This window comes from Tauraco erythrolophus, chromosome Z, assembly GCF_009769465.1.
Source record: "Tauraco erythrolophus isolate bTauEry1 chromosome Z, bTauEry1.pri, whole genome shotgun sequence".
Lineage (NCBI taxonomy): Eukaryota > Metazoa > Chordata > Aves > Musophagiformes > Musophagidae > Tauraco > Tauraco erythrolophus.
Window position 1 is genome coordinate 28108055 of NC_141496.1, and position 108624 is coordinate 28216678.

At 38.7% G+C, this 108624-nt stretch overlaps 1 protein-coding gene across 1 annotated transcript; it reads right to left on the minus strand.

Annotated features, from left to right (window-relative positions):
- Positions 1-13029: 13029 nt before the first annotated feature.
- Positions 13030-78038, minus strand: JMY (junction mediating and regulatory protein, p53 cofactor). The gene is made up of 11 exons (XM_009982061.2): positions 77112-78038; positions 59252-59425; positions 48846-48996; positions 46342-46511; positions 37302-37467; positions 32864-33051; positions 25290-25376; positions 22065-22160; positions 20233-20785; positions 17529-17839; positions 13030-15931 (listed from the first exon to the last, which is right to left on the minus strand). The coding sequence occupies exons 1-10, from the start codon at positions 78015-78017 to the stop codon at positions 17532-17534; spliced, it is 2799 nt and encodes a 932-aa protein (XP_009980363.2). The 5' UTR covers positions 78018-78038; the 3' UTR covers positions 13030-15931; positions 17529-17531.
- Between the last annotated feature and the right edge of the window lie 30586 nt (positions 78039-108624).

Consider the following 108624-nt stretch of genomic DNA (forward strand, 5'->3'; position numbering starts at 1 on the left):
GGGCTTTTTTAAAATGTATGAATGAGTGTCAGACTTCAGAGTGGAAAGATGCACGGACTTTTGTTTGCTCCCCAAATTAATTTGAATGTTAAACATGAAATCTAGCTGCTTATTAAATTTGTATAACACAATTTTCTCCACTTAGAGACTGCTATTCAAAACTAGAAAAGATAAGTTCGTTTTCATGTGTGTACTGTGTGTATATACCATATAATACACACAGGTTCTCATTTATATTAGAAATACATGCTTTATTTCTAAAATACCGTTTTTTTCCTTTACCACTGGTTTATCAGGTCTCCCCTGACTAGTCAGGAAAACGGTTTAGGTCAAATGCTAATCTGTCATGTATTATATGGTATGTAATGTACACAATGTTTAAGTTTTCTCCACATTTTTAGAGTATTTTCTCACTTATTTTATTTATTAAAGGGGTGGGGGGAGCTTCATTCAGCGTGCTACTGGTTGAAAACTTTGTGGTGAGCTATATGTTTTTCATTCAGTGGATTTTAGACAGTGTTGTGTATATCTTCATCGCGTCCAGATGAGCAAATACGATCAGTTTTTAATTTACTTGGGGATGTTTGGGCCTGATTCTCCTGTCACTTGAGCTGCTGTAAACCAGATGTGTCCTTGATGTGATGTCAGCAACATTCAGTTGGCGTAGCATCTGTGGACATGCAAGGAGAATCTGGCCCGTTTAATGCTCAGTGGACATAATAAAGATGAAGAAAGAATAAAACACATAAAGTTGATGATGGAATAAATGTAATATTATTTTTAATGATACTATTATTGACATTTTTAAAGATATGATGTCATTTACATGTGGGAAAATAATGGACAGAAATATTTCCACTTAAATTTTGTGAATATGTGTGGTACATGAGTATTTCTATGTATACGTACACACACATATGTAAATACAGAACATGGAAAAATTTAGATGTGCACATTTTTAATATTTTCCTATTGAAATTAAATTTAAAATTGGAAATTGATACTTGAGAATTTCTTTTCTCATAGAGTAGATACACTTCATTTCTTTTTTTTTAAATAATACGATTACTGAGGGCTGCACCTTTGAATTCCCAAAGAGTTGCCAAACATAAATATGGGATAAGGTGGACATACGTGCACATATAAATAAAATCCTGTTGCTAAGACCATTTTTAATGTTTATGTACAGTAGGTGAGTGTTTAGAAATTGTGAGCTAAAGTTCATACTTACGCGGCTATACCTACTGTAGCCTCTCCACTTCTGTTTTAAGATAAAAGTCTGCCTGTTTGGAACATTACTTTCCCAGAGAAAGGTATTATGGGTTATATCTATCTTTGATGAAACTGTGGGAATGCGTACACAAGAAAACATTGTTGAGTACTATAGCCTGAAAACATGACCATGAACTTGCACTGGAGGGGAGAGCAGCCACATCGCGTATAACTTGGTGTATGGCAACTACAGTCTTGTAAAAAAAGAGAGGCGAAAAGAATTACCAAAAAACCAAACAGAAATACCCAACAAAACCAAAACAAAAATAATAAAAAATACCGGTTTTTATTTTGAAATACACTTGCTGTTCTCTGGAGAATGTACTTCTACTCTTTTTTTATTTTTTTCCTTAAATCTTTTTCAAGTATGTGCAAGTGATAGCAGCAGCTACCTTAATCTTTCAGGTGCTACTGGATTTTCCATTAGCGTGTTATGTTGTGAAGTCCTGACTTTGACATAAAACATTTTTGTAAGTATATCCCCGTCTGGATAGTTAGTTTTTGGAGTGTCTTGTTCATAATCCATATGCCTCAATGATCCAGAAATTGCATTTTTCTATGTGGACAAAGTAAAATGTGTGAATTAATCTGTCTGTTACAGACTGGGAATTCCTTTTCCTGGCTAATATATCCAGGAAAGAGGAGAACAAAATGAACTGATAATGCAGAAATACTGTTATAAGGTCTCTAAGAAAATACATTTTCAGGTAAAATATAAATAAATAAAGGGCTAAACCAGATGTAACACAAATAAGTATTGTTTAATGCTATCGGTGGCATTCCCAGGATAATTCCTTTAAAGAAAACTCTACAAGAATGAACAGTGCATCAATTAAAGGTGAATATTCTGGGATATGTTTTTTCACTTGTCAGTTGTGAAAGGTTTCTGACTTCTGCTCATTTTTCTACCAGTTGGGGATTAACTTCAGGTTTACCTTCAATAGGAAGCTAAACCTCAATTCATTCTATCATCTTTTATAATCTGTACTAAAGTGGCTACTGAGCAGCGCTCTGTGAACACCACATTCAAAAGTTAAAATCGAAACCTTTTTCAGAAATACCACATGGAGAAAGGAGGGCAAAACTGTTGCAGACCTTAATTCTCTGCAGAACTGGGGATCTCAGTAAAAGCACTTAATTTGGTTGATTGCAGAAATCTTGGATCTTGAGGCCAAAGATAAATCTGATTAGAGATTAGGTCTGGATGTCAAAAGACAATTAAAAAAAGGAACATCAAGAAACTGTGTCCAAATGCGTCTAGTTCAGTCTCAGTAACTGGACTTGCCGGCTAAGGGCACAGCTGTACACTGATTTTTTTCAGGAAAAGGACCGGACTCTGCAAAGCAATGTTCAAGTTGTCTTGTTTACATTTTCTTAGTAATGCTGCATATGTGCACTACCTCTGAATGGTGCTAAGCAGAGAACATATCACGGAATAACAGATATTTTTTTAAATCTCTATTTTTGCTTAGTAGCATTAGTTCCTTGTTTTACTCCACTCACTTCAGACAAATAGGATTAATTTTCCCCATTATGTTAAATGTTTGGGAACAACGAACAGAGTTTTGTGTTAGATCCTGGAGTCAGTTCAGCTCACGTCCACTGTTCTGGCCATGCAACCTAGCCGGAAAGCAGGTGCAACTGTTTATATCACAATACCTGCAATACCTCTAGATACTATAGATAGAAGTGGGTTTTCACGCCATATGGGGTCTCATAGCTTGCCCACCACAACCTCTCAGGGACCTGCAGCTGCCAGTGCTGCCGCTGCACTGCTGGCAGCTCATCCTAGGACCAAAGAAACACGAGCGTAATTTATGCCCACTCTCTCCCTCCTTGCCGGGTCTTGCGCAAGAAAAGCTCAGCTGCGACATCTGGCAGTTTGTGTCGTTTGCAGATGCAGGCGTGGGAAGGAGGAGTAACCATCAAAGATGCTTTAGATTTTGGGGTGGGGTGGGGTGGATGCAGAGTTGTCAGAAAGATTCCCTTACATGGAACTGTAAAATAGGTGAGAATGGTTTGCATAGCAAAGGGCAGACTACCTGAACTGTGCAGCCCCGACAAAAAGTTCCTTAAGTATTCACATCATGCTAATATTGAGCACACCTGGCTTGCCCCAAAACTCTGCTCTGATTGCTATAGGCTTCTCAAGGTCAGCATTAGGTTTCATGAACACAGCCGAAGCCCTGGCAATCTGCAAACCCCATGTCCTCTCAGTCTTTTATCTTCATGGCTCTAGAGGTTTGGTGTCGGTATTAGCCGTCAGTAGTGGTTGACGAAACACCCTGTTTTTTCCTGCCATCAGTTTTTGTCACCTGCAGTGTTTGTCTAACAAAATTCTGAGCTGGGTTTTGGAGTTTTTCTGTCTTGTCTTTTAACTTCGAAGTAGTTTCAGACCTTGTCCATCCTTGCTCTGGGGATTCTCATCTGCTCTCATCCGAGTCTTGTCTCACTGCATGGATCCAGCAGTGTGTCAGCTGCTTTTGCTTCCACTGGATTGAGAATAGCAACCTAGAAGTTTTCTTGGAAGAGAACTTGCATTTCTGTGACTGTGGTAGTTCTCGAAGAATTTTTTTCCCAGTAGATCAAGAAGGAGGCAGAGCTCAGGACCTTCACAAAAAAATACGTGCATCCAGGTGCTAAGGGGAGAGGAAGAGCTACGCTGACAAGGTACGTTGAAGTACAGTCTGCGTATATGGATTTTGCTCTTTTGAGTTAAAGACAGTCATGCTGATACTTGCAAGCTTAAGATATTCAGAGAGGGAACAAGACCTTTGAAATTCTTGTGAGTCTGGATTGTATTTTGTTAAACGATGATGGGAATTTTCTCTAAACAAAGCAAAGGGGAAATAAAATCATCTTGTACTTCCCTGCAAGAAGGACATCACGGCCCTTACCTGTGGATGGAAATGTAAAAATTAAATCTACTTCTGCACGTCTGAATGTACTGTTATTTTTATAATTCCAGCAGTGGTGTTTCTCAGGAATCTGCAGCAATGGGAACCAGAATTCTGTCAGTGAAAGGCACAGCTCTCTCTTTGACTTTCACTCAGTGAGAAGAGCCAGGATAGTAATGTGTAGTTGAGCAGCTCAAGTAATATCTAGCCTGAGCATCCTGCACCAGTTCCCTGCTGCTCCACTTCGCAGCTGCACCCTGCCAGCTGCGTGGAAAGTAGCTCAAATGTGGCTGCGCTCGCTCGCTGTCCCAGAAGCAACCCCAGAGGGTTTGTTGTCCTGTATTGAGAAGCTGCTGTTTCGAACTGCAGCCCCTTCATTACCAGTCAAGCCCTTTTGCTCCGGAGCATCCTGCACATTGAGAGATTTGCTTGCAGGTGGAGAGAACAGAGGGGAAATTTCATTCTGCGGATTTGAAAGAAGCAGAGTAATGTGCTGGTTTGATATAAGCACCTTTTCCCGGCCTCTCTGAAAGAAAAAGAAATTATGAAATCCTTATTTGGTGTGGCTATTGTTGTCATTTGAACCTACAAGTAGAAACTTTCTTATCCTGTATTTCTTGTATTTTTCAATTTTTCTGTCTATGTTCTTTTCTGCTGCGTAAGGTGGAACAGCCAAGCACATGTTTACAATAAACACACAAAAGTCCTAAACTGCTTATGGAATGAGATACATAACCATCCAGTGTCCTGCTCACCAGGCAGGCACATCAGCAAGCCAAACAGCAACAACAACAAAAAACTACATAAAAGAAATTTGAAGGCATGGGGTGCTATCTGATGTGCCCGGACATCTCTTAGCCTCAGCGAAGGGGTCATTCAGCCAAAGAAGCCAAGAGAAGAGGCTGTGAAGTAAAATCAGGGCTGTTCTAAACAAGCATTACTGAAGCATGCCACGAGGAAGTATTTTGAATCAAAGCTGGCTAAAACTGAGCGATGCAAGTATTTTCAGAAGGCAAGAGTTTGTGTGCTCTTTATTGATGATGACTGCATTGCAGAACTAGAAAATTCCTGTAAGGCGTGTTTCACTCCTCAAGTCAAAATACAGTAATGTGTCAGGATTGGCAGCCTATTTGCAGAAGGAACTAAGCTGATTTTCCTGCTAAAACAAAGGGATCGTACACCAGGGAGCAAAAATTCCCATCAAGCCAGAGGATTTCTGTCATCAGCTAGGATAGGAGACCAATCTTTTGCAAAGGAATGAAAGCAACATTTGGAAACTTCATGGCGTGAACTGGTACAAAGATGAGAGAAGGTCTCTGTGCAGCAGCTGCAGTTGCCCAAGTCAGAGTGGGACGACTCAACAGTCTGGATTGGCAGGACGGGCAGGTTGTAAACTGTGCTGTAGATTCAAAGGTTTTGAACACAGTTGTGACACTTTGGCCAAATTGCAGTAAAGGAGCTTCAACAAGGACATAGTATCAGAAAATAAAATGCAGAAGGAATTAAGGACTCACAGAATGCAGCGGACATCAGCCCTATGGCTGAGCCAGCAACTACGCCAGGAGCTCTCGGAGCATCCGAAGGTGCAGTCACTGCTAACCCTGGCAGAGAAGACGGTTTACTCACAGGATAAAAGCAAATGGACTAAGCAGACATTGAGGCTGGTTTTACAGCTTGGGGATTAGCTACTAGGCAGCTGTGGAATTCACCGAGGTGTTTTCAAGCCTCTCTTTCGATGTGCTACACTAGAAGAGGGAGCGGCTGCTCGAGGAAGCTGTAAGCCGACCTCCATGACCCCCATAAGCACAGCTCTGTGTCTTAACGTTGGATAAAAGCTGGAGTGTAGCTACTTGGAAAATAGTTAACTGGTGACAGTGGTGAGTCAAGGGCTCAGGTCTTTGTCGGCTGGAAGGTCTTGCAGATACAAGTGAAGAAATTCTAATTTACAGCATTTCCATATATTAGAATGTTTTTTAAGGAAACCCCGTGACTTGTATTGCAGTGACATGTTGATGGGCTCATGGAAAACATCGTGGTTCCCTCTTGGGAAAAACAGCTAGGCTTCTTCCACTGGGTGAGCTCCAAAGGGAGCAGGAGCTAAATTTTGCATTCAGTCACTTAACCAAGGTGGTGCTGACAGTACCGAAAGCTTTCTTGTACAGAAGTGTCCCTGAAACCCTGAGTAGCCACTACGAACTTCAGCAAATTCATGTATCTGGACCTTGAAAGGTGAGAAGACTTCAGATCTGTTGAGCAGCTAATTGCTGGGAGCAGACCCTAGGTTTATCCCAGGTGGCTGACAGTGTAGCCTTGACAAGTGCTGGTTGGGACACAGAGTTTCTGTTTAAAGTTTCTTATTGCAAATTGAGATTAAAAGCTTGAAGGGGCTTTTTTCTGTGAAATGGGACATACCACTGGCTTGGAACTAACTGCTTTTGAGTATTTAAATGGTTTTAGATGTATTATATGTTAGTTTGTGTACAAATCTAAGCATGTTCTGGTAGGCAACCTGTGGCTCATGTTCTCCCTGAAAACATAGCCTGAGTTAGATACCTCCTTTTTTTTTTTTTTTTTTTTTTTTTTAAGGAAAGTGACAAACTTCATCTTCTGAACAGGGTTTTGCTGTATCAGTCAAGCATGGGTAACTACTGCTACCTTTGACTGAGGATGAGTCCTGCACTCCCCCCATCTTGTCCCAGAACAGATCGAATGAGAGTAGGCATGCTCCGAGTGTCACTCACTAGCATCCAGCTTTTTGTGATCCCGTCTGCTGGCCACGTGCACCGGAGAAATGGTAATGGCCAGACCCTGCAAAAGCCACTCCAGTAGCACGGCCCAGCACAGCCCAGCGTGGCCTGGGTCAGGCTGACCCACGGAGTGCAGTTTAATTTAAAGCTGAGTGACAGAGGAATGTGGGGTGGGGTGTGGTGGGAGGTAATAGGACACATAAAATGCTGTTGCAGAGCAGGTGGAAATAATTTGTTCATGCAATGGTAGTAAGCAGAAGAAGCAGCAATGACCTTATGTTTCAGCTGAGTTTGATTCTAAGAGGAGCCTTCAGCCAGTAGGCACTGAAGTGGATCACGTGGGGAGGCTGTGCGCTACCATCAGTAGAAACGTTCCGGAAACTATTACGGGAATGACACAGGTATATGTGCTCCAGCAACAGAGGACTAGGATGTGTGATTTTTTTTTTTTTTTTTAACACATCATTAGAAACCAAGAGCAGTGTGCAGTGGCTTCTTGGTCATACCGTTTTTGCAGGACTCCATCCACTCCAACAGTTATTTTACTCCAGCAAGTGACGGGGAAAACAAGGCCACCACATTATGATGCTTCATATGAAGTTGATTCATAAAACATCTGTTGTGTTGTTTAAATTGTGCAGTTAACGTGCATGGCAGTTTGAGCATGCATTGATGATTTTTGTATGCTAAGAGCTCAGTTACATTCCTGCTGAAATTTAATGGGATTCAAATAAAGCACTGAGGAAGAAAAAGTATAGTTAATATAAATGCTTTGTATGAATTGCATGATTCGTCAATTTTTCTTATTCCTGTGACTTTTAAACAATAATATACAGAGGGAGTGGGATGCAAATTAGATAAGTTGTTTAAGATACAAGAATGAAGTAAACAGTGAATTTTGTTTGAAAGACCATGAATGTGCTTGGCCTTATATAAGCAACATGGGGCATGGTGAGATGTGTCAGAGAAGTCGAGTGTACGGGCTTCCATGGTGAGGAGAAAGAGTGGAAACAAAGTAATACAGGTGATTTGTCTGTGGCACAAGCGTCTCTGACGAACATCCCACAGACAGCACACAAATACAGTAGGAACAAAGGGAGAAGGCAGCAGACGCAGGGCGTGATCTTGAATGTAATTGTTGGTTTGGTTTGGTTTTTTTCCCAGAGTTCTGGTGATTAATGAGGAGTGAGTGAAGCCCAGCACCAACCTGGGAAGGCAGCAGCTCTAACAGCACTGATAAGAATCTCTGCCTATTTTTATCCACCAGCTCTTCCTGTTGAGGCAGGGTTTCAAAGGAGATGTGCTATCTTTGAGCTCATGACAGCCTGGACAGTCAGCGTTAACAGTGGTGAAGATTTGCGTGAAGTTTAGAGAAAGGAAGAGAGAGTCTCAGTGCAAAGGGGGAGAGGGCAGGAAGGCCCACCTGTGGGAACAAGTCAGATCTGCAGGGTGGAGAGCTGGACAGAAACTTGCAGCACTTCATCAGCAGGGCAGGGTATGTGGCGATGCCACTACGGGCTCCTGGAAAACCTCTGGAATCATTTTCTGGTGTAGCACAGTTTGTGTCAGCAAAGTGATGCTTCCAGCAGTTAAATGGCTGACATGGTACAGTTAAAGTTTACAGGGGCTACTTTTTATCATTTGGTTAATTACATGCCTCCCTCCCTAAAAGGTAAAAACACTGGCAAAACTCTATAGCACTAGACCTAGATAAATGATCTGTGATGTCAGCGTAAAGCTCAGGTTCTGCTGGTGGTGGTGACATGCTGGTGGTTTGGTGAAGCAGAAGTCCAGGTTTCATGTAAGCTCCCTCCTACAGCACAAAGAATAAAGCCTGTAAAGTGGGCTTCTCCCTATGATGGGAAGCAGCACTAAGAACTGCTGAGAAAAGGAACAGTTCATAGGTTTTGGAAAAAGAGATCCGACAAACTCACTTTCCATTTTTACTCCTCTCCCTTCTCCCATCCCCTCTGCTGATTATTAAGTGGTCTAACAGAAACAAACCCTACGTATCCTGATGGTTTCTGTGAGAAAGAGGTGGTGTTGTGTTTCTACAAGTTTGAGGACTGTGGCCCAGTGAATATTTATTTATTATGTACCTTTCCTTTACATCTGACATGTAACGAACATGAAAAAAAATAAATGATGGCTCTACCCATCTCCTATCTTCTATGTGTTGTACAAACATTTAGGCCTTATGCTAAGCAGCATACCACTGCCTTCTAAGTGTGCCTACGGATATATTCCTTAATTCACAGTTCTGATCCATCCAACCTGTAGCAGTACCCATAAAAGAGTCAGAAACCAGCAGCTACTTATCTTCTGAAGCCAATGCCAAAACAGATATCAGTTGCTGGTAGCAAATACTCTTAAACAGAAGATCGTCCTGCGGAGCCCAATGGGTGAAGAAAGCACCAACGCCCAAGTCTCACACACTGTGGAGGGCACAGTGAGAGCATTAGGAACAGACCTAAGCCACAAATACAACCCCCTTATTTTGTAAGAGAAGTCAGTGCTGATCAAAGAACTTGCTTATTTCAAAACACATTTCCTACTTGTTCTACATGTTCCACCATGACCCAAAATCGATAGCATATGCCACTATCACCAGACGTGAAAGACACCAGAAAACCTGAGCCAGACAGTTCTCAGAATCAGGTGAAGACACTTCGCAGCGTAGATTCGTACTGCAAATGCAACCTTTGTTTCTCTCTGTTAGTAGAAGTGTTGCATTTTTTTCTTTTTTTTTTTCCCCAGGATTGTAATTGCTAAAAAGTTCCTATTCCATAAATACACCAATTATATTTTTTTCTCATGTTAAGGGACCAGCTGGGCACAAAACTTGTCTACATGGACTCACCTGCACTGTAGTTCTTGTACCCAAAACACAGGGGTGAAAAGACACACGATACAAACATACTCTGCACACCATGGATATTTCTGTAAGATTTGTGTAGGTAAATAACACCAAATGGCTATAGGAAAAAAAAAAAACCCACAACCAAACAGCTGGCAACTGTGACATGATTGGTTGTCTGTTTTGGGATATCTCCCCTCCCCTGGAAAAAAAAGGTTAAACTCTTCAAAACACTCATAAAGTATGTGAGTTCTTTATATACAATCTTAATTTGCTTTTGAAGTATTATATTGTACATATACCAAAAAAAAGCAAATACTGGAGAATTCGCAGGTGTTTGATTTGAGCTTTTCCATTATTATTGTCTTTTTAAGTGACTGCAGGTGGATGCTTGCTCTCTCCATGTAATGGCATTGCCACGAGCTCGCTCTAAAAGGGCAGGAGATAAGGGAGCTAAGCTATCAATATTTCTGGTTTTAAAGCACTACTTTTTTTAATAGAGTGTTTTTGTCTCTTGATTAAGAGATGGAAAGTGTGTGTGATTTGTATTTAAGCACAACCATGCTGCATTGTTTAACAGCAAGCTTATTCTACAATTCCTAAATTGTTTGTGTGACTTGGTTTACAAAGATGTTACCCTAAATATAATTATTCCCTGCTGCAACACAGCTCAGGCACAACCATCTGCCATTAAGCAATGACAGAACAGCTTGAGGAGTTAAAATAACAAGAATGGAAACCTAAATGAACTAGATATGGATTTTTTTTCTAGGAACCAAACTGCACTAATTTTTTTTTTTTGATGTTGGTACATATTCAAAGTTAAAACGAGACAGTGGTCAAATAAATATCCTTTAATAAAGAAAAAAAGGAATATTTTAAAGCACCAAAACTGTGAGTATGACATTACATTGCTTGTACAAGAAGGTGAGTGCAGTACTTTGTGTACAGGTTTAAATTTCTGAGTCATGAAAATAAAAAACATGAAATATACAGCAATAAACTTGCATTGCAGAAAAGATGCACTGAAGAAAAAAGAGAAGGCAGACATTTAGAACTTTTTTTTAGTTTTTAGGTATTGCTAGGAATGTTTGCTTAGTTTTTACCTTTTTTTTTTAAACATACTTGTTGCTTAATACTTTATAACATTGAGCATTTTTAGGCATAGTAAATTTGCAGAGTCAACAATAAAATATGCATTTAATATGTCCTTTTGAATATAATGAAGTTAAAGAACTTTCTTTAAGCCAAGCACAATGTCCTATTAGTGTTTGAGTCTACCAATAATATTGCACAAAGCTAGTGAATGGCAAATCGGTCTTCTTTTGATTATTTATTTATTCAACAGGCTTAACAAAGAATTTTGTTTCATTAAGCTTCACTGATGCACGACAACCTGCAGCCATCTGTATTTCTAAAGCTTTCATCTTATGATGATGCATTTGTATATATTTAAGATGATATTCAAATAGCAACCACACTAACACACTGAGAGGTGTTAAGTGAGTATGCCTAATCCCCAATGCCTATTTTGCAATTCAGAAATCAAAAATACGTTTCTAAATCTGAAAACCAAGCCAGTCTGTGGCAGACTAGTTACTGAACAGGTGAGAGTCTCTGGAATAAATTCTCTGCAGAGTCTGGACTATACTCACCAAAAGGGCCATCATCCTTTTTACTTGTTCCAAATGGACACACTACTAGTTAATAGCCTCAGATATCAGCTTTAAATAACACTCTAAATTAGTATTAGAAACTCAGCAGAGTAAAACTCATTGGTTGGTCGTTTTCCATATTGGAGGTACCTCGGAGCATTCACATTTGAGAATGGAAAGACGACCTTTTCTGTCAAATTCTGAAGCTCTGGGCCACAGAATGTAGAAGACCTGCATCACGGTAAGAATACATAAATGCCAGGTTGCAGATTCACCACAGCCAGAGCTGGGAGTTTTGGATTAACAGTCAAACTGAATGGGAAGTACAAAGAACCGTATATACAACAGCCCCTCCCAAAAATATACTGACATGCCCACCCACCCTTGACCATCCTAAAAATTCTAAGTATTTATGTATTAGGCAGCAATTAAATATAAATTTATTTCGTAGGAAAAATTTAAATTACAGTATATTTATAGGTTAAAAACAGCCATTGCTGTACTTTTGACAGCATCAATAGCAGTATGTCTATGTGCTTATTACACCAAAGAGCAATTTGCAGTCAAGTTTAGCATGATCTATTGTCTGTCAGCTCCAGTAGCACTGAAATCATGCAACGCGCTTTCCCAGTAAGGTGCTTCTGTTTACCTCTTTTCTTTGCAAGAAGCTTAGCTTGTTCTTAACATTAATTCCGTAGTGCTAAACTTAATAACATACTGTCCATGCTCATGGAATCATTACCAGAAATATATCCAGGTAATTTAATTACATAAGCATTACAATGAAAATAAAATTTGATTACACACGTGAGCAAACTTGATTTACAAATTACACTCTTGAAATTCAGTGCAACAAACAGAATAAGGGTAACATTAACCAATAGAAGTTTCTGCCTCCTCAGTAAGTTGCATCTTCAATAATGCACCTGTCAGTACTTTAATATTAAACATTACAGAATATAGTGCTTATACTTAAAAAGATTCTTTACAAATAATGTAGTTAAGTACGTTGAATTCTATCCCCAATGCAGTCACAAAAGAACACAATATATAATCATATTAACTTATTTACAGGTGTCTGGCATAGGATGCAGACTGACTTTTTTTTTTTAAAGAAAAATCTTTGAACTGATGTTTAAGAAAAACAAAAAAAAGCCTTCATCTACCCTAGACAGGTAACTTAACTAACATCTGAAAACACAGCAAAGTAAGACAGTTCATCATTCGTAAAGGATGCAGAACATCTGTGAATGACAGCAGGAAATACACGTTGATGAAAATTCCATTTCTGATCAAAAGACTACTGCTGTGTACCTTACATTTTGTTATTTCAGTAGAAACTATTTGTTCCCACTCATAAAAGAGTTTTTTATCCCCATATAAGCATTTGTGCAATAAACATTATGCATTTCAACTCTACCTTAGTGGATCAGTTACGCAACACTAGAACAGTTTTAATTTGAACAAAGATGTTTCTAAAGATGAAAAAAGCATGAAAGCTGACAAACCACTTAAGATAAATGACTAGCAATAGAACAAGGCAGCCACAACAATGAAGTCCAGCCACAAATGAAAAACACCAATAATAGGTAGAAAGGTCTTTTTATGGAGGCTCTCTTTCCTTCCATGTGTTTATGTGTTTTTTCTGTAGTGATGCTTGCTAAGATTTCTCAAGGACCAATACAATTATTACAGCTTTTCTCAGCTGTGGAGGAACTGATCTCAATGCAGGACTGTCATAATTTCCCTAAGATTCTTGTGAATACATTTAAGCTTTCCCCATTTGCTGCTCCAGCCATCCTAATGCAAAGTTTCACATTATAGAGGATGGGAAGTTTTATGCATTAGCCTGGACACTATGCATGCACAATTTTTATACCGAAGTGGAGAATTATGTGAAATTGTGACATCTAGTGACTCACAGAGAATCAAAATAATATTTTTTTTTCAGTATGTGGAAAAAAACCCCAGCATTTACTTTCCACATTGAGGATTACAGTTCTGAACAGATACAAGCTGCTATGCTCTGCACAACAGCTACTTTTTGTGTGCGCATGAAATACATGTTTGTATGAGAACTCCATTTCTATAAATGAAGCTATGACAGGAATCCAAGATTTCAGCTAAATATAAAAGATATTAAGGACAATAATTTTTCTCAATCATGCACACATTTTTCAAGGCAAAGATGATAGATCACATGGCAACTAATCTGAAAACTGTAGCACAGTACAGCGTGGAGCTATTTAGATAAATCACAACACAGTGGTAAACTGCAGACACAAATGTTGTGCAAGGGCACCACTGCACCTATGCTTTAAAATAACAGTATTTTTCCTCAGCTTGGAATTCTGCTAGTGTTCCATATGCATACTCTAAAGAATAAAACTGCAGGCTGGAAAATAGGAAAAAATGGACATGAAAGTTGCTCAATGTGAATCACCATTCTACATCATAGTTCTGCTTTGTGCTACAGCCAAAAATTCATTTTATTACCTTGGTTTTAACCTGTGGTGTGACTGGAAGTACAGACAAATGTACAGCAAAAATACACCACAGCTTATGGTATTGGCAATGTCAAATGATTATAAAGAACTTTGACATTGCTGTTACTGCTGTGTGAACACAGTAGGAGACAGCTTACAACCACACCATGTAACTAGAGGTTCAGAGAAGCGGTTTAAGAAAAAAGCGTGGTGTGGTTGAGGTCCTTGGAAAGCCAGTGTCAAGTGTTTCGTAAAGCTGATCTCAGGACAGAAGAATACAGACACGATGACTAATACAGCAAAATCGATACAACTCTACAGTAACGCTGCCCACAGGCGCTTTGAAAATGAACGTTCACTAACTTTATAAATAAGGCAACAAGGTTAAGAAAATGCCTGTCGATAGCAAGGGTAAAGTGACATCCTTTCGAGATGTTTGACAGAGCTTTAATTTCAGGACAGCCACAGCAAAACAACTGAAGGGTCCAACAGCTGAGGTTACTTTAGGTTACAAAGCCTATTACTAGTAAGTTCTCCTGCTCCTCTGTATCAAGTAATGGCAAGACGTGAAATCTCCTGTTACAAACGCTGACACAGTGTGCGTTCCAGTACACGACAGCAGCAATGCCTAAATCCACTTAAAAAACCACAACAGATCCACAGAGCGGTTTTTCTGTCATGACAGGAACAGTGAATGGAACACACTACACAAAGGACAGAGACTGTGTATTTCTCAAATACAGTGTATGTCATGCTAGTAAAAATAAAATGCTAGTGAAAGTTTTGTTTTCTTAGCATTTGAACGGGCTGACTTCAGTATCACATGGAGTTTCTAGATAGCACAAGGCTACTTGTATCGCTGTACTGGGACATCGTAAGAGTAGGTACCTGGACCCATTAGTCATGAAGCTTATGATTACTTCTAAGGATTCACCACAGAGGAAGTTGTAACTCTCCTTTAAAAGAAAGTGTCATGATCTAAAGGGAGCTTTTTTTCAGCCAGTAGGTTTCTGAGTATGAAATGCTAACATTTTTGCAGCCACTAAAGAGAGTAATAAACACCAGCAAGAGAAGCATGATTTTCACAACTGAATTATCAGTATAAGTGCTTTGATCTTTTTTAAAGAAGGCTGCTTAGAGTAATCAAAAGCCATTTTAAACCAAAAGAGAAAAATAATTTTAAGTATGAAATTACAAAATATTGCTTCTTATAACAAATGATAAAAGTATAACTAACTAGGTTCAGCATAGCTAAATATTATTTTTAAAAAGCATGAAAATGTCTACTTGAAAAAGGTGTAAGACTACAAAATTACCTTCTAAAAGGTGCTGCAGTATGTCTTGCTAAATGTACCATGTTAGAAAAAAACACATTATTGAGTATGTACTGAATTCAATTGTTGTTTCTCATTGTGCTGTGGTCACTAGTTACTTTTCATACTGACATACATTTCTTGGAACTAAGAAGAAAAAAAGTCTTAGTTGCATGTTACTGAATTTCAGCTACTGTAGTGCAACTAGGAATTCTGCTCTTTCTGGAATATCACGCTGCTACATAGCAAACTTCTCTGCAAGGAGCTATTTAATTGAATTTTCAAGCTGACGATATATTCAGTGCAGTGAAGGGGAGGTTTTGTAGCTGGTTTGATGTCTCAGCCAAATCCCAAAGTTATTCTAAAAGCAAGTATTCTCCCAACTCAGAATGGCCTCCTCACTTAACTGGCCACACATTACTAATGCAAATACAAAAAGTGCTTAAGAACTCGGCTTTCTTGATTATATAAAATGCATATCTAAACAACAAAGCTTTCTGCCTAAACCAGAACTTTTGTAACAAAATAAGGAAAAAAGTGACCCAAAAATTAACGTTTCAGGCCATTTTTTCCGTATACTGAGTCATTTGCCAAAGAAAGCCTCCTGTGGAATTGATAGTCGTAACTGCTGGCTCTGAATTTTCAGAAATGAAAAGTAATCTTCAACTGGAGTTTCTTTTCTCACGGCAGTGGCTGTGAATTACCTGTTTGGGGGACAAAAAAAAAAGGAACATCTGAAAAGCTAAACTGCTGTAGAAATTACTTTCTAGTCAACATATTCAGCAATTCCAACATGCAATACTGAGTAGTGTCTTCAAAAGCCTCGATTCTCTTAGCTCCCAGGGTAATGACACACTAACTCTGAAGCCAGCACACAAAAAATATGACCAGGTCTTTTTTTGCCTTCTGGTATTACTGGCAGTGAACACAGATTACAGTTTGAAGAGGCCCAAAATACTGAATTAGAAGATGGAGACATTGTCCATCACTTCCAGGAACTTTCAGCAAGAGTTAAGTACAGCTCCACTCCTGGATTTTCAACTCCAGAACTAGCAGTATATATATGGAGAAATAAGGCAATATTTATTTTCATTTTTAAAATTTTTTAACATTATTTGAAAACAGCATACCTATGAAACAGTTTGAGACACAGTATTTCATAATCACAACAACATTCAGCAGATGTTGCTAAGTCACTATCACTTTTTAAACCGCAGTAGCACTTCACCAATAGTCACCCTGCAGCTCTGGCAATAACTAACCAGGGTAGAAATGCGTGACTGTAAACATCCAAAAAGGTATTTTTTTTCCTACTGCTAGCTGTGTTACAATGATTATAAGTGTTTATCTTCTATACTCTCAAAATAGCCTTTGATTTCTAAACAAATTTTTAAATTATTTACAGATAGTCATACCTATCTTTTCTCCAAATTTTAAGTTTAGTGGGAGCTTTCATTGAGACTTAAGTTCATCTACATGCCAGTAGCAGAACAGAACTACCACAGAAAAATAGAGCTGTATACTGTTGTTGTAATAAAGAACCTCTTTGTGCCTCTGATGCAGCCATAATTTTGAAAACTAATCTCTTGGCAAGTTCTGATTTATTCTGAAATCATTAACTTCATCTGCTGAAGTCAGTATCTGTACTTTCAAGGCACTGTAGCTTAGTATAATGCAAGTTCATGGGATTCATGTAAATAGCAGAAGTATAAATTGTATTTGTGTATTTACTGTTTATAGTCTGGAAATTCACTTAAGTCAAAGAGTTTACAGACTGAAACCAAAAGTCAGTCACACAGGGTAACCAATGAGATTTCAATGTGTTCAGCAGTCAAATCTAACCATCCTTCACTTGGAACTATTCAGTCTGAAGTGATAAACATGCCAAATTTTTACAAGGCCAGAAGGAATTAGAAAATAAGTACAAGGTGTGTCCAAGAGTGACTGTGCTGCTTTGTTACTTAAAAGCTTTTTAAAGCTTTTCAGTAAGCTGCAAACAGACCCTTCAAATTTACTAAATAAAACAGAACTTTTTATAGGAGCAGTCCTGTCAATATTCAGCAAAAGTATTCAAACAATAAAAGGCTAAGATGCAGCCTAAAAAAAGTTTTCCTTACTATAACCCTTAAATTCTTTGAAAAGTCAGTGATAATAAATTCCTGTGTGCATGTTTTACCATGTTGGGCGTCAGACACTTCAGTCACATTCGTATTAAGTCTCCTAGAATGTACAACCTGAGGCTTAGCCACTATTGTTATATAAGTGTTGAAGAATATTTTTTAAAAAATGTAGATTAATTACAGGTTAATTTTCCCAGTCTGTGCAAGGCAAACTCTCCTCCTCGTCCTCTGATTCAGGTGATGCTTCCTTAATTCGTCGCAATGCTTCATGGATGCTCCTTGTCAAAGGGTCAGTATCAGGCAGAATTGTGAAAGATTCTCTCAAAACATCTTTCTGAACTTTCTTCAGTTTCACCCCTTTCCTGATCTGTGCCAAGATGTTATTGCTATCATCTTCATCAGGAAAAGGAGGGAGACTTCTCTGCTCAACTTTTCTTAAATGAAAGCTGCCGCGTTTCAAGGAAGCCAGCACTTCATCCATCGGAGAACTCACTGCAGTAAATCAAAATACCTTCAGTATTATTTTTACTAAGTTTTATCAGTCTTAATTTCAATTTTCTACAGACCAAAAAGTAGCCACATACTGTTAATGTAATAGTCCCACACCATAAGTGTTAATGGTAGCTCCACTATTGTTTTAGCCTCCAAATTTATCTTCCCTATTACCAGGTCAAAACTGGTTTATATAGACAATTATCATTTCTGAAGCCACTTAATCTCCTGTCAGGCAGGCAGTAAAACTTTTTGAACAAGATGGCTTTCCTGTTTGCCGTCAGGAAAATCAAAATAGCTGCAATGAATTCAACACAATGAAAGTCTTTATAACATTATCCTTCTTGACTTTGAAGCTCAGGTACTGAGTATGTTTCTCAAGTATTGGACTGTGCAGTCCATTCTCAGCCCTTGTATTTTGTGGCTAATTTTACTTACTGTATGACTATTATTACATGCCAGTGAGGGAAGCAGCAGTACAGACAACTGCAACAGCATGCATTTTCCTGCTTCTCTGGATTCATGTATTACACTTAGTCACAGCATACCTATAAAAATTCCCTTCTTTTATAATTAATGAAAACAGAGAAGTAAAAGTTAATACTTTATGACAAATCCTTCATCACCAATTTGAAACCAGTTCTCTGCAAAAATAAAAATCAGGCTTTGGCTCTTTAAAGAGCTACAAGCAGGTAAGATCTCTATCCCAGAGAGCGCAGTATAATGAAGTACAACAGTGTGAAATAGCTTGCATACCATAGCTCATACAACGTGCAGCAAATATCAATCGATAGATGAATATTCCTCTCTGGTTCTGTTCTGTATATTGCAGAACACATTTTTAAAACCTGTTTTGCATTTATCAGTGGGCTATGTCCATCAGACTCATGCCCCAGACAGCTGGAATAGGTACGAGGAAAAGAGAAATAAAAGAAGAATACAGGACTGCACATCTGAAGGAGGAAGGGAGGATTGTAAAATACTCGTCTGTCATAGAGAGACAAATTTGTGAAGCCACTTAGAGTCTGGGACCATTTCAGGGAATACAGAGCAGCAGGTAGAGTGCTGCTGCAGACATTAACAATACTCTTAAGAGAGGATATAATTTGATTTTATATTTTTCATTTTATGATTTATATCAAATCACACAATACATGCTTTATATAAAACTGCAAGATGAAATGAGTATCAGAAAAATAAACAATAGGACCACAGAAAATAAATATGGAGCACAGCAGCATGGAAGTTGATAATGAACTTAAGACACTGTACATGTGACCTGGCAAGACTCAAAAGAACTTGAAGCAACTGCATAGTTGCAGAATTCTTAAGGGTTTTCAGTCACTTGAGGAAAATTCTAGAGGAAACACTTTTCTTTCTGTCTGACTGATGAAAACAGTTCTAATTTTTATTTTCTCTGAATGAGGGAAAATGCCAATGGAAAGTTTTTCTGTAGTTGTAATTTTCTATAGCTGTAATTGACAGAGCCAGATAGAATTTTTAATAAAATGTTATTACAGCCATATTATGGCAGTGTGAATCGGGGAGCCACTCAAGGTAGTTTTTCTCAGTGACTTCCAGTAAAATAGTTCAGTTGACCGCTTTTGAAAATCCCACCTCTGATTTTCAAATAAAAACTTAGTTCCAACACAGCATGTTTCACCCAAACACCAGGATTATTTTGTTCAAATATGGCTGCCATCCTCCTCATTTTATATATGGGATAAAGGATAAACAGTTAAAAACAAGTAGTAGAGAATCAACAAGTTGTAATAGATCTCCCAGCTCAGCCCTGTGATCTATTAATTCTCATTAGTTTCCGATCTTTTAACTATTCATTAACATGCTTTGCTGAATGATTACAGATTTAATATCCAATTGTAGTCAAACATACTCCTACTCAGCTCTCAAGGGTACTTGAGAGTTTTTGGACTTTTGTATGAAAATTTGAAGAAACCTTGAAGATAGCATTCTCCAGGTTTCCTATGTCCCAAGAGAAGTATTCATTTTACTAGGTCACAAGTTATGTAAAATTCTGTTGTTAAAAAAACACTGCACCCTCAGGTGAAGGATATAATATTGCAGTGCTGGCTGTAAACTAGACAGGAAAAGATTCTTTTAGGCAACGTTTAGCTCCATTTTCTAGCTAGTCTAGCACAGTATGCCATGCAATCAGTTTCACAAGTGTCTTTTGTCTAACTGAAGAACTATACCGCACACTGTTGTAAAGGTCCTAACATTTGTTTGAGTCACAGACATTTGTCAACTGAAAACGATTTAACAAATTTCCCATTAATAATTATAATCAAATCACAGCATACACTTTTCTATAGAGCAATTCAAAAGAGGAACTGAATGCATTGCAATTAAATACACAGAAATGAAAACATTACCTCTTCTCCTCTGTAAACCCTCTAGATCACCGGTCTTTTTAAGCTTTTTCTTGGCACTGACTAGCTGACTGCTGTCAAACAGATGTGCCGGTGGGATTCCAGAAGAGTGCTGGACTCCCTTCTCCTCACTCTGACGTTTAACAAAGCCATCGCTTTTCTCTAAGGATTTGGTGGCATCTTCCTTGGAGGGCAAAGGTGGAGGCGGAGGTGGAGGTGGTGGAGGCAAAGGAGGTGGAAGCGGTACTACAGTAACAGTCTCTGGTTGAAGCTCATTACTGGTAAGTGGAGAAGTACTAACATGAGGCAGTTCAGAGGTAACACCATTGGGAGGTAAAACGATATCCTGAAGTTGTTCTAAGCTTGTGGATTCCTGCACTTGCAAAGGCTGAACTGCATTTTCCAATTCCACCTCTTCACTTTTCTCTTGGATTTGTATGGTTGCTGGCAAAGATTGAGGCTGATCGACACAGGATACTGAGCTGGCTGCACATTTTCTTCTTGCATGAGCCAGCCGTAGTCTGGTTGATTTAAGTATTACTTGCCCAGGATAGCGCTAAAGTGAATAAGTTATTGACAATTAAGGTAAGTACATGCAAAGCACTACTCTAGATACTAAGTACCTGTCATTAGGGTTTGCCCTTCTGACAAATAGAATCCATCTCCTACTTTCATGCATTTTGCTCTGGATGTAGAAACAAAGCAAATATATCCTCACTTCTATGCAAAAATGATCCCGTTTCTTAATTTTTGTTCTTGGTTAAGCCACAATTTACACGTGATTGGTTTAGTCAAGGATATACATGGGTTAAAACTAGGATTTCACGAAGAACCAGACTGTACACAACCAAACTGTTTTTTCTGAAAACTAGAATTCAAAATTCCCTCTTGCTTTCCTTTTCTAAAACCAGCCAATGGCTCCCCCTGCAACAAAGTCCTCTCTGACCTAATACACTGGCTTTAGATGTGACTCATATAGCTTAAAAAGGTAAACATTTTGAGACTTCAGAAAGTATTTTTGATTTAGTTCTTACATTTTCTGCCTCAATATCTGTGTTTTCATATTAGTTGTATTCATAGCCATTTTTATGCAAAAATTTAAATTGCTTCTCAAAGACAGGTCTAATACATCTTACACAACTGTGGTAGGCCTAAAGCAATAAAGATCCCAACAATATAAACACACTCATATATAAAGTCAGTTCACTAATGTTTCTGGTTAAAATAAGTAAATTTGCTCTAATTTACAGAAGCTATGCAGTTCAAAAGCCTTGCAAACAATAAGGATATGAAAAGTGTACTGCTGAGCAGAACAGCTTTCCAGTAAAGTAACTTCTCATATCTTTTTTTAATGTATTCACCAAAACCAGAAATTTCTTCACCAATTAATACAGTCTCTGTTTTCTTGCACCTTCACCCCTTTCCTTAATTCTCCTCCCTTCATTCCATCCTCTATCTACTTTCTGACACTTACATTGTATTAGGAAGGAACAGGTATTGGCACGTGTTCTAGCAATCAGTGGGAGTGGGGGTATGTCAGATGGCAGTGCTCTTTGTGGGAAATACCATTCAGATTATACTTCTTTTAGGAACGTCTGCTAAGTACCTTGTCACAAGGTGTAGATGTAAGAGTGAACAGAAGCTTATCACGGCACTGGAAACGTAACGGCCAGAGGAATATATTACCACCAATGCCATATTTTGCTATAAATTTTCCAAAGAACAGTTAACCACAAAATGAAAGAGAATCGCTGATAGCATAGTATAGTCCCGGAAAGAGTGAAAAGTACTTTCATAAAAGAAACTGGTGGAAAAAGAACAACTCTTCTTGTTACCTGTTTAAATGTCCGAAGTCTGTCCAGTGTTTTCTGTCGTTCCTGACTAACCCAGGAGCTCTTTCTTTCCTCTTCCTCTTGTAATTGATCTCGCTTCTGAGAAAATATATTAAAAACATGTAAATATTACATCCAATGCTATTCAGCACCATTCAGAGAATCATAGAATGGTTTGGGTTGGAAGGGATCTCAAAAATCATCTAGTTCCAACCACCCTGCCATGGGCAGGGACACCTTCCACTAGATCAGGGTTTACCCTGATCCAGCTTGGCCTTGAACACTTCCAGGGATGGGGCATCCACAGCTCCTCTGGGCAACCTGTTCCAGTGTTTCACCACCCTCATTGTAAAAAATATCTTCCTTCTATTTAATCCAAGTCTCCCCGCTTTCAGTTTAAATCCATTGCCCCTCGTCCTATCACTACACGCCCTTGTAAAAAGTCCCTCTCCAGCTTTCCTGTAGGCCCTCTTTCAGGTACTGAAAGGCTGCAATAAGATCACCCCAGATCAGCCACGTCTCATACAGGCTGAACAACCACAACTCTCTCAGACTGTAGGAGACGTGCTCCAGCCCTCAGATCATTTTTGCAGCCCTCCTCTGGACCCACTCCAACAGTTCCATGTCCTTCTTATATTGGGGGCCTCAAAGCTGAATGCAGTTCAGCTGCATTCAGAGAGCAGAATAGAGGGGTCGAATCACAAAAAAAAAAAAAGGAATTAAAATAACTCTTCTACTAATTGTTAGGAATTACCTAACAATCTACTTCTCAAATACACATATTTCTGAACTTCAAAACTTGGTCTTTGTCTTTCCCTTAAAAATATTATGCATTTCATGCTTTATACTCTCGAAGAAATGCAAAGCTCAGTAAAGAAAGATTTCAATTTGGAATTGGAACACTTGAAGACTTATTACCTTGAAAGATGAGAAATAACTAGAAACGTGACAGAATATGATACTGAAACAAGCCTCCTTAAATTAAAATGATAGGAATGAGCCAGACAGCAAACCTCTATCCATTTTCTCTCATTCCAAGAGCAAAATGACAGTCCAAATTGCAAGGTTGCTCATTTAAAACAAGTCATATTGGTATTTTCACAGAGCAAAAGATCACAGAACTCAGTGCCACAAAGTTTTGAATTCAATACTGAGCTGATTAAGTACATATTTTTGTTACAATTTACAACAGTAAATGAAAGTTTTGTATTTAATTAAGATGCCATTATTTAATCCAGCTTGGTTTTCTGTAATCTTATTTCAATAGAGGTTTGAAGCTCTTCCTTGCAGCTAAGACAAGTTGATTTTTTTCTTGTTTGCGGATATTACCTCAGTGAAAAGACACATTTGGATCCACCTCCTTTAAGTGGTCAATCATTTTCACAAAACTTCAGCAAAGTTACTACATCTTTGAAACAAAACACTTCAGTCAAATTTGCTGAGAGTGGATGCTAGTTATCAGATGGCAAAAGTCATTGCATGCACGTTCTGAAGTTATCAAGAAAAGTGACAGAACTGAACAGAACAGGTGACTATAAAGAAAAAACTGAGCAGAAACAGCAGCTTTAATTCTTAAAAGATTCACAGTATTAAGTATTACTTTTAAAAGCCCATCTTCATCATAATAATTAAAAGTTCTGAACACTTTCGTGAACTTTTATTATCATTCAGTCAACACAAAAGCAGTGTCTGCCTGCCATTTTCGGAAGTTAGCTAGTGGCCCGGTGTCCTTCCTGAAGAGTGAAAGTCTGATTTGGAAGGAGGTAAGTATAGATGCATTAGGGAGAGGAAGAAGAGAATATGTCTGAAAAATAGTAAGGACAGAAAATAGGAAAAGGTGAAGAGGAATACAAGCACGTGATGAAAATAACAGAGTAATGGGGCAAAGAAATTAAAACAGAAGCACAAAGAAATATTATAGCAAGAAGAAAGAATTGTTCTATCACTACACCTGCATATTACATATGTAATCAGGTCAAACTTTTCCTGAAGCAGTCTCAAACTCCAGAGGGTTTTTTTTGTTTGTTTTGGTTTGGGGTTGGTTTTGGGTTTTTTTTTTGTTTGGTTGGTTTGGTTTTTAAATAAGAATAGTGAAATTGCAATTCTTATTTGGTTTCAGGTTTGGATACCCTTGAGGTTATCTTTCCAAAAAACCAGTGGCCGAAAAGCTATTTTAGGTAGTAGCAGAAATTTTCAGTCACATTACTAACAGAAAAAAGATTCAAAAAATTACCATAAGGTTCTTCATATCACGCAAGTGGGCAACTCCATGAAATAAATAACAAAAAAGCCCTGTAGCGTATGAGAGACAAAAAAAGTCCTTCAGCTTTGTCAAGTCTTATTTTAAGAGTGATAAACGGACTATAATCCACACAGCAAATTCCTTTGCAATATTTATTGTAAGAACTGACTAAGTTGCTGAAAGAGTATGCCAATACATACTGTCTTTCACAAGCAGCCTTTTCATAAAATAAATTATGCAGCTAACTTCTGGACAAATGTATCAATGTTAAAAATGTATAAGGATGAAACAGAATCACTTTCACTAATCTAATTGAAGCCTCAATTAAAGAGACTTGGATTTCAATGCATCTTTGTCGGTGATCTTTGTTAAATATTGATACTATAACAGCTCCCAAAACCTAGCCCTGAATTTGAATATTCTTTAACATAAAGTCTACTACCTTCAGCACAAAAGTTGGACTAGCTAGCCTATTCTCTGCGATGAGACTGCGCAGAGAATCGTGGAACATCCAGATGGAACTACATCTTACACAACACAATTCAAGTGATTTCTTTTGTAGAAAGAAAAAATAATCAATAAGCTTACTAAGATTCAAGAATAAATGTGTATTATCTCCTTACTCATTTCAGCATACCTGACACTGTACTCAAGAGATGTCTAGCACTGCCTACATGCACGCAATAACAAACTGCATGCAGCCTAACTCTAGCAGTAATCCCTCAGACTGTGAACCTAGTGTTAAAGAACTGTTTTATTTGCTTGGGTTCAATGTCACCCTAACACAGCTATACACTCCTCCTTACCAGCATAATATGACACAGAAATCCGTGGTGCAAAGGTCAGGGATATATACCATCTTTTTAAAACAGCTACCACTCTGAATACTCTCCTAATTAATGTATAATGAGAAATGCAAGCTATTTAATGAGAAATGCAAGCTATTAACTAAAGGCTAAACTCAACAGCAGAAAACTAAAACTTACTAGCTGAACGGTATGGTGCATTTTGTATTCCTCCTCACTCTGGTGACGCTGCTGGATCTTTTCATTATGCTTTGCGATACAGATCTCCTGTAGAGACATAAAACGTTACCTATAAAATACAAATTTCAAGTATGGATTTACAGGGTATAATGTCACATTTAGCAAATACCACTTAGAATAAGAAAAATTACAAAGCCTATCTCAGACAAACTAATTTAACCAAGCTAATTTAATTTACAATGCAACTATAAAATGGAAACAAAACCAAGACAGACAATCCCAAACGTACTACTTTTAACCATCAAAAGAATACACACAAGCACCAGCTACCTCCAAGGTCTGTTCTACAATACCAGTACAAAAGTGGCAACGAACACTCATTTGTCAAATACTTCACAAAACCCTTGTGTAACTCCATGTATTTGTATATATGGATAATAACTAACTCTCACATATATTAAATATTACTGTTTATGCAAGTATGCAGCTTCCCATTTACAAGTGTTAGTTCATCTTTTGCATGTACGATCTGCAAGCACTAACATTAATAAAGTTGTTGTAATTTTATGCATGCACAAGCATGTTCACTTATTAGACCAAGGTCACGTCTGTAACATCTGGTTTAAAAATGAGCATTTCTTATTTGCAGGTGATGTAATAATAGGTTAAAAAAAAAATCAACAGGCCATGTTACAATAGATGACAAGAAACAGGATGATACTCAAACTTCAGGTAGGTAATATAAAAAGAACTGAATTAAGTATCAGTCACAAAAAAAAAGCATGTGCAGGGATTTAGAGTAGTGACAAGACAGAGAAGTTCGTAGGACAATACTGAGCGCCAGGAAATCAGACAGTATGGGCAATGAAATTAGGCCTGGTACAAGCACCACACAGACCTAGAACAAAGTCAGACGTGTAGTTAGAAACAGATCTCATGGGGCAGTGTTAGGAAGGAGTTTGGAGTGTGACTGCAGCTAGAAGCAGTCCAAAGCAATGGGCTTCCCAAGCATCAGTCACCTTGACTTACCAGGTGGAGCCAGACAGGAGCTTTGCCATTTAAAGCAATGCTTGGGGCAGCTGATGGAGTTATCAGCCATCAAGCAAGATACTACAGTAGAGGTAGAAAGACACAAAAACAAGGAGGGGAGGGATAAAAAAGCCCACAATTTTAGACACTTGGAAATGCAGAAAAGCTACGTTCTCCAACAAGCTGACTATGGACATGCTGTGATCACATAAAAAGGTAGACAGTGTTCCTGTACGGGACAGAAATACCACACTGTCGTGAATGTTTCTAAACAGTAAGACCATTAATGTTGCTAACGTATACAGGCAACACTCCAACAAGCGCTTAAGTTTCTGTGGAAATATTGTCCCAGCTTCATCAGAGGTGTATCTATAGCTAAACACTGCTGGGTTTTATGTTTGCTTGTTTATGGAGTTTTTTCCCCCTGATCAAAAGAGCTTAATTAATACAGCTGGAAAAGTTAATCCATTTAATTTGGAACTGCAAAAGTAGAAACTACCTCATTTCTGTATTTCAAAGACACAGCAACAGCTTTGGAATATTATTAGAGAATCTGAAAGACTTTTTCTAATACTACTACTACTGATACTATTTACTGTAGTAAAGAATAAACTTTTATTCCCCATTTATGTGTTAAATTCAGTTAGAAGTCTTCTAAAGTAACAAGGAATGTACGTTACAAAAAATAAAGTATTATACAATCTAGTTAGGTTTGGGTTTTTTGACATGTCTCAAATATTTGGGGAGCACACTTTTAGAAAATATTTTTCTCTTTAGCATCAGTATTTTAAATCTTTCTGATTAAGAACAATAATGAAAGATATTTTAAGCATGTAAAGAGGATCAATGTCCTGGTTTTGACTGGAATAGAGTTAGATTTTCTTTTTATCTGCTAGAAGAGTTCCGTGTTTTAGTCTGAGACTTGTTATGAGAAGAGTGTTGATAGCGCACTGATGTTTACAGTTGGTAGTGAAAAATCAAAGACTTTTCAGCTTCCATGTTTTTGCCAGTGTGTAGGAGCACAACAGGCTAGCGGGGAGCATAACCGGGACAAAGAGTCCACAGCACCCCTGTGATTGGAACTTACACTCAGGATTGAGGGCCAAACGGGCCAAGGAAGTGTTCCATATCATGTGACATCACACCCAGTATACAGATAAGAGTCGATCGGGAAGGAGTGCTTTGGCTCTTCCAGAAATTGTATTCCGAGGGCGTTCTCAAACTCTTGGAGTGCTCTCTCATTTCTCTTTTTGGGCCTCTCGCTCATCTCAGATTGCGGTGTCAAGACTTACCTGTTTTGGAATCATTTGCCAGGACAGGACAGGTGTTGGTCACCAGACAGTGAGCAACTACACTGGGCATCACTTTTTCCTATATATATTATTAGCATTTTACATATATATGTATGAAAATATATTGCTATCATTATTACTTTTAATTTTATCTTACTATTATTATTAAATTGTTCTTATCTCAACCCACAGATCTCCCTTCTTTTCCCCTTTAATTCTCTTCCCCATTCCCCAGGGATAAGGGAGGGTGAGCAAGTGGCTGTGTAGAATTTAGGTGCCAGCTGGGCTAAACCAGGACAATAAACCAGACCAAAACATATTTGGTGCTGTCTTTGTACTAATAAGCAACCTACTTTAATGTAATTAAATCTCTATGACTTGAAATAATAAAAAAGACTAGGAGGGGCTGAAAACACATTGCAGCACAGGATTAGAAATCTGAATCATCTTAACTAATGACAGAAATGGTCTAAAAAAAGGTGCAATTTCACAGGGACAAATGCACGGCTCTACTTGTAGACAAGATTAAGTGACTGCAAAGGATGAAATGAAAAACCAGCCAGGTGGCATTAAAGAAAGTGATCTGGATGATTATGGCAGATGACAAGTCAAACATAAACCAACAAACTCTGGCAAAAAAAGAGAACATAATTGGGTGTATGAGCAGGAATATAGCCTGCTGCACATACGAAGTAGTCCTTCCTTCTGAGCACTTGGAAAGCAGCATTACATCCAGTGAGAGCCACACTTCAGGAAAGATGTTGAACAACTGTATGGAACAGAGAGCATCAAGTAGTAATGTTCATTTCTCTTTTAATCACCTGACTGATTTCACAGTATCAAATTGTACTTCTATTAGAAAGTCAAAAAGGTAGAGCTGAGGAACGATCTCAATCCTCGTCACTGGATAAGCTACATGTTTAAGACTAGTAACAAGTAATATAAGGAAGAGATTTGCATTAGTATTATATGTAACTAGTTCGAGTGCCTTGCTTTCAGATTGAAAAACATCCCAATTAAACGGTTAGCTCCTAATTTAGAAATGTCAGTATTTGCAGAAACCATTTTGTACTATAAGCATTCTGTGTAGTTATGACCTTATATCGTAACGAGAATGATAATAATGATAATAATAGTAATAATGCACACCAAATAACCCTATGCCGGCTGTCACTGCATCTACGTAACACCTGTTTCGGCATGGCCTATGCTTTAAACTGTGGGCTTGCAAAGTAGTAGAAGTGTCCTGTTAAATGGAGACAACAGCTTCTGAGGTCAAAGCACACATTATGAACATAACCCAAACAGATTCATAGAATCACTGAATGGTTTGGGTTGGAAGTGACCTTAAAGCTCATCTAGTTCCAACCCTCCTGCCATGGGCAGGGAAACCCTCCACTACACCAGGTTGCCCAAAGCCTCATCCAACCTGGCCTTCAACACTTTCAGGGATAGGGCATCCACAACTTCTCTGGGCAACCTGTTCCAATGCCTCAACACCCTCAATGTAAAAAATTTCTTCCTTACATCTTCTCGAAATCTATCTTCTTTCAGTTTAAAGCCATTGCCCCTTGTCCTATCACCACATGCCCTTGTAAAAAGTCCCTCTCCAGCTTTCCTGTAGGCCCCCTTTAAGTACTGGAAGGCTGCTATAAGATCACCCCCAAGCCTTCTCCTCTCCAGGCTGAACAACCCCGACTCTCTCAGCCTTCACGAACCAGTTGCTTCTCTTTTCTGCTCATGAAGAATGCTCTTCCTGGATGTAAAATAATTCTATTTCTTCACAACTCTATTTTTCAAAAGATATTTTTCTAGACACTTTCTACACCATTTTTTTTTACCTTGACTATTTGCTATAAATCTATCTTCCTAATAAAACAGCTGCTTGTTCCATAGAATAACCTAATTAATACTACTGTGCAGCCAGCAGGGGGTAGACTGGGATAACAATAGCAATATCCTGCATGAAAAATCCATAACTAGTTTTCAAGAAATAAGAAAAATAACAAAACCGCTATTAAATCTTATTTTTGAATAACTAATTCACTGTCATCAATACAAACAAACATCAAGAAATGAGTGCTTAACAAACACAAATAGGTTTGTATAAAAAGAACATCAACCTCTATAAAACCATAAATCTAAAAATGCTGGCTCAGTTATTCAGAATCACAACTGAATGAGGTTTCTAACAAACCTTTAGCAAAAGTTTCAAAATAAAGGTTTGGTACAAACCTTTTGTTTGGTACAAACCTTTTGATGTTGTTATTTAACAACATCATTAAAAAATAAAATCATCAACTTCAAAAAACAAAGAAGGAATTCCTGAAAACCAAAATTAAGAGACCATAGTCACAGAAGTTTACGTTTATATCTTGTACAGTCTTATTCTACACAGAGTAATTGATTCCCTTTCACTGCGTTATCTTCTTAACAGAAAAAATTTTTAAATACCCAGATGATGAAATGACCTCCTCTGAAAAATAAAAACTGATTAGGTAAAGAATCATTTCCTATTGTTTTCTTTATCATGATATCTGCTCCTACAAAGAAGGCATTCTAAGGGAATCTTCAGTTGCCAAAAACCTCATAATGAGCAAGAACTGCTCCACTACACCACTTACTGCCCAGCTTGCTTTTTGTTTTTGACTCCAGAACTGACAAGGTGAAAAAATAAAGAACAAAACACCAAAACCTCACCAACCCAATCCCAAACAGAACACTTGTTTACAATTCTGTTTTAAGATACTTTGCTGAAACTAGTATGGTCAGGAACACAATCTGAAAAGCATTAGTATTCCGTCATCTCAGTTCAACAATAAATGTTTCTTAATTGAGAAAGACAGACAGACTTTGAGAAAGATTCACCACATAGTACATACTTTCCAAATGCACCCTCAAAAACTCATTCTTTTCTCCACTTAGCATTCAGTCATCACTGCACTCATTTTGACCATCTGGAGTCTGCTTTTGCATCCCATCTGCATCTTTGTTCTGCACTCTTAACTTAAACTGCAAGCTTTTCAGAAGAAGAATCTTTTTTTCCTCGCAGTTTTGTAAAGTAGGACTACCCACATCGAGCACTATAAATAGTGTTCATTAACAATGTTTTGCAATCACTAGAAGGGTCATTCAAGATACAAAGCTTGTTTATGTTTGAATCAAAGCCACAAGAGTTTTGATTTTCAGGTAGTTACCACTCAACTTAGAAGGGCTCAGTGTTATTCAGCAGTAATAAGAGCAGCTACAGTAAATACCTCTAACATAAATATCCATCAAAACAGCCATGTTCTTTTTTGTCCAACGAGTGCCACAAAATGGCACACAACAACTGATTCTGCCTATTCTTTTTGCGCGAATAAAAATCTTTTATCTTTTCCTGCAAGTTTAAATACATGTTATTCTAATCTGTGATTTCTTTAGAAGCTGAAAGAAAAGCACCTCACTGCAGCACTCAGCTGCAGATAACGCTACACTGGGCAGTGAAGTCAGTAGAGAGCTGGATCTAGTTCTGGAGAGCACTGTGACGTCCGTGCTGTGATGTCCAGCAGTGAAGTTCCACATGGAGACATTATCTCAAGTCTTGAAAGTAGTACAGCCACCTTCGTCCAGCACAATGTTGAGCAGACATGACTATATTACTCCTGCACGCAGACCCAGGTGAGCAATACTACCATATACAACTCTGCATCACGTCCCAGTTCACAAGTAGGCATGCTCCAACTACTGTTACAGCCTATAACTAATTCCTTCAGCTTAAGCAAGGTATTTCATAATAGTATAAACTAAAAACAAATGAGACAATTGAAGGTGACTATTTCATTATGCAGGTAAGAAGGCAAACTAAGAAAATCTCTACTCTGCTGCAGGGTTGCTTCTCAACTTGTTAATTCCCATAAGTAAAGTAAGGAACAACAAGAGGGCTATGGCTTTTGAACAGGTTTGTGTACTCTGTAAGATGCCAGAAGTGTCTTTTCACATTCAGGAGAAAATAGCACAACTATTATTATGTAGCTTATATTAATTAGCATAACATGACAGATAGGATCTACTCCTCAATGTCCTAAAATGCTCAGCTTCTCACTACTTTTTCTGTTTACAAACTCACATAAAACAAACCCAATGTCACTAAGCAAACTACTTCCCATAACTGGCTAACAAGAGACATTTCTTTTATAATAATTTATTTGCAGTCTTCTCCACACTGTGTTAATCAGAGACAGGACACTGACTGAAGAAACAGAAAAAATCCAGTATAAAACACATCAGCTACTGTTTTGTTTGCTCTGTTATGCTTCAGATTCAGATACAGAAATACATATATTAGTTATGAAGGGGAAGCAAGACCTGAAGGCTTTACCCTCAATCTACTAGAACTGTTAATATAAAAGGACCATCTCCCACATCAAGGGACATGACTAGGAACATACAACCCAGCAAACTCTGATTCCAACCTAGAATGAGGTCTGAACGGAGACTTCTGCATAGCTGTATAGTATATAGTATGGAGTGGAAACCTGTTTTATAATAAGTATTACAATGCTCTCTCAGAACTTTGATCTATTCTACTCATTAAGCTATCTTGTTCATTAATAATGCATATTCATGTAACCGCAAACTGCTAGGGAACAATAAACAAGTCATTCTGGAAAAAGGAATGAATATATTTACATGCACTTGATACACAATTTCAAAACACATTAATACAGCTTTCTGCACAACATCCCAGTCATGTAACACATGGAAAAGGGAAAGTGGTGCTAAATAGCACACCTAGTCTTATATATTAAGAATATATACTGGATTTCATATATACCTGCTGAATACAGAGTATCAATGACACACAAGAAAAGTTCAAAAGGATGAGGTAAGAGAATGAAAATAGAACTTATTAGTGAGAAAACACCCTTGAAAATTCTCTTCTGCAAACACATATAACACTACTCTGTAAAAACATGCATTCTAGCATGTATTTCCACATGAAAGTATTCTGATTAGTTAATAGAAACAAGTTTATTTGTTGACTTCAAAGTGATTAAAGGTTCCTTTAAAGCTAAAACGTAAACTGAATCTTAAATATATCAATTTAATAATACATGCTATTGTATTTGGTACACTGTAAACCAACTTCTAGTAAGTAGTAAACATAATCCACGAAAATTCTAGGAGACTCGGAAGTTGTATCTGAAATGAAACCTTTTGAAGTTTTATTAAATTTGCTAATTAGGCTAGAAATTTGCAATTTAATAATACCTTCTTATTTCTAAGGTAGGCTTTCTTGGCTGAAATGCGTCCACGCCTTGCTTCCAGCTGGCGAACTTTTTGTTGTAACTTTTGCAGCTCCTCTTTTTGCAAGTATATAGATGTTGCCATATCGTCTTTTTCAAGCATAGCTTCCATACTTTCGTAAGTGTCATAATATACCACTTCGTCTCTCTTCTCTGTTTTAAAAATGTCAGCAATGAAAAAGTCAAATCAATATTTTGTATTTAATTAACATTTCGTTTTTTTCAACAACAACCCCCCTCTGAGTTGTACGATTTAATGTAGAAGAATGCTATAGTCCTTTCAGAGGACTATCAAAACCCAAAAGGTCAGAGGAAAAGCACTAGACACCAAAGCACTGTAGGGCTTTACAGGAAGAACAGGAATCAATACCAATGAAGCACAGCCTGGTATTCAGGTAAGTTCAGGGCGTTAGAAAACAAATGCAACTGTGAACGTACACTTGTGTCTGTAGCCCAACTTGGTCACAATGTCCACGCACGGCTTTGGGTCTCTCGACTAACACAAGGGACCCACAATGTACTGTAATATCCTCTGATCTTCACTACCAAGTTCAGGATATACATGCTCTTTCTGAAGATCCTCTTAGGAGGTTTTTGACCTCCCAGTCACTGCTGCTGCTCAGAGGCAGCAGAGGGAGGGTAACTTCAAGGCAATTCTTCAAAGCATTACAGGCCTGAAAAGGAGGTCATTACTAATAGTTTTATCAACACTCATGATTTTTAGTCTCCTGAGTGAAGTATTCAGTATAACATTGAGCTCATCTCTGAATGCTGCCTTCTCATCTCTTGCCAAGAAGGAAAGCATGATAATTATAAATCCTTGCAGAATGCTGGGATGAAAAAGCGGCAAAGGCCTCTTGTTCCTTATTTCACTGGCATACCAAGTAGGATACTTTTATAATACACCAAGAGGGATACGCATTACTGCTGGCTGAAACAGGCAGATACAGCCAGCATGACTACCAAGTGTCTACTCTGCAGCACCACCAAACCTTCTCATTTCAACTTCATCAACTACTTTCAGCAAGACCATAACTTCCTCCTACTTCTGCTACTAGATTATTTGGTAAGAGGGGCAGGGTTTTCATCACTACATTTTCCATTTTAAAAGCTGCTGTCACTTCATGTTATTTGTGTGTACAGTCTCTGTTGCAACCAAAATTCTGACTGTCATACTAATTTCAGCTCAGCAGAAGACATGGCAGTACCAGAAAAGAAAGCACAGCACTACCTTAACCTTAAAATAAAAACAAATAAAACCAGACCTACTAGACTCTCTACTTTAGTGTCCAGTTAAAAAAAACAACAAATATACAAAGTTTCATCCACATGTAAAACTGCCAAGTCACTAGAACCCACTTTGAGACATCAGTGAGTAAAAATAAGGCGCATGGCTACCAACAATTAGATTTTGCTATGCACTTATAAAATAGGAGAATTTACAGGCAAATTTTGTTATAGAACACTTTCATGCAGAGTTAAAGACAGGAATTTACAAGTGAAACTCCAACAGCTGCAACCAGTCAAATGTACCACTTTTAAAACATAATTTAACATTATGTTTTACTGTTCGGAAAAAAAAAAACACAGGGGCAACTCTATTGCAACTTCCATCAAACATTCCAAGAGTTTTCCACAATCAGCTTTTGAGCATTTGAAATGTCTATAAATTTGGTTGAGTGCTTAAGCTTCTAACGACTCAACCACGTAAAATAAAACAATCAGAATTATTCCTTTTTAGATACTAACCACACCTTTCACACTTGTTCAACCCACTCTCCAACCAAAGCAGGACCCTACCTATAATACTAGGTTCAGCTCTGGAGTCCCCAACATAAGAAGGACATGGAGCTACTGGAGCGAGTCCAGAGGAGGGCCACGAAGATGATCCAAGGACTGGAGCATCTCTGCTATGAAGACAGGGTGAGAGAGTTGGGGCTGTTCAGCCTGGAGAAGAGAAGGCTCCGGGGTGATCTTATAGCAGCTTTCCAGTACTTAAAGGGGGCCTACAGGAAAGCTGGAGAGGGACTTTTTCCAAGGGCGTGTAGTGATAGGACAAGGGGCAATGGATTTAAACTGAAAGAGGGCAGATTTCGATTAGATATAAGGACGAAATTTTTTACATTGAGGGTGGTGAGGCACTGGAACAGGTTGCCCAGAGAAGTTGTGGATGCCCTATCCCTGGAAGTGTTGAAGGCCAGGTTAGATGAGGCTTTTGGCAAGCTGGTGTAGCGGAGGATTTCTGTGCCCATGGCAGGGGGGTTGGAACTAGATGATATTTAAGGTCCCTTCTAACCCTAACCATTCTATGATTCTATGATTCTATGAATCACGTTTTCTGTTGACAGCAACGTGTCCACCACAAAACCATCTTACAAGGATGTACAAATATGTTGTATGGATAGGATAAGACCCTTTAAAATTCTAACATAAAAAATTCACATTTTGTGAATTTCCATGCAGGTATTTGGTTAATGACAGTAAAAAAAAAATACTACTGTTTATAATATGACAATCTCTTATAATTTTATACTTTTCAGATCCAATGTGCTGAATTTGCAAAAAAAAAAAATTTTTTTTCTTCTAGCTTTCAACCAACCAGCAGTCAAATCAAATCAAGCTCTCAAAAAATTCTGTTAGGACTTCATTAGCAGTACTGCTGATGTCCCTCAAATCAAAATATAGTCCCAAATTCTCTGAAATATCTCTGCAGAGCCAATACAGTCAAAGAGTAAAGAATAGCAACAGCCTCTACAAATCACTAAGACAAATGTATTTCAAATCATACAGATCTGCATAATTAAAAGGCTATTACTCTACTGACTATAAGTACACCTTAAATAAGAAGGTTAACAGAAGATGCAGCAGACCATTCATTTCTCTTTGACTGCACAGGAAACAACATATTAGAACACCACTATATGTTTTAGACGCTTTCATTCAGATTAGGTGCTGAACAGTCTTGAAGAGTGTGGCCACTTCAGTGTCATGTTCTTCACATTAATTGTTCTATGCCCTCCACCTAAGTCAAGTCCAAAGAGGTAAATTCATCCTTCTCGCAAAGTTTCCACATACTTAAGAATGGTATCTTATTCTGTCCTATGGGATATTAACTGAAAGTTGTTAAAAAACAGTAATTTGTGTCTAACAGAAAAAAAACACAACACTTTTTTGATTTTGTATGAAAGAATAATTTACAAATTTAAAACAGCAAAGGAAGCCAGAACAGTGAACTATTTTGTTGCCCTGGGGGAAGGATTGGTTGGTTGCTTAGCTGACTGAGGGTTTTGTTTTCTTTCGGGTCAGTTTGCGGGTTTGGTGGGTTTTGGGGTTTTTTTTGAGATTTCTGGAGAAAACATTAGTAACAAGTCATAATGACCTATGATGTTTTTAAAGCAGGCTTAATCTGAGGGCCCTTAGCTGTTACTACCACTACATGAAAGAGAAAGGCTTTTGATACACATTCCTTATCAGCCTCCTGTTCAAGGCATTTCCTTTGGTCCGCAGGTAAGCAAAATGTACCATGTGTTCAGCACCAAAATTAAATTATTTCCCACGTACAACAACTATCTATCTCTAAAGCACTAACGAGCTCTCCACAGAGGCACCTAGTCAAAGCTGCCATATTTCTTTAAGTCATTTACAGAGTTTTCCATCCTCATCTTCCATACATGCAGTTGCAGTTGTTGCCATCACAAGCCTAAAAGGAGGAGATTCACATAACAGGAGAAGAATTCGTTATACCTATGTTTTCTCTTTTTTTCAGAGGCAACTCACAATACAATCCGGCTTCAAATCTCTAAAGTAATTTTATATCCATAACAAAATTTGCTATGCAAGCCCTATGCACTAAACAATAAAACAGAGTTTGTGTGAATAAAAACATTAACTATAGAAAGGTCCAAAGGACAGAACTGGATTAAAGACACCGTATGATTTACCTGTATCATTTCCATAGTTTCTAAGTACACAAAAGTGCTCCAGATTAGTGAGATGGCAATACAACAAGCTTCAAAGATTAGCTGAAGGATTCTTGGTTTGCAGAAATATCTTTTGAAAACCAATCACTTCAAAGATGAATAATACCAATGCAAATATTTAGTGAGACAAATCCTGTAATTATAACATTTCCTCCTCCCTGAAGAATTTAGTTTTCCAAAACTTACATAGTATCTCATATGCTATTGCCAAACACAGGCAATGAGAACCAGACAAAAACTTCTGTGTGTATGTATATGACTTATGAACAGGTGTAAATTTTAATTTAACAGTACTTATGTCAGAAGATCCAGCTCTTTACACAGTAAAGAATCTGTTCTCATTTCATTCTCACAAGCTTTACCACACTCATAGAAGAGAATTATCTTTTACAGATGACATCTTAATCAAAATGCATAAAGCACCTGACATGAGTCTTCTGATGCTTTCAAGTTGTGCTGTCAGAAGTAGTTCTTCACATTTCAAGATCTCAAACTGCACTTCATATAATTGAAGCTGTAGATCATAATAATCAGCTTCTAATTTGTCCAAATGGGCTATGGCTTCTGTACCACCTTTCAGGCTCTGCATCTAAATGGAAAGAGAAAAAAAAAACATAACCACATGACTCCAGGATAACGAGGAGACCAAAACCACAAGCTTTACAAATATGGCTAGATACAGTCTGGTATACTGAACATAACATGTTAAAATTGAACACATAAAGATGAGAAGATATATTTTGATCAGCCACACACTTTCAGACATCATTAATATCTGATATTTTCTCTATATGGCAATGAAAAACAAAATCTATGGCTTTGGATTACTCTTTGTGACTAAGCGACAAGTCACAGACTGCACAGTGTGAAACATCCCAACCACTTTTTTACTCTACTACTTGATTCTCTGAAGATACATAATGAAATTATTATTTTCTTAGTCCAAAAAGTCTAGAAGTTGTTTGGCTAATGACATCTAGAAATCTATAGTTAAAACTGTCATTAAAGCTGAACTGAGGAAAAAAGTGAACCGGGATAAGTACATGGACTGATCCTCTTGTAATGATAACTCAATTGAGGAGTTTCATTGGTTCGGGAGTCCTTCACAGGAGAAAAAGAGATCTAGATTAAAATATTTAAATGTATGGTAGCGCTTTTTTGTGCCATATGTTTGACACAGAAAAGTAACACAAGACACAACCAAAGTGGACTCAAATCATCCTTTCATTCAGCCAAACAAGATTTAACTCCTCAATACAGTTAGCCATTCAGACCATATTTAAAAGATACTGACATGCAAGGGAATCTTATGAGCTGCCTCATTTTGGAGGGAATTCAAAGCCATGCAGCTCTAAAACTGCATGCAGAAGAGTTAGGGCCACATCCAAGATCTCTACTCAGATCTCTGAGTATCAGAAATACTCAAAAAAGTTTATCTCTCATGGTTGAAAGTAATTCTAAATTTTACTGAAGATTTGTGATTTATCTACCTTACCACTCTGATGAAACTTGGTCCAGTTTCTGTATTACAGGTATTCCATTATTAAAAAGGGATGTCTACCAAGCTAAAATACAGGACTTAGCAAACTATACATTTTTTTAAATATCTGCTAGTATGTTTTACATTATAGTAATTTCCTCAAGGTTAAACTGTTTCTGTAATTAATAAGCAGAAATGGGTTTTCTCGGGTTTATTTATCACACATTTAAATAAATCAGACAGATATCTGTACTAAATTAAACTAAATATCCACCTTACTCAATACCCTGTTTTGGACAAGGGTTAACCGCAAATATTCAGGAAGATAAAACATAGTAGGCAGTGCAGTGATAACTCCCTAAAATGTTTCACCAACCTCTGACACAGCTTGCAGCACAGCTTAAGAAACAGTACTGCCTTTTATAAAAAACAGACCTACTGGATTGTTACTTCGTAAGTTTGTCCTATTCCTTTTTTAATAGCATGCATGCTTTTAGCACCTGCATCATTATCCATTGACAGGTATTTCACAGCTCAATTAAACACTAAGAAAACAGTTCTGTATATTACATTTCTGTCAGTCTTATATGGAAAGAAGACTTGTGAATCAATACTTGTAACATCTATTTTAAAAATTTCTTCTAATAATGTGTAATTTATGTTTCAGTCCAGTATGACACCAAAATGTCTTGTTACACCATTCTATTGCTCTCCTTCCATATTTAGTTACTAATTGTGACCAGACCAGTAAATGACGTAATGATGGCATATTTGCAGAGATTAAGAGGCTAGTTTTCACAACAAAAGGACTGATTCTCTTGAACCTTCCAGTTTTTCCACATAAGAGGGATGATGTTCATTAGTCAGCCAAAGTATCCTGGGTTTTGGCATTTTCAAAGGATTTTCTTATCGTAAAAGAATACACCATAGCAACAAAATATGGTGGTGTTTTCTGGTTTCTTTTTTGGCAGCAGTTTGTTCGGGGTTTTTTGACAAATTAAGGCAGTGTCATTCAAACTTCTACCACAACTAAGAACTTTTGCTTTGTCAGTGAACTGTGAAATTCACTCAAACTTACACATTGTTTTTTCTTTAAAAAAAGATATTCCCAAATTTAAGTCTACAGACTTTGTATAGAGACTGCATAGAGGTATAAATGGGCCATTTTCAAAAGCATCAGCTAATGAAACTATAGCAGCTCAGTATGTCATTCAGTTGCAGTGGTATATGCCTGGTAGAGGACCTGTCTGACAACTAAATCTTAGCCCTATAAGCATACTCTACAGATGCTGCCAGCTACCTAGTCTGTTTTAGGGGTACACTACCACTATATTCAGTTTTTAGGTGCCACAGCAATGGGAAATTAATAGTTGTACGGTTCTCAGGCAGATATCGCAGCTACGTAATAGGCCCTCATGAAAGAGGGGCTAAGGAGACTTTTGATTTCAACCATTTATGTTAAAACTTTATGTGAGATACTATGTATGTGTGATAACTCAAAACCGTATCATCACTCTTGGGAAAATTTCAGCATTTGCTGTTAAAAATTTAAAAGTGGTTCAATTCTTAATGTTACAAGTTGTTATCTAATCTGTACTAGTAATTTGCTGCATCCTTGGTAGGTCTCAGGCTGATCAACACAATGAAAGAAACATGAAGACCTTTTATGTAAGAATGTTAGAGGAAATAAACGTTTTGTAGTTGGGCACAGACCTAGACCTGAGGAGATCTGAGGTCAATTTCCTGCTATGCCACAACTTCCTGCATTAACTCAAGGAAATAATTTAATCCCTCTGGCCCTAATTCAAGTAACAGTGTTTACGATTTTTGTTGTCTTATTCATACTAACTGAAGAGCTTTAGCAGGAACTTAGGAGTCTCAACAGAAAGGTAGTATCTGTAAACTCACACATTGGTAATAGAGATACAACAGGTTAAAACAGAAACCCTCTGACAAGAACTATGAACACACATACTAAATGGACAGATGACAAAATTAATAGAAAAATAGCCAAACATGGAATATAGACGTGAGGGCCATCAAATCTGGCTTTCCACCAGCATGGAATGCATTCAGACAAATCTAAAATTAATTGCTTTCATAAACTGAGTTCTTAAAATAATTTCCGTATTGTTATTGTTGTTCTTATTCTGCTTTTGTAAAAACAAAAACAAAACAAGCTTCCACAAAACTCTGTGTGTGTTGCTTTCATTGGAATTCTGTTCCAGCTAATCCCTAACTGCCACAAAACTTCTACCATATTTCCAATGTATTCACCAATAGATTATACCATTTGTTCTTTTGCCAGTACTGAACAGCAACACACATGGCACTTGACTAGTATTTACTCCCATTAGTCTTTTTCATAGAATTATAGAACAGTTTGGGTTGGAGGACACCTTTAAAGGTCATCCAGTCCAATCCCTTACAATGAGCACGGACCTAAATCAACTAGATCAGGTTGCTCAGAGCCCCATCCAACCTGACCTTGAACATTTCCAGAGATGAGGCATCTACCACCTCTCTGGGCAACCTGTTCCAGTGTTTCACCACCCTCATTGTAAAAAAACTCCTTCCTTTATCTAGTCTGAATCTACCTTCTTTTAGTTTAAATCATTACTCCTATGTCCTATCACAACAGGCCCTACAGGCCCCAACTCTCCTATTTTTGTGGAGAGCAATTTTGTATCATCTCAGCCTTCATTTTATTTGTCAAAACAACTTCAACTCCTCTTGTAAAATAGACTCATCATTCCTGGCATCATTGTGTGTCCCAGTTTTAGCTGGGACAGTTAGCTCTTCTTTTTAACAGCTGGAAGAGCTCCGTGTTTTGGTTTTACTCAGAGGCTCGCTCTGAGAAGAATGTTGATAGCAAGTTGATGTTTGTGGTTGGACGTGAGACTTCAAGGACTTTTCAGTGTGCCGTGTTCTGGCCGGAGTGCAGAAGCACGGTGGGATAAGGGGGGAGCATAGTTGGGACAAGGGGGACACGATTCCCCTTGTGATTTGTGGTGGAACTTAAGATTGAGGGCCACACTGGCCAATTAGTATTCCATATCATGCAGCGTCATGCCCAGTATAAAAGTGAGGGTCAGCCGGACAGAAGGGCTTTTGCGCTTTGGCTCTTTCGCCGCTTTTGCTCTTTTGCGCTTGCTGTGCTTTTGCTCTATTGTTTTTCTTTCTTTTTCTCTCTCTCCCAGTACTCCCACTCTCGGAGTACTATCTCTCTCTCTCTGCCCCTCTCTATTTCGGGGCCTCGCATTCGTCCAGGATTGCAGCTTTGGGACGAGACGGGCTTCACATACGAGGGGGTGGTGAGCACCTACACTGTATTAAATCATCCTTATCTCAACCCATGGGTTTCCCGTTTCTCCTTTAACTCTCTCCCTCATTCCTGGGGGTGGGGGAGGGGGAGTGACCAGCTGTGTGGGAGGGTCAGCCTAACCCACGACATTGTGGTAGCCCTCTCTGCAACTGGTCCAGTTAGAACTCATCTTTCTTGGCTGATCAGAAACGTGTGGAAGAAAGTACAGAAGAAGCCCCATGAGTCCTTGTACAGTGACACTATTTCCCTTTGCTGGAAATACCTGATTTGACGGACTGGAGAGCATTTGCTGCTCTGCCACCATGTTGCATTGGTGGCTCAAGCGTGCTGCTACCAGGTTGTAAGATAATGGTCACTCTCATCTGCTGTCATTTAACAAGTAAGTAACCTGCAGTTCACAGTAAAAATTTGTATTACTTTTCCCTAGCAATACATATCAGTAGCTATTATTAAATTTTGCATTATCCAGCCTTTTAAGTAATCTGTTACTGTTCAACTAGAATACAAAGTCATGTGTCAATCCACCCCATGTGAATCCTGACTGTTCTCTAGCTCAGGTATTCATTTTATTTCACCACTGTTGCTGTCTGAGAAGTCTCAAAAGGGAGTAAAATTCAGGAAAAAAAAAAAATCAGGTCTTTAAGTGTGAATATGAAAGCTCATCCTCAAAACCAACAGAAAATAATTTTAAGGAGTTTCTAAATTATTTTAAAGGAAACACCGAGCCTTCTGACCACTGACAAAAGGCAGCCTCTCAGTTATACCTAGCATCTTGTGGACCAGAAGTATTCCTCCAACTAATTAAGTATCAGGAGTCAACTATAGTCAGCCCATGATACTACAGGATACAATATTATAAAAAAAATAAGGTTAAGGTGATCACCCACAATTAGCATCCTGGGCAATCAGAAAAATTTTATAGACACTAAAAGAAACATCTCCCCATGAAAAGGGTGTACTAATGTTTTACAAATGTTTCAAATCCACAACCTGCTGAACACCAACAGTGTCTTCATAAACAGCCAGATCTGGTCTTTGCTCTGAATTTTCATTCTTTCTGTCTTAATCTTCAACTCAAACCCTGCTAAATTAGTTTCTCAAGCATTTTAATCTTTCTAAAAGAATATTCTGTTTCTATCTTCTATGCTTAGAAAACAGTAGCTAAATAGTTTGCCAGAGAAGGTATTCCCGTTCTGATTTTCTAACACTGCAGTGAGTCCATTTTAAATGACCATAAATACCTGATCTTTTTCTTTCTGACCATAAATAATACCTGATCTTTTTCTTTCTCTCAGCAAATGGAAACTAGATGTCAGTGACGCACAAAATCCTTAAAACAAAAAAAAAAAAGCCTCTTCAAATGCTGGGGTTTTCCCTCCTTAAATACTCTTTAAAATAGATTACCCAGTCATTCTCTGGGAAAAAAAAAGTACAAAAATAAATTATGTTCTAATAATGTTATTGAAAAAGAACTTTTGTGGGTTTTGATAACTATTAAGTCCAAAGTAGGTTATCATTGTTAATGAGTAATTTTCTAATAATATCTCACTGCATTATTAAAACCTTAACTATGACTCCAAATTTTGTCTATAGAATATACTCCATTACATCACCTGGGGTGCTTAAAGCTTTCTGCTTTCTATTTTCTTTAAACACAATGACCACTTAAAATAGTTTTTATTTCTAAAGTCCTTTTAAACTTTTGATTGAACTGGAGAATATTACATAAATATTTAGTGTAAGATTAAAGAATTTTAGTTTGCCAGTTTGAACACTGAAAGTGCAGCAAGCATTCCTAATCTGTTATTAAAAATAATAATTCAAGTATGTTTAAATAAATCTTCAAGGATTTCCCAATTTTAGTTTCTAACTTAGCCTTTCCAAAAAGCTGTCACAGAAAGGAAAAGTTTTGAAAAGACACAGTGAAAGCTACCAAGGTAAAACACTTTTCAGAAAAATATTATGTTGCATCTCTACCAAACTCACTGTCCATTTCTTCAAGAAAGAAGATTAATTTTCCAGAAATAGCTATTCATGCCTTCTTGAGTGGAATCCTTAATAAAATTATTATTGCTGATGCATCCAACTCAGGCAAAAGTCACAGTCATGAAATGCAAGATATGCTGAAAAAAATCAAAGTCGTTGGAAGCAAATATATATTTGATTCTGGCTCAATGTACAGAAAGGAAGTACTCTTCAAGTTATGAAACTACTAAAAACATTCTTAAAAAACTCAAGTGGTACTTTGTTGGAATATAATTTTGGTTTTGAAAATATCACAGAACATTTATCATGTAAATTAAAAATTAGTTTTGAACTGTATTTAGACTTGTCTTTAGAAGTGAACTGTATGCTTCTAAAAGAAAAAAAGAGAAGACTAGTTACTGAATCCTATATATTGTTGGAATTTAAGTCTCCAGTCACTCACTTCCATTTGTCTGAACTATTTTACATACTTAGAGAATTACAAAGGGTTCTGACTCTGATTTAATGTTTCTGCTTACTGTCATGAGGACAAGACTTGGCAACTAGTCTACAAAAGCAGACTCTGGTCTACCTCAGAAGGAAAGTTTTCATCATTTCCTTCAAACAAAATTCAGAACAACAGATAGAACATAAGGGGTACAATTCAGGAAAATAAAAAAGCATAACATGCAATTTGTTTAGAGTTATTCTTTCAATTTTTGATTTAAACACAGGTAATCATAGGGCTAACATTTTCAGCTGTCAATTAAAAAAAAATAATTGTAACTAACCTAATCATCTAACCAAGTGATCTTCATATCTTGCTAACTGGGAAAATGTGGTAGGTTTCTAGATATTGACAGTGTCAACATATTTTAGGAAACAAAAAAGTGCTGGATTAATACTACATGAAAACTACAGAAACAAGGACATTTTTACTGTCCCTGTCAATAAATAAATCAGTCAGCAGGGTCAGTTTAGATTTGAAGAAAAGGGAATTAAGTGCAAGAGAAACAAGTATGTTATTTCCCATGTGTCTCCTTCTCAGTGAGAGCAAATTTATCTAAGCACAGCAGGAAGGTCTTAACTTCTTAAGCTTAGAGGAGAAAATGTGTTACATTTTTTGTTATTTTTTTTTAATTTTCATCTCTTCAAAATACACCAGCTAATGTAATCACCAGATAATTTCGCTTATTGGTCAAATCCAACATTGCATACTTAGAGCTATTACATTCTCAAAGCACAAAAAACACATTTCAGAACAGAACCTTGTCCTCATATCTCCCCATCACCATGTTTTGATCCAGTGCTCTCTATACCTTCTAATACATCATCCCAAAGCACCATGTCCATGCACGTCCATCAGATGTTCCTCCTTTCTCTGTCCCCGAAAGCTCCAACCTCTCAATTCAGAGCCCTTCACCTCCCAGTATACTGCCATGAACCTCTCCTTTTCCTGTGCAGCCCCTAATGCTTTGGCACATCAAAACAATCAGTCGCTCATTCACCAGACTGAGATCTCATTCAACAAAAATTCATGGAAAGTCTCCACTGGGAGAAAAAAAAAAAGATGAGCTACAGAAAAGACAATGCATGGCTATCCTAAACATGTGAACGTATTAAATATAATATTTCCAATCAGTACTACTGGCTTCTGTCATCAACTCTTAGCTCATGATGGCAGCAGCCTGATAAACTCAGGTTTCCAGACAACTCTTGGCTTTCTATATACCAAGAGGGTTGAAACAGAGCGAGCTTTTTATTTTTGTGCTCTAGGTCTTGCAGGTCCTCTCTCTCTCCCTGCAGATCAAGCTTCTTGTCTGTCTTCTACAGAAGCTCCTAAAATAAGCACATAGTCTTTGAGGCTTAAAAACATCAATCTATACAGTGCTAAAGTCGTAAGTTGTCTTGATAACCTTTTCGTAACAGAGCCACCAGTTTAGACAAAGTTTGCTGAAATATTTGAAAAGCACTCTAAAAACAAGCAACTGATGGATAGAATGCAAATTAACATTAGTACAACAAAGTTCTTAGCACGAAATATCCACATAATATTAAATTATAAAAGCAGATGTGTAGCATTTTAGCTTTTGAGGAAAAAAACAATAAACATGCATTTTTCTCTGCTAAGACATTTAAACACAGTTTCCCCAGGAAAGCTGTAGTTAGCACAAACTCCTCTGGAAGACTATCTTAATTATTAGGGTAAGCAGAGACAAAAAGAGTGCAGTACAAGAGGCTAGTCATCTGTATATTTACAGATGTATATTACTTGAACATTTATTTGACACCTGCCACCTGGAAGGTCAGAACTATTCCAAAAAGGTGGTCATGTCTCAGAGCTGAAGTGTGGAGATTATATAGCAGCAGATTCCGGTCCTATCCCTTCTCTTCATTTTATTCACCTCAGTGGAAAGCTGTAAACATCATCAGGAAAAACTGTCTTCCTGGTTGACTAACCAGGAAAAGGTGAACAGAAAGCATAAAATAAGTGGCAGAAAACCCACCACACCTATGTTGCAACTCTGTTTATCTAACATGGTAGAGTGTAGTAAAAGCTTAAATACAAACTTCTACTATTAAAAATGAAAAAATAAAGTCTGGGTTGTTTTTTGTTTTAGGTACATCAACACTCTACGGTTTGGGGTTCTTCTGCATGTTTTATTTTTCCATTTATTGGCATGAAAAATTACCTCCTCTTTCAATGCATGCTTCTTCTGCTCCAAACAGATTTCTTTAGCACGCATCAACTGCAGTGTCTCCTTAGAAACTGCATACTGAAGCTTCTCCATACGTTCCACTGCTGCTGCCCATGCTGCCTTACCAAATTTTTTCTGGTCTGCTCGCATTCGGTCATACACAGCTACAGAAGGGAAGAAAGGCAGACAGCTTACCAGTCAACTCTTCAGATCACTTGTGATTCTACTGCAGAGACAATGCACACATTTGTATCCAAAAGCATACAAAGTTCTCTTAGCAGGGAGTAGTCAATTCTATGTAGTACTAACCATCAAAACCAAAATGTAAGTACTTTTGGGATTCATGTAAATATGCAATTAGCATGTTGTTGATTAATTCTAATTTTTGTTACCCTCAGATAACATTCTGAATACACAGTACCTGAACACCTGAACCCTGGTTCAGAATTCTTAACTTAATAAAAATATCTCATTAAAGCTACCATGTGGTCTTAAACTGCATCCCAAATTTTCACTGCTTCTGAAAGCCCCAATGATCAGCTACTAAAGTCTCCAGTTTCCTTTGATAACTTCTATAGTGCAGTCATAAGTTAAAACAAAACTGCAGAATGAAAAAAATTACAATTCAAAACAAAAAATTCAGCTTGACCTCAAGTGCAATTCTGTAAGAATATTGAATTAAATTTAAATAACATCTATCTTTTAACTCAAAATGCAAGTTGCTTCGTAAAATTAATTCAAATTAACTAAACAAATTCTAATCTGATCTTAATATGCAGGGATGAATAAGAATCTTTTCAGGAAGACTTCAAGGTAGCTGGAGTCCCTTGCCTGATTCAGATTTTCTATTCCTGAGCCCCAGAAAACATCTAGGCTCAAACACATGAGTTTTTCACCAGCTTTTATATTTTATATATAGAATAATCACATAGAATCACAGAATGGCTTGGGTTGGAAAGGACCTTAAAGATCATCTAGTTCCAACCCCCTGCCACAGGCAGGGACACCTTCCACTAGACCAGGTTGCTCAAAGCCTCATCCAACCTGGCATCACACGATACCGTACATTTAGCTTTGCAAAGCAAAAGCCACCAATGTTACACAATCAAAGGAACGGCATTCAGTCCTCAGATGCTAGAAGATATTACATGCTCTTGTTAGGTAATAAAAAATAACTTTATTTTCTCATGCGTTTTTCCTCTGCCATCAGTCAGTATTTTGGTATGTTAAGACCACCCTATGATCAGCAGGAGGCCAAAAACCCCAAAACATAACAAAACAGGCAAGGAACCTGTACACCAAAGGTCTCTGGCTATAAATGATCTCCAGGCATTTGATCTCCTAGTGTTTTTCCCCAAAATCCTGACTCCTGTACATAAAAAAAGCATGTGAACAAAACAAAAAGTAAGTGTAAATATATGTTCTTTATCAACTAATGAGTTGTTTTATTTGCTATCTTTGTCATATTAGAAAAGGAACCAAATTGCTTAAATACATTTAGAACTTGCTCTAATTAAATTCATTTCAACGTTCTTGAACTGGTTTAGCCAACTTTTCAAAATAAGGTGGAGTTTCATGTTATACTTAACTTAGGTTGTCACTGAAAGGAATCATTTCGCAGTGACTGCTTCTCTTGAATTAGATCTAGCAGTCATGCAGGGAGATGACAGGAAACCTACCAATCAAATAATATTTTCTCCCAGAGGTACAGTTCATTTATCTAGCTGCGCAGTCACTATCATCAAGGCAAAGAAAGAAATAGGAACCCACAGTCAGGGAAGACAGTGGGACACACCGTCAGCAGTAGCCCACAGTCAAATTAAAAGGTGACATGAAACCACATCTTCAGGTGTGTTTGGCCTAATAAACTGATTATTTAAGTTTAAATCATACAAGGATGAGAGTACAGCTGTACATGGCAAGTCACATGACCCAGTTTTACTGCACCAACTCTTCAGTAAAACTGCCACATCCTTCAAGCATAGAAATGCCAAGGTTATATCCTCAAAGATTTCTGAACAACAGAGCAGCTTCCATCAAGCAGTTCTGAGCAACTGAGCCGTTGCTTAATATTTAGAGCTATGAAAAAAATTACTGAATGGCAGGGGAGACAGGAAAAGGAAATTAACTGAAAGGTAATAAACACTTACTATGATGGTCTGCCAATATCCAGTACAGAAGACAGAATCCAGACACTCTATGTTCCCTAAATCCTTTGCAAATGTACACTACAGCTAATACAATCACATTGAGAAAGTCGTTATGAAACTTTTATCTAAAATTTCTATTCTGCTCACTTCTGATAACATTCTGAAAAGGTTTATAGGTGAAAGATTCAAAGAGACACAGAAGAAAAAAAAACAAATAGGAATGACAACTGCATTCTCCTCGTGGAGGACTGATGAAAAAAACAAATCACAATACAATACAGAACATGGTAAACAAAATAAATTTTTAAGATCTTTTATTTGATGGATAGGATAATAGAAAATAACTACCTTTCTGTGTTTTAGCTGTTATTTCGAAGTATTTAACTGTGAGATCTTGAATAGAGAGCACAGCCATGTGGGCTTTTCTCTGCCAATCGGCATCTTCTTTTTGCAGACTCTCAATTCTTCTGGGGCCTAGGTAGTCATTCTCTATTGAGATCTGAAAATAGATCAGTCCATAATTAACAACACAATTAATTATTGCTATTGTGCCAACAGCAACGAGTTACAGGGCAGCTAAGAAAGAAAGAAAAACAAAAAGGAGAGAAAACTACCAGAAAAAAAACATGGCTTCTATTCTAACATTTTCTTAAATTCATTTTTTGGTCTGGAAGTTCCTCATTTGAACTCAAAGTTCTAGAGTAAGTGTGGTCTAACAGAAAGACTTCTCATCTTACAACTAGATCACATAGCCTAATCTACAGTTTCATTCCTAGTAATCACTTTCTCAAAAAAACACATTTCAACTATTCTTCCTAAAACCCCTATATTCTCTTTGAGATGAATCCAATTCTTATGGTAAAATTGGCCAAGATGATTTTTTTTCCCCCTCTGACAATGAAACTCTCTTTTGAAGACTTTCATGTTTTGCAAGCTTTCCTTTAGATAATGCTTTCAATCTACGAAAGTTACGACAGCTTTCACAAAAGTGGTTGTCAGAAAGCACACAAGAAGAGGTAGAAACAGCAGAAGTCATTAACTTCAACACATCATGGTAAACATCTACTTCCATCAGCTCTTGCTTCAGAGTAAGACAACATAAAAGAACATATTTCTACACTGTATGGATATGTTTCTGAAGAAAAACAATTAGTTCTTCAGAGGAAGCAAACCGAAAGGAGGTCCCTAATGTACCTGTGAGCAAGTGAGAATGAATCACAGGCAAGATTATTCTACTGGAAACATTCTTCTCTGGAAAAGTTCACAGATTGTTGTTGAGTTTTGAAGAGATTAAATTAAGTTTATTGTGAGAATATACAAGAAACAGGTCTGTAACTATAGGATTTTGTTAAGTTTTATACAGCACACGTCTCCTAAACAAAGAAATAGTCCTCCACTATCTTTAGTACTTTCTAGGTTCTTTCTGAAGACAGCTGGGACGAGAATGGACAAGACTGGCAGAAATACACTTGGGCCATGTCACATTATAGCTTACAGCGGAATCTGTCATGTCTCTCCAGCTCCCCTCATTATCCTTCTCCTAGATTGACTTGTAACAGGCAGAAAAGGAAAAAAACACGAGATGTAACAACAGCAGGCTGACTAATCGTAAAAACGAAAAGAATTAATTTGGGCGAGCACTACATAAGGCAGAAGTAATATACAAAAATGAAACAGTTTCACACATAAAGAGTATTTCAGCTCAAACACTCAGCTACCTTCCTTCGACCCATTCCAGGAGGCCAAACAACCAATTGCATGACAGCCTGCTGGATATACTAGCAACGATGCATGCATTTCAGCATCATCATTGTCCTGGTTTTGGCTGGGACAGAGTTAAGTTTTTCTTTTTAGTAGTTAGAATAGCTCTGAGTTTTGGATTTAGGATGAGATTTCTTATGAGAAGAATATTGACAGTGCACTGATGTCCATAGTTGGTGCTGAGACATCAAGGACCTTACAGCTTCCCATCTTTTGCCAGTGCACAGACACACAGTAAGCTGCCGGGTGCAACGCTTGGACAAAGGGCTCACAACCCCCTTATGATTTGAACTTGGAGATAGGATTGAGAGCCAAATTGGCCAATGGAGTACTCCATATCATGAAATATCATGCCCAGTATATAGATGAGGGCTGACTAGGAAGTTGGAATCTTTATCTCTTCGGGGGGCACTCTCAGTCTCTTGTCAGACTCTCCCTCTCTTTTCAGGCCCCTCAATCTTCTGGGATCACAGTGTCAGGATTTATCTGTTTCGGGACCACTTGCCAGGCCGGGATGGGCATTTATCACCGGGTGGTGAGCAATTACACTGTGCATCACTTGTTTGTATATATTAGTGTGTGTGTGTGTATACATATATGTATAAAATATAGAGAGATATATATCAATACATAAAATTATTTTTTTAAATTATTTTTTATTCTTATTACTTTTAATTTCATATTGTTATTATTATTAAATTGTTCCTATCTCAACCCACAAGTCTCCTTCCCTTTTTAATTCTCTTCCCCATGTCCCACGGGCAGACAAGGGTGAGTGAGCAGCTGCATGGTGTTTAGTTGCCGGCCAGGTTAAACCACAACAAACCTCCATTCAGGGACTTCTCAGTTAGTCTTACAGGTTTTAATTCAACTATGCTCCCAGCTGGTAACACAAATCTAGCGCTATTTCCCAAAACACATTACAATTCCTACATACAGTCCCAAATAATCAGTGAAAACACTCAGTTGTAAAAAGGGCTTTACAGTTTTACTGGTTGTATCCTAACCAATCTTGACATGGACTTTAATGTTAACACATACAAACTAACTTAGATTGGATGGTCTAGATTCCTTAAAATATGTGAAGCCTGGGACTAGCAATACAAACTGCAGGGTTTTGATTATCTTAATCAAGACACAGGAGAACAACATACACACTTTATAAAGACTGCAAAGGAAGCAACTACAAAGAAAACAAGATGTTAGACATACAGAAAGAGGACTAAACAATAATGTCATTGTACTGCAAAGTGCAATGGTGAATGTTTTTCCAGAACTATGGAGAATGCTGAAAAATTAAGTATGCAGAAGAGAAAAATCATAGAAGATTAAGGTTACAGCAAGAGCAAAAGGAATGACTGAGATCGTTCAACTGTTTTGTTTTCCCCCAGATACATAACAGTGTATGCAAAGGAGCATTAAAACCACTAAGTTAAAGTATTTTGTACTATCAATTGAAAGAACTAAGGCTAAATTATGCATCCTGAGTTATGCCTGCCTTATTTATCCACATATATATCATAAAACTTTTATTTACATTTCAGCTTCATTGATGGAGCTCCAGGCTACGAAAAAGTTCACCTTCAAAAAGAAAGCTTTATTAAAAAAAGGATTTTTTTTTTTTTAATAAGACATATTCTACTAGTTATTTGAAAACTTTCTTTAAGAAAGTGAGCTCGAGTGTTAAAGCAAGTGGGCTTGAGTGTTTCTGGATGTTCCAGATTCTGTTTGTGGATGAAAAGGATTGGACGGATTTGTTAATCTTCAGTTAAAAAAAGCTTAATATATACAATAGACAATGCTAAGCAAGTCCATCAAGAATTCATCAAAATATGACTATTTTTACATATAGATATACTGAAAAAGGGAAAATAGTAAGAAATAATTCAATATTTTCTTCCCCTTATCATTGATGATTTATAGATCTCTTTCTTATCTTATGTGAATCACGTGCTTTCCAAACTAAGGCAATCTGATTCATTGACACTCCTTACATTGAGGCTGTTGCAGGGAAATATCCTTACTGTCTTCACAGCCATCCTGTAACTATTCTGATCCTAAAGTATGTTTTTGAGAGAGAGAAACTAAAACTGCAGCATTCAAGATGCACATATACCATGGATACATACAAAGGTGTGGTGTTTCCTATTTCGCTTTGTTTTTTTCCCCCAAACAGTTAAAAACCTTTCTTTCCTCTTTCAAAATGCTGAATGGCAAGCTATTTTCAGAGAACTCAAGATAATTCTCATACCTCTTTCCTCAGGAGTAACAATTAATTAAGTGCACACAAATGTGCATGTATACTTTTAGAGGCTGTCATCACCATTCTGCACATGCATCACTTTTAATTTATTGACAATTTCACCTACCTTTTTATTACCCATCCCAGCCTTTTGTAAGGGAACATTTGGAAAAAAAAAACACAAAAAAAGGAAACCAAACAAACCTTCTGCCATTCAAACATAATCTGATTTTTCTGCAATTCTTATTAAGCAGTTTTAGATTTGAACATCCAGAGCTGTTTTGTACTCTACTCTCCTTGCACACAGCCAGATTGAAGTGACCAGATACACACCACAGTTTTGTGGTCAACGATCTCATTCCGAGAGTTCCGTTTCCTCACTGATTCAGACTACCAGCCTGCCTTCCATTAGACCACCTGTTTAGAGCATTATTTTTTCAGAAAGCACGTAAACCCATGACTTTAAGTTGGCAAAATGTTTTACCATTAGTTCATGTAATAAATCTGAAGGATTTACAGTTCAGAATGTGAACAGAGACTGGCATATAACTCTTCTGAAATAGACTTTGAGATATAAATACTATCACAGTGTAATTCAGCATATTATATCAGTTTCTCAAACAAGAAAGCAATCTTTTCAACAAAGTTTATGACTTTCATTTGCAAATCCAGCCATTTCTTTCCTACTCTACAGGTTTTTCAAAAGCCAAATTTATTTAACTATTATTTCTAATGATGTGAGGACACATCTTCAACTACTGATACACTAGAAGAGATTTAAGAATTCCTTGAAGTGTTTCACTCTCTCCACTGAGTACTACTTTAGGGTTTTTTTACCAGGTGTTTTTCATTAACTTCTTGTCAGCAAGTCACTAGTCTGTCACTGCTGGAGGGTGTGGTTCACAAACTGAGAGGAATGAAATTGATCTGACTGCCATGCAAGTAATTGTACATTTTAATCAGTTCTGCTTTAGTGTTCCCCAACATGCCTTGTTTTACGCATGTTTTTCACCGCAAGACCACCATGCACTCCAAAATATTATGAGACTTAAAAAAAAAAATAAAAATACGCAATTCGAAAACTATCTAAGACATCAGTTATTCAAGAGTCAATGACAAAAACATGGATTTAGTAATACAGAACCCATCCATTTGATGTATGGGAGCAACACTACAAATTAGGAGTGTTTCCTTCCACAAAACATCTTCAGTTGACTGTGAGAGTTTTTTTAAAAGTATTCTCTCTAAAGTTTTCTTTTTAAGTAATTCTATTTTGCTAGCTATCCTCATCATTAAAACTTATCTTCTGCTTTGAACTTGTTTCATACTTTGTAAAAATATTTTAACCAAAAGTTAAAACGCTCAATGCAACATAATTTATTTCTAAGTATTCCATTTTACACAAATCAAAGTCAAATTAGTTATAAGGTTCACTACTGCAATTCACCATCAAGTATTAAACCAACAAATAAATCCGCACACAGTTGAGCCAGAATTATATTTTCAACTATAGAGCAGTTATCTATTTAAAGGAGCTTGAAAGGGAGACACACAGACTAATAAAGCATTCTACAATTTAAAACACCCTGAATTTAATGAATTATCAAGCTATATGCTGCTCTAATCTCTTACTTCCAATGCTAGACCTCAACATTAGTGTATGCCCTTAAAAACCCCTCACATTCAAATGAATTAACATCTCGGTGAAAATAATGAATATGTATGCAATGAAACTAAAAGTACTTTTAAATATATTTAATGCATAATTACATATTAATCTTCTCACTTCCTGGAGATGAATTGAGAGGTAATGATGACTCTAGGCTCTCACCTCTATCAAGATATTAATAATTTCTCAGTTAAGCAAACCTAGTCTAATCCAGACCTTTGAGAATGCCTATGTCAAAGTTTTGTTAGCATCTCCATGTAGGTTATGAAACAATTTATCTTACATTTCATCTTTAGTCTAATATGAAGCACATTAAAAAAAAAGAAAAAAGCATGAAAAAAGAAAGCCTCCCACTGATTTCCCCTGAGGTTTGATCAAACACAGTGCCTATTCAACATGACTGAAGTACTTTCCACATTGGTAAGACTATAAAAATTCAAAGTAGTAAGGTAGTTTCTTTCTATGAAGGCCAGTGAACAGAACTATACATACATAAAAGGCTTCGTGTTTTTGCCCATGAAGTTATTACTTTGAAATTTTATTTTTTTTAAATAAATAACCAGATTTGGTGTCCTGTATCAGAGCGCACTTTATGTCTTAGTATTAAAGGGCTTAAAGGGGCTTGATCATATTAACCTGTCAGTAAGTTCTACACTTCAACATCAACCACTAACTGGTCCCTCCCCTCCACTTTTTCAGAAGAATGCACTACATATATGGAGGTTCTGACAACATTAAAATTTAACTTCTGAAATCAAAGGCACCAGAGCAGAGTTATCTAGTCTGCCTCTTTCAAATTTTGGAAGAAGTATTCCACCTTCCGTTTTCTTACTACTGATGCCTACTACTTCCCACTTTTCTGCTATGGAAATGTGTACTTTTAATGTATAAAAAATTTGCTATATTGTCACAGGGAAATGATCCATTTCAACAAATGAAAAATTTGTGGGTATAAATATGAAACATTTTTGGGATCTGAAATATCACAGCTTTTTTTAGTTCACTGGAAGTCTGATTTCTGGCAAAAAGAGCCTCTTAAAATCCATTTAGGATTCTAAATTAATGCTAGACAAAATAATCTATAAATATTGTTTGCCCTGTGTTTTTAAGCTCATACTTATCTTCCAGATCTTTGGAATACAGAGAACCCAAAACACAGAATATAGCATTTGAATATCAAGCTCTACTTGCCTGATGTCTGTGTTACATTTGACAGTCTGAAATCAGAAGAAATGGCCAGTAACCCAAACAGTGAAATTAACATTAACTTACAGTTTGAGTATCTTTACATATTATCACATCTAAACCAGCAACAGTCCAGAAACAATGAAATCTAAAAATGCCTATACTAATTCAGTACAGCTTTTATGTGTATATAAATTATAATACTATCTTCAATTCCTCTATTATACCTTCTCCAGCATTCAGTTAACGTAATTTTAGTTCTCACTATTTGGCTGGCTTATCAATACAACTTTTCACACTTAACTTACAAAATATGGTCGTACTAGACATGTAAAATACGTCTAGTAAGTATATCTTATGTTTTAATTTTGAAATTAGTACAGACTTGCTTCTTTGATGAGCATTTCTCATTTTGATAATACCATTCATTACAAATTGGCTTTCATTTGTGTGTCCCCCATCAAGGCCTTGGGGCAAGCAGGATTATTCCCATAATATATATAAATAAAAAACGTAAGTCCCAAACATTGCTGTGCATGCAGGGTCCAATTTTTTCAAGACTATACGGTATCTGGTAAGCATTTAGCCATGCTTAGAGGCAGGTGCCAAGGGATTTGAGTGGCACTTACAAACACGAAACATTTCTATGTACAAAACTAGGTTCCTGAAGCTGGGAGCCCCAAAAATGAGAAACATACCAGTACTGAACGCATTGGTTTATGGTCAGACGACTAGTCCATAATTCAACAGAAATTTTGGCAGAAGTCAGTCTTCCAGAGTGACATTTAATTTGACATTAAGCCATCCTTTTCTCCTTCCGTAATCTTCTATCTTTTTCATTATGTTTTCCAAATTTAGCAGTATTTAAGTGCTTCACACTACAGCTTTGAATCCTCACTCATAGCAAATGATCAATCTTTCACACTAAATGAGGCAAAATACATCTGAAAAAACTAGCATACAATCAAGATAAAACATAAAACCAACAACAACAAGACTTAACGTCTACCATGGACAACACTAATCTGCATTTTCAAGCTTCTAAATATTTTAACTTTGTTATGAACTTTCATTCTGGGTTGTTTTGGTTGGTTGGTTTTTCGTCCAAAAAAGGAATCTGCAGAGGATACAGCAGTCCTACTCCAATAAGACCATGCTGAGCAGAGGGTATTTTGTATTTGTTTCTCCATTCCCTCCCAAAAGCCAAGACACTAAACACTCTTCTCAAAGACTACAGGCAAAGCAATTAATTTCCTCCTAAACTCGTTTTGAAAACTGACAAAATTAAACTGATTAAAATACTTATTAAAATCCCCAAATTCTTAAAAAACAAACTAAAATAATTTCCTCACAAATCAAAATCAGATATCTCAGAGAAAAGGTCTAAAAACGTTAAATGAAGTAATTGCAGAAGGCATACGCAATCTTGACTAAATACTGATATTTGTATTCAGGCTTAATTAAAGATGTAATTTATTTTTTTCATTTTGGAAACATATTCTGCAGGTTCCTCCCTCCTTATCCTGTCCTACATCCAAACTTTATCCTTCTCCTTGTCACTTTTTAAACATAAACAGTATTACATGTCCACAGCTCCCATTTCACCGGGGTAGTAAGCATCTGAAATAATCATGATATGCATGAAAATGGAGCTAACCACACCTCAAATACTGTGTTCAGTTTTGGGCCCCTCATTAAAAGAAAGACATTGAGGAGCTGGAGCGTGTCCAAAGGAAGGCAATGAAGCTGGTGAAGGGTCTAGAGCACAAGTCCTAGGAGGAGCAGCTAAGGTAACTGGGTTGTTTAGCCTGGAGAAAAGGAGGCTGAGGGGAGACCTTCTCGCTTTCTACAACTACCTGAAAGGTGGTTATAGTGAGGTGGGTTTCAGTCTCTTCTCCCAAATAAGATGCGACAAGAGAAAACAGCCTCAAGTTGTGCCAGGGGAGGTTTAGGTTCAATATTAGGAAAAATTTCTTCACCAAAAGGGTTGTCAAACATTGGAACAGGCTGCTCAGAGAAGTGGTTGAGTCACCATCCCTGGGGGTATTTAAAAGATATGTAGACAGGGTGCTTAGGGACATGGTTTAGTGGTGGACTTGGCAGTGCTAGGAAAATGGTTCGACTTCCTGATTTTACAAGTCTTTTGCAACCTAAAAAATTCTATGATTCTATAACGGTTTACAGAAACCTAAGGATCTTTGTTCCATTATTAAGCCTGCCAGAAAAACATACGCAGTGAGTTAACACAAACCATTTCATGCACAAGTTCTATTTATAAAGCAATTCTTCTACCCTAGCTACCCAGCATAACATATATTTTGTCATCATAGATACAAGTACTGCTTTCTCTCAAACAATGAAATGAAAAACAAGAGATGGCATCCTTCTCTACCACATAATACAGATCACCAGATTTTTATAACTGAAAAATTGCCAAGTTCGGAAGAGAACTTAATGTACATTAGATGCGACTATGTATGACTAAAATAATCAACCACAAAACACGTCTCTGAAGTTTACCAAGGTTATTCTTCCAGGAAAAACAGAAAATGAGGTATTTTAACACTAGAATTCAAGAGATCGTTGAGGTTAAAAAAAACACAACCCCTCCCCCCCCAAAAAAAAAACCAAACCAAAACAAAATCCAACTCTTAATTCACATTTCCTACTCAAGATATTTGTCTTTTGTTGTTTGAAAAAAAGAACCAAAAAAAAAATATTCATATTTTCCTCTGCTATAAATTCAAATAAAATAGTATGGGAACTATTTCACCATGCTTTGAAGGTGGCTTTTTATTAAATGTAGTGTTCATAATCTTCAACCATGTAATACATCTGAAAAAAACATTCATCCCAATTCTCTATGCAGCAACATTCACCATTCAGAGGGAAAAAAAAGCACTTTTAGTTCAAATTTCATCATGTTATCTCACTGAGATAGTTTCAGATTGCTGAACTTTCTGCAAAATTACTTTATTGACACAGCAATGACTCAAAATAAAACTAGAAGTTATAGAATCGTAAATCCTCTTGCCTGCTTCCCTTATTCTACACTCAAAACCAGAGAAAAACACTGTGTTTTTAAATTGAAACCAGTAAAAACAATGTCGGCTAATTGAACAAGGTGACAAGCTGAGATAAATTGACATTTGCAATGCAGATTAAATGAAACAAACTCATTTTAGCTTCTATGTTACAACACATATATTAGAAAAATCAGAAGGCTATAGTCTTAATAATCTGCATAGGAATTAATTACTTTATCAAAAGTATTGCTGAGATGCAATAAAGATGACATTTGTTATTTTTGGTTAAGTATTTAAAATTAGAATTATTTTTAAATAAAACAAATATATGCATTCTAAAACATTTTTATCAAAATGTGATATTCTTCAGTTGGCTATACTTTTTTAGCTCTTAGGAAAATATACTGTTAAAGTGTTACAACAAATTGTATACTTCTAATATGCTTCTATGTTTAATTGCTTTGCAACATTAGATAAGAAGCTACTGACTTCTCATGGTTTATCGGATTATCTTAGAAAACTAAAATGAAAACTAACTTCCTGTATAGCATACATACTGTATGCATGTCTCTGTATTTTATATATTAGTCAGTATTCCCAGTAATCACAAAACGGTAAGTTTCACCTAATAAATTCTGCAACGATTTGAACGAACACCATACATTAAACAGCTGACGGTTAGTGACATATGCCTGAGATGTTCTCACTCTTCAAAAGCACTCCTCTGAGTGGAGGAACCAGAAAAATAGGGTCAATCTCTAATGCAGAAACTATCACTGCATATACTACACAATAAGAGTAATAACCAGTAAATAGTAACAAAAAAGCCTAATTTCGCCATTATTAAGAAGTCCAGTTATGTTTACTATACCTTTATCTGCTGTCTTCTAAGCATCGCAAGTTCCCTCATATCTCGGAACGGCTGTAGTAAGTACTGGTAGAGCTCCGTGGTAGCTTCTGCAAGACTACTGTAGGCTTCATCTTCCATTTGATACAGTTCAAGCAGCTCTACCATGCTTTCTGTTTTCTTATGTTTTTCCAGAAGCTGTAGAAGAAGTGCCAATTTTAGTGAATGTGTCCAAACATTCTTAATAAAACTGAGTCATTGAAAAAACATTTTTTAAACCAATCCCCTTGTATTATCTTCCCTCTCACATAAAATCATCACTCAGAAAAACAAACAAAACATCTTAATCCCCACCCACATCCTGAATTTAGCCAGTAACATACAAGCACTCTCTAATAATCTTAACTCAAAATGTGCAGCACTTTTATTGATGTTTTTCTTTCCAAAAATCTCTGGGAGGTAATGAATATGAGCACAAAAAGCATTTTAGCACAAGAATCTGTAACACAGTAATCAGATATGCTGCTTCACACATTTGCAGGGGTGGGGTGGTGGGAAGGAGTGACAGGAAAGGAGGCAAAAGAAGAGAAGTCACATTTTGATCTTTCTAGGTCTTTTGGTTTGGGTTTGGGGTTTTTTTTGCCTGTCTGTACATTGGACCCACACAGCCCCATTATATCAGTGCAGCTCCAGACACAGACAAGAATCTATATGAAACAATCAGTGATCTGCATTTTTGGTAATTTTGCCGTCTGGTTTATGATTTTAGCCTAGACAGTTTAGGCGTGAAATTTCAAATGCATGAAGCTTCCATCAGATTTTTTTTTCTTTTAAAAAGGATATTATCAAAGTATTATGTTTTTAAGAAATACTTAAAATAAAATAAATCCTGTTTTAATGCATATAAGAAAACACAACCACCAAAGTCTGTCCATTCCTTCCTTTAACTCTTATGAAGCCGAAAATGCATCTGTTTGTACAAACTTACTTCAACGTAAATTTTTAATTTATATGCTTGGTTTGCATCTATTTGGGGCATTTTCCTGGACAGATCTCACATGCTGCTGGAAATCTTTTATCTTTTCTAAAAAAATATTCAACTGTTTAACAAAAACTAATCTCATACAGACATGTCAAGTACTTGATGTGTTACAAAGACAAGATTATCTGAAATTAATTCCCCTCTTATGTAATTTTCAAAGTCAAAGTCTCTTGGCCTTTATATTATTATCTCAAAAGCATAGGCTAGAAACACTACGGAATAAGTACATCATATATCTTCTATTTGTTCATTCAAGCTGGATTCCAAGCCTGCATGAAATATTCTCAATATTTCAACTCAATTGCATCAAGTATTATAACTGGAATACAAAACAGAAGTAACTGCAGACTAGAAATTGAAGCTTTGGTCAACAGTCCTGTGGTATCTGGTTCATTTATACCCCAGGACCCAAGTTATACCCAAGTCAAGAGAAGACTTGATCACCACCCTGTCTACTCAGTTTGCTCCATTACATTTGTATTACTATCATATGTTTCAGTTACCCGATCGGATAAGAAAAATTTCCTCTTTCTTCATAATGTAAAGTTTGCTTCTGAAGAACCCCCTAACCCCACCTGGGCCTCCTTTGAAGCACTAAAGATCAGCCAAGATAAGAGAGAGGATGCAGGGTAGAATGCCGAGTCTCATAGTAGCTTCATTTACATGTTCAGCATTAAAATGATGGTCAGATGACATGCCAGAAGAGCTTTCACTCAGCAAGGCTCAGCAGAGATGAAAGGTCTGGGAGAGATGGTGTAGAACAGGTATGACACTCCTCACCAGCACAACACAATTTGTTTTATTACCTAAACAATTTCACCTAGGGAATTGTTCCTATTGCAAGGTCACTTGCTGTGACCTCTGCTCTCTTCCAGCAGCACGTAGTATTTTGTGGCATTTGAGTTCTCACTGAGAGTACTAGGCAGTGGTTTGTCTTTTCCAACCTAAATGATTCCATGATTCTCTACACACAGTTTAAAGGAACACAGAAAGGTCAGACTATTGTCTCTCAGTTTTCAGAACTGATGTGATTACCAAACACCAAGCCTTCACCAGTACAGTGTGGCATTGAAGACTGAGAGCTCTGATTCCAAGCCTGATGAAGAGTCCAGGCTGCTTTATGGCCACTAGTCCTAAAGGGGCACTGACATAGGAGACAGACGGCGCTAAGCTGGCTGCGTGGAGGATCTTTCTCACTTCACTCTATAAAGCAGTCCAATGGAAGCTCTCCTGTTCTCAATCAAAGTCAGCTGGAGCATTTTTTCAGCTGGCTGCCATCCAGACGGTATTCAGACTATCGGATAACAATAACGCTGGGTCTAGCACGGAACCACTGAACTAATAATGTCATAAGCACAGACTCGCAGGTAGTTTAACTGTGTGTGTTCCAGTTTTCACACAGGCAGTACTTAAGACGACACGCTACATTAGAAACATGAAAACTCAGCTAGTACGTTTTGTTCAGATGGAGACACCAGTGAAGCTGGCTGAATGCCTAAACCAACATGGTACCTTAAAACCATGAAGTTCTCAAGATGTTAGCATAAAATACATGAGCAATTTTTGTGACATGTTTTATGCCTCTCTCAAGATTAATTCTCAGCACAGACACTCAGTGTTACTGTTCGTTTACTTCAACAGTCTCGGTATGAATTTTTGACTTTCACAATTTTTTAATTACATTCTTTAAAGAAGTGGGTGGAGGAGGGTAGAGTAATATCCTGTATAGGCCTGACTAGCGCTATACCCATTGAATATTCAATTTATTTTAAGAATCATGTTTCACAGATGTTACATTGTTCACAACTAAATGAATCCATATATTTTAGGCAACTATTATGCTGAAAGACTCTAACCAGCAGGAAGCACATTTTTTTCAATTCAGCGGCACATATATTTGAACTACATAAAAAAGATTATTTCTGTCTTCAGTATTTTTAAAAAAATAATTTTGTCCATAAAGCTTTAAAAGCATTACTGCACACAGCGCAATTATGTGCGGGTTGACCTCAGTTGGGAGCATAATCCAAAGCTTGCTTTAATCAGTGAAAAGCCAAGTCTTACACTTCCTTTGCTATTATTCCCAAAACTTTCCCAGTTATTCCTGTCTTATTTTGCGTATTTTATAAAAACATTGCAATATGACACACATCCACTTTTAGCTAAAACAGGTTGCAAATATATTTTTCAGTCTCTTCCTAAGCTTCATCATACTTTTGGAATGGTAATTACAGAATACCCTATTTTTCTATGAATTTAGATTCTCAGAAGCCTGATAGTATTACTTGTCATTTCCAGGACGAACTCTAAAGATTTTTAATTGAAGCAGCATATTTAAGACCACAGGTACAACTAAGAACAGTTGTTTTCAGAGAGAAGTACAGTAAGACAGATAAAGAAGTTTTTAGATACTCCATTCTTTCCACTGAAAAGGAGTCCAAAGAGTAACACGACAAATCTTCCCGCTTACCCACTTGTAATAGTCTGCAATGAGCTCCAGACAGTGAGCTCTTTAGAAGTAAAACTCCACAGTACATAAAATTCGCATGCAAAAATTTAGCAACTGAACTTAAGACTGCAATTTCTTATATCAGAACATGCTTAAAATTGTTTCTATTCTCTCTTCTTTTAAGCTATCTTTAAATAAAACACACAAAAAAAAAAATCATCTTGTTAAAAGCAAACACACTCCCCCATGTCCTAGTAAGGAGCAGGAGTCTCAACTACATGAAATCTGTACTGTAGGCGAACTGCTTTTCTCTCTATTACACACATGGTCCTGTATTTGCATGTTACCTGTTGTGTTTAAAAGCTCAAGCCTTGCCAGGACATTTAGCTTCTGTTTGCATGATTGCACTGCCATCAACAATCCTTACCCTTGTACTATAAAAAGACTATTTGCACTATTGTAGCAGGTGAATGGCCCAGTAACAGACCAAAACCTGACTCTCCAACACAGATCCAAAATATATTTTGCTGTTAGAGCAGAAATCATGTAAGAGAATACAAAAGACGGATACAGAGTTGGAATAGCACAAGTAAGGTAATAATGCCCAGCATGAGAAATACTGGAACTAGCACTACAGTATCTGTCTAATCTCTTAAGATTAGAAGATACAAACAAGCGAGTTCCATATTAAACATGTTTGGAAACCACACAGTTTGTAATCAGTACATAAAGCAATCATCCACCTATTGAGTGGACAAAAAAGTCCAATTTTTTCAACTAGGCTCTGAATATAGGGAATCAGAATGAATAGCAACAGTTATTGTCTGGATTCTGGGGTGAATTTCCGAAGGACTGTTTACAGAAAATTAAATTAATTACAGATCAGTTAAAATAATCAAATTAAAGGCACACATAAAACAAACAAGTTCAAAGTCCACAGTTATTCTAAGAAACAAGCAGCAGACACACATACACACAAAACAAATCCTAAAAAAATATTGGGAAGTAAACCAGTTTTTAAAATACAAGAAAAAAAAAAGAACATTTCCATAAGATTGTCTTCTATGCATCTGAAGAGCTGCTCATATCAAGCAAGCCACATTATTCCTCTTTAAACCCTGTTCAAAATAGTCTTATAACTGCGTGCAGAGACCTTGTGTACCTCAGTACATATGTGCAGAGATGTACTGGGTGTAGGTGGCAAGGTTTCTGTAGCAGGGGTGGCTTCTGCAAGAAGACGCCAGAAGCTTGTCCCATGTCTGACAGAGCCAAAGCCAGCCAGCTCCAAGACAGATCCACTGCCAGCCAAGGCTGAGCTAACCAGGAACAGTGGTAGTGCCTCTGTGACAACATATTTAAGAAGGGGAAAAAAACTGCTGCACAACAGCAGCTGGGAAAAAGGTGTGAGAGCATGCAAGAGAAAACTTTGCAGACACTGAGATCTGTGAAGAAGGAGAGGGAGGAGGTGCTCCAGGCACCGGAGAAGAGATTCCCCTGCAGCCCGTGCTGAAGACCATGGTGACACAGGTTCTCCTCCTGCAGCTCATGGAGGTCCACGGTGGAGCAGATATCCATCTGCCGCCCATAAAAGAACAAACGCCAGAGAAGCTGGATGTGCCCTGCAGGAAGCTGCGAACCCGTGGAGAGCCTGCACTGGAGCAGGCTCCTGACAGTACCTGCCAACCCTATGAGAGCAGCCTATGCTGAAGTAGGTTTGCTGGCAGGACCAATGACCCTGCAGTGGACCCACACTGGAGTGATTTGTTTCTGAAAGACTGCACCCCATTGAAAGGATTCGTGCTGGAGCAGTCTGTTCCCACATCCAGTGGAAAGGATCCACACTGAAGGAGTTTGTGGTGATCCGTCTTCTGTGGGTGAGACCTGATGCTGAAGCAGGGGCACAGCATGACAAGGAAGGAGTGGCACAGATGATGTGTTACAGACTGACCACAAGCCCCATTCCCCGTCTCCCTGCACCACTCAGGGGGAGGAGGTAGAGAAACCAAGAGTGAAGTTGAGCCTGGGAAGAAGGAAGGGGTAAGGGGAATGTGCCACTAGATGTGTTTTTATTTCTCATTATCCTACTTTGATTTAATTGTCAATAAATTAAATTAGTTTCCCCAAGTTGAGTCTGTTTTGCCTGTGAAGGTAACTGCTGAGTGATCCCTCTCTGTCCTTATTTTGACCTACGAGCCTTTTGTCACTTTCTCTCTCCAGACAGCTGAAGAGGGGGTGTGATGGAGTAGCTTTGGTGGGCACGTGGTGGCCAAGCTTAACCCACTACAAGAGAGCACAACAGAAGGCTAAGACCAGGATACTGCAGATTGCCTGGCCTCTTTTCACTTGTATCAATGATTTTTGTTTATACTTAGGTTAACAGCTCCTAGGAGCTCCTAGGACAGTAACAACTACTTTTGTTAAGTTCACTTACACTGTTTATCAAAGTGCACCTCATTTCAATATACTACCTGTAACACAAGTCCATAGAAACGGACAAGAACTGAAAAGGGTATGAAAAATTGAAGTAGTATTTTAACATAGACAAGGGAGCCAAAACATTATTTCCATGTGTGCATCATTACTGAACAATGCAACTTCTCTCCTCCCACCCGAAATTCTAAATTGAAACCTCAGCAGAACTGTATGTATATATATAACTTGCTGGAGAATCACAAAGCACAGGCTTAAAGCTGCCAACTCTGACAACAATATATGGCACACTAGATCTCTTCTGAAAGCTCAGGAGGCAGATGTCTAAAAACTATCTCTTTTTCTGTAAAGAAGACAAACGTGTAACACATTGTAAAGTTGCTTTTACTTTAAAATGCTACTTGTCTTATCACCTTACCCAACTGTGTGATGTGGCTGTGCCACTCCTGAGTTATACTATCACGCTAAATGAGCCTAAAAAAAAAAAAGAGGCATTTGTATGAATTTAGTATACTACTTAGAATAGCACAATCACAAATAAGCTACAGAAATCATAGCAAACAAGGGCTAATTGCGTAGGAGTAGTGCTCATTGTACACAAGTGCTAGGCTTTTTTCTGCTGTTAGTAACACAGAAATAAGTATTTACATTGTAATGTGATTTGATGAATAAAATAGATCTGTTTACTGTATTTCAAAGTTATTATGGCACTCTGGGACCCCATCCCTGTGGAAAGGGATAAAATAACTAAAACATAAAGTCACTAATGAATCACTGATCAATTGGAACACGGCAACTCTGAACAAAAAGAGTTCTAGGCAACACCTCCCCCTGAAGGCTTGGCAAAGAGCTTATTTTACATATCCTGATGAGTCCTAAGTAATTTTTTTCTGCAGAGTTCAATCAAAAAAAAAAACCAAAGCCAGAACACTGGGAACATACATCACATAAGTGCTCATGCTGCACCATAAAACACATTAACTTTTGGTCCACAGACCACCTTCTTCTGTGCTTCTGAACTACGCCATTAGTCAAGAAAACATATTCAAGAGCCTCAAAACTGACAACTGTCTAAATAAAACTAATATTTGCATGAAATGAATACATTTACTTAGCAGGTACTACAATGCTCTTAAAACCCTTTTTTGTGTAAGGTTTGCATGTCAGGACACAGGCCTAGCCAAATACTCACTCTGCTAAAGAGTATATGTTCTTTTATGAAAACATAAGTGAAAATTTGATGGGAAGAAAAAAAATGTAAGAGGTATAATTGATTTCACTCTGAAGTCAGATAATGGGAATCGTATCAGCAGCACTGAATTAGCATTGTAGAACTCGTAAGAGTACATTTGGCATGATAGCAGATATACTCAAACATCTGATAAATCTAGTCTTACACTTTTAAAAATCTAATTCAAATTGGGTAAAGTATTGTTTAAAACCTAATTCAAAGCACTGTGGGTGAATTCACTTTTTGAAGTTGAGCTAATGGCTTGCTCCTATCAAAAGGAGATCCCACTTCCCATCCGCTCTTCTGTCTCTTCTTCCAATTCCACCCCAGTTCCTTGTTCCTTCTGCTCTCAAGACTCCCCCTTCCTCCACTGCACTGGCTTCAGTATTTCTCAGACCCTTCAACAAACTAGCCAAGTGTCTGTCAGAAAGCTATTTCTGTAGTTTCTCTTGAATTAATTTACTGAGTTGAATCAGCACACCACAAGGACAGAGAAGCACAATAGGAAGGAACACAAAGCTGAAAGGGGGACAGAAAATTATAGGATCCTCTCCCTTCAGCACTAGTAAGCTGATGATCCAGTTCTTCAGCTCCGTCCAACAACATGGCTGATGAACCATCTTCAAACCCTGTACGACAGCTGACAGTTAACTAAAATGGTCCTCTGATTTCTCAAAGCTAGTACAGTTCGACACTGTTTCAACCTTTACAGCATCTTATATAACAGTGAAATCATGGAAAGGCAGGTCTAAGAAGGAAACAGCATTACACATGACTAAGTGCAATTTTTAAAGTTTCTAAGCTAACAGAGATTTTTTTATTTAAAAGTTCAATACAACAGCCAAAAAGGCTTCATAGGAACAACACATTCACAGCCCACTAATACTAATAAAAGGCTAAATAAGATACCAAGAAACTCCTGAAATAGCGTATCATGCACACTATTTTTCCTCTCACTTTAACAGCAAACATCATGTAAATAACGTATTAAATCACTTTTGTAACAACACAAAATTTCCAACAAAGGCAATTTATATTAGTATCAGGCAAACATAGACTTGTATTCTGCAGCGTTACCCATTTGGGTTGGGTTTGTTCCTGTTTTCATGAAGAAACGAACAAGAAAGGATATACAGTTCAAATGTTATGGAGAAATAAAATCCATGCGTGATAAAGCAGCATGATAAAATGCAGTTGAAATAATACATATCATTTACCTATTAATTCAGTTCTTCCAGAACAGCTCCAATTCTGCAAATAGTCTGGAATTTTCTAAACTCCTCCCACACATGGATTTTTTGCTGAATTATACTACTCTAAAGTGACAAAATCGTACAATTTTAAATTCTGACATCTGATGATTATAAACAAATATCACATTACTGAAGGCTGAAGAATTTGGGCTCTGAAGCCACAGTGCTGCTTGTAGAAAAACTATAAATTTCCAGGAACTTAAAACTGATCTACAGATTTTCTCACTCTGAAGTTTCACAACTGAATTAATACATTTTGCTCCTCTTTCTTTAAAAAAAAAGAAAAATCCTTAAAACAGATATAAAGCACAATGTTATTAAAAGTTTAGGGTGTTGGTTTTGGTTGTTTTTTTTTGTTAAAAGCCTTAATTGAAATTAGTTCTGTTTTACGCATAGGGTTGAACTAGAAAACCCAAAGACGTTCCTTCTAGCATAATAATTGACGATTCTAAGTTATTGAAAAATCTTTTACAATACCCTCTCCCTAAAGTAGCTCAAAACAAGTAATGATGCAATGCTGTTACGTGAAAAATTGTGCTACTACTAATTTTAGATCACACACAAATTGTCTGCAAGTCACCACAAACAAATGTTAATTGATGATTTAAACATTTTTCATATAAAAAAAGCCATCCAGTTCCTTCACACCAACATCATAGCATTTTTTTCCAAAAGGTCATAGAAAACATTTGTCTACAAATGCATTTTGGAAAGTACTGTAATAGCAGCATAAAACAAACAAAAATTTTTCATTAACATTTAAGAAAGCAGAGGTACTCAATTTACTTTCAAATAAAAAAGGTTGCTGAATGATTGGAATTATTACATAACACCTTTCCAAGAGCAACTTGTTGACAAAGAAAGTTTACCAGGCATTCGAATTGTTCTGAACTGGTAGTGTTTGTCTGCCCCGTATGTAACAAAAAAAAAAAAAAAAAATCCATACATTTGATAAGTTTTAATCTATAAAGATCACAAACAGAAAAGAATAGACAGATCAGAAACCCAGAGACAGGGTCTTAACAGTAAAAGCTTTTTAACTGAAAACAATCTCTGCCAACATGTTTGCAACTGGTGAGTGGAGTCACAGACAGATAAACCACTAGCGTTCTACTCACATCTATTCTGAACAGCTCCAGATGACGATTTTCAAAATCTAGCTTACCAGGGAAACTCACTGCACATTGAAACACCTTTCTGCTTATGCGCAGAAGAGTTAATCCAAAAGTAAAATCCAAACTGCACAAATGAGCCTCTATTAAGGTTACTGATAGTAACGGACACAGTCCACAAGCAAGGAGACATCTATAGAGACATTTCAAGTTAACATCTACCACTGTGCGTTGAAATTCTTCCTGAAGTTTTCAGACAAACTAATAATGGTTTGGTTTATATTTCAAGCCCAAATTCTTCAGAAAATAGAAACTGGGCAAGTTTCAACAACAAGCTAATTAAAATAAAACCACATTTCCCTTAATTCATACAGTTTATGACTGGAAGATACTATGAGATCATCTAATCTCCTACCCAACAAATTCAAACTATTTTCTTTGATTTTATAATCCTGTTTCAAGTTATGCAAGAGCCTCAACAATTATTCTTAAAGATTAACCTCTGCTCTAGCAAATAGCACCACCAGATTTCTGATGCGACCATGTTATCACTTCCTTTAAGGGCACAACAATTCTTCTTTCAACATTCTTATAACATTCTTGCATGTTTGCTATTAAACAGCACTACACTTAAGGCAGGGATTTTCAGTGAATTATCCAAGATCTTTGTTCTGAATGGTGACAGTGATGTTAGTACTATGCAAGACGTATGAGTAATTCAAATAAATTGTTCCAATGTACAGAAACCTTGTCTCTCTTCCTCAAAAACTCTCAATCTTCTAATCTAGATCAGTATACACTACGTGGTTAAACCTACAGTTGCTGTTAGCCTCACAGGTTCCTTCCCCATAGAGTTGCCCTTCCCCTTCCTCTATAGAGTTCAATTCATGTTTATTTGCTTCTCTTGCTTTTTATGGTACTAAAAATATGCATTATAGCAGTATAGACTCACCCACAGTAGAATTATATTATCAAAGGTTAATAGTTGATTTCCTCTCTGGAGAAAATAAAGGAGGAAGAGGATTGAGCCTATTTAGAAGGTACTCACAACTGCTAAAGCAACACAATCAACAACCCACAATCTCACCTTATTCCACTGCCAATCCCTATTTAGCAGACAACAGCTCAGCTATAGATACATAATATCACTGAGTTAGTCAATATGTATCTTAACAGTATCATCATTTTCCTTCCCTCTCCTCCAATCTTCCTTCTTTCCTCACGGTATTCCTTACAGCTGTTTTCATCTCTTGAAAACATAAAAAAGTTTTGCAGATATATCTTTAGTTGGACTGAGTCCCCACATGGACTGAAGTTCCTTTCAATAACAGCAATTTCCTGGTGGACTGCAATGGTACATTTCTACTAATATTAAAAAAAGAATCCTTAAAAGCACCTTCCCAAAGAGGAAAAACAGTATGTACAGCTATTTCTGAAAAACTCAGCTTTTCAGTGCCTTCTTCAGCTCTGTAGTAGCAACACTGACATACATCAAGAGCAACATAAACCTCACTAATCATGTGTAAGAGGTGTCTTGTCAAGAAATGTGAAAGATGAAATGATTAGAAAGAATTTGCTTCCAAATTCTAAACATGCCTGTGTAAATACTACCTCAGCCAGAAACAGAGAGGGGAAAGAAAAGTTACTGGATTAAGAAAGCGGTTTTAAAAGGCATCGACTTGACGACAGGACTGGAGAGAAAGAAAATAATGCTGGAAAAATTGAGAAAAAATATGCAAGAAAACAAAGGTAAACACAAAGAAAAGACAACCCAACACCACCTCTAAGAGCTGTGAATCCCAAAAAGTACAATGAATTACAAAGTACTTATTATATAAGTGGTACATACCTCTTCAAAATATTTTGGCATATGAAAATCCTGCAGTTACATGTTGACTAGAACAACTTCAAACAAAAACATAAGGGAAAGTCTACCTCTACATCTAGGTAAACAGAATAATTCAAATTTTGAAGGAGAATAACAAATAAAATAATCTTATCAGCAGAATACTCCCCCAAATACAAGACACTAATAGTTCCCTAATCCCAGTTCAGACAGTTGAACAGAGGATGTATCGCATTTTATTTCCTCTTCTTTCCCTCCCAGCTACTTGGATAAGGAAATGATCTATGAGACTGGCAAGCTGCTGTCTTCAGTTTCTAAAAATTAAGTATACGCTTACTGACTAGGGGTCATACTGAACAATATTGCTATATTCTTACCTAAGCTCTGGCAAGGAAGATCTAGCTCTTCAAGCAGATGTTCTTTTCTTTGTGTATGTATCATTTCTACACGTTTTGAAGAAATCTACATTATTTTAAGCATTTTGCTGGCTTCAGATACACCAGTAGTATTTATCGTCTTCAGCTAGCTCTTGTCAAACTTAACAAGGCACTAGTAAAATAATGCATGAAATCTATCTGCATATATATGCTGTGAAGTGCACTGTAGAAAGGGAAAATAAAACAGAGCAAAAAAAAAGAAACTCACTTCGAATCCAAAACAAGTATCCTACTGGGACTGGAAAAGAGACAACACACAGACTGACAAAAATGGGAAAAAAAAAAAATCTAATTAAACTATGATCACAAGAATATAAATCTCTGAAATAATTTGCTGCTACCTATAAAACAGAAGTAAAAGGCAAAGGTAGTAGGAAAAAAAAAAATCATTTAATCAAGAAGACATCAAATGGAAGAAGGATAAAATATAAGATTTTTCAATTAAAAGGTAAATTGTTATTTTGCTTAGGATTTAGAAAGTTTTAATACAGACTAAGGAGAGAAGCGAATACTATGGTAATATGGTCTATTGTCCTTTAAATACGGGATTCCTAGAAGCCATTTTAAAGCACGTATTTTAAAATGGTATGTAATCATATCTTAGGCTTTTAGCAACTGTGAGTCCACCACATGATTAAGCTATTTCCAATCTAATTATCCTTGCTAATACAAGGGTCCAAGAATCTCAAGTGATATAGCTCTCTCTACCTTACTTCCATATCTTTCAGTAGTATCAGAAGTCATCGTCATCATTGTAACATGGATTTACGTATACAGAACACATTTAGAAAAATCACAGAAACACTGAAAAGAAAATACCTGTGTGACTTAGATTTTTATTATTTGCAGAAAGGGGGAAGGGGAGAACACATTTAATTCTGCTTGTTTCAAAATGTATTGGAGTATCCTTGCTATTGGGTTTGACACTTGCAGAATGAGTCAGGTGTGAACTTCCAACATCGAAAATGTTGAGTCTTTAAAATATTAACTTAGGACTAATTTGTAACCACCAGAAATAACTGCTAATGACTCCAGTTGCAAACTAGATAAATAAAGAGATGATGCCGGACAAGGCAGAAAATATCTTTGGTTGGACAGTAACACAAGTACCAGCCTGAGTACTATTATCATGCATCTTCTAAGAACTTGGAGACTTGTTCTACAGAGCATGCCCTATAGCTGCTGACATACATATTTTGATTATTACTAGCTTATAGTACTGGTACAGCACTTAAATACCCTATTTATTGGAAAAAAGTGTTAACACTACAAATAATGAGTACATAAAAAGAAGCTTTCAAATAAAAATAGGTTGGATTTCCAGAAAGCTCAGTATTAGTCTCAATTCTGCTCTATTCATGTCAATAGGAAATAAAAAAAATCTACAGTGTATCTTATTTTAATCCTATCTGCTCCCAAAGTTAAATATGAGCCAGTGTTCTCTCCCGAGACACTTGATATATTTTCTAAATCTAGCTATTGCAGCTAGTATACAAGATCCAGTTTTCTTTGTTCCTTGCACAGAAAGATATTACATTGGTTTTGATGGAAACACTACTGCTAGTATTTATTTTTTGCATTACTGAAACATTGAATACTTTTTCGTAGTGTTTAATATTATTCCCTTTTGCATTGGTTACGAGTTTGACTTGAAATCTCTCTTTAAATGACACAGTAGATCACTGATTAGAAACAAGTCACCTTACCTCTGGAAAACTTGCATTTTTGGTACAGTGTCCCACTACCTACCATATTCATATTTACTTCAGAACTGAACATACATAGTCAAAAGCAAGGAAACAAAATCCTCCTAGTTACTGAGACAATCCTGAAAATGTATTTTCTCTAAAATATTAGAACAGGTTCAACAAAAGAATAATCTATAGCTATTATTTAGCTTTTTTGATGTGAACAGAAATATGTGACAGCACCCTTGGAAAGCAACAAACATGAAATTCCGTTATTTATAACCAAATCCGTTAGTTACCAATGTGTGTGATTTGAAAATCGTATTTCATTCATTGAAAACAAAAAATAGTTTCCTACTGAAGCTGTGCAAGTCATTTTAAGATGTAAGAAAAAAAAAATGACAGTACAGATTTCTGTCAAAAAGCCGACACTTTCTTCTCATACAACTTGTTACTGTAACAAGAGATAAAAGATTTTTATGCTAATTTTTCTTAGCTTTTGAATCAAAGGAAAATTAAGCCAACTAACATAAGATAAAAGTTTCCAGGGTTATTCTGGTGCTTAGTAAAGTATTCCCCCGTATAGGGGAAGGAAATTAAAAATATCAGTAGATTCTCACTCCCAAGGCAGCCCTAGGTTAGTCACAGAAAATAAGATGCTCTCTGAATTTCTTTAGAATTTAATCATCACTGCAAAGCATTTCTGAACTTTTCTATAGAAGCAATTAAAAAGAACACACACAGCAGACAGGCACAAAATGGTCTTTAACAGTCCACCTGCAGATACTAGGATTCACAGACTCTGGAGAGCAACAAGTTGTACAACTGGCATTCAAGATCCTATAGGCCATCATCTGCCAAATTTTAGACTGCCATGGCAATTAGAAGCTATAAGAACAGAGAGATTCACAGGTAACATCGAGTCAAAGATGCTGACGTAGGCATGTAATGTAAAGACAGGCATCCCAAACTCACAACTTGCTATGAAAGAGCAAGTAAAAGGATAAGCACACAATGGAACATGTTTGTTGGTGTGACTAAGTCACCAAACCCTTTTAATCACAGTTTATACCAACACCACTTTTTATTCAGCAAAACTGTGACCACATTAAACCTTTTGCCAACACAGCATTGACAAAGAGGTATGACACCATCTTTGATATTACTATACTCATAAAAATTTACAAGCATGTACACTTAGCCTAGAAAAACTCCTCCCATATTACAGAAGGAGGAGCACAGACAGGAAACTGGCAGGAACAAGCATACAGAGGAGAACTTTTTCTGCCTTCTAGATGCAAAGTTTAATACTTCGGAAATACTGACAAAGAAGCTGGAACCCCAAACAAGGATTCAGTGTCATCCTCTCTTTTGAAACAATAACACCTTTTATCTGGTCAATAACTGACTCTGTATCACGTGTCTATTTGGGAGCTCAAACCTCTAGCTGAGCACCTGAGGAATGTTTTCAACAGGCATAAACTTAATGAACAAGAGCTCTAAACAAGTGCTTATTCATTTTCAAAATTAGGTAGAGCAATACTTACTCCCTTACACACAAGTTTTTACTTTAACATAAATTAACATGAACTAAATTCCTAAGCTATTCCAGAATTAATAGTTATTATCTGAAAAAAAAAAAATGCTATTTCAAAACTGCAAATTATGCACGAGAAATTAATTCTAGGTCATATAGTTCCTCTACAACTTTTTTCTTCCTCATCTTGGATCTGTTTCTGCTTGCAACATTCTTCTGGCTTATTAGACGTTTATAATTGAGGCAGAGATAAAAATGCTTATTACGAAGAGCAACAATTATTAACTGCTGTGAAAATAAACTGGCTTGTGTGTAACTTATAGAAAGCAACAGATGGCCAAGTAGGGGATGCTAAAACAACAAACACGAGAGATTTTGTTGCTCACTTTGCTTCTCCACCCCAAAGAATACAATCAACAGAAACTGCAAGCATTTCTCAAGTAATATCTAACTGCGCAGAGGAATTCGTCCTGGAAAAAAAAAGATACACGAAATAATTATAAACTGCAGAGGTATACTCTAAAATTTAACACCGATGTCTTGGGCTTCTACACTTGTTTTCGCACAGTTTTACATTACTGAAGATCCTCCACATTCACTATGCTCCTTGATACCCTTTTGGTTGCCAATGCTGCTCAATTCCTTCTCCTTTTTCCAATCCAATATTCCTGCAATCAGCTAACAGGTAGAATGGACTTCAAGCACAGACGGAAAAGTAAATTAAAGTGAGAGATGAAACATTGATTCGGTAGGTCTCTCTGAAAGTATGAAAAAGCTTTACTTCAGAAATACCAAGCAGTACCCATCACCCATTGCTTCATTTGCTTAGAATTGCAATGACACACAATACCAGTATTTGCTTAAAAGAAAGACATTTCCTGTGGACCAAGCAAACTACAAACAGGTAAGGGAAAGAGAAACATGAGAGCCAAGAGGGAAAGAGCAGGTCACTCTATTGGTTTCTTTTCTTAAAGATGAACTACCTTTAATTAAAGAAGGCTCAATTTACACAACTGACAGTGACAGAAGCACAGCTGTACTGACTTCAGGTACACTACTGGATTGGTTATCATGGGAAACGAAGGTTGTATTGTAGTCAAACACAGAAATAGGCTCTGCCATTTTGTTTGCACCAAGTTCTGAACATTAACAGTGAATAAGATGTCATAGTTCAGAGACCTTGATGGATAAAGCTTGCATTGCCTATTGATAACCCATTCATTTTTTGCTGACAGGACTAGTGCTAATAGAAGTTGAGATTTTCCAAGAAACAAATCGTTCTTGCACAGTAATTCTGAATTAGTGTTTCCTCAAAAACACCACATGTTTTGAGTTAAGTACCCAGTTCCCAAACTCCATACATTTAACAGTAACTTCTCTTCTCCTGCTCAGCTCCTTATACAAACTTGTGAGCTGAAGGCTAAGTGAATGTAAACAGACAATACCAAGTGCTCGTGCAGTCCAAGAGAGAAAATCAGAGGCAATATGCTTTCACACATTCTGGACTAAAACTACTGCAGCAGATTATTAATCTAATTACCAGTTTTATATCAAAATTAACAATGATGAATTCTGCCCTTTGAACAGTCATGAGAAAAAAAAAAGAAAAAAATCACAATGATACACCCTAACACAAGAGTTTGGAAATAAACTTGTACCTGATAATCCTACACTTGATGTCCTTATGATTTCATCATCGATAAACAATTTTCTGACAGTCTGTAACTACAGTCACTAAGGAAAAGCTCTGCCCGAATCCTACAAAGACTCAAAACTATACCATCAAAGCAGACAGTAAGCAGATATGCTCATACTCCATCAAGGAACGTTCACCATCACACACTTCTTAACACACAACATTGGCAGGATACACGCAGGCAGCTGAAACAGCCAAACTTGACCTATAGCCCTATAATTAGATAGAATTGACGAAAATAAAAGATTCCATAACCTGACTCATATGCACAGTCACACCTAGATAGATCCTAGTTCATTCTGGATCAAGGGCACTGAAACACAAAAACAAGTGTAAAATTCTCCTCTTCCACTGGAAAAATCCAGATCCTCATATACCTCAGACCAAGAAGATGTGAAAAAATTCTCACACTGATACTGGAAGTTAGTAGAATCTCCTCAACTTCTTTTGTCTAACTAGTATGGTATGAGAAAGAGAAATGGAGTGTCCTGAAACATCCAAGTCTTGTCAGACACTAGCAACGGCAACGCAGTAAATACCTGCTGAGACCATACAGTCTGTTTTTTAAAATCCCAACTCTAAGAATTTACCAGCTGAACAAAAGTTAGTTACTCCAGTTCCACTGGAAAACATAATCACACTTGAAATACCAGATTTAGCACCCAGAGGTTGTAGGAATCTAAAATTTTTTGGCCTCAAGAGCCCAAATTGCACTGTCAAAATAAGCACCACATGTTGCTGCTCCCATTAAACAGAAAAATTCGGTCTCCAACACATTCTGGTACAAAACAACCCAGGAAGAAACATCTGGGAACACAATCTTGCCAAATCCATCAGATCCTTGTTCACAAACATCTACGTCTGACTGCACAGAAAAAAGTACTGAGCCACAATTAGATGACTAGGAAAATCTACACCTTCTTAAATCCTGACCTGAGACCTTGGAAAGGTTAAGCCTCATTATATTACATAGATTTTCAAAGTTGGTTTTTAAAAAAAAACAAACCACTAGACAGTTTTCCTGTACTTTTTTTTGTCCCATGGTTCAACCAATTCTGCAAAGGTAGAGGGGAGCAGCTAGAGAGAACAACTAAAGAAGATGTCACAGAGTAAGTAAAAGGTAACACTAAGGTGAAGATATCTGGACCATGTGGTAGCCTCACCTCCTGGATTCGCCTGCGGGCCCGCTGCAGCACTTCCTCGTACCCCTTCTGTCGCAGCTCACTCAGGCTCTCGTAATACTCTTCGGGGTCGTCAGTCTCCGTGAAGAGCACCTGCGAAAGGATCTTCCAGCCGCAGGTATCCAAGCTGTGGACCAAGTAAACTTGCAGCTTGTAGCAGAGAGCGTCCATCTCCTGCTCAGATAGCTCCGGGGCTCCGAACAGCACCGTCCACATGCCCGAGGGCTCCTCGGGGAAGGCAGGCAGGTAGGGCTCCAGCTCCGAGTTCACCGAGCACAGCTGCTGGTGCACTGCCCGCAGGTCTTGGAAGGAGAAGAGGCCTGCCCAGCTGCACTCCTCCCCCGCGGGCTCCGCGTCGGGAGCGGCCGGCTCGGCCGCCTGCAGCGGCGAGGGCGGCAGAGACAGCGCGGCGGCCGCCTCCTCCTTCCCCAGCTCCAGCACTTCTATATCTTCGGCGGCACCTGCGGCCTCCGGACACCGCTGCGGCCGCCGGGCCGGGCTGCTCTTGGCGCGCAGCGGGCTCCTCGGCAGCGCCTCGGCCGCCGCGCCCCTCTCGCAGCCCCGCAGACCCGCCTCGGCGCGGGGATGCGGGGAGCCCCGCGGCGGGCCGGGGTCCGCGCCCCAGGCCGCGCCCCTGCGCACCGTGGGGCTGCCGGCCTTCGGGGCGGCTCTAGCCTCGGGGCCGGCGGAGCCGCCGCGGCGGAGCTCCCGGGAGCCGCTGCGCTGCCGCTGTGCCGTGCGGTTGTGGCAGGTGATGGCGAACTTGCCCTCGATCTCGTTCCAGGCCACGATGAAGACGAACTTGTGCTTCTCCCGCTCCTGGAAGGCGTGAGGCCTGACGGCCACCCAGTCGGCCTCCAGCGTTTCCTCCAGCGCGAAGGCGGACATGGCGCTGCGCGGCTTCCCACACACGGACACACACACACACACACACTCCCCCCCTCCCCGCTCCCGCCCCGTCAGCCGCCCCCGCCTGTCCCGCCGCGCGCGAGCCGGCAACGGCTCCCCGCAGCCCCGCGCGCCGCCTCACTGCCCACCATCAGCCATCTTAGCGGCGGCGGCGGGGGGGTGGTGGTGGTGGAACGGGGAAGGCGCCGAAGATGCGCTGGATTCCCACCGGAGCGACGAAGGGGGTGGGGAAGGGAGGACAGAAGGGAAGCACCTCCGCTCCGCTCAGAGCCCGCCGCGCCCAGCCACCGACCTGCCCCCGCCGCCGCGGCGGACAATGCCCGGTGCCCCCGCACAAGTACTTCGCGCGCGTCACGTGGGGCAGGGTCTGTTTACAAGCGGCGGTGGCGCTGCGGCAACTCAGCCCCGGCCCCGCCCCGCGGCCTGACGAGGCCCCGCCCCCCGCCCCGCGGGCCGCCTTCCCCATTGGCTGTCGCGCTGGTGCTCGCGAGCTGCCCGCCCTCCGCCCTCGCGCTCCCGCGGTAGGCGGGGGCGGCGATGCCGCGCGCTGCCCGCGGGCGTACGGCGCGGCCGGTCGGGCTCCGCGCGGTGCGCGCTGGGAAGGGCAGATGCTGGGCCGGGGCTGTCAGGGGCTGGGGGCGGGGCGGGGCGGGGTGGGGTGGGCGGTCTGGCGGCGGGGAGGCGGGGCCGGTCGAGGTGGAATATGCCGCCTCTGCCATGCCGGCACCGGGGCTCCCGGGGCCAGGGTCGGAGGGCAACGGGCGGCTTCCGAGGCAGCGCCGGCTTTGGCCGCTGTAATCGTGCTGCTGACCTCCCGCCAGCTCGGGAGGAGCAGCACGTTGGCGGAGCGGTCCTGCGCTGCAGCTCCCTCGCCCGCTCTCCGCCACCCTGCAGCCGCGGCTGCGTTCCGGGGCTCCTGCCTCCACGCTGGCAGAAGGTCTCTGAGTCCTTCCTGGACTTTTCTGAGACCTTTCCTGGAGGTCCAGGAAATGGTACCTGCAGAGGATTTGTTTCTGATTTTCCTGCAGAGCGGCTTTCTGCGTGGCCGTAGTGAAGGATGTGGAGCTTCAGCAGTTTGTTTTAGTTGTGTGACTTAATTCTGACCAGAGATCGAACTAAAACACTTCCAGGATGCGTTGCCAAGAGCGCGTGTCGTGTCGGTGTGCTAGGCGGCAGACGTTTGCACTCGTGGCAGCGCTGCAAGAGCGCACCACCTGCGTGAGGAGACCTGGAGATCAGCTACAGCTGTCTTGGGCAATCGTGTGCTTTTGTGACTGACGTTGGCTGCACTGAGGCATGGCGTTCTGTGCTCCTCTTGGCCAGCCCTGCTTAGGAATTGGCGGTGCCTGCAGTGCTCTGCGAGGTTCCCAAGTGTACCACCGAGCATGAGGGTTGCAGTAAGCGTGTCTGAAAGGAGCGATTAATCACCTGCAGTTCCAAGGCCAACGGCCAGTTTCCCGATACCCTTTGGGATGTTCCGTTTCTCCTCCTGTATAAGCGAAAAAAAATTACTTCTTACTGTGACAATCCCAAAATACTTGCATCAAAAATAAGACAACATGCATTGGCCCATCTATGATACTGTTGTCCTGCGCCAAATTAGAGGAAGCACTGGGGAAATAAAATATTTTCAACTGAGTTTGCCAGAGAAGCAAGAGTGAGTCACAGCTGTTTTCCCGAAGTTACTGTGTTGACTAGCGTCCTGTCCTTGAAGGCTAAAGTATTTGAGGAGGGTCTCTGGCAAGCCCAACATTATCTGGCCATTAACAAAGCAACCTTGTATATGCAGGAGAAAGAAGGTTATGTCTCGAATACCCACAGTCACAGCTGTTAGAAAAAAGGAGGAAATTATGGCTCAGCAGGCAGAGGAGGGATCGTATCTGCGTTCTAAAGCTAAGGGTGATGTGTGCTGTACATCTTGGAGAGCAGCATTCTTTTCTGTTACCGTAAATTTGGGCACCAGATCAAAGCACCTGTGAAATGATCTGGAAGATTTGATTATACTCCCATGTGAAGAGGCCAAGCAAGCAAAGAATACATTGGTGGAGGAAATACAGTCTCTTTCTGTTAAGTATTCAGAAACAAATTTTCGTTAGATGAATGTAAGCAGAAATCCAATTTTGTCTTCAGTAATGCATGACAGAAAAAATAACGAAGATGCAACGGTATATGTATATCTGTATCTCCAGGCTTCAGAGCGTTAAACATGGATTCAGAATTTCTCATCAGCCAAAGGATCGGAGTCTTAGTATTTCAGGTATGTTACTGTAGAGGCTGAGGTCTTTGAAGCAGCGTTAACCTGGCTGTTCTCGGATAGCAGAGGGGCAAGCTGGTATAATTTAAAGCAGATACTGGGTGAGTGTAACGCTTGGGAGCTGACCAAAAACTAGTCTGAAAATCACTTGGCTACAGTCAAGTTTCTGATAAGCCTCTTTTCATGCAGCAGAAACGCTGTGCCATCAGCTCTCAAGACCTGTTGTATTTTGCCAAAATCGTACCATTACAGCAAAAGCTGAAAGGAAAAAGCAATTTTTCAAAATCACAGTATCAAGGAGCACTGAGTAGCCTTTGTAGTAACTTCTGTATTGAGGGATATCCATGTCGTTCTTGAAAATACAAACAGCAGGCTTTTCAAATGTTGGTGAATTGTTCTTAAGGGCGATTAACAGAAATACATCACTGGTTTCAACCAAATAAACTGGCAAAAAAAAAAAATTACATTCTTAAAGGGCTAAATTGCCTTCTGAACAGGGCTTGTGGTGGGGTGTACTCTTCTTCACTGAGCAGAAGTGGGTTAGTTAGCACGCAATCAGCTTTACCTGCAGTTAATTCCTGCTCTTTAAGTAAAAAGAAGCCAAGTTTGTGGCAACTGAAGGAACTACTGAGGACTGTCTCTGAAGAAAACCCGATCTGTCTGGAGAGAAAGGAACGGCTGCCATGTTGCTGCCAAGGACAGGGCACTTCAGCACAGGAGGATCCCATTGCTATCATGGAAACCGCACACATGAGAGGCCTGCTTAACCTTACCAACAGGGCTGTTGGAAGTAGCAGTTACTCAGCCGACAAGCTGGATTATTACTTTTTATAGAGCCAAAGCTTTTGGAGAGCCACAAGTGTCCTGTTGCTAGTGAGCTGAAATGTAAGGTTAAGAATTCAATTGATGTCCTATTTTTTTTTTTGTAAGAACTGGGTCAAGTGCCAGAACTTTTAAGGCAGGGAGTACTTTGAGTCATTGCTCTCCCTGGGCAGTCTCCAAGCAGTGATATTTAATAAGATCTTGAATTAGTAAGCCAGTGAAGAGTAGGTTTGCAAACTTCAAGGAGTTACTCCGTGCTTTTTCTGCCTTGCAGTATCATTTTGCTAAGCCTCTATCTGCTGGTTCTCAGACATGATCTCAGTTCAGGTCGGTGTTGGGAGAACAAGGAAACCACAAAATCCAAATTCAGCACAAAAGGTAGCCTGCCTAGGCAGATGTGTATATAATAAATGCAGAACCAGGCTGGTGAAACTCTATAGAACTGCACATACTTACTTACTTGCACATGTGTGTGGTGGATTAGTAATTGCCAGACGTAAAAAGTGGCGTCCTCTGCGGACTGAATAACGTGAACCACTGCAGAGTGATCTCACCCAATGCTGCCTAAATTGTCTTCTGCATGCTGATGTTGTGAACAAGAACAGAAATACTCCTCTAAGTGTTTGTACAAACATTCCTGCACTTAGTGTGTGACTCCTATAGCACGCTGCACTGAAATTATACCCTTCTGGATCTGAATGTTCGAACACCTTGGATAAACTAGCTTCAGTACAAAGCATTTTTGAGAAAACCAGGTCTCAGCTGCAAAGCCTGATTTAAAGTTTGATGAGCTTCAAACAACTGCTGGTGCAAGACTATTTCTGTCCAAATGCAAGATTATCATATTCTCAATTAACCAGCTGTGCATTTCCTTAACAGTAGTCGAGATGAAGCGAGGAGGATATTCAATAGTATGCTTCAAAGTACCATAGCATCGGGAGTATTTTTAGGTGTCCTGAAATTGCTATTAAGTGTTTTACTTAACACAGATGTGCTGGACAAGCGTTCTTAATGGGTTTCTCTTTGATAACATGATTCAAATTTTAATGTAGGCAAGCCTAATATCAACGTCTGTTTGTTGTTAGTGGGAGTCTTCTTTCTGGCAAAAGTTTTAAGAGTGTGTTTGAGACAATATCTGCATGAAGTAAGACAAGAAGCTGGCTGCAGGAAAGCACTGTTGACTTTGTGATGGCTTAGTAGCAATGAAACATCCACCCAAAAGCATGCTCTCTAGTAATAGCTGTATCTGCACTTGAAATTCTGTAAAGGCCTACCCTTCACAGCTTTGATATAAGAGATTTGGAGTAGTTTCCGAGGACAAGGAATTGCATTGTACAGCAGAACTGGTATAGCTGCAATGCATATGATAGCACATCCATTTTATGGAGGCAGATTGTATACTTTGGATATTTATGCTGGCTCTAAACTGAAGAATTTTCTGCAACTAAATATTATTGCAGTTGTAGAACATGTGGAGTTATTACTGTGTGGTAAGCTTTTCACATGTGTGATAAATTGCACATGTAATGTAATCTCTCCCTTACTGCTGAGACGACTCAGTAGTTTACATATAAATCAATCTTTCCTTGAAAGTAATCATTCATGCCAGTTAATCTTCTCCCTTTTAGCCAAACAAGTACACTGGCAATGTTGGTTTGTCTGTTTAAGTGAAAGGCATAATGAACTTAATGGAGTAAAAATTGTGTTGGTAATACTCAAGAATGCCTCTTTGAAAGCTCAGATGATACAAAAACCTAAGTTTCTAAATTAAACTTGCCACTGTAGTGGGAAAATTCTAAGTGTAACTAATAAGAATTTTACTAAATTGCATGCAAGTTATCAGTAGTCTCTGTGGTAGATAAAAAACAAGTTTGCAACCAGAGAGACAATTGGAGCAGTCCTGTCTTGCAGGCTGGATGAGTTGGGAGTGATGATGCTTGCAGCTCTCTTTAGTGGTTTACAAAGCAATTCGTCAACTTGTTTGTTTACAGAAACCATATTCTTACGTGCTCCACCCAAGTACATGGGGATAGGGAGAATGATCCTGATGACAGAAAGAACAATTTGTAGCTTTGAGAAATAGAAAGTTTTTTAAAAATACTTGATTTTTGTCTTAAGTGCAAAAATGCAAGAAATATTTCTAACAAAATATTTCTTTTTGTCATGCTTAATATCTCATAATTAACCAAAGGTAGTTTTGTCAAGTAGTTCCCCAAAATTCACATTTTCTTTGAGGACAAGCGTGAAAAACTCCAGTCATAGTATTTTGAGATTCCTCAAAATATTGATCTATGAAGAAAATGGCCCCTTGTCTCTGAATACAGTGTACTGAGCTGTGCAGCAATATCAAGACTATAGTGGAGCATTGGAAGCTATTATTCAAGGAAAGAGGAAGCAATATGTTTGGGCACATCCACAATTCAACTCAATCAAGAGCATTTGTAACTAGACGGGAAAGCCACAAACCACAGAACAAGCAGCGGGTTATAACAGTTGAAATGTCCATGAATCTAAAGAAAGGAAATTGTAGTTCCTCTGGTAGTGAATACAGTCTGCCTTCTGATTAATCAGTGGAACAAGAGAACAGTTTAGATGTTTTTAAGTAGTCTTAGAGGTTCCATCCTCTCTATCCCTGATATACTGATGGAGAGATCGATAGCCTGACAATCCTAGTCTGTCTGCAATATCATAGTAGGCCTATACTAAAATAATTTAAATGCGTGGAAAAAGACTTATTTGAAGAAATCTGAATTGCCTTTTGGGTGAAAAGAGTGGGTTGAAGACCACTGAGCTTTCAACCACTGTACTGGATTTATGTGCATTTTGGTAGTGGGTGGGCTGCGGGGGTGGCATCTGTGAGAAGATGACGAAAGCTTGTCCCATGTCTGACAAAGCCAGTTCCAGCTGGCTCCAAGATGGAGCTGCTGCTGGGTAAGACCGAGCTCGTAAGTGTTGGTGGTAGTGCCTCTGTGATAACATATTTACGAAAAGGTAAACTGCTGCACAACAGCAGCCGAAAGAGAGGAGTGAGAATATGTGAGAGAAACAACTCTGCAGACACTGAGGTCAGTGAAGAAGGACGGGAAGGAGGTGCTTCAGACACTGGAGAAGAGTTTCCCCTGCAGCCTGTGCTGAAGACCATGGTGACACAGGTTCTCCTCCTGCAGTTCATGTAGGTCCACAGTGGAGCAGATATCTACCTGCCTGTGGAGAACCGCACACCGGAGCACTTGAATGTGCCCTGAAGGAATCTGTGACCTCAAGGAGAGTCTGCACTTGAGCAGGCTCCTAGCAGGACCTGTGGCCCCATGGAGAGGAACACGCTCTTGAGCAGGTCTGCTGGCAGGATTTGTGACCCCACAGGGGACCCACACTGGAGCGATCTGTTTCTGAAGGACTGCACCCCATGGAAAGGATCCATGATGGAGCAGTTCATGGAGGTCTGTCCTGCGGGTGAGACCACATACTGGAGCAGGGGAAGAGCGTGAGGAGGAAGTAGCAGCAGAGACAACATGTTACAGACTGAGTGCCAGACTGAGTGCAACTCCCATTCTCTGCCCCCCTGTGCCGCTCAGGGGGAAGAAGGAAGGGGTGGGGGGAATGTGCCTTTGGATGTGTTCTTATTTCTCATTATCCTACTCTGATTTGATTGGCATTAAATTAAATTAATTTCCCCAAGTCAAGTCTGTTTTGCCTGTGACAGTAACTGCTGAGTGATCTCCCTGTCCTTATCTCGACCTACGAGCCTTTTGTCATATTTTCTTCCTGCCTTGTTTAGCTGAGGAGGGGGCGTGATAGAGTGGCTTGGTGGGCACCTGGTGACCAAGGTCAACCCACCACAAACACTTGCCTGTTTAGCATGTGATCCTAACATCTCCCATAAACATGTAAGCTCCTGTTCCTTTGGTCTGAGGGTGGAAAACTTGGAACACTGGATGAGTCATTCATATTTCCATTATGTTTCCAGGCCATCTGACCCCTGCAAGATTCTACAGGGCTTATGTCACTGCACTATACGCTGACTGAAATGAGCATAACAGACTATTGTAAGCACAGCCAATGCTGTCGTTAAGTCACAATTTGGATAGTAAAATTTCTGAATACATTTTCTAAAAGGCTAAGAATAGATTGAGTAATGGACCTAAGTTACTCAATTATGTGATTAAGGGGTAGATGTGCCATTTCTAGCCAGTATTAAAGAGGTCTTAGCTCAAATGTGATAAATTTAATCTGTCAAGGTGACAAAAATCTGCACTCAGCCAAGAAAACCTCAGGATTTCTTTGCACTGTTCGTGACGTTCCTTACTAGACAAGGAATTTGATCTCCAATCAAGATAACACCTTCAGGGAGTGACAGGAAATTTGTCTTTTGCTATCCAATTAATCATCATTGCTTTCTCTGTAATGCTTAAGATTCTAAGCATGATCAATTATCATATTAAGTATCTGTGATTTATAAAATCACAAGACAGCCAACATGGCTTCACTAAGGGCAAATTGTGTCTGCCAGATTTGGTGGCCTTCTACAATGAGGTTACAGCCTTGGTGAATAAGGGAAGAGCAACTGACATCATCTACCTGGACTTGTCCAAAGCAGCTGACACTGTCCCACACAACACCCTTGTCTCTAAATTGGAGAGACATGGAATTGATGGGTGGACCACTCAGTGGATAAGGAATTGGCTGGATGGTCGCACTCAAAGAGTTGCTGTCAATGGCTTGATGTCCAAGTGAAGACCAGTGATGAGTGGTGTTCCTCAGGGGTCAGTATTGGGACCAGTGCTGTTTAACATCTTTGTCAGCAACATGGACAGTGTGGTCGAGTGCACCCTCAGCAAGTTTGCTGATGACACCGAGCTGTGTGGTGTTGTGGACACGCTGGAGGAAAGGAATGCCATCCAGAGGGACCTTGACAGTCTTGAGAGGTGGGCTCGTGTGAACCTCAAGAAATTCAACACGTCCAAGTGCAAGGTCCTGCACATGGGTTAGGGCAATCCCAAGCACAAGTACAGGCTGGGTGGAGAATGGATTGAGAGCAGCCCTGAGAAGAAAGACTTCAGGGTGCTGGTTGATAAGAAGCTCAACATGAGACGGCAACGTGTGCTTGCAGCAGAGAGAGCAAACCATATCCTGGGCTGCATCACAAGAAGCATGGCGGCAGGCCAAGGGAGGTGATTCTGCCCCTCTACTCAGCTCTTGTGAGACCCTACCTGGAATACTGCATTCAGCTCTGGGGTCCCCAACACAAGAAGGACATGGAGCTGTTGGAGCCGGTCCAGAGGATGGCCATGAAGATGATCTGAGGTCTGGAACACCTCTGCTATGAAGACAGGCTGAGAGAGTTGGGATTGTTCAGCCTGGAGAAGAGAAGCCTCCAGGGTGATCTTATAGCAGTCTTCCAGGAAAGCTGGAGAGGGACTTTTTCCAAGGGTGTGTAGTCATAGGACAAAGGGCAATGGCTATAAACTGAAAGAGGGTGGATTTAGATTACATATAAAGAAGAAATTCTTCACTCTGAGGGTGGTGAGGCACTGGAACAAGTTGCCCAGAGGAGCTGGGAACTCCTCTTCCCTGGAAGTGTTCAAGGCCAGGTTGCATGAGGTTTTGGGCAACCTGGTGTAGTGGAGGGTTTCCCTGGCCATGGCAGTGGGCTTGGAACTAGATGATCTTTAACATCCCTTCCAACTCAAACCATTCTATGATTCTATGCTAATTTTTTTTTCTGCCAAAATATTCTGATGTTTATCATTCTGCCCCTTATTCATACAGGTCAGGCATGCCCATGAATACTTACTGATTATCACTCACTCACTGTCTCAAGGATGCCCAGTGCATTTTGAGTCAATTGCTAGTCTCACCACAAAAACTAGTGTATCTCCAGCCTGTATGTAATCTCCCTGCTATTTCAGCTATACTCTTCTAAATACTCAACCTGATTATTTTAAAGCTACCTTGTATACATTTGTGCAGGATGCAGTCACAACTCTGGCTTCTCTGTAGACATACTGAAAGCCTTTGAAGAGCAACATCTTAGAAAGTTCATTTTTGGTTGGCACAACAGCAACAGAGTACACTAAGATAGAGACAGGGGTAAAAGCTAAAATACAAGGCAGACTAACACAAGTGTTAACGGACTTTGAAACATAAAAACCATTAGACTTGTATGATGTTTACTAAGCATGGAGTATTTTCCTATGCATTTTGAAATTCTGTCTCCTAGTAAAGTGCAGTCAACAGGCTAGAGTGAAGTTTAAAGTCTTATGAGCTTTTGAGCAGGGGTAGCTACTGATAGCAGTGATAGTTTGGCAGATACATTTTCCAGCATTTTGGGATCCAATGAGATTGGAGAGAGTTCAAGACAGAGGACAGCCTGCTAAAGAAGCGCACACTAATAAGAAAGTTTTGCAACAAAATTCTCCAGAGCGCTGTGGGAGCACTCTACACAACAGCACGAGCTCAGCTTATGGAGTGAAAGGTCACAGTAACGCTGCTGATGGTACAGGCAAACCTTCATCCTGAGCATTCATATCAATGAATGAGATGAGACCCCTACATCTAGGAGATCTGAGATGTTTTCCTCTAAACATCAGTAGAAGGCCTGACATTTACCTTCACTTACAAAAGAAGTTCTCATCCTGATTAAACTATTCTGGAGAAATACTGGATAGCATCAGCTGCCGTCCATAGACATAGCTACACCCGAAGCTGCTACATACTTGAGTCTGATCCAGTTACTTAGTACAGGAGAAACAGATGGTATCTTCATCTGGTTCCATCTTCAGCTGACTTGCCATGTGATCCCACTACCAGCACTGAGGAAGGGAAACAGTCCTGGTAAAAAGAAGTCCAAATCTTCTGTTGAAGGGTTTCCATGCTTCCCAAATCCCTCTTTAAATCCAGATGGTCAGATTTGGAAGAGTAGAAAGTCCAGTACAGATCACATGGAGCTATAATTTGTAGTTTAAATGAGAGCGATGAAGGGGACATGAGTTTTATTTCTTTTTGTACTGTCACTGGGCTTTACTGTTTGGCAAGCCTCTAAGTAGGCATTCTGCAGTGAAGCAGCAAAGTTCAAGAATCTAGGACAGGAGAGGGCGTAGTGTTAGAAATAATATATGTTTCTGTATCCAAGTGATGTTCAGCATTTGTAAAAAGTGGTTGTTTCTCTGATTCTTTATTACTGTCACGTGATTGCTGATGAATAGCTGGGCTGAAAGAAAATCAGGCTTGTAAAAATAGAGAACAGCTTTTATTTTTAGAAATAAATATTTTTATTCTCAAGTAATTTCTCAAACTCTTTGCAGAAAAAAACACATTCTGATTATGGTCCTTCAGAACAGAAGCAATGTCTGTCTCATTACTTTATAAAGTTGTTTGTAGGCAGAAATGAAACATGTCCTTTTTAACTGAAATTAGAAGGTTACCTGTGTCAGATTTTATGCTGCTCTTCTCTAGCCCATTTAATGAGTCTTACTGTTTTCAGTTCTTACATTTATGCCTCAGGCAAATAATTTATACTATGAGCAATAGAATATTCAAAACTATTTTCTAACAGATTTGTGTTCCATATCCTCAGTTCAATGTCCTAACTCACCCTGCACCCCCTCAAGGTGCTACCCCATCTGGGTAAGCATCAGTATGTGCTATGACTCATCTAAAGCTATGTTAATACAGGTATGTGTGTCCCAGTGGGTTAGTCAGCTGATACAAAGCATAAGCTGTGTGTGTATGTGTATGTTAATGGCAGATTTTTTTTGAAACGTGTAAAAAATGCGTTTACCCATTGACACTTCACCAGTTGAACCAGATGACCTCTTGAGGTCTCATCCAATCTGAATCCTTTTGTGATTCAACATTGTTAAAATTAATGTACCGTTGGATACTTCAGCAGTTGGACTCATCCAACCTGAATTATTTTGCAATTCGGTGCAAAAATTGGCCAGCACGTTCAAATATTATTAGGTGTGGAGTGGCAGGGACATGGGCTGATGGATGGTGATTGTGTAAGCCTTGTTTTCCCAGATCACGCTAGAGTAGTGTTCCCAGCAGTGGGCTCTGAGACTGGCACTTCAGTGTTGCTAGGTCAGGCTCTGCTTCTCATGTTACCAAGTTTTACTTTCAGCATCTGTTTAACAAATTTGCTCCATACCTGATATTACTGAAATGAAGCCTAATGACACTATAAGCTATTGTCATATATTTTAACAATCACCTATTTAGTTTTAGCATAATATAGCATACATAAGACAAACCAATTTTTATTATGGTATTGTATATTTGCTTTAAGGCTGTGGTCTTGTTTTCTTTTGCGGAGAGACTGGTCATCCATAGGAGTATTTTTTACTAATGATTTCTCATGTGCTTGTCATTAATTACCAGCTGACACCTTTTCCAGCCAGTCTTTATTCCTAGAATTGCATCATATGACAAACACATCTTAACATCCTTTGCTGTTGATGCAAGACCTAAAGAATTCTGAGTTGTTGCTCAAGTTCCTGTTGGTAATTTCTTGTCATCATACTGTGGCAAATCCTTTCTGTCTAATTGTATCAAAGCTATATTCTATATGTTTACTCCTTTTGGAGGTACTCAGGTTGTCATAACTATAGCTATAAAAAATTTAAGACTAGCGATGTTTAAAATAAGATAGAGATGTCTTTTGTTAGACAAATATAGTTAGGTAAAAACATGCTGTTCCTTAACAATTGTTAATTGATACTATCAGTAGTGGTTAAATTCTGTTCTTTTTCTTTTACACTGTTTACAGGATCCTTTTTGGTAGCATAAGGTTGATTTTCTTAATGATTATGTTATTTTCTATTTGTTGAACACTGAAAGATGGCTCTGTTTCTTTTGCTTGGTAATTCCTTGTTTGTTTACCAACACAGAAAAATGATTTATGCATTAATCACTCTATTTCTGCTTATTTAAAACATCACTGGTTCTTCAGTAGTTAAGAACTGCATTCTTTTTAGTGGCTTTCTGTTTTCTGTAGGACCTGATGGACTTCAACCTATTCTGTGTTTTCATCATTTTCAGCCAAAGTTTTGAATATGTCTGCTGACAGAAACATCTACTGAAGATCTTCACCTGTTGCAACTAATTCAAGTCAGCTGCAATGTATTCTGACTTTATTTGGTATGTCAGAGGAGTTCAACGTCTTGAATCAAAAATTTCTGTCATCTCATCTCTTGTTTACCTTTGCTCCAGTAAGATACTGATCATTTCTTTCTGGGAATGGATGTTTCACTGGTGATCTTGTTAATAGTAGGAGACTCCCTATCTGGTGTCTTTGTTTAGCATCCCTTCATTTTAATTTCACAAATTGCATTTGGAATTTTTCTGAGGATTCTGAGTGGCACCAAATGTATTTTAGATGCCAATGAAAAATATTTTTACTGCAGGACCCTATTTTTATTTTCTAGAACTGCAAAAGCTTCAATGCCATTTCACTTATCAAAAGTAGAACTTCAACGCATTTGATTTGTAATTCATTATTACAGCTACCTGAATGTGAGTCTCCACAGTCTCTCAAATCTGCATTGTTATTACACTAATATTTTACAGACGTGTATGTGCTTAACTTTACTACTCTGAATTGTCTCACTGACTTGAAAGTAACATCTTCCATTCCAAGTACTATGACAAATATTTGACATAAGCTATTTCTCTTGACATGCTTGCAGTCAGAGCAAGCGCTAAGAAGCAGGGAAAGGGATCTGGGAAAAGGCTGGTATAAAAAGGGCAACCTGCTATGGGGCCATAAGTGGTGGCAACATACTTCTTTTGTTAAACAATTACCAAGAGCCTAGCTTCAGTGTAATTTGACCACAGCTTTTAAGTGGCCGCTTGAACAGAACTCAGGGTAGGCTTACCTGACTTAGCTGGAGTGAGATACTGCTACTTATATTACAGAATCAGGAACTTTGTCTGGGAAGGACCTCAACAGCTCAAGCAGAACATCCATTTTCCAAGAACATAAGCCACTGCAGGTAATCCGTTCCTGGCAGATGTCCCTGCCATCTCTTTTCTGATGTGTCCAACAACAGAGATTCCTCAGTCTTGTTAGGTGAACTATTATACCACCAAGATTTCTTTGCGTTGGGAAGATGTTTCCTCGTGTCTTCCTTATTTACCTTTTGCAGTTCAATACTGGGTGAAATCCTTTGGCTCTATAATGGCTAGAATCTGTGATATTAACCCAGAATAATAAATTGGATGCCTAGGAGCCTGGCGTTCAGAGAGTCTTTCCAAGGAAAGCGGCTACACAGAGGACAGCGCAGAATGATGCAGTGTGGGAATAAAAGCAGATGCTGCAGTGGCTGCTGAGGCCAGAAGAGAGAGGTAAACTGCAATGAAGTAACAAGTTATATCATAGTTGTAAGCCAGAAGCTTTGAGGCAAGAATGTGAACGATCTGAACTATAAAAAGGCACTCAGGCCTCATTTCGCCATCATCGGAAGAACTGTTTTCTCAGGTTTATGTAACCAAAAGTAAAGGCTCTTAAGTTTAGCATGAAGGACTGCCTTTCACTTCAGTAAAGGATATAATAAAGACAATAGTTGCATCCTGTATTAATTAGAAGCTTTAAGCCTGTTCTCCTGGAACAACTGAGTCAGGAGGGTCAAAGGTATTTATTTATATGACCCACTATACAATACTGAATAGTTAAAATCTCACCATTCAGAGACACCCAAATGTCCTTCAACAAACACCCACATCTAACAAAACCAAACCAAACCAAAAAAAAACTTTATTAGCCACAAAGAAAAGAAAAAGCAGGGAAAGTGTTTGAGGGAGATTTTCACCACATCTCTTACTTCCTTTCTCCATTGCTGCAGTAGTAGTTGTTTGTTTTGTTTTCTATCTTATTATATAATAAGGGAAACTGTTGTATTTGGCAGCCTTTTGATGGTATTAAAGATGATAGTAACTGTTCTGTTTGAGTGAAGAAGTTAAGAAGATGAGCCAGGGCTGCTGTTATTACTGTTGTGGTAAAAGCCTGAATCTGCCTCCTAAATGATAAATTAAGACAAGCACACACAAAAGGGAAAAGGAAAAAAAAAAAAGCCAAGTTAGAAAATGCACCTTCTGTTTCTGCTCCTGACTTTAATTTACAGCATTGTTGCTAGAGGAGACCAACCATAGCACATGGTGACTCCAAGATTTGGCTTTCATGAGCATTGAGCTGTTTAAACACATTGCTTTACTCTGCCTCCCTATTTTAGACTTGCATCAGTGCTGCCAAAAAGAGTGATCTAGTCAGCTAAGACATAAGCTGAAGGCATAGGAAGAGGAGCAGAAAGAAAAAGATGCTGGGGAAGAAGAAGGGCACAAGTGAAAAGATGTGACGGTAGGAATGCAAGTTGTCTTACAGCAGCTGCTTTTGCTTAAGCTGAAAGAAGAGCTAGTATCATGCACACAGCCCTCTCGGCACTGCTATAGTCAGAGTGTTTCTTAGGACTGAGGAAAGGAGATCCAGAGGGGTCACAGTGGATCTACTGGTTTACTACACCATCTTTTTATGATCCTTGTATGGGTAACTGGAGGTCTCTCTAGCTTTAATCTTTTCTGACTTGTATAGATAATACTGTTTTACAGCCTTTTACCTCTGCTCAACACTGATGTTTCCTGGCTGTCTTTCCCCTCAGTTTGAGCTTCTCTCAGGGCAAGTGCCTTTGAATATCAGATAACCATATAATTATCGTTTGAGAGCCATGCATAGCTCTTCAAGTACCATGATTTAACATGCTACTGACTGTGTTTTCTCTAAAGAACCATTACAGTTTTATTTGAGCTGGAATGGATACAGGGTAAACATCAGCTACCCCTTATTAATGATTTTCTTCCTCACTTTGGGAGGAAAACCTGATTTTGTAACACAATTGTAAAATGGTTTGGGTTGGAAGGGACCTCTAAAGACCATTTAGCTGAACCCTCCTGCCATGGCAGTGACATCTTTCGCTAGATCAGGTTGCTTAAAGCCCCATTCAACCTGACTTTAAAGACTTACAATGATGGGGCATCCACAACTTCTTTGGGCAACCTGTTCCAGTGTGTCACTACCCTCAAAGTAAAATATTTCATGAAAGTTTATTTCATGTTTATTTTGCTGTCTCTTTTAGGAACAAATTACCTCTCTACCTTTCTTTGTTCCCTGGTGTTCAAACAATTGGTCTGGCTAGGCTTCCACACAAGAACCCAAGCCCTGTGTTTCTCTTCGGCCAGCAGCAAATGCTCTCTTAAGCTACATTTAGTGATATTTCCCATTCTACAGTCTACTTAGTAGTTCCCATCTTTACCACACAATTTCAGATTAACTGCATACCTTCTTCATGCCAGCTAAGCTGGACTTTTGTACTTTGGACAACTTGGGACATGAATTTCTGCCTCTCAGGATGCTGCCCAGGTGGGAGGCCAAAGCTCTTCACTCCCTTGTGCTTGTAGGCAAAACCAGCTGATGTTGTATGAAAAGATTTGAAGAAAACCAAAGACTTTTTAAAATTTTGTTCGAATTTCTTCTTCACTTTGACTGGAAATCAAAACTGTTTCAGTAACATTAGATAGAAATGCAAAGAAAATTTTTTCTTTTTTTTTTGTTTTTCTTCTCAAACGTGAGAGGAAAACATTTTTATTTCATTGTGAAAATGATGTTCTGGGAATTTTTTAAATAATGTAAGCATTTTCCTTGTGAAATACTGAGCAGTTTCCAATTTATTTTCTTGAATACTGTGGCTTATAAAGGGCAAAGAAGCGATGGGAGTTATTGTGCCTTTGGCTTACAAGACAAAAGAGTTTTGGGGCCCAGGAGGAATTAATTGGTGCCTCAATAAGGGCGAAGGACTGTTTTGTAATGAGGTCATCCACTGCCCTGAGAGAAGCGGTTTCTCCAATTTAGCCATATGAGTACATTTTACCACCTATGAACTCTGTCAACGAGAGGAGCTGCAGCCTGGAGGGAAATGGAAGGTGTGGCTGTAGAGGAGTAGGAAACGTAGTCGAAGATGGAGGTGTGAAACAAGTCAAGAAAAAGGAAGGTTGAAAAAACGCAGGATATGATGTGATGCAAATGCAGTTTCATGATGATGCATCTCTCCAGTTGTGAAACATAGATCCTTGGGGAGGATACAGTGAGTGTGAAAGAAAAGTGAGACAGAAAAGTTTTCAGAGCACTGCAGCAAGAGGTAAGCAGTTGGTTTCGTTCTTTCCTCCTGTTCTACTTTCCCTGCTTTTATTTTCTTCCTAGTTTGGTTGTTGTTTGTCTCTTTCCTCTCTAATTCCATCACCGGTATTCTTGTTGCTTGGCCTTCTTTGAGTGCCCAAATTAAAATCTAGCTACATTTTTGGATTAAAAAAGGGATTTTCTCCACTACATTTTCCTTTGACAGTGTAATTTAACTTAAAAGATTTTTGGTATATGACAAAATTGAATTGAAGTTTTGACCCTATAATATTTTTAAATACTCAAAGTTGTTTTCTCCCTTGCTTATGAGGATATACATTATAGACATAAAGATATTTTATTTTGTTATCTTCTTCCTTCAAAAGCCACTAAAATTTAAATCAGAGCAATAGTCTTTGTGCCTTCGCCTTTGACCATCTCTTCTCTCCATACTTTTTACTTCCATTTTCTTTCCTTTCACAATTATTTCTGATTTCTAGCTTCAACCTAGTTCCCGTTACATTTTGTAGCCTTTTGATTCCAGTGTGGAGTCATCTTTATGAAAGGGACATAATTTACAACCTCTTGTAAGCTCTTGAAATAACAACAGGGAGGAAAATAATATTCTGAGTATATTTTAGTGTTCAGGAAGTCCGTAGGTTTGTACCTCAACTAAAGTAGTGTCTGGCACAGCACAGACACTCTGAAATATGTTGTAATATATGAGTCTGGTTAAATCACTGCGTTGTTTCTTCTTTCTAACTTTTTTTTTTTGGTTAAAAGAAATTAAGCAAATTATGTGATTAGTTTGTAATACATATGTGGTCTATTTTCTTTTCCAATATAGTGATTTCAGCCAGTAACAACTTCTGCTGTTCTCAGTAACACTGTCGGTGTGTGCATTCAGTTTGCTTCCTTATAGACAGGCGAGATGAGGAAGGAACTGGCAAGACTGCAACGGCAGTCTGCATTCTGGAGGTAGCAGTTTGGCTGCTGGAGAAGGCACTAAGTAGGTCCGTTTGCATCAAAGCTGAATTCCAACCTAGTTTTGGGTTTTTTTGGTCGGCAGCTGTATATAGACATAAAGTACAGACATAGCATTGTGCAACTTTCATAAATCAAGTAGTTGAAGACATTCCTTATTTCAGTTTCAAAAGCATACACTCAAACCCCAGAAATTAAACTAGTTGCAGATACATTCCAGATAATCTTCTGATTTTAGATTTTAGTTCCAATTCCTGTACAGCTTCTCAAATTTTCTACCTTGATATTGTTTCTCCATTTGGCATGAATAATTCATCAGTTTGGAAGGAATCACCGGGTATTTCCAGTAAAAGAAGAAAATGAAGATGCAGCTAGGTATTTTATAATGCAATCCAGGGCTTTTAGAGAGGCTGAGCATATTTCTTTGAGTACATTTGAACTCAAGTAACAGGAGTGAGTTTCTCTGTTCTCAGTTCCAAGCCTTTTTCAGCACAGACGGTCCAAAAGCCGCTTTAGTTTTGTTCACGGTCGTGTTCCTGATCATGTCTTGCTCTTTTTGCCGACTTGTTTGTCTGCATATGAATGCCTACACACAGAGAGAGAGACTGTGCTGCATTCAAATCAGTCCCATACGTCTGTGCTATTTCCCACACTTGAGGAGTACCCATGGGACCATACAGCTCAGCTGTTGCCCCACCCTTAGCATGGCTTAGTCCTTGTGGGACTGATTTGCTGCAATTTTAGCCATTGCTGAACAAAAGGGTCCCTCTAAATTGCTTCCTGAAATAGGCTGAGTGGAAGATAATTATGCCAGCAACTTCAATGAAGTGCTACGATTGCCTACAGGTCAAAGTCTCATTCACTGAGCCGACGGAGAACTACAGAATATTCTTTATGGCTCTATCTAGGTAACTGAGTAAAACACAGGGGTTTAGTTCTACTTCTAGTATTGGTCTTCAGTGAGCACTGGATGGTAGATAGTGCCTAAAGATAGAATTTAGGGTCCAGACTGCCAGTGTGTTACTAATTTCCTGAAATATATAAATGGTTATGGTGTGTTGAGACTGAAGTGCAGCATTTCCTTCAAGTTTGCTACAGGTAGTCCTGCTTTGGCAGACTCTCCCCATTGTTAAAAGTTTCAAAAGCCCAAAAGTCTTTTGTTAATTTTTAAACTTTGTTTTCTGCTGCAATTTTAAATTTAAAAGGGATGTCTTGTAGGTTCTTCTCTGCTGAATCCCAAGTCTGCTAGCTTTTATTTGTGATACACATTTGAAATGTATTCTGAGAGTTTTCCTTCCCTAGCACAGAACGCTCCTCATAGCTGGGTTTACCTTTTCCTCAAGCTCTCAGATGAAGACGTGTTTTTGTCCATGCAACTTATTAGCTAGCTTGAAACTGCTTAGACAAGCAGTCATTTAAACGATTTTATTTCCAGAGATTTAGCAATAAATATAAAATGCATATTGATCCTTGGAGCAGGTCTTACTTCTTTTTGATGAAAAGCTCTATTTAATTTATACCAGTAAAATATTCTGTCTCCTTGTGATGTTCCTTACCATTAAACAGGCAAAGTTATACTTTCCATGTGATAATACTATCTGTCATAGTTAGGGACCTTGTAAGTTGTGTAGTTATTCACTTATTTTTATAAAATTTACATTTTAGCTTTCTGCAAAGTAATGAACAGGCAATTTTTAGATTTTAGGTTATATGCACTTTTGTAATAAATGTTCTTTTGTCTTGTTTCTTTCTAGGTTCTGTCTTTGGATGCCACTGGAAAAGATATTCCAGAGTTTTGCTTATTGCTGCCAAAGCCAGAAGCATCTGAGCCAGAGAGGGATTTGTTTCATGCCCTGTGTCACTATTTTATGTTGTCATTGTCGTTAGAACAACATGACAATATGAGGTTTAGATTGGATATTAGGAAAAGTTCCTTCACTGAAAGGGTTGTCAAGCACTGGAAGAGGCTGCCCAGGAAAGTGGTTGAGTCACCATCCCTGGAGGTATTTAAAAGGCGTTTAAATGTAGTGCTTAGGGACATGGTTTAGTGGTGGACTTGGCAGTGCTAGGTTAACAGTTGGAGTTCATGATCTTAAAAGTCTTTCGCAACCTAAACAATTCTATGATTCTATGATTTCCAGGCTATGTTTATATGGATTGTGATTTAGGATAAGACTGGTCTGGCCTATAGGGTGTGTGGGAAATGCAAAAGGGTTTTGGATGTCTTCCTTGTTCCCAGTTGTTGGTACCAGTAGAGTGAGTAGACCATGGAGCATAAGCAGATGCAGGTGATAATAGCGGAGGGGACAAAGCTACTACTATAACCTACTGCAGAGTTCCTGGATAGTCACTGCTTTCTATTACAAGCTGCTCTTCTCCTGACAGAGGTGGGCCAGGTGGTGCTCGAGCGTTAGCTCTACGCTGTTTAGGTGCCAGGCTACGTAGCAGTAAAAAGTGGCATACATACAAGAGTACTTGTCCTTGCCCGGAGTAGTGCAAGGAAGTGAAAGGGAAGAATCAGAGGACTATGGATCTCTGATGATGTGGTTCCCAGCCTATTTATGGGAATAATAGCTACATACTGCTCCAGTTCTGTAGGTTGTGTCAGGGTCAGAACTGTCTTTTGCTTCTTGGAAAAAAAAAGTCATAAACTGAGAAGTAAAGGGACTTTTCCCAGCAGTAAGAGAAATTTTCAAATGGTGGCATCTGGTTCATGCTTTCTTAGAAAAGTAAACTGTGCTCTGCACAAATCTTGGCTGCTTTGATCTGAGGCCTCCAGGGATTTGACCCGTCCTCAAGAGAGAAGAGCAGCATTTATATATTTCTGAAGTATTTCAGCTACGAGCTGCCCTTCAGTCTGTTCCACCTCTCACTGTGGCATAGCTATCACATTCTGTCCTTTCACTAGGAGGAAGGATGAGGATGAGATGGGTCACTATAGCAGCTCTTTACTGACTATAGAATTCTACACAGGGAAAATTATTTCTGTAAAAGGTGATTCTTCCTGGAACCATTCAAACCCAGATGATGTAGTGGTAGAGAAACATATGCTGCTGAGGAATGAGATAGTACTATGGATTATCATAATTTGCTTTCCCACTAGCGCTCTCAAAAAGAAAGATATTAAATGCTGAAATAAAAGAGAGGACACAATTGAGAACTAGAATATTACTGGCATCTGATTCTACAGTCATTGTACTGTGGACTGGAAGGATGCAGGGATGTGAGGACAAATGACTAAGGAACAAAATTTCCTAGCTGAATTATGCTGCTTTCTTGTAGGGGCTATTGTCTGGTTCTCCTATCAACATCAGGGGATCCAAAATTGTTTCCATCAAATGCAGAATGATTATTTAATTGTTGGTAAGTCTCCAAACAGATCATCCTGACAGGATGCTTCAGCTAACAAGAGATAGCCGAGGATATATTAAGTTTCCTAAAGTAAAATCTTAGGCATCTAAGCTTTCACTGCAAAGTTTGAATACATCCTCCTGCTCTTAGCACCCCCAATATATACAAACATATATATAATCTAAGGCTTTATTTTCAGCATTATTTGCAGCATTTGAAAATATATTTGCTACATTTTTTTTCTGCAGATTTTTAAGTCTCCAGTCAGGATCAGTAACAGACGCTATCCCAAAAGATATCAAAACAGGCCTGAATTCACTGACTGAACTCCCAGTGCTGCAAGGCCATTTGTGCAGGCAGACGTTTGTGCCAGCAGTAAGATTCTTGGAGGACTATGTCCTTAGACAAGAAGTAATATATCAAATGGAGTAAAAGAAAGGAACCAGTAAAACATAAACAGTCTTACCATATCTGTGTTTCTATTGTTAATATAGATAGATGAAAATGTTCATGGAATCTAAAGGACTGCATTTTTGGCTGTGTCACGACAAGCTGTTTTATGTATGAGCTGTACGTAATTACATTGAAAACAAACTTTGCTTCGAGAACATTTTTGGCTCCACTGTGCAATAACACAAAGGGCCTTTGTTATGCTCTCAGCAGAGTTATTTATGGATTGCAAAGGACTTACTAAAGGACAGTTTCATCTGATGGTATTCATCCACTAACGCAAATTTAAATGTAGTGACTTTCGTTCATACAAATCATAATTACTAAAATGATCATTTCTGAAACTAGAAATGGGATTGCTCTACAGATTCAGACTTGAAACAGCAGTAAAGAGTGGGGTTTCTGATACAGGGCTTTGAATGAGCCAGAATGGAAAATGCGACAAAAGGCTTTGCATAATTCACATCAATTATAATCATCTTCAGTTGAATTGAAAATGAGGCTCTTGGTCTCCTAAATGGGAAAAAGGTCACAGAGAGCAGAGGGAGCTAACTGGCTGTTGGGAAGAAAGGAATCCTAGGGCAAAGTGAGTTTGTGAACATCTGCCAGAAGTTTCTACAGGACCTTATGAAGCTAGATAAGGGGACTGTGCTTTTCTCTAGCTCACCTAAAACTGCCATCATATTAAAGGATTACTTTCAGAAATCCTCCTTTCTCCAAATTTTCCCAGCCTGACCTGTGGGACTTGGGAAGCATCCAACGTCAACTTTCTGTTCTACTTCAAACTCAGCATGACCATGGACAAGCTCTTTAGGGCCATGTTCAGACCACTTGCTATCAGTACAAACCTTTGGTTTCACAAGTGCTGTGGCATCTAGGTCTGAGTGTGCCACTCAGCAATTCAGAGCACCGTTCATAGAAGACTGGAAGACCCAGCTTCCCTACGGCACCAGTGGAGAAGGTATTTATGATAGTAAAGTTAACTTGCAGTGCTCTGAATGTAGCCCCCTGTTCATTCTTTTGCTTTGGCTTCCCAGCTGTAAAATAGGTGGTCAGCAGTTATTTACTTCACTGGGTTCCTGTAAATGTAACCACTTTAAAAGACTATGAAGCACTATGAAGCAAGAAGAGAGGTTATATAAATGTAATCCAATTATATAAGCTTCTTCAGATGAATTGCACTTTCATTACTGTAACCTTCTGCTACGTCCTTGCTGTTTATTCATGCCATTAGTGGTTGCAGAGACTAGATGTTATTTCAGATGCGGAATCCCAGTCTTATTTTCTTTACTCAGTGAAGAATTTTGTTTCGGTCATGCAAACTGCTTGCAGGTCACAGTGGCTCCATCCATAGTTGCTAACACTGAACGCTTCTAACCATTGGGGCCAGTTTTCTGAAGAATTTCAGAGTTTATTTACCATCTACCATCTAACTCAAAGTTCATTGTGACCCTATGGGAAATTACAACAAACAATGCTTGGTTGGAAGGCTCAGGAAATGAGTAGACCAACTTGGCATCATTATTGTTTCGCTGTTTACAAACTATTCCTTGATATCGTGCTGTTCGTTAGTTATTAACCGATTAATTAACTACAATAATTAACTGTTAATTTTTTTATTAATCAAAAGCACTGGATTCTAAGCAGGTCATTATTGTTCTGAGTGATCGATGGCAATGTTCTGTTGTTTCTTTTAGAAACCGCTGACGGGCAGCAGGTTTTCACATGGAAAATATTACTGTCCTTCATGTGTGAGGAAATCTTGAATGATAAGTATCGCTACATTTTATTATTTTAATGAATTCTATGCATCAGTTCAATGGAGATTATAAGAAAAATGTCACTGTGTGGTCCTGTAAATGAATGTGATTTTTGCTGGTTTATAGAAGCTTGATGTACATGTTCTCCATAAGCAGAAAGAAAAACAAAGAGTGTCCCACCACATGTGGAAGTTCCCACTGACTGGAAAAGGGGAAACATAGTCCCCAGCTTTAAAAAGGGAAAAAAGAAAGACCCAGGGAACTACAGGCCAGTCAGTCTCACCTCTGTGCCTGGCAAGATCATGGGGCAGATCCTCCTGGAAACTATGCTAAGGCACATGGAAAATAAGGAGGTGATTGGTGACAGCCAACATGGCTTCACTAAGGGCAAATTGTGCCTGACTAAATTGGTGGCCTTCTATGATGAGGTTACAGCATTGGTGGATAAGGGAAGAACAACTGACATCGTCTACCTGGACTTGTCCAAAGCATTTGATACTGTCCCACACAACATCCTTGTCTCTAAACTGGAAAGACATGGATTTGACGGATGCACCACTCAGTGGATAAGGAATTGGCTGGATGGTCACACTCAAAGAGTTGTGTTCAACGTTCAATGTCCAAGTGGAGACCAGTGATGAGTGGTGTTCCTCAGGGGTCAGTACTGGGGCCAGTGCTATTTAACATCTTTGTTGGAGACATGGACAGTGGGATTGAGTGCAAATTTGCTGATGACACCAAGCTGTGTGGTATTGTGGACGTGCTGGAGGGAAGGGATGCCATCCAGAGGGACCTTGACAGGCTGGAGAGATGGGCCTGTGAGAACCTCATGAAGTTCAACAAGGCCAAGTGCAAGGTCCTGCATATGGGTTGGGGCAATCCCAAGCACAAGTACAGACTGAACAGAGAATGGATTGAGAGCAGCCCTGAGGAAAAGGACTTGGGAGTGCTGGTGGATGAGAAGCTCAACACAAGCCAGTAATGTGCGCCGGCAGCCCAGAAAGCCAACCATATCCTGGGCTGCATCCAAAGAAGCACGGCCAGCAGGTCAAGGGAAGTGATTCTGCCCCTCTACTCAGCTCTTGTGAGACCCCACCTGGAATACTGCGTTCAGCTCTGGAGTCCACAACACAAGAAGGACATGGAGCTACTGGAGCGAGTCCAGAGGAGGGCCACAAAGATGGTCCGAGGGCTGGAGCACCTCTGCTATGAAGACAGGCTGAGAGAGTTGGGGCTGTTCAGCCTGGAGAAGAGAAGGCTCTGGGGTGATCTTATAGCAGCCTTCCAGTACCTGAAGGGGGCCTACAGGAAAGCTGGAGAGGGACTTTTTCCAAGGGCGTGTAGTGATAGGACAAGAGGCAATGGCTTTAAACCAAAAGAGGGGAGATTAAGATTGGATATATGGAAGAAATTTTTTACATTGAGAGTAGGGAAGCACTGGAACAGGTTGCCCAGAGAAATTGTAGATGCCCCATCCCTGGAAATGTTCAAGGCCAGGTTGGATGAGGTGTTGAGCAACCTGGTGTAGTGGAGGGTGTCCCTGCCCATGGCAAGGGGGTTGGAACTAGGTGATCTTTGAGGTCCCTTCCAACCCAAACCATTCCATGATTCTATGATTCTGTGTCTGCAAAGCACCTTTTATAGCTGTAAAGTGCCCATAGGATTGGATACATAAGTAAAACTATCACATGCACAACACAAATTTTGGCCCGGCTTTTAGAAATGAGGCCAGGGTATGAGGACTAAAGAATGAGAAGAGCTTTGATTTCTTAGCTACAGCTAGGTAGCTGAGTAATGGAATAGGCTGTGTTACTCAGAAATCTCTTTGTGCTTCAGATAAATATTTGTTAATGAGACACCTTACTGAAACAGATCCTGTTCTAGCCAACTGTTAAACCGAGCCATGAACAGTAACGACATACCTAACAGTGAACACAGTCCATCCTTAATTTAGTGCCTCTGCTGTAGTTAGCTACACTGCGTGACTGTCTGTTTGCCTTGATCCTGGCTACTCATCTACACCACAGAGATGCACAGCAGCCCAGTGGTCTGTCAGCATTGAATGCTCACCTGTGAGATATGCCCAACTATTATTAACCCAAGGGAATACTGATTTGGATCCATGATCTTCTGCATATATTAGTGAGAACAAAATAGCTAATTAGGTTTGCAGAGGATTTCTCCACAGTTTACGCATGAAGCTTTGAACCAAGGGCGAAATCCTTGTTTGGCCAAACAATTTTTTGCATACATTTTGAAAAGTGCTGGCACTTATAATAATTCTGTCCAGCATAAATATAAAGAATGAACAGGCCATAATTCTTTACTTTGGTACTTCTATGCAGCCTTCCTTCTACAAGCTTACATGACAAAACTGATGAACTATTTTAATTTTCTAGTCAAAAGCAACTGAAGTGTGAGCTGTCCTGGCTGTGCTCTCACACCTTAGCAGTGTGCCATATTCCCACATGTGGGAAGAAGTTTGTAGGTAAGAGTCGGGCATATCATCTTTATGCCACTCAAGGATTGCTTCATTTGCAGGTAAGCACAGCTAATCCAGTTTCTGTCCCCTTATGCTGCTTTATCCATGTGTATAGAATGGAGGACGTACTGCCTCAAGTCCAAAAAAAGGTGCAAATCATCTTTCAGGTCAATGATGCAAATACTAATTATCTTTAAGAGTCCTGTCGGCCTAGCAGAACCAGCAGAACCAGTCACATTAAACATAGGTGTAGCAGTATGAAAGTAGGGTGGAATAACAATCATTTGTCTGAGACAAGATTTCTCATATGAATAGAAGCATCAGGAAAGGCAGTAGAAGGTTTAAAGAATATAGCCTCAATCTGCTGTTCAGTTATGGGGAAGTCTTGCCAGGATAGCAGACAGAAACCTGGCAAGGTCTAGTCCTGCAGAAAGCAGTGGCTGCAGTGGCTGCAGTGACTGCAGCACTGCATGCCTTTCAGATCAGCTAAATTCTGCCCTGTTGCATGGTAGATGCAGTGCTGTGCAGCGTTTAATATTACACACTGTGTCCCATTGCCTCTGTGTTACCGTGTAGGACAACGAGCAAGTTTCAAGGACGTCTCATTAAATTTCTTCACTACAAAGAACTGAAGTTTGGCAATTTGCATTCTAATAATGTTGGGACTTCGGAGTAGTGTTAGAGGGGAGGCAAGGAGAAGGTAGCGTTTAGCTATGTTTTAAGTTTTACATTTGTTAACTTCCTACCAACTTTTTTCTGAACTGTCCTGTGCCTTATAATTTAAAATCTGTTTGTCTACATTGCATGCCATATGATTTTTTAAAACAAGAGCTGGCCTGGCCATATTAAAAGCAAAACTTCAGTCCAGCCCTTCCATGCTGGCAATAACATAAGACTGAAACGTTGCACAATTGGAGACTTAATTAGCTTTGACAGTTCTTGTAAAGAAAACACTTCCTTGTTAAGTAACAAATACAGGTGTAATTAAGTCCGTTCTGAAATTAAACAGAAAATAATTGCTCTTCTGATTTCTGTCTGCGTATATGAACCTGAGAAGCCATTTGAGGTTCCACCTTCCCCCGTCCTGCAGCCATACAAAGAGTCGCCAGGCGGCAGCGTGTGCACAGATTGCTACGAGACTCCGTGGTACAATTCCATGAGCTTTCATCGTATAGAAAAAGTCTGAGGGCAAATTACATACTGAGAAACAAGATTTTTGAAAAGATTTTGCCTTAATAAGACACATCTTTGATTTTCCATGAAACTGTACTACTGTGATACTACTGAGAAATGCCTTCTTACAGAAAGGTTTGTTGGAAGAGCCAGCAGGATCTTCCAGCAGGCCAGCTGACATAATTGAAAAGAACATGCAAACTTTCCTGCGTATAAGGCTTTCCTTTTAGAAAAGACACTGCTACTTGACTCAAAGAATAGTACAGTCTTTTTATTCTTGTTTTTTTCTTGGGTGAAACTGCCTTGCTTTTTTTTGTTTGATTAGAAATAAAAAAAAAATAATCAAGCAATTTCGCATAACACCTACTATAAAGCTTGCTACCCTGTCTGCCAAAAGGCAAAGACTAGCCTACTGAGCTGAACAAGTTTGGTCTCTTTCTAGCACTCTTTTGATTTGCAAACAGGTAAGTTGCAAAGCAGGGCTTATTTGCTTTTGACCATTTCCCTCCCGTGTTTCAGTTGCAACTTTATCTCTTCCTTCAGTTACACTGAAACGATAACATACAAATGTTTGCAAATGAATGTCACCAAACACTCTTGAACCATCCATCAACAACTGGTAATGCTTGTAAAGCATTTTTTTTTATCAATGCATGTTTGCTGTTGCTTTGTTATTTGTGAGGGAGAATCATGCTGCTTCTCCATATTCCAAACATATATTTCTTCAATCTGTTTTGAAATTAATTTCTTAGCAACTACCCTGATGCACTCTGATTGCATCAAGGCCTGTTACCCAAATTTGCATTTCTTTTCATATTTACAACTTTACTGGACACAGAAACTTCGAGGTGAAATTTTCCAGAATATAGGGAAAGTCCATCTTCAGATTCCTAAAGAAAAGTAATGAAGATTTTTTGTCATCAAGTAAGATGCTGTACATAATGTATTTTATGATAATATTCTGCCCATCCTATTCAGTGGTGTCTATACTTAAAATAATTTAATGCATTGCAGGATGAAATGAGATTAGTTTGTTTGATATTTTACAAAGTCAACGAAGCAGAACAAGACAGATATATGAATCCACTTCCCTTAATGCTTAAGTTAAAAAGTGTTACTGAACCTGCCACTGCATTTGTGTGTGGAGTTGAGAAAGAAGGCATGAGCTTTAGGAAGCTTTAGGAAGAAATCTGTGGTACACAGAGATTTCAGATTTGGTAGGATTCCTAGAAAACTCTCTTTTCAGAAGAACAGGGAAAAAAATAAGGCTTCTGTGATTTTGTACCTTACTCCAAAATTTCTTTACAATAAACCCTCCTTGCTTTCCTGCTTTTTACAGATATATCAGGCCAACACTTCACCATTAAGCAGCAGGTTTTTAGGCCTTTTTTTTTGCCTGAGAAAAGAGGTCCCTGCCATGGGATTCTGTAAAACTTCAGAGCTGACTGAAAATGCAGCCATCTTCTCATGCAGAGAAGACTAAATGTTTATTCTTTGAATAGCAAAGACTTTGGATTTTCTCTTCTGGATCTGAACTTCCAAGGTTCAGATCACTTCACTTCTTCTTCCAGGTAAAAAAATTTATAGAGGTAGGAAACTTTGGGAAAAGATCTGAGGGAGGTGATCTCCGGGTTTATAATGAGTCACAGACTCAGAGGCCACAGGAAAAGAATGAATGAACAGGGTCTGTTCAACTGAGAGAGAAACAAGTAATGTATGTAAATCTTTGAATGTGTAGAAGACTTCAGCACAGACAAAGGGAATAAATTCTTCATGTCTGTAATGAGCTGGAAAGAAAAAATGGATCTAAATTCCATTAAGGAATATGCAAATTAGGAAAAATTTGTTGAGAAGAGTGAAGTAACCAGACTGCCTGGGTTGGCACAGAAGGTCCTTCATTAGGTGTGTTTCCAAAAAGGTTAAGCAATGTCTTCTCCTGCCTTAGTGTACTAAATAGAGGAGTTGACCTTCTAAAGCCCCTTCCATTTCCTATCTAAGTTTCTAGACAGACTTTCTAATGAAAAAGTTTCATAGGTTTGTGCTGTCAGCCTGTCTTACTTCTTAAAAAGTTATGTAATAACATTAGAAAGCTTTAACAAACCTAACAGTTCCCTTACCCCTCACTAAGATGTTACACAGAAAGAAATGGGAAATAAAGCTTTGTTGGCTTTGCTGTTCCTACTTTTTTTTTTTTTTTTTTTTGACAGGAGAGTGTGTTGGAGTGTTTTTCTTGATAGTTTGGGATTCTGTAGTGACCAATAAAGCACCCTGTCAACTTGTTTTCATCCCACTGTCAGTTCCTTTCTAAGCCCAGCCTGTGATATGAATCAAAGAGGGATTGTATAACTTCCTCTTTAGGTCAGCTCTCATTTTGAATGGCTTCAAATAGCCTTTTAAACATTTCTTGTCATTGTTAGTGTCTATTAAAATTTGTCCTTTTTAAACTGGGTATCTGAAAGTAAATGCTTAAAATCATATTTGAACATCTTCTTAAATACCATGCTTCTTCAATATTCTGTGTTGCGAACTCATACACTTCAATAAAAATTTTTGCCTGTTTGGACAGTTTGAAAAAAATCAGTCCAGCAGCTTATATAGATTATAATGATCGAGCTGCATCCTTTGCCATAGGAAATCCCTAAGCTGGTAATGCTTGTTCAAAACCCTTCTTATCAATGGTAGCTTGTATTTTAAGCCACTTTATCACACGTACATCTTCAATGCTGCGTGCACTTTGGTGGTGATTGAAGACTGGCTTTTTTGTTTTACAGATTTTGCATTATTCCACTTTCGGCAACGGAAATGTGCAGAAGGATTTAGGAAGGAAAGGAGTTTAATGTAGTGCGTATATACTTACATGGATGCTTTCCAAATAATCTACATTTTAAAATACTCACTTTCTTGATTTGTCTACTTTTGGATTTCAGGCAAAATTTCCAGCTAGTAACTGTTTTAATCTGTTACAAGCTTGGTGAAGGCAGATGGCTTTTTTCTAAAATCTGTGTGCCAGTAATGGTCTGAAAAGGATACCTGAAGTTTCCTGTCAAAGTGTTGCATATTTAAATGTTTCCTGAACTGCAGAATATCAATATGGATAGAAATAATGAACTAAGCTTCTAGCTTCTACATAAAAAGTAGTCCAACAAAAGCTTTCAACACTGACTTTGAGAATGATATTTTCATCAAGGTTGTGGTTTTAATGTAGAATGGCTAGAATTGAGATGCTAGAGAGAAACCTAAGTTGTGTGGTATTTTACAAAACAAAACTATGGAAATGTGTCCTTTATGGGTTCCAAGTTTAGTGATACCCTTCCTAAGAAAACCCTTCTCAACAAATTCAGTATACAAATGTCCATGAGTTTTCTTAACTTAGGTGGATTGATCGGTTTCCTAACAGAGTTTTTCATGTCTTCTTACAGGTAAGATTCTAGAGTGAATCAGTCAGCTTAAAAAAAAAATCATGGAATGTTCTACTACTCTTACAAACAGGAGTTAATATTTTAGGAAGCTTCAGGTTTTAAGGGCTATTTGGAGATAACTAAGTGTTTCCAATGAGATATCCAGAAATCAGCTGGATCGTTTGAAAATTAGTTGTTTACTGAAGGTATGTTATTCTGTTTGAGCTCTTATGATGTAAAGTGTGAAGATAATACAATACTATTCCATCACATTACCTTTAGTTTATTTGATTTTTTTTTTTTAATTTCACAATAATCTCTTAAGCCTTTTAGTCTCCAGAGGAGTAAATACTGTGTACACAGTACCTTGAGACAAAAACAGTGATTTACCTGTCATTTTTCTTTCTTAAAAGTTCTCTGAACCTTTCTCTTGGATATAAGAAATTCTTTCAAGATCTCATTCTCCTTATCTTTTGATTCCACTTATAAGATGTATTTTCCAGTTTACTTTTATTCTCCTGAAGAAAGCAACTGTAGATGACTGTGTGTCTGAAGCATCGGCAGCTTGTGTGTCCCTGAAATAGCCCTCAACAAATCTTGGGTCTGAAGAAGCTCCTACATAATCCCAAACTGAAAACAGACTCAAGAGTGGAAATGATATGATACCATATTTATAGATGACTTTTTCTCTTTGCATAGGTGAGTTGAGCCAATTATTACTTTCCATGTATTTCTGTGTCTACCCAATTA

Excerpts from the sequence above, each read along its gene's own strand:
- JMY (XM_009982061.2), bottom strand. The coding sequence starts at position 78,017 with ATGTCCGCCTTCGCGCTGGAGGAAACGCTGGAGGCCGACTGGGTGGCC. Across the intron at positions 48,997-59,251 it reads TTAGAAGACAGCAGATAAAG|ATCTCAATAGAGAATGACTA; the intron begins GTATAGTAAACA and ends ATCTATTTTCAG. Across the intron at positions 33,052-37,301 it reads CATCAGAAGACTCATGTCAG|AGAAGAGAGACGAAGTGGTA; the intron begins GTGCTTTATGCA and ends TTTTTAAAACAG.